Source organism: Callithrix jacchus, chromosome 22 (assembly GCF_049354715.1).
Source record: "Callithrix jacchus isolate 240 chromosome 22, calJac240_pri, whole genome shotgun sequence".
NCBI classification, from domain to species: domain Eukaryota; kingdom Metazoa; phylum Chordata; class Mammalia; order Primates; family Cebidae; genus Callithrix; species Callithrix jacchus.
In genome coordinates this window covers 2,616,339-2,756,794 of record NC_133523.1, presented here as the reverse complement: position 1 = coordinate 2,756,794, position 140,456 = coordinate 2,616,339, and the positions used below count along the sequence as shown (strand labels likewise).

The window sequence follows — 140,456 nt, the reverse complement described above, 5'->3', positions numbered from 1 at the left end:
GGTGAGTGGGGGTGCAATCTTTAGAGCTGTCACCCCAATTCTTAGATATGGACTAATTACATTTTCCTGAATATCAAATAACGTGCAATGCAAACGAAGCTTCCAGTCCTCTTTCTGGAGCGAACTTACTGGGTCCCCTTGATGGTCCTAACCCCAGGCTATGCATTTATCACGGAATCTTCCCAACTGCTCTTCCAGCCCAGTGACAAAGGCTCTGAGAGCAGAAAGCAGGACAGCAGAGGCCCTGAGGCTGGTACAGGGTTCCCAGATCCAAGCCCCGGGTGGGAGAGAGTAATCCAGACAGAAGGAAGAGTGGCCTCTCTCAGGCAGAGGTGGGCTGGTTACAGGAGCAGACAGGGAGGCTAGAGGGGCTGCATGCGCTGGGGACAGACGTCTGAGAGAGAGACTGAGAGATGCGACTGAGAGAGAGAGACCTGCCATGTGGGGTCGGGGGGAAGGGCGGACTGGGATTCCGGTGCTCTGTTTTGGCCTATTCAAAATATGAGGTCAGACACCATGGCTCACGCCTGTGATCCCAGCACTTTTGGAGGCTGAGGTGGGAGGATCGCTTCAGCCCAGGAGTTGGAGACCAACCTAGGAACAGAGGGACACCCCGTCTCTACAAAACATTAAAAAATTAGCCGAGCGTGGTCATGCACCTATAGTCTCAGCTGCTTGGGAGGCTGAGGCAGGAGGATCGCGTAAGCCCAGGAGGTTGAGGCTGCAGTGAGCTATGATTGTGCCACTGCATTCCTGTCTGAGCAACTGTGCAAGACCCCCTCATAAAAAATATATATATTATATATATGTGACCACTTCATGTATGTAGATATTCATATATGAACATATTCCTATATATACTGAATACCTATGTTCATACATATACTCTATACATATATTCATATATGCTATACATATATATGTATATATGCATATACGTACACAGTATATATGTGAATGTATAGTATATATGCATACAGCATCTATATGGATATATGCATATACGTAGACAGTATATATGTCAATGTATAGTATATATGTATACAGCCTATATATGGATATATGGATATACGTAGACAGTATATATGTGAATGTATAGTATATATGTATACAGCATCTATATGGATATATGCATATACGTAGATGGTATATATGTGAATGTATAGTATATATGTATACAGCATCTATATGGATATATGCATATACGTACACGGTATATATGTGAATGTATAGCATATATGCATACAGCATCTATATGGATATATGCATATACGTACACGGTATATATGTGAATGTATAGTATATATGCATACAGCATCTATATGGATATATGCATATACGTAGACAGTATATATGTCAATGTATAGTATATATGTATACAGCCTATATATGGATATATGGATATACGTAGACAGTATATATGTGAATGTATAGTATATATGTATACAGCATCTATATGGATATATGCATATACGTACACGGTATATATGTGAATGTATAGTATATATGTATACAGCATCTATATGGATATATGCATATACGTAGATGGTATATATGTGAATGTATAGTATATATGTATACAGCATCTATATGGATATATGCATATACGTACACGGTATATATGTGAATGTATAGCATATATGCATACAGCATCTATATGGATATATGCATATACGTACACGGTATATATGTGAATGTATAGTATATATGCATACAGCATCTATATGGATATATGCATATACGTACACAGTATATATGTGAATGTATAGCATATATGCATACAGCCTATATATGGATATATGCATATACGTACACAGTATATATGTGAATGTATAGTATATATGTAGACAGCATCTATATGGATATATGCATATACGTACACAGTATATATGTGAATGTATAGTATATATGTATACAGCATCTATATGGATATATGCATATACGTACACAGTATATATGTGAATGTATAGTATATATGCATACAGCCTATGTATGGATATATGCATATACGTACACAGTATATATGTGAATGTATAGTATATATGTATACACATATATATGGATATATGCATATACGTACACAGTATATATGTGAATGTATAGTATATGTAGACAGCATCTATATGGATATATGCATATACGTACACAGTATATATGTGAATGTATAGTATATATGCATACAGCATATATATGGATATATGCATATACGTACACAGTATATATGTGAATGTATAGTATATATGTATACAGCATCTATATGGATATATGCATATACGTACACGGTATATATGTGAATGTATAGTATATATGCATACAGCATATATATGGATATATGCATATACGTACACAGTATATATGTGAATGTATAGTATATGTAGACAGCATCTATATGGATATATGCATATACGTACACGGTATATATGTGAATGTATAGTATATATGCATACAGCATATATATGGATATATGCATATACGTACACAGTATATATGTGAATGTATAGTATATATGTATACAGCCTATATATGGATATATGCATATACGTACACGGTATATATGTGAATGTATAGTATATATGCATACAGCATATATATGGATATATGCATATACGTACACGGTATATATGTGAATGTATAGTATATGTAGACAGCATCTATATGGATATATGCATATACGTACACGGTATATATGTGAATGTATAGTATATATGCATACAGCATATATATGGATATATGCATATACGTACACGGTATATATGTGAATGTATAGTATATATGTATACAGCCTATATATGGATATATGCATATACGTACACAGTATATATGTGAATGTATAGTATATATGTATACAGCGTATATATGGATATATGCATATACGTACACAGTATATATGTGAATGTATAGTATATGTGCATACAGCATCTATATGGATATATGCATATATGTACACGGTATATATGTGAATGTATAGTATATATGCATACAGCATATATATGGATATATGCATATACGTACACAGTATATATGTGAATGTATAGTATATATGTATACAGCGTATATATGGATATATGCATATACGTACACAGTATATATGTGAATGTATAGTATATATGCATACAGCATATATATGGATATATGCATATACGTACACAGTATATATGTGAATGTATAGTATATGTAGACAGCATCTATATGGATATATGCATATACGTACACGGTATATATGTGAATGTATAGTATATATGCATACAGCATATATATGGATATATGCATATACGTACACAGTATATATGTGAATGTATAGTATATATGTATACAGCCTATATATGGATATATGCATATACGTACACGGTATATATGTGAATGTATAGTATATATGCATACAGCATATATATGGATATATGCATATACGTACACGGTATATATGTGAATGTATAGTATATGTAGACAGCATCTATATGGATATATGCATATACGTACACGGTATATATGTGAATGTATAGTATATATGCATACAGCATATATATGGATATATGCATATACGTACACGGTATATATGTGAATGTATAGTATATATGTATACAGCCTATATATGGATATATGCATATACGTACACAGTATATATGTGAATGTATAGTATATATGTATACAGCGTATATATGGATATATGCATATACGTACACAGTATATATGTGAATGTATAGTATATGTGCATACAGCATCTATATGGATATATGCATATATGTACACGGTATATATGTGAATGTATAGTATATATGCATACAGCATATATATGGATATATGCATATACGTACACAGTATATATGTGAATGTATAGTATATATGTATACAGCGTATATATGGATATATGCATATACGTACACAGTATATATGTGAATGTATAGTATATATGCATACAGCATCTATATGGATATATGCATATACGTACACAGTATATATGTGAATGTATAGCATATATGCATACAGCCTATATATGGATATATGCATATACGTACACAGTATATATGTGAATGTATAGTATATATGTATACAGCGTATATATGGATATATGCATATACGTACACAGTATATATGTGAATGTATAGTATATATGCATACAGCATCTATATGGATATATGCATATACGTACACAGTATATATGTGAATGTATAGTATATATGTAGACAGCATATATATGGATATATGCATATATGTACACAGTATATATGTGAATGTATAGTATATGTAGACAGCATCTATATGGATATATGCATATACGTACACAGTATATATGTGAATGTATAGTATATATGTATACAGCCTATATATGGATATATGCATATACGTACACAGTATATATGTGAATGTATAGTATATATGTATACAGCATCTATATGGATATATGCATATACGTAGACAGTATATATGTGAATGTATAGTATATATGCATACAGCATATATATGGATATATGCATATACGTACACAGTATATATGTGAATGTATAGTATATATGTATACAGCATCTATATGGATATATGCATATACGTACACAGTATATATGTGAATGTATAGCATATATGCATACAGCATCTATATGGATATATATACATGTATGAAGTGGTCAGACTGCAGTTCTGGAGTGAGAGGCCAAGTTTCTGTTTGGCTCAGGACCTGGTACTGGCATTGGCTGTTCACTCTGCCAGGGGCAGTCTCTCTCAGACACCCACTGGTTGGCTCCTTACTCCCTCAGCTCTCTGCTTAGAAATCACCACCTCGGGCCCGGCATGGGTGCTCAAGCCTGTAATCCCAGCACTTTGGGAGGCCGAGGTGGGAGGGTGGATCACCTGAGGTCAGGTTTTCAAGACCAGCCTGGCCAAGGTGGTGAAACCCCCATCTCTACTAAAAATACAAATATCAGCCGGGTGTGGTGGTGCATGCCTGTAATCCCCGGCTACTCAAGAGGCTGAGGAGGGAGAATCGCTGGAAGCCGGTTGCAGGGAGCTGAGATGGTGCCACTGCTCTCCAGCCTGGGCGACGGAGTGAGACTCTGCCTCAAAAGAAAAAGAGTTCATGACCAGCCTGAACTCTGGAGAAACTACAAAACTACTAAAACTACAAAAATTAGCTGAGCATCGAGGCAGAAGCTGTAATCCCAGCTACGTGGGAGGCGAAGGCAGGAGAATCGCTTGAACCTGCGAGGCGGAGGTTGTAGTGAGCTGAGATTGCCATCTACCCCGGGCGACAAGAGTGAGACTTCATCTCCAAAAAAGAAAGAAATCGCCAGGTCGAAGAGACCTCCCAACCCTCCCTATCATTCCTTCCATTTTTTTTTTTTAAGATGGGGGAGGTGGAGGGGACTCTAAGTACATTGCCCAGGCTGGTCTTGAACTCCTGACCTCAAGTAATCCTCCCACCTCCGCCTCCCAAAGTACTAGGGATTACAGGCGTGAGCCACTGTGCCGCCGCCAGGCCGGTATCTCCTTTTCTTATTTTATTTTTCTCCAAATGTGGTTTGGATGCAGCTAATCTTGTCATCTCAGTAGCTCCTGTGGCGGGAGCCCCCACAATGGCTCCAAACCCTGCGTGTTCACAATGCACAGAACGCCGTGGGGATTCTCCTACAGAGACACCTCCCATCCGCTGGCCTCCCCACGTGACACGAGCACCTGGGTAGGTCTGCTGACTTGAGATCCAAACCCAGCCAGAGAAACTCTCCTCTGTTTTCTGTTCTGTGCGCTGTCCCTTCGGGGAACTGCGGGTTTCCAGGCTGGGACAATCAACCACTGAGGGCGATAGTGTCCACGCATGACTTGGGCTTTGCTGCTTGTCCGTGAGGAGAAACGGAGGGGCTGGCGTGAGGGAGCTGCAGAAGAGCTTCCCACCCTCGAACCCTCCATTGTCCCATTATTATTATTATTATTATTATTTTGAGACGGAGTTTCGCTCTTGTTGCCCAGGCTGGAGTGCAATGGCGCAATCTCGGCTCACTGCAACCTCCGCCTCCTGGGTTCAGGCAATTCTCCTGCCTCAGCCTCCCGAGTAGCTGGGATTACAGGCACGCGCCACCATGCCCAGCTAATTTTTTGTATTTTTAGTAGAGACGGGGTTTCACCATGTTGACCGGGTTGGTCTCGATCTCTTGACCTCGTGATCCACCCGCCTCGGCCTCCCAAAGTGCTGGGATTATAGGCGTGAGCCACCGCACCCGGCCCTATTATTATTTTTTAATTTCTTTTTTTTGACAGAGTTTCGTTCTTGTTGCCCAGGCTGGAGTGCAATGGTGTGATCTTGGCTCACCGCAACCTCCACCTCCCAGGTTCAAGCCATTTTCCTGCCTCAACCTCCTGAGTAGCTGGGATTACAGGCACGTGCCACCACACCTGGCCAATTTTGTATTTTTAGTAGAGACAGGGTTTGTTGGTCAGGCTGGTCTCGAACTCCGGACCTCAGGTGATCTGTCTGCCTTGGCCTCCCAAAGTGCTGGGATTACAGGTGTGAGTATTTTAAAATAATAATAATTACTTACACCCTGGGTTTGAGCGAGTCTCCTGACTCAGCCTCCCGAGTAGCTGGGATTACAGGCGCCCGCCACCACGCCTGGCTGATCTTTGTATTTTTAGTAGAGATGGGGTTTCACCATGTTGGCCAGGCTGGTCTCGAACTCCTGAACTCAAGTGATCCACCTGCCTCAGCCTCCCAAAGCACTGGGATTACAGGTGTGAGCCCCTGCACCCGGCCAATTATTATTTTTTTGAGACAGAGTCTCGCTCTGTTGCCAGGCTGAAATGCAGTGGTGCGATCTCTGCTCACCGCAACCTCTGCCTCCTGGGTTTAAGCTGTTCTCCTGCCTCAGCCTCCAGAGTGGCTGGAATTACCGGTGCCCACCCCCATGCCCGGCTAATTTTTTTGTATTTTTAGTAGAGACGGGGTTTCACCATGTTGGCCGGGCTGGTCTCGAACTCCTGACCTCAAGTGATCCTCCTGCCTTGGCCTCCCAAAGTGCTTGGATTACAGGAGTGAACCACAGCGCCCGGCCCCATAATTAAAGTGTATTTTATTTCTGGTCCAGCGTCCTGATATGGCCTTTGCTTTTCCCCCTCTCTCGGATCGTAGGCGTTCAGCTGGGCACAGTCGTATATCCACGGCTGCTGTCTCACAGAGAACCCATAAGCACACGTGGCTATTTAACTTAAAATTAATTGAAAGGAAATACAATTAAAAATTCCATTCCTCAGGCACCGGCCGCATGTCGGCGTTCAGTCGTCACTATCGTCTGGGTGTCACCGTACTGGACAGCGAAGATCTAGAACATTCTGTCATCACAGAAAGTCCCACGGACAGCACTGATTGGAGGTGCTAAGGAAACAGAAATCACTCCAGGGTCCCTGTAGAAATCAGAAGCGTTTTCAGTAGTCATTCCATTTCTACTCCTTTTATTTTATTTTTTTGAGATGGAGTTTCGCTGTTGTTACCCAGACTGGAGTGCAATGGCACGATCTCGGCTCGCCGCAACCTCCGCCTCCCGGGTTAAAGTGATTCTCCTGCCTTAGCCTCCCGAGTAGCTGGGATTACAGGTGCCCACCACCACGCCTGGCTAATTTTTGTATTTTTAGTAGTAGAGATGGGGTTTCACCATGTTGGCCAGGCTGGTCTCAAACCCCTGACCTCAAGCAGTCCACCCGCCTCGTTCTCCCAGAGTGCTGAGATTACAGATATGAGCCAGCGTGCCCGGCTTTCCCCCACCCCCCCGCCCCGACAGGATCTCACTGTTGTGTAGGCTGGAGTGCAGTGGCACAATCTCAGCTCCCTGCAGCGTCGACCTGCTGGACTCAAGCAATCCTCCCATCTCAGCCTCCCAAAGAGCTGGGACAACAGGTGACTGCCACCCTCCACACCCGGCTAATTTTTGTATTCTGTAGAGACAGAGTCTTGTGTTGCCCAGGCTGGTTTTGAACTCCTGGGCTTAAGCAATCCTCCTGCCTCATCCTCCTAAAGTGCTGGGGTTACATGGGTGAGCCACAGACCCTGGTCCATTTCTCCCTGTTTTAAAGTCCCCGTGGGTGGGGTGGCAGGGATTTCCCTGCAGTGTGGTCACCCTGGGTTCTTCCCCTGGACCCGCCAGCCTGGCCAGCAGGGGGCAGCCTCCTGTGACTCCTCAGGGAGGATAGCGACGACACAGCAGGAAGGAAGGGAGGAAGCCAAGATTTTCTCCTTGTTCTTGGCTTCTGAGTTGTTTGGTCGACGGGGAGACTCAAGGTCTAGAGGAAAGTTTGACACCGAAGGCATTTGCATTCCAAGTACTTTGCACCTTTTGTTTTACATAAGCAGACAACCTTGCTGGGTGTAGTGGCTCATGTCTGTAATGCCAGAACTTTGGGAGGCCAAGGCAGGAGGATCGCTTGAACCTGGGACTTCAAGACCAGCCTGGGCAACACAGTGAGACCCCATCCCTACAAAAAATAAATAATTGGCCAGGCTCGGTAGTTCACACCTGTAATCCCAGCACTTTGGGAGGCCAAGGCGGGCGGATCACAAGGTCAGAAGATCGAGACCAACCTGGCCAACATGGTGAAACCCCGTCTCTACTCACAGCACTTTGGGAGGCCAAGGCGGGCGGATCACAAGGTCAGAAGATCGAGACCAACCTGCCCAACATGGTGAAACTCCGTCTCTACTCAAAATATAAAAATTAGCTGGGCATCGTAGCACGCACTTGTAGTCCCAGCTACTCGGGAGGCTGAGGCAGGAGAATGACTTAAACCCTGGAGGCGGAGGTTGCAGTGAGCAGAGATTGCACCACTGCACTTCAGCCTGGTGACAGACTGAGACTCCATCTCAAAAATTAAAAAATTAGCCCAGCATGCTGCTCACGCCTGTGGTCCCTGTTGCTCGGGAGGCTGAGGTGGGAGGACCACTTGAGCAGGGGAAGTTGAGCCTGCTCTGAACCGTGGGGGCACCACCGCACTCCAGCCTGGGCAGCAGAACAAGACCCTGTGTTGAAGGAAGAAGTGCTCGAGTAGATCCTGAATTCCAGCAGAACAGCAGACACCAGCTAGTGTGAAGGCCCCACAGAGGAGCAGGACGAGCATGAGAACATAACTTCTTCCCCCGTGTCCCGGCCCTTCACCCTGCACTCATCAGCGGGTCAACAGTCTCCACGATCCAACACTTTTTTTTTTTTTTGAGACGGAGTTTCGCTCTTGTTACCCAGGCTGGAGTGCAATGGCGCGATCTCGGCTCACCGCAGCCTCGGCCTCCTGGGTTCAGGCAATTCTCCTGCCTCAGCCTCCCGAGTAGCTGGGATTACAGGCATGCGCCACCATGCCCAGCTAATTTTTTGTATTTTTAGTAGAGACGGGGTTTCACCATGTTGACCAGGAGGGTCTTGATCTCTTGACCTCGTGATCCACCCGCCTTGGCCTCCCAAAGTGCTGGGATTACAGGCTTGAGCCACCGCACCTGGCCCAAAACTTTTTTTGTTTATTTGTTTGAGACAAAATTTTACTCAGTCGCCCAGGCTGAGGGCAGTGGCACAATCTCAACTCACTGCAACCTCCGCCTCCCAGGTTCAAGCAATTCTCCTGCCTCAGCCTCCCAAGTAGCTGGGATTACAGGTGCAAACCACCACGCCTGACTAATTTTTGTATTTTTACAAAATACAAAAATGTACGGGGTTTCACCGTGTTGGCCAGGCTGGACTTAAACTCCTGACCTCCTGTGATCCTTCCACCTGTGCCTGTTGGGTAGCAAGGGCTACAGGTGTACACTACCAGGCCCAGCTGATTTTTAAATTTTTTTTTTTGAGATGGGGTTTTACCATGTTGCCCAGGGTGGTCTTAAACTCCTGACCTCAGGTGATCCACACGACTTGGCCTCCCAAAGTGCTGGGATGACAGGCGTGAGCCACCACGCCTGGCCTGATTTGTAAATTGTTTGTAGAGATGAGGTCTGGCTTTGGTGCCCAAGCCGGTCTGATACACCTGGGCTTCAGCAATCCTCCCACCTGGGCCTCCCAGAGTGTTGGCATTACAGCATGAGCCTGGCCTGCTTAAGCAGTTCTGGTCTTGTGCTTCTAACCTTAGAGATCCCATCTATGGGGTGCCAGTGGTCAGTGTCTAGTGCGATGTGCCTTTCTGGTACAAGGAAGTGTGTCAGAGTCCAGCCAAATTCATGCTTTTTTTTTTTTTTGCAGACGGAGTTTTATTCTTCTTGCCCAGGCTGGAGTGCAGTGGTGGGATCTCGGCTCACTGCAGCCTCTGCCTCCTGGGTTCAAGCAATTCTCCTGCCTCAGCCTCCCCACTAGCTGGGATTACTAGCCCAGCTAATTTTGTATTTTTTTTCCCTTCCCTCCTCCATAATTTTGTATTTTTAGTAGAGACGGGGTTTCTCCATGTTGGTCAGGCTGGTCTTGGACTGCCGACCTCAGGTGATCCAAAGCGCTGGGATTACAGGCGTGAGCCACCGTGCCCAGTCAATGATTAATTTTTATCTATTTATTTTTATTCTTTGAGACAGAGTTTCACTCTTGTTGCCCAGGCTGGAGTGCGGTGGTGTGATCTCGGCTCACTGCAACCTCCACCTCCTGGGTTCAAATGACTATCCTGCCTCAGCCTCTTGAGTTGCTGGGATTACAAGCATACACCACCACACCCGGCTAATTTTTTGTGTTTTTAGTAGAGATAGGGTTTCACCATGTTGGCCAGGGTGGTCTCGAACTCCTGACCTCAGATGATCCGCCGCCTTGGCCTCCCAAAGACCTAAGATTACAGGCGTGAGCCACCGCGCTCGGCCTAATGCTTAATTATAACTATATGTCTTTGCAGAGTTCTTGTTAACTGTGTGAGGACAGCTTCACCCCCACCCTCAGCCTCCACACCAACCCCCCCAGCGCAGCAAGAGTGCGTTTCGGGAACTGGCTAGGATCCGTGAGGTTCGCCTCCTGCCACCTGGTGGAAAGAAGCTGATATTTGTTTTCTGTAGCTGCGGTAACAGATGACCACAAACCAGGTGGCTTCAGACAACAGAGACGTATTTTTGCACGGCGCCGGAGGCCAGAATCAGGGCTTGGGGCAAGGCCAGAATCGGGGTGTGGGCGGGGCCAGAACGGGGTGCGGGCGGGGCCAGAACGGGACGTGGGCGGGACCAGAATGGGGAGTGGGAGCCAGACTGGACATGGGCGGGGCCAGAATCGGGGTGTGGGCGGGGCCATAACGGGGTGCGGGCGGGACCAGAATGGGGCGTGGGAGCCAGAATGGGCGTGGGCGGGGCCAGAATCGGGGTGTGGGCGGGGCCAGAACGGGATGTGGGCGGGATCAGAATGGGGCGTGGAGGCCAGAATGTGCATGGGCGGGGCCAGAATGGGACGTGGGTGGGGCCAGAATAGGAGTTTGTGGGGGGCGGAGCCAGAATCGGGGTGTGGGCGGGGCCACCGTGTTCCCTCCGAAAGGCCCAGGAGAGGATGCTTTTGCCTCTTCTGGCTTTGGTGTGGCCTGGCTCCACTCCAATTTCTGCTTCCATCACTGTATGGGTTTCTTCCCTGTCTCTATATCTGTGTCCAAATTTTCCTTTCCTTAAAAGAACGTCAATCGGCCAGGCGCGGTGGCTCAAGCCTGTAATCCCAGCACTTTGGGAGGCCGAGGAGGGTGGATCACGAGGTTAAGAGATCGAGACCATCCTGGTCAACATGGTGAAATCCCGTCTCTACTAAAAATACAAAAAATTAGCTGGGCATGGTGGCGCGTGCCTGTCATCCCAGCTACTCGGGAGGCTGAGGCAGGAGAATTGCCTGAACCCAGGAGGCGGAGGTTGCAGTGAGCCGAGATCGCACCGTTGCACTCCAGCCTGGGTGACAAGAGCGAAACTCCGTCTCAATAAAAAAAAAAAGAACGTCAATCATTTGATTTGATTTAGGGGCTGCCTCGAGAATGGCTTGAACCCAGAAGGGGTTGCAGTGAGCCAAGATGACATCACAGCACTCCAGCCTGGGTAAGGGAGCGAGACCCCGTCTCAAAAAAAAAAAAAAAGACTGGGTACGGTGGCTCCTGCCTGTAATTCCAGCACTTTAGGAGGCTGAGGCAGGCAGATCACCTGAGGTCGGGAGTTCAAAACTACCCTGGTCAACATGGAGAAAACCTGTCTCTACTAAAAATACACACACACACACACACACACACACACACACACACAAAATTAGCCAGGCGTGGTGGTGGGTTCCAGTAATCCCAGCTATTTGGGAGGCTGAGGCACTAGAATCGCCTGAGCCAGGGAGACCGAGGTTGCAGTGAGCCAAGATCGTGCCATTGCACTCCAGCCTGGGCAGCAAGAGCGAAACTGTCTCAAAAAAAAAAAAAAAAAAAAAAGATTTAGGAGCTGCCTTAATCCAATGTGACCTCATCTTAATTTTTTTTTTTTTTTTGAGACAGGGTCTAGCTCTGTCACCCAGGCTGGAGTACAGTGTCATGATCTCGGCTCACTGCAACCTCTGCCTCCCAGGCTCAAGAGATCCTCTTACCTCAGCCTCCCAAACAGCTGGGACTACAGGTGTGAGCCACCATGCGTAGCTAATTTTTGTTTTTTGTAGAGAGAAGTTTCTCCATGTTGTCCAGGCTACTCTCAAAGTCCTGACCTCAGGTGATCCACCCTCCTTGGCCTCCCAAAGTGCTGGGATTACAGGCGTCAGCCACCGTGTCTGGCCCAAATATGGAGGGGGCTTTCAGACTTAAACAGATATTTTTAAGGGACGAAGTTCTACCCCATACAAGGCTCAAAAAAGAAGCTCTCTAAAACTAAAGTCTATTTATTTGGATATAGGACTTTGCAGTGGAAAAAAGAGTGAGGGAGGAAATAGAAAACAAAGATTTCTAAAGGAGAATTGAGGAGGATGACGTCATTGTTTTGAGATAATTATCCTTGGCTACAGGGATCAATAACAAGGGTTGGCGGGGCGTCCTGGCTCATGCCTGTAATCCCAGCACTTTGGGAGGACGAGGCAGGCAAATCACCTGAGGTCAGGAGTTCGAGACCAGCCTGGCCGACATGGTGGAATCCCGTCTCTACTAATAATACAAAAATTAGCTGAGGCAGGAGAATCACTTAATCAGGAGGCGGAGGTTGCAGTGAGCGGAGATCTCACCACTGCACTCCAGTCCAAGTGACAGCAAGACTCCATCTCAAAAAAAAAAAGTGGAGGCTGGGCGCGGTGGCTCACGCCTTTAATCCCAACACTTTGGGAGGCCGAGGCCAGTGGATCACGAGGTCAAGAGATCGAGACCATCCTGGTCAACATGGTGAAACCCCGTCTCTACTCAAAATACAAAAAATTAGCTGGGCATGGTGGCGCGTGCCTGTAATCCCAGCTACGCGGGAGACTGAGGCAGGAGAATTGCCTGAACCCAGGAGGCGGAGGTTGCGGTGAGCCGAGATCACGCCATTGCACTCCAGCCTGGGTAACGAGAGCGAAACTCCATCTCAAAAAAAAAAAAAGAAAAACAATAAAGTTAGGCAGGTGTGGTGGCAGATACCTATAGTCCCAGCTACTTGAGAGGCTGAGGCAGGAGAATTGCTTCAATCCATGAGGCAGAGGTTGCAGTGAGAAAAAAAAAAAAAAAACCATCTCTTTCGGCTGCGTGCACTGGTTCATTCCTGTAATCCCAGCACTTTGGGAGGCTGAGGTGGGCGGATGACTTGAGGTCGGAAGTTCGAGACCAGCCTGGCCATCATGGTGAAACCCCATCGTAAAAAAAAAAAGAGAGAGAGGGTGAGAGAGAGAAGCATCTCTTTTGGACTTGGAGAGGGGATGTGGCTTCTCTCGGTTCCGTGGTCAAGAGACCCGCCCACCCAGCCAATTGGTATAAATTTAGAACTAAGCGTGGCCACAGTTGGTTAAATAAGGAATTTTAGGCTGTCAAGGGGAAATTCCCAGCTGGCCAATTCTTTTTTTTTTTTTTTTTTTTTTTGGCCAATTTTTTATTCCAATCACGACTCCTAAGTGAAAGGGGTGGCTTTATCCCAGGGAGACCCCTTCACCCAAGGCGGGGGGCGCTGTTCTGAATTGAACTAGTGGTCTCTGCTGCCCTCTACAGGTCAAGCGTTATATGAGCGCTTCATTGACGTAATTGACATAAGGTGAGGTCATATATTTCAAGCGGACCGTTCGGTGATTTTTAGTCAATTTGTCTAATCGCACAGCCATCGCCGCAACCCAGTCTTAGAAAATGTCCATCTCCAGAAGAATGTCCCTCTTGTCTGCTTTTGTTTCCTCTTTTGTAAATATGGGGTCTCTGTATTTTCCTCAGGCTGGCCTTGAACTCCTGGCCTCAAGCGATCCTCCCACCTCTGCCTCCCAAAGACCTTCGTATCTTTAAGTCAGTGCTTAATGTTTTTTTTGGTTTTTTTTTTTGAGACGGAGTTTCGCTGTTGTCACCCAGGCTGGAGTGCAATGGCGCGATCTCGGCTCACCGCAACCTCCGCCTCCTGGGTTCAGGCAATTCTCCTGCCTCAGCCTCCCGAGTAGCTGGGATTACAGGTGCCCACCACCACACCTGGCTAATTTTTGTATTTTTAGTAGAGACGGGGTTTCACCATGTTGGCCAGGCTGCTCTCAAACTCCTCACCTCACATGATCCACCCACTTAGGCCTCCCAAAGTGCTGGGATTACAGGTCTGAACTGCCACCCTGGCTCTTTCTTTTTTCTTTTTTCTTTTTTTGGACACAGCATCTTGCTCTGTTTCCATGGCTGGAGTGCAGTGGTGCAATCTCGGCTCACTGCAACCTCCGCTTGCTGGGTTCAAGCGATTGTCCTCCCTCAGCCTCCCAAGTAGCTGGGACTTAAGACGTGTGATTCTACAGTTATCTCAATAACAATGTCAGTGGAAAAGAGACATGATAACAGAATGTAAGAAAACAGTGTCATCACGGGAATATCAATAGCATTAGAAACCAGAGGAAGGAAATAAACTGATGTCCTGGCTACGCTTGCAAGCGATGGTCATTCGGAGAGAAATTTGAGAATAACATCCAGGATTAAATACACACAAAAGAAAAGAGCGGGGAGATTCAGGTCAGCAGCCTCAACTGCCCACAGACGATTCTAAAATTCCTCAAAAGCCCAGGCGCCCTGACTCTCACACGTGTCATCTCAGCACTTCGGAGGCCAAGCAGGGGGATGGTTCGAGACCAGGAATATGAGACCAGTCTGGGCAACATACAAAAAACTGAAAAATTAGCCAGGCATGGTGGCCTGTGCCTGTAGTCCCAGCTTCTCAGGAGGCCGAGGTGGGAGGATCACTTGAGCCCATGAGGTCTATGAGGCTGCAGATGCATGCTGCCACACTGGCTAATTTTCCTATACATATATATATATATATATATATATATATATTTTTTTTTTTTTTTTTTTTTTTTGAGACGGAGTTTCGCTCTTGTTACCCAGGCTGGAGTGCAATGGTGCGATCTCGGCTCACCGCAACCTCCGCCTCCTGGGTTCAGGCAATTCTCCTGCCTCAGCCTCCCGAGTAGCTGGTACTACAGGCACGCGCCACCATGCCCAGCTAATTTTTGTATTTTTAGTAGAGACGGGGTTTCACCATGTTGGCCAGGATGGTCTCGATCTCTTGACCTCACGATCCACCCGCTTCGGCCTCCCAAAGTGCTGGGATTACAGGCGTGAGCCACCGCACCCAGCTTTTTTTTTTTTTTTTTTTTTAGATGGAGATTCACTCCCGTTGCCCAGGCTGGAGTGCAATGGTGCGATCTTGGCTCACTGCACCCTCCCGGGTTCAAGCGATTCTCCTGCCTCAGCCTCTCTAGTAGCTGGGATTATGGGCAGCCGCCACCACGCCTAGCTAATTTTTTGTATTTTTAGTAGAGACGGGGTTTGACCATGTTGGCCATGCTGATCTCGAACTCCTGACCTCAGGTGATCCACCCGCCTCGGCCTCCCAAAGTGCTAGGATTACAGGCGGAGTCATCTTGGCCAGCCTCTCTCTCTCTCTCTCTTTTTTTTTTTAGGTTAAGTCTCCTTCTGTCACCCAGGCTGAAGTGCGGTGGTGCAATCTTGCCTCACTGCAACCTCCACCTCCCAGGTTCAAGTGATTCTCCGGCCTCAGCCTCCCAAAGTGCTGGGATTACAGGCGTGAGCCCCCGCGCCCGGCGACATGGAATCTTTGCGCCCGGCCTGCATTCTTTGCTTTCTGTGAATATTTCCGAGGAAGAGCAAAGGGAAACGTTTTGGGGGGTAAAAGCGCGCCCTCTGGTGGTCGTGCTATTTTTCCTTGGAAGTGATTTTATATCCTGGATACAATTAGTCTAATTTCCGTGTCTGCGGGTTCCTTGTCCTCGGGTTCTGTATTTGCTGGTTCCACACCAGTGGATTCAGCAGAATGGAAAATATTTGGACCGGGCGCAGTGTCTCACGTCTGTAATCCCAACACTTTGGGAGGCCGAGGCGGGCGGATCACGAGGTCAGGAGATCGAGACCAACATGGTGAAATCCCGTCTGTACTAAAAATACAAAAATTAGCCGGGTGTGGTGGCGCTCACCTGTAATCCCAGCTACTCGGGAGGCTGAGGCAGGAGAATCGCTTGAATCCGGGAGACGGAGATTGCAGTGAGCTGAGATTGCACCACTGCACTCCGACCTGGCGACAGTCAGACTCTGTCAAAAAAAAGAAAAAAAAGAATGCTTGGCCTCTTGGGAATGTGGCCCAGTAGGTCTCTGCCTCATTTTACCCAGACACTATTCAAGATGGAGCTGCTCTGGTTGTAACCCCTCCGACAAAATGCCTTCGCAGAATTGAGACAGTCGCAGAAATCGGAAATGTAGTTTATGGTTTAAATAATAGACCTTCCCCAAACTACCCCTGTAAAACTGATGAAAAGCTGCCGAGATAGGAGGATGAGGGGGGCGTGAATTCATCCATTATTCCCGAGGTCACAGGACCCAAAACTTCCCCACTTACTCCTGTGAGTAACATCGCATTGTAGAACCCGAGACTGGCCTCTGGAGGTGTTTTTTTTTTTTTTTTTTTGAGGCGGAGTCTCTCTCTGTTGCCCAGGCTTGAGTGCAGTGGCTTGATCTCGGCTCACTACGACCTCCGCCTCCAGGTTCAAGCAATTCTCCTGCCTCAGCCTCCTGAGTAGCTGGGATTACAGGTGCGCACCACCATGCCCAGCTAATTTTTGTATTTTTAGTAGAGATGTGGTTTCACCATGCTGGCCAGGCTGGTCTCGAACTCCTGACTTCATGATCCACCTGCCTCGGCCTCCCAAAGTGGTGGGATTACAGCCATGAACCACTGCTCCCGGCCACCGTTTTTTTTTTTGTTTTTTGGTTTTTGGTTTTTTTTTTTTTGAGACGGAGTCTTGCTCTGATTTCCAGGCTGCAGTACAGTGGCTCCATCTCGGCTCACTGCAACCTCTGCCTCCCAGATTCTAGCGATTCTCCTGCCTCAGCCTCCGGATGACAGGCACGCGCCACCACGTCAACTAAATTTGCATTTTTAGTAGAGACTGGGTTTCACCATGTTGGCCAGGCTGGTCTCGAACTGCTGACCTCATAATCCACCTGCCTCGGCCTCCCAAAGTGTTGCGATTACAGGCGTGAGGCACCGGGCCGGGCCAAAACTCTTCCTTTACGGCAATGCCGTGGTCTCAGGAATGGATTTTGTTTGTGCGCAAGCAGCTCCCTTTCTTCAGCCTGTCGGGTAACGATCCTGGCTGTCCGGCTGGTGCTGGTTCTTGGCTTCACTGCACAGGGAGAGACAGCAGCGAGGGCCTTAAGAGAAACTCCCTTTATGCGGCTGTATGTATATAGCAATGAAATACTGGTGAGGTCAGGTGTGCAAAGGTGGGTGTGGATTGGACTCAGGATGTGCGTGTTCTAACACGCCGCATGCATCAATAGCATATAAAATCTCCACCTAGGGGTGGCTTTTTTTGTTTTGTTTTGTTTTGTTTCTGAGGTGGAGTCTTGCTCTGTCACCCAGGCTGGAGTGCAGTGGCATGATCTAGGCTCACTGCAACCTCCGCCTCCTGGGTTCAAACAATTCTCCTGCCTCAGCCTCAGGTGTGTGGGTATGTGTGTGTGTGTGTGTGTGTGGTTTTTTTTTAACTATTAAAATGAGGACAAGTTTGGCCAGGTGCGGTGGCTCACACCTGTAATCGCGGCCCTTTGGGAGGCCGAGACGGGCAGATCACCTGAGGTCAGGTGTTTGAGACCGGCCTGGCCAACATGGAGAAATTCCGTCTCTACTAAAAGTATAAAATTAGAAGAGACTTCTGGGTTTCACACAAGGGGACAAGTCAGCGTGGCCTCCTAACCTTACTTATCCTGCATCACAATGGAAGGCAAAGACTCCTGGGTCTGAGCTCTAAAGCCAGTTTCTGCAACTCAGGGGCCGCAGGCCTGATGCATGCAGCCCAACACAAATTCCTAAACTTTCTTTCTTTTTTTTTTTTGAGATGGAATCTGACTCTGTCGCCCAGGCTACTGTGGCGTGGTGCAATCACGACTCACTGCAACCTCCATCTCCCGGAGTTCAAGCGATTCTCCTGCCTCAGTCTCCCGAGTTGCTGAGATTACAGGCGCTCACCACCACACCCGGCTAATTTTTGTATTTTTAGTAGAGGCAGGGTTTCTCTATGTTGGCCAGGCTGGTCTCGAACTCCTGACCTCGTGATCCGCCCGCCTCGGCCTCCCAAAGTGCTTGGATTGCAAGCATGAGCCACTGCGCCCAGCGGCTAAACTTTCTTAAAACATGAGGAGAGGGCTGGGCTCGGTGGCTCAAGCCTGTAATCCCAGCACTTTGGGAGGCCGAGGCGTGTGGATCACGAGGTCAAGAGATCGAGACCATCCTGGTCAATATGGTGAAACCCCGTCTCTACTAAAAATACAAAAAATTAGCTGGGCACGGTGGCGCGTGCCTGTAATCCCAGCTACTCGGGAGGCTGAGGCAGGAGAATTGCCTGAACCCAGGAGGCGGAGGTTGCGGTGAGCCGAGATCGCGCCATTGCACTCCAGCCTGGGTAACAAGAGCCAAACTCCGTCTCAAAAAAAAAAAGAAAAAAACATTAGGAGATACTTTTGCAATTTTTTTTTGTTTTGTTTTAGCTTATCAGGTATCGCTAGTGTTCCTGTATTTTACGTGTGATGAAAGACAGTTATTTCCGTGTGGCCTGCTGAAGCCAAAAGATTGGACACCCACGTATAAAGCCACACAAAGTATTCGCACATCTGAAAATGTGAATTACGTGGCCATCTGGTGGCCAGAAGGGAACATCACAACGCACTCATTAAGAAAAGACATGTCTCCAGAACCGCATAAAAATGACCTTATTTCCGGAAGAAAAATCCCAGCAATGGGAATATCTTCGCACAGGAGCATATTAGCACGAGGAATGTGTTGGCTGGAGGAAATGAGCAATTATCACTTATTTTAGCGTTTATTATCTGGGTACCCGGGCGTGGGAGGATTGAGCGAAAGATCACGCCCCCCAACCTCGTCCCGAGGCTTGTCTGGTATTAGCCACGCCTCAGGGCGGATCCAGCCAAAGCCACGCCCACAGGGCGATTCTGACCTGAGACACGCCCTCGAGGAGGCGGGTCTGCCAACAACTCCAATCGCATCTCAGAGGGAGAAAAAAAACCGGCTTTTCCTGCTTAGCGATTGGAGGACGCAAGGTCGTCCCACCCACCTTTGAGACTCCACCAATCCCAAACTTACTACTAGCTCACTCTTCCGCTCCGGGCTGCCCCGGAGCCGGAAGCCGAAGCATCCGTTTGTGACCCGCGGCGGCCGTCGCCTTTAGTGGCCTCAGGGCCTCCGCTGAGAGCGGTTTCTCTGTCCAGTGCTAGATTTGGCCCCGAGTCTTCTTTGTGGCCGAGGCCAAGGGAGGGAACTCCGGTTCCGGGGCGTGGGGAGGTTTGGGTCCAAAGGACGGGGGGCAGAGTTCAAAGGGCAAGGGGCGGGTTCCTTGATGGGGGATTCCTGGCTCTACGCCCCCCGGAGGAGGCTCTGGAGGCCAGTGGAACCCGGCTGGGTTTCGGGGGTCTTGGTTGGGGACGCGGGGCGTTTTGACCCCTTAGGCCTGGGTGCCCGTGCCCGTCCCACCATCGGATTTGGAGGGAACGGTGGGGTTTCCATTTGGCTTAGAGCAAGCGCGTAAAGGGGGTGACCCTCGGGTCTGGGCTGCGAGGTGCAGCCGGGTCCGGTTTCCTTGGGAACCGCAAGATAAGACAGCTGTGGATTCTTTTGTCCGGAAACCCCTTATCAGAGGCCCGCACCTGGGTTGGAAATGGAGACGGATTCTCTGTGTCCAAGGAAATCAGACCCTCCGGGCAGAAGAGGGAAGTTCGTTCTTACTGATAAAATGTCAGTCACTGTGTATGATCGTAATGGGCAGGGTATTTAGCAAGCTAGAAGACATCGATGGTTCAGAACGAGGTGTCCTTGGCAGAAATGCTGTTTTCTTTCTTTTTTTTTTTTTTTTTTTACCATAGAAAAATCATTTTTTTTTTGAGGGAAAAAGAGAAGAAGGGGAAAAAAAGAAAAAGAGGGAAAAAGGAATATTACTTCATTCCTAAAGTGGGTTTCAATAATGGCCGATCAATATTTTGAGTGTTTAAAGTGGTTAATGCATATTTTATGTGTTTAAAATGGAGACCTCTATTGTGTTTATTTGTTCTGGCTCTGAGTTCAAGTCCTAGATATCATTATCAATTTGTTGTCTCGTTGAATCTAAATCTCATTATGTGTCTTATGTATCTGGGTGTTAAGATCTCTTATTGTTGCATTAATCCTTTTACCCTTGCATCCTTGTAGCTTTGAAATCTATTAAGTGTGAGAATTGCAACTCCTGCTTTTTATTTATTTATTTTTGAGAAATACTGTTTTCTGTTAATTTTCCAGCTGATACCATCTGGGTCTGTCTTCCCAACCTGATGCATGTGTAGGCAGATCCTTTCTCAGTCCCAGTTGCTTTTTATTATCTTGATCACTGCATGCTGTGCACAGAGGTTTTCTGCTCAGCTGGGCTCCATCCTGGGGTCCCAGTCCTGGCCCCAAGCCTTAATCAGCTCGCTGGTGATATTAGTCGCCAAGCCCCTCAATGCCTCAGTTCCTACATGTATAAAATGAAAGTACATAACATTACAGGCGCTTGTCAAATAATCAGCGCTGTGTGTGGATTATTGTTAGAAGCTCATCATCAGGCCGGGCGCGGTGGCTCAAGCCTGTAATCCCAGCACTTTGGGAGGCCGAGGCGGGTGGATCACGAGGTCAAGAGATCGAGACCATCCTGGTCAACATGGTGAAACCCCGTCTCTACTAAAAATACAAAAATTAGCTGGGCATGGTGGCTCGTGCCTGTAATCCCAGCTGCTCGGGAGGCTGGGGCAGGAGAATTGCCTGAACCCAGGAGGCGGACGTTGCAGTGAGCCGAGATTGAGCCATTGCACTCCAGCCTGGGTGACAAGAGCGAAACTCGGTCTTAAAAAACAAAAAACAAAAAAAAAGAAGCTCATCTTCACTATTATCACCCTCCTGTAAACGTCTTAGACCACTTAAGACAGCAGGGTTACAGCGGATAAAATGATGGACTTTGGGCCGGGCGCGGTGGCTCACGCCTGTAATCCCAGCACTTTGGGAGGCCGAGGCGGGTGGATCACGAGGTCAAGAGATTGAGACCATCCCGGTCAACGTGGTGAAACCCCGTCTCTACTAACAATACAAAAAATGAGCCGGGCATGGTGGTGCGCGCCTGTAATCCCAGCTACTCGGGAGGCTGAGGCAGGAGAATTGCCTGAACCCAGGAGGCGGAGGTTGCGGTGAGCTGAGATCGCGCCATTGCACTCCAGCCTGGGCGACAAGAGTGAAACTTCGTCTCAAAAAAAAAAAAAGAAAAGAAAATTCATAGAACGACACCTCAAAAAAATTCAATTTGACCAAATAATACTATAACATAGGAAGGCTCTGGTGACTCACACCTGTAATTCCAGCACTTCAGGAGGACAAGGCAAGCGGATCACGAGGTCAGGAGTTCGAGACCAGCCTAACCAACACGGTCAAACCCCCATCTCTACTAAAAATGCAAAAAATTAGTCGGATGTGGTGGCGTGCACTTGTAATCCCAGCTACTCGGGAGGCTGAGGCAAGAGGACTGCTTGAACCCGGGAGGCGGAGGTTGCAGTTAGCTGAGATCGTGCCACTACACTCCAACCTGGGCAACAGAGTGAGACTCCCTCTCGAAAAAAAAAAAAAAAAAAAAAAAAAAACAAATGATAAAATAAAAGAAGATGCAGTACCTGGTTTGGGTTTGGATTTCCGGAGGACCAGCTATAAAGAACGTTTTGGGAATCATTGAAGGAAATATCATTATGGGCTAGGTATAAAATAATGATTAACAATGTCAAGTGTGGATATGAGGTGTAGACTTTTAGAGAAAAATACAGACTTTTCTCTAAAAGAGCATTTGGGAGGTGTTTAAGAGCAGAATGTGACAGTGTCCTCAATTTACCTTTTTTTTTGGAGACAGAGCCTTGCTCTGTCACCCAGGCCGGAGTGCAGTGGCGCGATCTCAGCTCATTGCCTCCCAGGTTCACGCAGTTCTCTGCCTCAGCCTCCTGAGTAGCTGGGATTACAGGCACACGCCACCACACCCAGCTAATTTTCGTATTTTTAGTAGAGACGGGGGTTTCACCATCTCGGCCAGGTTAGTCTTGAACTCCTGGCCTCGTGTTCCACTCCCCTCGGCCTCCCAAAGTGCTGGGATTACAGGCATGAGCCACCACGCCCGGCCGCTCAGTTTGCTTTAAATTAAATCTATGTAGATGGTGAATACACACAGGCTGTCAGTTGGCTAGAACAATTGATTTGGAAACATGGGCTTTTTATCTTCACCTGATATGTTGGGTAATGTGAATATAACACAAATTTCATGTTTATGTTCAGTTTCATCCCCAAGAAACACTAGATGAATGAAGGAAATTACACACGACTGAGAAGAGCCCGGTAGGGAAACAGGAAGTGTGCACACACCTCAAACACCACGCCACGCTGTCTCCTCTGCCTCAAACGTTCTCTTAGGTTTCTGACACCCCTCTCTCCACCACTGCACGCGAACTCGGGAGAAATTGAGGTTCCCCTGCCAAATTCCAGAAGCCACCTTTGGATCTTCTGCCAGGTAAGTTCCTACATGTATGATAGTATTTGTGTGTTTCTTAATGATTTAACATGAAAAGCTGTGCTACTGTTTACCTTTTTGGAGACTCTGATAATACGCATGCCTTTCTCTTTCTCTTTCTTTTTTTCTTTTTTCTTTCCTTCTTTAGGAGTTTCGCTCTTGTTACCCAGGCTGGAGTGCAATGGCACTATCTCGGCTCACTCCAACCTCGGCATTCTGGGTTTAAGCAATTCTCCCGCCTCAGCCTCCCGAGTAGCTGGGATTACAGGCACGCGCCACCATGCCCAGCTAATTTTTTGTATTTTTAGTAGAGATGGGGTTTCACCTTGTTGACCACGATGGTCTCGATCTCTTGACCTCATGATCCACCAGCCTCGGCCTCCCAAAGTGCTGTGATTATAGGTGTGAGCCACCGCGCCTGGCCAATTTTCTGTATTTTTAGTAGAGACGGGGTTTCCCCATGGTCACTAGGTTGGTCTTGAACTTCTGACCTCAAGTGACTCACCTGCCTCGGCCTCCCAAAGTGCTGGGATTACAGGTGTGAGCCACAGCGCCTGGCCAGGAAGTCACTTTTTTAATATATAAAACCATTTTAAGATTTGTTCCCGCTGGGCACGTTGGCTCATGCCTGTGATCCCAGAACTTTGGGAGGCCGAGGCAGGCGGATCACGAGGTCAGGAGTTCCAGACCAGCCTGACCAACATGGTGAAACCCCACGTCTACTAAAAATACAAAAATCAGCTGAGTATGGTGGCGCACACCTGTAATCCCAGCTGCTCAGGAGGCTGAGGCAGGAGAATGGCCTGAGCTTGGGAGGCGGAGGTTGCGGTGAGCCGAGATCACGCTACTGCACTGCCGCCTGGGCGACAGAGTGAGACTTCGTCTCAAAAAAAAAAAAAAAAAAAAAATTGACACAATCATAATGGAGCCACTAACATTAAGAAACCCTCACACAAATAGAACCAGGGAAAGTCATGAAGAGAGGGTTCTCACATTTATATGCTTAGTAATGAAAAAGACTCTACAAAAATTACAGGCTTACACACAAAAGTACTTTTACACAGACACTCAGACTGTTAGGACCCTTGTTACTGATCTTTGTATATGAGGGTAATTATTTCTCAACAATTATGTAATCCTCACCGTTTTTTCCCTTTGAAAACCTTCGTGGGCCAGACTCAGTGGCTCATGCCTGTAATCCCGCCACTTTGGGAGGCCAAGGCAGGTGGATCATGAGGTCAGGAGTTCGAAACCAGCCTGGCCAATATGGTGAAACCCTGTCTCTATTAACAATACAAAAATTAGCCGGGTGTGGTGCTGATGTGTGCCTGTAATCTCAGCTGCTTGAAAGGCTGAGGCAGGGGAGTTGCTTGAACCCAGGAGGTGGAGGTGGCAGTAAGCCGAGGTTGTGCCACTGCACTCCAGCCTGGGCGACAGAGCAAGACTATCTCAAAAACAGACAGCCTGGGCAACATGGTAAAACCCCATATATACAAAACATACAAAACTTAGCAGGGAATGGTAGTGTGCTACCGTCCCAGGGAACGGGAGGCTGGAGCAGGAGGACTGCCTGAGCCCCGGGTGTCGAGGCTGCCGTGAGCTGTGATCTCACCATTGCACTCCAGCCTGGGCGACAGACACCCTGTCTCAAAAAACCCAAATCCAAAAACAACCTTTGTCTTCCTTTACCTCCCTGATCGAGCACATAGTTCACTGCGCGTAACACCCCCCATGGGCACGGAGGAAGGAGAAGTGTCCAGACCCCAGGCACAACCAGTGCCTGAAGAATATCTGAGTTTATAGGGTTATTACTCAGCGATTTCCTTTATATGATCCTTCATATATAGTCATAGATTAGTTCACAGAGTTCATGCTTGGAGGGTAACTTACTGCTCACACGTGTCCAGCGTACTCAGTTCTATATAATCTCTCTATATAATCATACGGGTATCGTGGTCGGAGCTGTACCGACACATTCAGTGCTGATTTATAGAATCCTTCCACAGAACCATACAGTAGTTTGTAGTAGGAGGAATGCCTGGAGCAGTCACAGAGCAGAAGCAGCACATGGGAAAACAGCCAGACCGGGACAGGAACCAAAGACCCAGGCGGTGGCGTCCCTGCCTGAAAGGGCACACGCTGTGTGACAGGCCTGGAGCAGGAGCCTCCCCTCCTGACGGAGGAGCTGTAGAACCTGCATCCAGTTCCTGTGGAAAGTCGGCCTCTGGCCTGAGATCCTGGAAGTAACCGAGGGAGAACCCCTGTGGTGTGACCAGTCACGGCGGCTGTCCACCCTGTCAGTCTCTTCCTCTGTGCTGGCTCAAATCAACCTCCCATAAATATTCTAAGAGAAGAGCACAAGTCTGTCAGCCCCCACTGCACTAATAAATACAGATGCTCTTGGGCATTTAGGGGCCACCACTGATCTCTGCTCACAGGTGGTGTGGCCCCCCCGAGTCCAGATGCTCTGCACCAGTTCTTCAGTGTCCTGTCTCTTTACCTCTTAGATCCTGTACCTCAACACAGCATGAGGGACACCCCGCGACCCTGTGGGGCCTCCACAGCCCTGTAGTTTGCTAAGGTGGGCATATTCCCATGGCAATGCCTGTTACCATCGTTTTCTTTTAGACAGCCTGTTATTTAGGTTGACACAATAAAAACATGAATTATGACAATTATGGGCTCGACGCAGTGGCTCACACCTGTAATCGCAGCACTTTGGGAGGCCGAGGCGGGCGGATCATGAGGTCAAGAGATCGAGACCATGGTGAAACCCCATCTCTACTAAAAAATACAAAAATTAGCTGGGCATGCTGGCAGGCGCCTGTAGTCCTAGCTACTTGGGAGGCTGAGGCGGGAGAATTGCTTGAACCTGGGAGGCGGAGGTTGCAGTGAGCCGAGATTGTGCCATTGCACTCCAGGCTGGTGACACAGCCAGACTCTGTCTCTGGTTTTTTTTTTTTTTTTTTTAAATTTTTATTTTTAAATATGGGGTTTCACCATGTTGGTCAGGCTTGGCCTCCAAAGTGCTTGGATTACAGGCGTGAGCCACCGTGCCCGGCCTGACTCTGTCTGCAAAAACAAAAATTAGCCTGGTGTAGGGTGGGCCCCTGTAATCCCACCTACTCTGGAGGCTGAAGCAGGAGAATCGCTTCAACCTGGGAGGGGGAGGTTGCTGTGAGCTGAGATTACGCCATTGCACTCCAGCCTGGGCAACAAGAGCAAGGTTCCGCTTCAAAACAAAGCAAAAAGCAAGACAATTATGTTCGCACGTTGTGGGTAACCGCCATATAGGCACCGAGGAATGAGAGCTAAGCAGGACCCTGGCACAGTTAGGGCCTGAGGAATATCTCACTGTACAGTGTCACCACTCAGCTATTTCCTTTATATAACCCTTTACATAATCATATATTAGTTTATAGAATTAGGGCTTGAAGAATCCCCTTATACAATCCTCTGTTTATAATCATGTAATAGTTGATAGTATGAGTGTCTAAAGCATATTTCCCTACATATATACCTATAATTATATCTTAGTTCATATCGGAGGAATGCCTAGAGTGGACACAGTACAGAGCATGAATTAAGGAATAAGCAGCTTATGATCGGAGGGATACCTAGAGCAGACACAGTGCAGAGCATGATTTAAGGGAAAACAGTTATGCCAGGACAAGAATCCATGGCCCAGGCGGCAGCGTTCAGTATCGTAAAGATACCCGCTGTGTGGCAGGCTTGGGGCGAGAGCCACTCCTCCTGAGAGGAGAGCCTGCTCCAGTTCTTGTGGAAAGCCGCCCTCAGACGGGCAATCCACCTTGTGACTGTGAACTCTTATCAGCTCTTGCTACTGTGCTGCTTGAAAAGCATCTTCCCATGGAACCCACTGGAAGCTGCCAGAAGGTGGTGGTAACCCTGACAGCTCTGTCACTGCTGTGTGACCTAAACCATCCTCCTATAAATCTTCTTAGAAGTAGTTTGCCCATAGACAGAGGTATTGCACACTGCACCCTCTTCACTGCGCACGGCCCACCTTCAAGCCTCGGTGACCTAATGGGGGTGGACCCCTTACTGTGCACGGCCCTTGCCTTCCTGGGAACGGGCCCCTTGCTGCGCACTGTCCACCTCCTGGCCTAGGTGACCTAACGTGGGTGGACCCCATGTTTTATTGCTCATGACCCTATCACTATCCTTAAAGATGACTTCACTCACTGCCCTGCCCTTAACCTATACACAACAAATACTCACACTTCTGGACATTCAGGGCCTCGCCTGACTCCGCTTATAGGTGGCATGGCCCCCTGAACCCAGCTGCGTTTTCCTGGTACTTCTGTGTCCTGTCTCTGTTTCTCGGATCCTGCGCCTCAGCATGGCATAAGGCTCAGCCCACGACCCTGTGGGGCCCTGAGCCCTACAGTAGGTAAAATGGCAGCAACACAGAGTTTATACTCCTACCCTGTCTCAAGCTGCAAGGTATTTTCTGAGATGAGCAGTCGTGTTCAAGGCTTTAGGTATTGTGGCTCAACTCAATCAAATCATTCAGAGTTTTCACATCCAGTCCAAATTTATTTAAACTTCTATGATTCTTTTCTCAAGTGAGTTAAAACAAGAATTCAATTGCCATACAAATAGTACAGCCTTTTACTTTAAAAAATTATCTGGCCGGGCGTGGTGGCTCACCCCTGTAATCCCAGCACTTTTGGAGGCCAAGGTGGGCAGATCACCTGAGGTCAGGAGTTCAAGACCAGCCTGACCAACATAGTGAAACCTCCTCTCTACTCAAAACACACAAATTAGCGGGGCGTGGTGGCGGGCGCCTGTAGTCCCAGCTACTCGGGAGGCTGACGCAGGAGAATCACTTGAACCCGGGAGGCAGAGGTTGCAATGAGCCGAGATCGCTCCATTGCACTCCAGACTAGGTGACAGACTCCATCGCAAAACAAAAAAATTTTCTAGAAACACAAACTCGAACCTAAAAGGGTTCTTTTTTCTTCCCACGGCCAAGGGTACACTTGAGAATTTTGTTTTTTGGGAAGGAATCTCACTCTGTCACCCAGGCTGGGGTGCAGTGGCGCGACCTCGGCTGACTGCAACCTCCGCCTCCTGGGTTCAAGCGATTCTCCTGCCTCAGCCTCCAGAGTGGCTGGGAGTACAGGCGCTCGCCGGCCTGCCTAGCTAATTTTTGTATTTTGAGCAGAGACGGGGTTCGCCATGTGGGCCAGGCTTGTCTCGAACTCCTGACCTCTGGTGATCCGCCCGCCTCAGCCTCAGCTGGGATTACAGGCGTCGGCCACCGCATCGGGCCGAGAGGTTTTTTTTGTTTTTTTTTTTGAGACAGCGTTTCCCTCGTTGCCCAGGCTGGAGTGCAATGGCACATTCTCGGCTCACCGCAACCTCCGCCTCCTGGGTTCAAGCATTCTCCTGTCTCAGCCTCCCAAGTAGCTGGGATTACAGGCACGCGCCACCACGCCCAGCCTAATTTCCTGTATTTTTAGTAGAGACGGGCAGAGTTTCACCATGTTGGCCACGATGGTCTCGATCTCTTGACCTCGTGATCCACCCACCTGGGACGAAAAGTTTTAAAGAAGACAGCACATTCCTGGTGGGGTCCATAGTCCTGGGGGTCTGGTCGCCTAGTCTCCAGGTTTCTAGACCCCAGGCGTCCGCGCCCACGCGGGACAGCGCGGTGACGTCACGGATACGGTCCCGCCCCCACGCACGACTGCGCCCCACGGGACTGTTCGCCCTTTCCCTCCTTCCCGCAAAAGGGGCCGCTCTGAGGGGAAACGGAGTCTGCAGTTCCCGCGCAATCAGGGAGGAGGACGCGGGAGGAGCGGCCGAGCTGCGGGGAGAGGCCGGGCCCTCCCAAGACTGGAGAGCGTTGGCCCAGATCCGCCCGTTCCCGGCTGGAGGGTCGGCCACGCGTGTTCGCCACGCGCTCTTCAATCAGGAGGCGGGTCCTAAAGAACTATCCAATCAGGACAGGCAGGGGCAGGGCACAGGGAACTGCCCAATCAGAGGCGGGAAGCCGAGGTGGTGACCTGCGCAGTCAAGGGCGCTAAGGGGACCGACTGGGGAACGCTCCAATCAGGGGCGCTGACGTCGACAGCATTGTCCAATCAGAGTCGCGACCTCACGAGATCTGTCCAATGAGGCCCCGGAGACGGTACGCCGACTTCCTCTCTGCCCTGCGCGCTTTCCGTCCTACCCTGGGCGGCTCAGGTGTCTCTGTGGCGCTGACCTGCGCCGGCTGCGGGACCGCGGGCGCTCACCCGGAGAGCCCAGGAGCGGGCGGGACATGGTTAGTGCGGGGCGCGAGCCGAGCCCGGGCCCAGGGCGGGGTGGGGCGGCCGGAGGAGGCTGCGGGACGCGCGGGACGGCGCAGCACGAGCGCCTGGGCCCCGGGGACGCCGCCACAGAGGCCGAGCGGCAGGGCTGGGGGCAGCTTTGGGGGACAGTAGAGGCGGTCAGGGCCTCAAGGGCAGTTTGGAACAGTGGAGGAGGGCAGGGGCAGTTTGCGGGAACAGACACGGTCACGGGCCCTGAGGCAGTTCGGGGGTTCAGTAGAGGGGAGTCCGGCTCAAGGGAGGGGTTCGGGGGGCCAAGAGCAGCGGTCGGGAACTCGGGAGCATTTTGTGATGGGACTGTAGAGTCAGTCGTGGGGTTTGAAGGGGCAGCTTTGGGGGACAGTAGAGGTGATCAGGGGCTCGCAGGCAGTTTGGGGGGACTAGCGGCGTTCCGGAGTTTGGAGGCAGCTCGAGGGGACAGCAGAAGCGGTCAGGGGCTCGGGGGCCCTTTAGGGGGACAGTAGAGGCGGTCAGAGGCTTGGGGGCAGTGTGGGGGGACAGTAAAGGGAGTCGGGCTCGAGGGAAATGTGGGGGGACAGGAGAGGCGGTCGGGGGCTCGGGGGCAGCTTGAGGAGAGGCCCTGAAGCCTGTCAAATAAAAATAAAATCCTGGCTAGAGGAGAGAGAGAAAGGGAGAAGCCCCAGCCTCGGAAAGCTGCCAGCTCTCAAGCAGGGAAAGCCTTTCCTTTTTTTTTGAGACGGAGTTTCTCTTGTTACCCAGGCTGGAGTGCAATGGCGCGATCTCGGCTCACCGCAACCTCCACCTCCTGGGTTCAGGCAATTCTCCTGCCTCAGCCTCCCGAGTAGCTGGGATTACAGGCATGCGCCACCATGCCCAGCTAATTTTTTGTATTTTTAGTAGAGACGGGGTTTCACCATGTTGACCAGGATGGTCTCGATCTCTTGACCTCGTGATCCACCCGCCTCGGCCTCCCAAAGTGCTGGGATTACAGGCGTGAGCCACCGCGCCCAGCCTAAGGCTTTACTTTTATACACAGGAAGGGGTTTGGAGGAACTTTTTAGGCGACAAACAGAAGGGGGGGCGTGGTTAACAGTCAGTGTACCTCCTCGTGATCAGCTAGCTCAGGGGAGGTGACGGGGGGCTCCACACTTACTGCTTGATCAGACTAAGGGGGCCACTGAAAGTTCAGGGGCCTGTGGAGAGGACAGAAGGCTGAGTAACGTCTGGGGAAGAAATGGGATGCTGTGAACACGTGGTCAAGACTGTACAATAACCCAGACATAGAAGGGAGACTTCTATGGAGAAAGGATTGTTAGGATGGGCGCGGTGGCTCACGCCCATCATCCAGCACTTTGGGAGGCCCAGGCAGGCAGAATCACTTGAACCTGGGAAGCAGAGTTTGCAGTGAGCTGAGATCGCACCACTGCACTCCAGCCTGGGCAACAGAGTGAGACTCCGTCTCAAGAAAAAAGAAGAAAAGCGTTGGCTAGCACAAAAGTTTTCTTTTCTTTCTTTCTTTTAGTCAGGTCTCACTCTGTTGCCCAGGCTGGAGTGCAGTGGTGTGATCACGGCTCACTGCAGCCTCAACCTTCTGGACTCAGCCTCCTGAGTTGCCGGGACTATAGTCATACGCCGCTGCACCCAGCTAATTCTTACAAAAATTTTTAACAGCCAGGCGGTGGCTCACACCTGTCATCCCAGTACTTTGGGAAGCTGAGGCAGGAGGATCACTTGAGACCAGAAGGTGGAGACCAGCCTTGGCAATATAGTGAGACCTTGTCAAATTTTTTTTTTCTTGTTGAGAAAAATATGTTGCCCAGGCTGGTCTCAAACACCTGGGCCTCATAAAGTGAGGCTATAGGCATGGGCTATTGCACCTGGCCTTGAGGCGTTGTTCTTTTATGGATCGGAGTGAACAAGACTATCAGCAGTCAGCTGTGGGGAAGTGGAATAAAAGGCCAGCATCTGGCCAGGCGCAGTGGCCCACGCCTGTAATCCCAGCACTTTGGGAGGCCGAGGCGGGTGGATCACGAGGTCAAAAGATCGAGACCATCCTGGTCAACATGGTGAAACCCCATGTCTACAAAAAATACAAAATTAGTCAGGCATGGTGGCGCATGCCTGTAATCCCAGCTACTCAGGAGGCCGAAGCAGGAGAATCGCTTGAACTGGGGAGGCAGAGGTTGTGGTGAGCCGAGATTTCGCCACTGCATTCTAGTCTGGGCAACAAGAGCGAAACTCCGTACCCCCCCCCCCAAAAAAATGCCAGTAACCCTGGAGAGTGAATCCAGTAATCCTGATGCTGGCCTGTTCTCTGGAGGCGCTGCCGCCTGGCGGAGGGTGGAACCATGCAGGGCCCTGGAGAAGGAAGGACGCTGAACCCAAACTTGGACTATCGAGCATTTTGTTCTGATTGAATAGTGGGGACAACCAGGTCGGCGAATCATTTCTGAGACAAAGAATAGGGCCTCAGGGGGTCTGAGTCTGGCCTAGTCATCTGCAGGAATCTTAGTGGTATGGGAAGGGAGGTCTTTGCTGTGCCCAGTTCCAGCGCCTAGCAGGGTGGGGAAATGGTTTCACCTTTTCTGGTTTCTGGGCACACAGAGTTGAAGTCGGTTCAGCATTGTCACCTGACAGCTGAGAACAGCCTCGTCTGTGTCCAGCCCAGCATGAGTTTTGCTCCTATTTCAGCCCCAGGTTTCAGTAAATGTAAAATAATGAGGCTGGGCACGGTGATGGGCACTCTGGTCCCAGCCACTTGAGCGGCTGAGCGGCAAGAATCGCTTGAACCCACGGGTTTGCAGCTGCACCACTGCCCTCCGGCCTGGGCAACAGCGAGACTGTCTCAAAACAAAATTATAATGCTTTTTGCATTGTTTCCTGTCCTTGGTGAGGGCAGTGAGTGTCTCGGATGTGTTCTTTGCTTTCTGCCCCTGCCTGGTGTTATTCTGTGGCTGAGCCTGAGAAGGCTGCTGTGGAAAACTCTCAAATTCGGAAAACGTTGCATCTTCCATCAGGACGAGGGGAAGCTGCGCACACAGCCCCACACCTTACTGCGAGGTGGGAGGTGTGGGTGGAAGAGATGCACGGAACTAGCACCGACTTAGGCACGGGGCAGAGATTGTGGTAAATGTCTCCTGCTCCGTCTCCTGCTTGTCTCTGCACGTCAGATGGGTGTGAATTCTGTAAAATACATCCTGCAGTACTGAGAAGGGTCCATTCTGATTAGCTGATTGACAAACAATTGTCATGAGGATAATCTTTGGTAGCTGTTTTCTGCAGGGGACTGTTTGTGGGATTAAAAAACTTCTAGATTAGTCTTCTGGAATCCACCCCTCACCCCTTTGTCCTTTAACCCAGGCTGAAAGTGGTGATTTGGCAGCGTTCTTATTTTTATTTTTTTGAGACAGTCTCGCTCTGTCGCCCAGGCTGGAGTGCAATGGCTCGATCTCGGTTGACTGCAACCTCCGCCTACTGGGTTCAAATGATTCTCCTGCCTCAGCCTCCCAAGTAGCTGGGATTACAGGGGCGCACCACCACAGCTGGCTAATTTTTTTTTTTTTTTTTGAGACGGAGTTTTGCTCTTGTTACCCCAGCTGGAGTGCAATGGTGCAATCTCGGCTCACCACAACCTCCGCCTTCTGGGTTCAGGCAATTCTCCTGCCTCAGCCTCCTGAGTAGCTGGGATTACATGCACGTGCCACCATGCCCAGCTAATTTTTTGTATTTTTAGTAGAGACAGGGTTTCACCTTGTTGACCAGGATGGTCTCGATCTCTTGACCTCGTGATCCACCCACCTCGGCCTCCCAAAGTGCTGGGATTACAGGCGTGAGCCACTGCGCCCGGCTGCTGATAGCATTATATTGTAAAATAGAACACAGGTAGAACTTTTGTAAGACAATTGCAGAGTCAGCTGAAACATCTTAAAGTGCAGTGCATGTAACCACAGCCAGGCCGTGTCTTGGAAGAAGCATTGACCCCCCATCTGAAATGATATGTGGCTGGGTGTGTAGCTCACACTTGTAATCCCAGCGCTTTTGGTGGCTGAAGCAGGCGGATCACAAAGTCAGGAGATCCAGACGATCCTGGCCAACATGGAGAAACCCCATCTCTACTAAAATACACAGAATTTTGCCGGGCGTAAGGCGCACGCCTGCAGTCCCAGCTACTTGGGAGCCTGAGGCAGGTAAATCGCTTGAACCCCGAGAGGCAGAGATTGCAGTGAGCCAAGATCACACCATTTCACTCCAGCCTGGCAACAGAGAGAGACTCTGTCTCAAAAAATATATGTATATACACGTAATGGTAGACTTCTCCCTCCACGTCAGGCCAATACAATATCCTAAATTTTTTTTTTAGCTTTTTTTTTTTTTTTTTTTTTACTATGTTGTCCAGGCTGGTCTTGAACTTTTGAGCTCAAGTGATCTGCCTGCCTCGGCCTCCCAAAGTGTTGGGATTACAGGTGTGAGCCACCTCACCCAGCCACTATCCTAAATTATAGGGAAATAATCTGCTCGCTTTTCTTAGTATTTTTATTCTTAAAATTAATTTAATTTAATTTTTTTTTTTAGAGACAGAGTTTTGCTCTCTTACCCAGGTTGGTGTTGAACTCGTGGCCTCAAGTGATCTTCCTACCTTGGCCTCCCAAAGTGCTGATACTATAGCTGAATAAGAAATAATAAAGTTTGACTAAGTCACGTCAATTTCCATGTTACCTGAATGATTTATTTCATTCCATTTATTTATTCATTTTTTTTTTTGAGACGGAGTTTCACTCTTGTTACCCAGGCTGGAGTGCAATGGCACGATCTCGGCTCACTGCAACCTCCGCCTCCTGGGTTCAGGCAATTCTCCTGCCTCAGCCTCCGGAGTAGCTGGGATTACAGGCACCCACCACAATGCCTGGCTAATTTTTTGTATTTTTAGTAGAGACGGGGTTTCACTATGTTGACCAGGATGGTCTCAATCTCTTGACCTCGGGATCCACCTGCCTCGGCCTCCCTAAATGCTGGGATTATAGGCGTGAGCCACCGCGCCCGGCCGATTGATTTTATTGAGACTGGGTCTTTGTTGCCCAGGCTGGAGTACAGTGGCACAATCAGTTCACTGCAGCCTTGAACCCCTGGGGTCAAGCGATCGTCCCTCCTCACCCTCTCTAGGAGCAAGGACTACAGGTGTGTGCCACCATGCCTGGCTAACTTACTGTATTTCATTTTTTGGTGAAGATGGGATCTCGCTGTGTTGCCCAGGCTGGTCTCCAACTCTTGGTGCTAAGCAGTCCTCCTTAGCCGCTGAAAGTACTGGGATTACGGACGCGCCACCAGCCTTACCTTCGTGATGTTCTCAGGTTTCCCAGTGTTCACCCTGCCCTCACACCTGCCCTTTCTCAGCAGTGATTTGTGCATCTCCCCCAGAGGCTGTCGTGCTTTGCTTCCTGTCTGTGTCTGGAAGGCGCTCACCATGTGCGTTTTGCATTGTTTGTCACCTCTGACAAGAACGTAAGGTCTGTGTGGCTCAGGGTTCGTGAGTGGAGTCCAGTTCCCCAGCCTATCAGCCTCGTCCCTCCTCCTGCGCACACGGGGGAGATGGGGCCTTGCTGAAGTGGCTGTGCGGGATGTTTCAGGACTCAGTGGTCTTTGAGGAAGTGGCCGTGAGGTTCACCCCGGAAGAGTGGGCGTTGCTGAGTCATGCTCAGAGGAGACTCTACAGGGATGTGATGCTGGAAATCTGCAGGAACCTGGCCTCCTTGGGTAAGGATTCATGCCTTCACTAAGTCCCTGGAGAGCAAAGATACCTTGGTTTGCTTTTTATTTGAGGTCAGAAATAGAAATATGTTGGAAAGAGACAGACAGGATCCCAACCCCCGTGGAATATGGAGTTGAAAGGCTTCTCCATGAAAACAAAGTTGTGTGTATTATTGATACTTTGGTTTTCTTTTTTCTTTTTTTTTTGAGACAGAGTCTTGCTCTGTTGCCAGGCTGCAGTGCAGTGGTGCAATCTCGGCTCACTGCAACCTCCACCTCCCAGGTTCAAGTGATTCCCCTGCCTTAGCCCCCCGAGTAGCTGAGATCACAGACGAACACCACCATGCCCAGCTAATTTTTTGTATTTTAGTAAAGACGGGGTTTCATCATGTTGGCCAGGATGGTCTCAATCTCCTGACCTCATGATCTGCCTGCCTCAGCCTCCCAAACTGCTGGAATTACAGGCTGGAGCCACCTCGCCTAGCCCTTTCTTTTTCTTTCTTTTTTTTTTTTTTGAGATGGAGTCTCACTGTGTCTCCTAGGCTGGAATGCAGTGGCACGATCTTGGCTCACTGCAACCTGTTGCCTGGGTTCAGGTGATTCTCCTGCTTCAGTCTCCTGAGTAGCTGGGATTATAGGCGCCTGCCACCACACCTGGCTAATTTTTGTAGTTTTAGTAGAGATGGGGTTTCACCATCTTGGCCAAGCTGGTCTTGAACTCCTGACCTCATTATCCATCTGCCTCAGCCTGCCTGAGTGCTGGCATCATAGGCGCGAGCCATTGCACCCGGCTGCTGGTTTGGTTTTCTTAATCACCAGTCTTGAGGCTGCCCACATCTCACAAGTGTGAGCATAGTGTCCTGTGTCCTACTGGGGCAGTGAACACAGCTTTGGGGTTCACCCCACAGAGGAACTGGACTTTGAAAGTCCGAGTCCGCTGCGATAAAGGAAATGACAATTCCACCGTGAGTGATCCACATTCGACGTGGTGCTTTTGCTGCGGTTAAAACTCACACGCAGTCATCACTCTGGTCTGGGAGGCCGAAGTGTTGGCCTGTGTCGGGGAAACATTTGATGCCCTTCACGGTCCTCCCTCCTCATGTGATTCTCTGGAGTGGGTGGTGCTCATGCCCGAGGGCAGCCGGGCACCGTGCAGGACAGACTCCCGTCAGCCCCTGTGCCTGTGAGCACCAGGAGAGCGGCAGCCCTCGGGAGGAGTGGCTCTGGATAAGAAGGCTCTGTTTGGCTCTCTGAGATGGAGGAGGTGTGTCCTCTCTCGGCTGCCCTGTGTGGCTTTTCCTCCATCCTCCTGCACTGCCGTCCTTCCCCGGGAAGCCTCTGCTTGTGCTCGTGTGAAAGGAGCATTTGCGCATGTGCGTTTCCCCACCAACTTCGTCCTTTGCTTTTCTGATAATATTTTACTTAACATCAGTCTCCATCAGTTTGGAACTATTCTATTTCTTTTTTTGCTGTTGTTTTTGAGATGGAGTCTCGCCCTGTTGCCTGGGCTGGAGTGCAGTGGTGCGATCTCAGCTAACTGCAACCTCCACCTCCTGGGTTCCCGCCATTCTCCTGCCTCAGCCTCCTGAGCAGCTACGATGCCCACCACCTTGCCCGGCTAACGTTTTGTATTTTGAGTAGACACAGGGTTTCACCATGTTGGCCAGACTGGTCTCAAACTCCTGACCTTGTGATCCTCCCGCCTTGGCCTCCCAAAGTGCTTGGATTACAGGTGTGAGCCTCTGCCCCCGGCCTTGGAACTGTTCTATTTCTTAGCAAACAGGCTGCTGTGTTCATCTAGTCTTCTTTTTTTGGGACAGGGTCTCGCTCTGTCACCCAGGCTGGAGTGCAGTGGCCCAGTCTTGGCCCACTGCAGCCTCTTTCTCCTGGGTTCAAGCAATTCTCCTGCCTCAGCCTCCCAAGTAGCTGGGGTAACAGGTGTGCGCCACCGTGCCCCGCTAATTTTTTTGCATTTTTAGCAGAGACGGAGTTTGACCATGTTCGTCAGACTGGTTTTGAAATCCTGACCTCAGGTGAGCCACCACACCTGGCCCTATTCTTCTTTTTTTGAGACAGGGTCTCGCTTTGTCACACAGGCTGGAGTGTAGTGCTGCGATCATGGCCCACTGCAACTTTGAGCTCCTGGGCTCAAGCGATCCTCCCTCCTTGGCCTCCTGAGGATCTGGGATTACAGGCACACCACCACACCTGGCTAATGTAAACTTTTTCTTGTTATTTGGAGATGAGGCCTCCTTGCTTTTCTGCGTTGCCCAGGCTCATCTCGAGCTCCGGGGCTCAAGCGATTCTCCTACCTTGGCCTCCCAGTGCACTGAGATTACAGGCATGAGCCACTGCACCCGGCTGGCCTGTTTTTATTATTGCCAAATTCCCGAACACATGAGGACCTCAGAGTCTCACTTTGGTAGCATGTCTATTCCTCCTAACCATAAACTGTGGTTTCAGTTTTGGGTTAGCGTATGAAAAGAAATCCATGGGTGATCTCTTTCCTTTCCTTTATGCCGACATATTTTCCCCTAAGAAGCTGTGTGATGGATTGTTCCAGGTAGTTGCATTTATGTTAGAACCAGTGGATCAAGTTCTCAGAGAGATGTTTTCGGGAATAAAATATCCAATGAGGAGGAAATGGCAAAATTCACGAGAAGTGAGTCCTGGTGTATTTTTGGACAGAATTGGAGATTTGGTAACACTGGAGATCAGCACCAGACCCCAGAGAGGCACCTGAGGTGAGTGGCACTCGGCCAGAGGGAGGGGCCTCTCCACAGAGTCAGACCAGCGTGCACTTAGCAGAAAAGTGTGAACAGCCTCACGGTCCACACTCAGTTCCACTCACAGACAGTTTTTTCTTTTTCTTTATTTTCTCTTTTTAAAAATCTATTTTGATAATTACTTTTATTTAAATTAATTAATTTATTCTGAGACAGAGTCTTGCTCTGCCGCCAGGCTAGAGTGCAGTGGCGTGATCTCAGCTCACTGCAACCTTTGCCCCTCGGGTTCAAGCAATTCCCCTGCCTTGGCCTTCCGAGTAGCTGAGACTACAGGCGCGCACCACCACGCCTGGCTAATGTTTTGTATTTTAGTGTAGACGGGGTTTCATCATGTTAACCAGGATGGTCTCGATCTCCTCACCTTGTGATCTGCCTGCCTTGGCCTCCCAAAGTGCTGGGATTACAGGTGTGAGCCACTGTGCCCAGCCTATTTATTTATTTATTTATTTTTTGAGACAGAGCCTTACTCTGTTGCCCAGGCTGGATGGGGTGCAGTGGCACAATCTTGGCACATTGCAACTTCCACCTCCCGGATTCAGGTGATTCTCTTGCCTCAGCCTCCTGAGTAGCTGGGGCTACGGGTGCATACTACCACGCCTGGCTAATATTTTTGCATTTTTAGCAGAGATGACGTTTCACCAGGCTGGTCAGGCTGGTCTCAAACTCCTGACCTCGTAATCCGCCCACCTCAGCCTCCCAAAGTGTCGGTATTATAGGTGTGAACCACCGCACCTGGCCTATTTATTTATTTTTGAGATGGGGTCTCCCTCTGTCACCTAGGGTGAAGTGCAGTGGCTCTGATTTTGGCTCACTGCAACCTTTGCCTCTTGGGCTGAATCAGTCCTCCCACCTCATCCTCCTGAGCAGCTGGGAAGACAGGCACACACCACTACACTTGGCTAATTTTTGTATTTTTGTTGAGGTGGAGTTTCTCCATGTTGCCTAGGCTGGTATCAAACTCCTGAACTCAAGCATTCCACCCGCCTCGGCCTCCCAGAGTGCTGGAATTAGAGATGTGAGCCACTGTGCCTGGCCAAGACTTTCATAAGAGTATTTTCATGAATGTGATGTTGATGTCGCATGTCTGAAAGAGCTGGAAACAGTATCAGGAAACCTCACGTATAAGAAACACTGGGCCGGGCATGGTGGCTCATGCCTGTAATCCCAGCACTTTGGGAGGCCGCTGAGGTGGGTGGATCATGAGGTCAGGAGATTGAGACCATCCTGGCCCTGGTGAAAGCCCGTCTCTACTAAAAGTACAAGGAAAATGAGCCAGGTGTGGTGGTGTGTGCCTGTAGTCCCAGCTACTTGGGAGGCTGAGGCAGGAGAATTACTTGAAAATAGAAAATGGGGCCGGGCGCAGTGGCTCACGCCTGTAATCCCAGCACTTTGGGAGGCCGAGGCGGGTGGATCACTAAGTCAAGAGATCGAGACCATCCTGGTCAACATGGTGAAACCCCGTCTCTACTAGAAATACAAAAAATTAGCTGGGCACAGTGGTGCGTGCCTGTAATCCCAGCTACTTGGGAGGCTGAGGCAGGAGAATTGCCTGAACCCAGGAGATAGAGGTTGCAGTGAGTCAAAATTGCGCCATTGCACTCCAGCCTGGGCAACAAGAGCAAAACTCCGTCTCAAAAAAAAAGAAACTGGAAAACGGAAGTTGTAGTGAGCTGGGATTGCGCCACTGCGCTCCAGCCTGGCAATAGAGGCGAGACGCCACCTCAGAAAAAATAAATAAATAAAGATTCTTCTTTGGAGTAGCTAGGAAAAAAAGAAAGAAGCACTGTGGGCCAGGTGTGGTGGCTCATGCCTGTAATCCCAGCACTTAGGGAGGCCAAGGTGAGCAGATCATCCGAGGTCAGGAGTTCAAGACCAGCCTGGCCAACATGATGAAACCCCGGCTCTACTAAAAATACAGAAATTCTCCAGGCACGCCTGTAATCCCAGCTACTCAGGAGGCAGAGGTTGCTGTGAGCCAAGATCAAGCCACTGCACTCCAGCCAGGGCAACAGTGAGACCTGTCTTAAAAAAAAACAACTGAAATTTATGGCTGCAGTTGAACTTTGAACTAGAGCATTGAGCTTGTTCCCCATAGAAACAAGGCAGACGGTGCTGAAATAGCCCCATTCCGTGAAAATGGCAAACGTGTAATCAAAGTAATCACTAAATGCCTTGATAAATCAATCACTGAGAAGCACCAATGACTAGTATTGCACTTCCTGTTTTGAACAGAAGTCAGCTGCGGATCCTCTGTGACAGTAATGAAGGTCATCAGTGTGGAGAGACCGTGAGCCGTACTGCAAACCTTCCTGTGCACAGACGTTACCCTACCGAAGCTAAACCCTCTGAGTGCACTAAGTGTGGCAAGGCCTCCGAGAAGTGCCAGAGATCTCAAACCACAGAGAGGCTGCATCTGTGTGAGGAATGTGGACAAGCCCGCAGCTGCCTCTCCTGCCAAAGCCCTCCTGTGAAAACTCAGACTGTAGAGCAACCTGGCAATTGCCGGGACCCAGGGAAAGCATCTGCAACCTATGTGAAAAGGCTCGGCAGTAAAAAGTCTTATGAATGTAAGAAATGTGGGCAAGCTTTCACTAGTCCCTCATCTTTCAGGGCACGTGTGAAAGGTCACCATGGGCAGAAAACCCACGCATGTAAAGTATGTGGGAAGACCTTTATGTATTACTCCTACCTTACACGGCACATAAGAACTCACACAGGAGAGAAACCCTATGAATGTAAGGAGTGTGGGAAGGCCTTCAGTTGTCCCTCGTACTTTCGAGAACACGTCAGAACACACACTGGAGAGAAACCGTACGAATGTAAGCATTGTGGAAAATCATTCAGTTGTTACTCTTCCTTTAGGGATCACGTGAGGACCCACACTGGAGAGAAACCCTGTCAGTGTAAACACTGCGGGAAAGCGTTCACGTGTTACTCATCTCTCCGAGAACACGGGAGAACGCACAGCGGAGAGAAGCCCTATGAATGTAAGGAATGCGGCAAAGCCTTCAGGTACCCCTCCTCCCTGCGAGCACATGTGAGAATGCACAGCGGAGAGAAGCCCTACATGTGCAAGCAGTGTGGGAAGGCCTTCGGATGTCCCACCTACTTCAGAAGACATGTGAAAACACACAGTGGCCTGAAACTCTACGAATGCAAGGAGTGTGGGAAAGCCTACAGTTTTTCCTCATCCCTTCGAATCCATGTGAGGACGCACACTGGAGAGAAGCCCTTTGAGTGTAAGCATTGTGGGAAAGCCTTCAGCTGTCACTCCTCCCTTCGAGAGCATGTGAGGACCCACAGTGGAGAGAAACCGTACGAATGTAAGCAATGTGGGAAAGCCTTCAGCCATGCTCAGTATTTTCAAAAGCACGTGAGAGCACACAGTGGAGTCAAACCCTACGAATGCACTGAATGTGGGAAAGCCTACAGTTGTTCCTCATCCCTTCGGGTGCACGTGAGGACGCACACTGGAGAGAGACCGTACGAATGCCAGCAGTGTGGGAAAACCTTCAGGTATCTCGCTTCACTCCAGGCACATGTGAGGACACATGTAGGAGTGTGAATCTACGAATACAGTAGACCTGGGAGACTGTTCCACCTTAAAACCTTGTAAATGGGCCAGGCATGGTGGCTCACGCCTGTAATCCCAGCACTTTGGGAGGCTGAGGCGGGTGGATCACGAGGTCAAGAGATCGAGACCATCCTGGTCAACATGGTGAAACCCTGTCTCTACTAAAAATACAGAAAATTAGCTGGGCATGGTGGCGCATGCCTGTAATCCCAGTACTCCGGAGGCTGAGGTAGGAGAATTGCCTGAACCCAGGAGGTGGAGGTTGCGGTGAGCCGAGATCGCGCCATTGCACTCCAGCCTGGGTAACAAGAGTGAAACTCCGTCTCAAAAAAAAAAAAACAAACTCGTAAATATGAGAAAACACTGGCAAGAAGCCTTATTTATGTAGAGGATGCAGGAAAACCTTCTGGTATAGGACTTATTTTTTATGTAATAAGAGTAGGAGAGAAATGTCTGAATTATAATTCATAGGGTACCACCTTTACACGCCTCAGCCTTAATACTGGTTCTTTGTGTGTAATTTCTAGTTAACGTTTGTGATGTAAACGCTTGATAATAGATACCCTGTTTGTGCACTTCCAGCTGTACTGTGTATGTTCTGTCACTTAGGACTGTAAATACTTGTAATTATATTTGTCTCGTTCCATTGCTGTGTCTTTTGGACCCAGGGGTGAGGAAGTGGCTTTTTGTTTTCCTGCAGCACTTGCTGTGAATTCAGATGAAACATTTTTGACTGCTACTTTCTTGTTTGTTGGTTTGTTTTTGAGATGGAGTCTTGCTGTGCTGCCCAGGCTGGAGTGCAGTGGCGCAATCTCAGCTCACTGCAACCTCTACCTCGCTGATTCGAGTGATTCTCCTGCGTCAGCCTCCCAAGTAGCTGGGATTATGGGCACCCACTGCCACTCCCAGCTAGTTTTTGTATTTTTAGTGCATAGGGGTTTTCACCATACTGACCCGGTTGATCTCGAACTCCTGACATCAGGTTATCTGCCCACCTCTGCCTCCCAAAGTGCTGTGATTACGGGTGTGAGCCACGGTGCCCAGCCTGATCCCCACTTTCCATGTTGTTTCCAGTGTGTGATCGTGAGACTGTCACTGTTGACGTTTTTTTTCCAGTCCACTACTGCAGGTACTGGAATTTGCTGTCCCCCTATCTACCTTTTCCTTCATTTGTTAAAATTAAAAATTGTATTTAATAGACATAGTGTCTTGCTATGTTGCCCAGGCTGGTATTGCACTCTTGGCTCAGGCAGTCCTTTTCCCTTGGCCTCCCAAAGTGCTGGGATTGCAGGGATGAGTCTCCATGCCCAGTGTCCTTCAGCCTTTATTATTTTAAAATGTGTCTTCCTAGCTACATACCAGGTACCAGAAAAAGAAGAAAAAAATGTATCTTCCACATTTGTTTGTTCCTTGTGGATACCACTTGTGTGTCACTGAGATACATGAGTCCTTGTAGAAGACTTGAAAGACGTCACTCTCAGGCCAGGCGTGGTGGCTCAAGCCTGTAATCCCAGCACTTTGGGAGGCTGGATGGATCCCAAGGCGGGTGGATCACGAGGTCAAGAGATCGAGACCATCCTGGTCAACATGGTGAAACCCCGTCTCTACTAAAAATACAAATATTAGCTGGGCACGGTGGAGCGTGCCTGTAATCCCAGCTACTCGGGAGGCTGAGGCAGGAGAATTGCCTGGACTCAGGAGGCGGAGCTTGCGGTGAGCCAGGGTCACGCGATTGCACTCCAGCCTGGGTAACGAGCGAAACTCCATCTCAAAAAAAAAAAAAAAAAAAGACGTCACTCTCAATTGGTTTCTGGTCAGTTTGACCTTTTTTCACTGTCCTTGATCTTGGTGGGAAATTGGACAAACTGTGTTTCAGAAGAAAGACCTTTGACACGAAGAGGAAAGTCAATATACAGCTTATTCCACTTGGTATCGTCAGGCCTAGTAAGGTTAGAAACGGCACATCCCAGAGGCCCTTCCGGTTATGGTTCTGAGTTAAAGTTCAGGAGAAGAGAGAGCGACGTGAGATCTGAAAAGCAGAAGTGAAGAAGCCATTACTGGTTCATGCTGTCCGCAGTCAAATACATGGTACCCTTATGGACCTACATTGCAACACATCTTTCTTTCTTTCTGTCTTTTTAGACACGAGTTTCGCTCTTGTTGCCCAGGCTGGAGAGCAGTGGCATGATCTTGGTGCATCCTCTTCCTCCTGGTTTCAAGAGATTCTCCTGCCTCAGCCTCCCGAGTAGCTGGGATTACAGGCATGTGCCACCACGCCTGGCTAATTTTTATTTATTTATTTTTAGTAGAGACAGGGTTTCTCCATGTTAGTCAGGCTGGTCCCAAACTCCCAACCTCAGGTGATCCCCCCACCTCAGCCTCCCAGAGTGCTGGGATTCCAGGTGTGAGCCACCCCATCTGGCCGCAACACATGATTCTCACTTCTGGCTCTGCTAGTCTACAACAGCCGCAGAGCCAACCTGACACTTGACTTTAGTTTCCTTTAGCTCACTGGGCAGACTTTTCCACAAGCATCCCCACCAGGGACCCTCCTTACTATTCAGGTACACAGGGGTCCTTTGATTTCACCATACCTCTGTGGTTTTGTTTTTTTTTTTTTTTTTTTGAGATGGAGTTTCGCTCGTTACCCAGGCTGGAGGGCAATGGCGCGATCTCGGCTCACCACAACCTCCGCCTCCTGGGTTCAGGCAATTCTCCTGCCTCAGCCTCCCGAGTAGCTGGGATTACAGGCACGCGCCACTGTGCCCGGCTAATTTTTTGTATTTTTAGTAGAGACGGGGTTTCACCATGTTGACCAGGATGGTCTCGATCTCTTGACCTCGTGATCCACCCTCCTCGGCCTCCCAAAGTGCTGGGACTACAGGCGTGAGCCACCGCGCCCAGCCCACCTCTGTGGTTTTCATCAGGCCATGCCAGGTTACTGAATTAGTGATCTCCTCTCTTCCTGTGAACCCCTTTATCTCCAGCTCTTACATTTACATAACTTCTATAGTAAGCATCTTGTTCCTTAACTGTACCTGTTTCCTCACCCTGCCCTAATGTTGCAGCCAAGAATGCATATGCATGGCCTTGTTGATGCTGAGTGGTGGCAGTGACCACTGAGCCTACATTTTCTTTTTTTTTCTGTGAGACAATTTTTGCTCGTTACCCAGGCTGCAGTGGAATGGCACAATCTCGGCTCACTGCAACCTCCATCTCCTGGGTCTGAGTAGTTATCCTGCCTCACCCTCCTAAGTAGCTGGGATACAGGTGTGCACCACCATGGCTGGCTAAGTTTTGTATTTTTAATAGAGATGGGTTTCACCATGTTGGTCAGGCTGACCTCGTCCACCCACCTTGGCCTCCCAAACTGCTGAGATTACAGGCGTGAACCACTGCGCTCAGCCTTTCTTTTCTTTTTTGATACTGAGTCTCGCTCTGTTGCCCAGGCTGAAGTGCGGTGGCTTGATCCTTGGCTCACTGCAAGCTCTGCCTCCTGGGTTCAAGTGATTTTCCTGCCTCGGCCTCCTAAGTAGCTGGGACTACAGGTGAACACCACTACAGCTGACTTTTCTGTATCTTATTTTTAATTATTTTTATTACTTTTTTGAGATGGGAGTGTCATTCTCACCAGGCTACAGTGCATAACGTGATCTTGGCTCACGGCAACCTCTGCTTCCAGGGTTCAAGTGACCCTCCTGTTTCAGCCTCCCAAGTAGCTGGAACTACAGGCAGGCACCACCACCCCGCAGCTAATTTTTGTATTTTTAATATAGACAGAGTTTCACCATGTTGGCCAGGATGGTCCAGATCTCTTGACCTCGTGATCCACCCGCCTCGGCCTCCCAAAATCCTGGGATTACAGGCATGAGCCAGCATGCCCGGCCTATTTATTTATGAGGCAATGTCTTCCCCGTCGCCCAGGCTGGAGTGCAGTGGCTCAATCTCGGCTCACTGCAACCCACGCCTCCCAGGTTTAAGGGATTCTCCTGTATTAGGCTCCTGAGTAGCTGGGATTACAGGCACGCACCACCATGCCCAGCTAATTTTTTGTATTTTTAGTAGAGACGGGGTTTCACCATGTTGACCAGGATGGTCTCGATCTCTTGACCTCGTGATCCACCCGCCTCAGCCTCCCAAAGTGCTGGGATTACAGGCATGAGCCACCGTGCCAGGCCAAACTGAGAGGTTAAATTACTATGTTTACATCAAGACATGTGAGTTGAGGTTAGGAGTCTGTGCTCCCTGTGCTTAACTTGCTTCATTTTTGTGATGGGAGGGAAGATTAAATGAGATGATAAATCATATTAATCTCTGCACTGCTTAACATTGAGAAATTGACAGAATTTCACTTGCTTCCTTATGAACAAAATACGAAGCTATTGGCCAGGGGTGGTGGTTCTCAGCTTTAATGCCAGCACTTAGGGAGGCTGAGGCGTGAGGATTACTTGAGTCCAGGAGTTCCAGGCCAGCCTGGGCAACACAGTGAGATCTTACCTTCGCAAACAAAGAACGCCCCCGTCACACACACCCAGAAAACGGTTACATTTCCTTCTTAGGATTTCATTTGCTGTACGTGTGAGAAGCAAAATGGTCTTTCTGGCTTTGCAGATGTTAAAGCACAAGGCTTCCGCCACTCTTAGGAAACCGTTTAAAACGTCCCAGTTCAGGATGTCGTGTGCTGGAGGGGTCCTTGAGACCACCCCCCATGCTTCAGTGATGTGTTAGAGGCCCTGGGAGGGACTTGTAGATAGTCAGCCTTCACGTCAGCTTCTTCCAGGGCAAGGACACACAGTCAAACGTTAGCAAAGGGACGAGGCACAGGGGGTGCACTTGGGGAAACCAGGCACAAGCTTCCACGGGTCCTCCTGGGTTGGAGTCATACAAGATGCCTTTGCTGCCCCCAGCAACTCACTGTGTGACCATTTACCAAGCTGAGCAGCTCAGCAGACACCCTGCCAGGGTTCTTACTGCCAGCTGGCGATGAGGCACTCGGTAAATACCAACACGGCAGATGCCTGGGACGAAAGGAGGTGTTTTGCATATGCCATATTGCTTGTGCCACTGACACAGAGGTGACCTTGTAAACGAGCCTGTCAAGGGAGAGCAGCGGCCCTGCTTTGCCAGGTTTTCTGCCCTGCAGCCTATTGGGCCTTGCTCTACAGCGAAATCAGCAGCAGGGCCGGTGAGAGTGTTTTTCTGTGGAAAAGGTTCTTCCTATTCCATACCACCTCCCAGAAGAAAAGTGTGGATAACATTTAGGGATTTTTTTTTTTTCTTTTAACTTGGAAGAAACCGAAGGGATAATTTTTTAAAGGTAAAGTCATGATTGCTAATGGGACACAGTGATTTTGTAACAGGAGGAAATACCTTTTTTTTGAGATGGCGTTTCTCTCATTACCCAGGCTGGAGTGCAATGGCGTGATCTCGGCTCACCGCAACCTCCGCCTCCTGGGTTCAGGCAATTCTCCTGCCTCAGCCTCTCGAGTAGCTGGGATTACAGGCATGCGCCACCGTGCCCAGCTAATCTTTGTATTTTGAGTAGAGACGGGGTTTCACCATGTTGACCAGGATGGTCTCGATCTCTTGACCTCGTGATCCACCCGCCTTGGCCTCCCAAAGTGCTGGGATTACAGGCGTGAGCCACCGCGCCCGGCCAGTGTTCCTTTTTTGAGATGGGGTCTCACTGTGTTGCTCAGGCTGGAGTGCAGAGGCGTGATCACAGCTCACTGCAATCTCCGGCTTCCTGGGCTCAAGCAGTCCTCCCACATCAGCTTCCCAGATAGCTGGACATGCACACACGCACCACCAGGCCAGGCTAATTTCTTTTTTCTTTTTTTTGGAGAGACAGGATTTTGCCATGTCGCCCGGGCTGGTCTCAAACTCCCAGGCTCAAGTGATCCTCCTGCTGCCTCAGCCTCCTAAAGTGCTGGACTAACAGGCCAGAGCCACCATGCCTGGCCATCTGTAGTTTCTACAGGGGAACTGAACATCCCACCATTCTAGCTTCCTTCGATATTGTTTAGGCTACTGTTACCTTCTTGCTTATCAAGTTGCTTATTTATTTGTTGGGGCTAACTAGGTGATGAAAATTTCCCTTGAAGAAACTGGAGAGTTTAAAAAATGTCTATGCTTGGGAGACCCGCAGGCCCCGAAGAGGGAGTCCCTGCCACACCTCACGCCCACCCTCAAACCTCCTCTTGACAGTGTGCTCATTTCTGATAATTGCACATATTTTTAGGGCCATGACAGGATCCCAGGCACTGCCTCAGGCACACATCATCCTGTCAACTCAAATAAATCATGAAGCCATCAGAAAACGTGCAAAACACTCCAACCACATGCAGCAGAAAGCAAATGCTTTAGATGCCTTCCCTGAGGGCAGCGCTCCCAGACGGGACCGCCGTGAGTGCTTCATTCGGGGCCATTTACTGGCCAGCCAGAGAGAGTTACGTTCCCTTAAAGGGGCTGCCGCCTGCATGTGGGTACTGGGAAGGTTTCACAAATAACAAATGAGACAGTGGACTAAAAGGATCTACAACATTACTGAAATATTTGAAAAGACGCCCTGGAACGCTAACGACACATCTTCCTGGCTCTCTGCAGTGCCCCAAGATGGCTGCATCTGAACGCACTTTTAAGACCTTCTTTTTACTTCTCTGAGATGGAGTCTCACTCTGTCGCCCAGGCTGCAGTGCAGTGGCGTGATCTTGGCTCACTGCAGCCTTCACCTCCCAGGTTCAAGCGATTCTAATTCTCAGCCTCCCGAGCAGCTGGGACTATAGGCTCCTGCCACCACGCCTGGCTGATTTCTGTATTTTTAGTAGAGACGGGATTTCACTGTTGGCCAGGCGGGTCTCAAACTCCTGACCTCAGGCGATCCGCCCGCCTCAGCCCTCCAAGGTGCCAGGATTACAGGCGTGAGCCACCGCGCCCAGCCTAAAAATAAAGAGTAACTGGAACAGCGGTCACTGGAAGTCACTGGAACATCACTCTGGATGCGTCCTCTTCAGAGGATGAGTCTCAGGGAAAACAGAGAGTTGGAGGTTTGTTCTGAGGGCAGGGGAATAGAAACACCTGTCTCGTTATCGTGTATGATGGCATTACATTTATGTGACAAATCTCTACCTAGAAAGTTTTCCAGTGAGGCTTCGGAAACCAGAACGCTATGACGAGCGTTAAGCAAGACTGAGGCTGTTGGCGTGGCCTGAGATGGGGTAATGAAACCAGTCGCCTCAGACTCCGACAGCGTCAACAGAATTAAAAGGAGAGACGCGTCCTCTGAGAAGCCGGCGGGGAAAGTGGGACCAACGTCAGTTTAAGTGTAGTTTCTGATCCTCTATTTGAAATTTAATGGCAGGTTCTGGGGTGCAACAGAGGGTTGGCTGGCCTCCAATCACTGGGGACTTGAGTCAAAACTCCTCATGCATTTTATATGTTCCCATTTCTGAAAATACTTTCCTTTTTTTTTTTTTTGTTTTTTGAGACGGAGTTTCACTCTTCTTACCCAGGCTGGAGTGCAATGGCACGATCTCAGCTCACTGCAACCTCCGCCTCCTGGGTTCAGGCAATTCTCCTGCCTCAGCCTCCTGCGTAGCTGGGATTACAGGCACGCACCACCATGCCCAGCTGATTTTTGTATTTTTAGTAGAGACGGGGTTTCACCATGTTGACCAGGATGGCCTCGGCCTCCCAAAGTGCTGGGATTACAGGCGTGAGCCACCACGCCCGGCCCTAATACTTTCCTATTTAAAAGCCAGGGGAAGTACAAACTCTGATATTATTTACTGACAAAGCAACTGAAGAAAACACTCATGTTTTATGATTTACAGAAAGTACTGGCCACTTCCATAAAAATTAGTGTAAAGGATTAGCACGTAGAAAACAGGCTTCCTGTTAATAATTCCAATCATTTGGTTTATAAAGTATTTTAAAATAAAATACAGCAATTGTGCGTTTGTTTTGAGACCGGGTTTGTTTGAGTTGGGGTCTTGCTCTTATTTCGAGGCTGGAGTGCAGTGGCACAATCACGGCTTACTGCGGCCCTGACCTCCTGGGCCCGAGCTATCCTCCAGCTTCAGCCTCCTGAGTAGCTGGGACTACAGGCGAGCACCACCACACCGGGTAGTTTTCGTATGTTTTGCAGAGATGGGGTTTCTTCAAGTTGTCCAACCTGGTCTTGAATTCCTTTGCTCAAGGAATCCGCCTGCCTCGGCCTTGTAACCTGCTGATTACAGGTGTGAGCCTCTGGGCCCTGCCCAATTGCTGTTTTTTAAATAAACAATGAACACCAAACTTTTAAAAAATCAATTTGAGGCTAGGTATGGTGGCTCACACCTGTAATCCCAGCACTTTGGGAGGCCGAAGTGGGCAGAGGATCACTTGAGATCAGGGTGTCTGGCCAACATAGTGAAATCCCATCTCCACTAAAAATACAAAAAAATTAGCCGGGCGTGGTGGCGCACCCCTGTAATCCCAGCTACTTGGGAGAGTGAGACACGAGAATTGCTTGAACCTGGAGGCGGAGGTTGCAGTGAGCCAAGATCACGCCACTGCACTCCAGCCTGGGCAACAGAGCGAGACTCTGTCCCCACCCTAACCACCGCCCCCCCAAAATTCACTCAAACTTACCAAAAAAACTGTGATGCTTTTTTTTTTTAACTATATATTGGAAGAATTTAATTCATTAATAACTCTATGAGTCTTTATATTTCATCACACAAAGACTGGGAAACAGACACAGAAACACAGCCGTGCAGTGAGGCGCATGGACATTCAGACTCTCCTTCCTGAAGACAGGGACCACCACCAAGACACACGGCACTGCCCAGACACACCAATATTTGTCCCCACAGAATCACCCAGACTTTGTCACTAGGAAAAACAGGTGGACACACCCAAGCACCCTCAGGAGAGCCCCGGAGGCAGTAACAGACTATCCCACAGACTCCCACAGTCCACGCCCTCTGCACCCCTTTCCCCACCTTTTTCTTCTTGGGAATTACCACTGTCCATACAACGTGTCCTTGACTTGCATCCCTCGTTCTCCTGTTTTGTTTTTCTGTCCCCTACTGCATTCGCTTCAAGGGAACAAGGATATTTTGTCACTTCTGTTCACTGCAGCGCCTGGGACACCACGTAGGTGATGAACATAAGGCGTGTTACAAATGAATTAACTGTTCTGTGTTCTGGCTTCGGTAAAGCTGTTAGCTGCTGCCTCCGCTTGGATGTATAAAGTACCCCATTTTCTTTCCCCTTCGCTCAGCCTTGAGATGCCAATCTGCTGAGCCGGTGGCCATCTCAATAAAATCCTCCTGTAAGGCCGGGAGCGGTGGCTCACGCCTGTAATCCTAGCACTTTGGGAGGCCGAGGTGGGTGGATCACCCGAGGTCAGGAGTTCAAGACCAGCCTGGCCATCATGGTGAAACCCCATCTTAAAAAATAATAATAAAATAAAATAAATAAATAAAATCCTCCTGTTTCACCCAGTGGGGGTCTCTCTGGTCTCCTAAATATTCTGCAACAGCGGGAGCCTTCCTGAGCCCCATCTACATAGGAACCTGGGTCCCTGACATGACAAGACTCAGGGTGCTGTAGCCCGTCACGCGGCTCGAAGTTCTAAGAATGAGCTCCTCACTACCAGACCCAGGGAGCTCAGTCAGGACATCGCTGGTACCTCTCCCTGGCTCGGCTGCCATGTCCTTTTTTTTGGCAGTCACCTCTGACGTCACCATATTCACACCTCCTACTTGCCGTGGATGTTCCCTTGAACAATCAGGGTCCTTCCGGTCTGTCGTGTGCGCTCCAGGACATCCGCCGTTGTAGGATGGAGGCATCTGACGCGCAGGCTGTCTCACCGCCGCAGACACGCTACAGCCGGGGTCCGCCACGCCGGAAGCGGAGGGGGGGAAAGAGGAGCGCTTCCGTCACTTCCGGTACCACTCCTGCGGTCTCCGCTTCCTTCCGGTCGCCCACCTCCTCGCCTGAGTGCGCCTGCGCACTGCGTGGAAGGCAGAAATTCCCAGGCAGCTCCAAAGCACAGCTGTTTCAGACGCGAGCCCGTGTTGCCTCCTGCAGGGCGGGGCTTCTGGAGACTGAGGGGCCAATGGGCTGAGAGGCCTTGCGCGGTGGGGCTGCGCCTGAGAAGTGCGCATGCGCTCTGGCGGGCGTCAGTAAGACGCATCCTGGTGTGGGGAGGAGGCGGGTAGGGAGCTTCGGGCACGGTGGGCACCTCCTGGGGTGTCACAGCCTGAGTGCGCAGATAAGCCACGTCACGTGACAGTGAGACGGTGGGGAGCAGAGCCTGTTTGCCCGCCCGTGGGTGGGTCCCAGCCGGGCGTCTTTGTGATGTCATGGGAGACGTTGACACTCTGGGGCGTGTGGATTCCTGGAGTAGCAGGAGCTGCCGTGGCCGACGGGCGCGTGTCTCCACCGCAGGGGCTCTGCCACGGCTTCCACCTCACCTCACCACGTGGGGCTGCCACGTGTTCCCGACAGCAAGCGGAGTTTGGGGAGCCATAAAGACGTTTCCCAGCGTGAAGACACAGAGCTGAACTCGAGACGCGAACTCTGAAGCTGGAAATGGCCGCAAGAAAAACCCCGGAAGACAAGATGCGGATGCCCCTTGTCTGAAGACAGGATCAGGACGCCCCCAGGCAGCGGCGTTCCCGGGAAGAAGTGTGGGGTTCCCGTTCCGTGTTTCAGAACCGCAATATTCCCAAAGATCAGGCGGGAAGGACCTGGTGTAAACTCACAGATTCTGGAAGACCTCCCTTTTCTGTTGTAGGTATGACATGAAGTCAGGTGTGGCCCTTGGTATATTTCAGAACTTCACACTGCTTCAAACAGGGTCTGACGAGGCCCTGCATTCCTCCAGAGGAGAGTCCCAAGATGGTGGGGGAAACGTTTTTGTGGGTTTTTTTTTTTTTTGAGACAGTCTTGCTCTGCTGCCCAAGTTGGAGTGTGGTGGCACAATCATGGTTCCCTCAGGTCTCAAGTGATCCTCCCGCCTCAGCTTGCCAAGTAGCTGGAACCACAGACGTGCACCACCACGCCTGGCTCACATTTATTTTTTTTTTTCCGTAGAATTGAGGTCTCGCTTTGTCGCACAGACTGATCTCGAACTCCTAACCTCAAGTGATCCTCTTGCCTCAGTCTCCCAAAGTGTTGAGATTACAGGCATGAGTCACTGCACCCAGCTACGGAAAAGTCTTCTTGCAGACTTACATATCAAGCTTCAGGACAGTTTTGAATTCCTTTTTTTTTCTTTCCAGACAGGGTCTTGCTCTGTCGCCCAGGGTAGAGTGCAGTGCGCGATCACAGTTTCACTGCAGCCTCGACGACCTCGTCACAAGCGATCCTCCCGCCTCAGCCTCCCAAAGTGATGGGATGATAGGCATGTGCCACCGGACCTGGTCTTGAGTTCCTTAACATACTCAAAGCATTTTTATTGTTAACTTTAAAATCGACATACAGCAAAATGTGCTATTTTAAGAGCAGCCTTATGGGTTTTCATAAATGCTTGTTCACACCACTACAATCCTGAGAACACACTTACGCCCCTTTGTACTCAAACCCCCCTCTTCTTTTTCCTTTTTGTTGAGAATGGGGTCTCACTCTATTGCCCAGGCAGGTCTCAAACTCCTGGGCTCCAGGTAACCTCCCACCTCTGCATCCCTAAGAGCTGGGATTCCAGGCGTGAGCTGCTGCGCCTGGCCCAACCCCCCACTTCTAACCAGCGATGTGTTTGTTTATCTTTGCCTTTTCCATGTCTTTTTTTTTTGTTTTTTTTTTTTTTTTTTTGAGATGGAGTCTTGCTCTGTTGCCAGGCTGGAGTGCAGTGGTGCAATCTCGGCTCACTGTAACCTCCACCTCCTGGGTTCAAGTGATTCTTCCACCTCAGCCTCAGCCTCCCGAGTAGCTGGGACTACAGGCATGAGCCACCACACCCGGCTAATTTTTGTATTTTTAGTAGAGATGGGGTTTCATCATGGCAAGGATGGTCTCGATCTCTTGACCTCGTGATCCGCCCGCCTCTGCCTCCCAAGGTGCTGGGATTACAGGCGTGAGTCACCACGCCCAGCCTCCATGTCTTATAAAAGGAATACCATAGAGCCGTAGGAGTCTTTTTGTAAAACTTCATACCCTATTTGTAAAACTGAGTAATTATTCCTACTTTCTAGTGTTCTAAATTTAAGTTAAAAAACGACAATTTTAAGCACAGAGTAAGCCTTCAAACTTGATTTCGTCATCATGAGCGACGTCAATGTACAAGCCTCTGTGTTCCCTGTGCTTAACTTCTTCAGCTGAGAGGGAATGATGGGTAAGGGGGCGTTAGAGATACAGCTGACTGTGAAACCACATTAATGTACGGAGCGCTATGAAAACACGTTAACATGCGAAGTAATGGAGATTACTGAATATTGTTTGCCCTTTTAGACAACTCTTCCCTAGTCCATTCTGGAAGTTCAGGGGTTGAAATGATACCTAGGAAAACTTAAATAGGATTGTGGGACTTTCTGGCTCATTCAAACTAAAAGTGGCCGGGCGTGGTGGCTCACGCCTGTAATCCCAGCACTTTGGGAGGCCGAGGCGGGTGGATCACGAGGTCAAGAGATCGAGACCATCCTGGTCAACATGGTGAAACCCCCGTCTCTACTAAAAATACAAAAAATTAGCTGGGCACAGTGGCGCGTGCCTGTAATCCCAGCTACTCGGGAGGCTGAGGCAGGAGAATTGCCTGAACCCAGGAAGCGGAGGTTGCGGTGAGCCGAGATCGCGCCATTGCACTCCAGTCTCGGTACCAACAGCAAAACTCCCGTCTCAAAAAAAAAAAACAAAAAAATGAAAAACTAAAAGCTTCTGCCTCCTTGGCCCTATAAAACACGTGAAAAATTTGCTCAATTGAGGATGTCAAATACGTCTTCTTTGGTTTTGGAGCTCACCTCTAAACCACAGAAATGACCAAACATTCCCTTCGTCTCCCCAGTGTGGCTGGCTGGCGCTGTCTTACTGATTAGTTTTCAGCTCCACTTAACTTCTGCTTCGTAGATGAGAACTTTGGGGGTTCCCAGAGAATTATATTCATGACCTGAGATCATCCAATCCCGACCAAATCCTGGCTCCCTTGAACACTAACCCAAATCACAGAACGTAAGACCAAATCTGACAGTAAACCCTTTTAAAACGCCCTCTGACTGATAAAAGCCACAGCCCTTTCTTGACCATGTGTTCAAATTTCAATTCAGCGAATTTTCTTTTGACTACCAGTGCGATTCTGGTGGTTTCTGGGTAGAGGGCATTGACAAAACCTCTTAAGGCGATTTTATGCTTTTTAATTGTTTGTTTTTGTTTTTAGAGACGGAGTTTCGCTCTTGTTACCCAGGCTGGAGTGCAATGGCGCGATCTCGGCTCACCGCAACCTCCGCCTCCTGGGTTCAGGCAATTCTCCTGCCTCAGTCTCCCGAGTAGGTGGGATTACAGGCATGCGTCACCACGCCCAGCTAATTTTTGTATTTTTAGTAGAGACGGGGTTTCACCATGTTGACCAGGATGGTCTTGATCTCTTGATGTGATCCACCCGCCTCGGCCTCCCAAAGTGCTCGGATTACAGGCGTGAGCCACCGCGCCCGGCCAATGCTTTTTAATTGTTATTAACCACAAACAAGAAATCATTTTAGGCCGGGCACAGTGGCTCATGCCTGTAATCCCAGCACTTTGGGAGGCCAAGGTGGGAAGATCACCTAAGGTCAGGAGTTGAAGACCAGCCTGGCCAACATGGCGAAACCCCGTCTCTACCAAAAATACAAAAATTAGCTGGGTGTGGTGGTGCGTGCCTGTAATCCCAGCTACTGGGGAGGCTGAGGCAGGAGAATCACTTGAACTTGAGACATGAAGGATGCAGTGAGCCGAGGTCATGCCACTGCACTCCAGCCTGGGCAACAGAATGAGACTGTATCTCAAAAAAAGAAAAAAATCATTTTAATGTCAAATGTTGTTAAGTATATAGCAATTTAAAATAACATTTATATGACAACAAAGACCCTATACTTTAGTCTAGGCCACTAATTTCAAAGCACAGTACATAGGATACTTCTTTTTATTTTTTTGCTTTCAAAATGGAGTCTTTCTCTGTCACCCAGGCTGGAGTGCAACAGTGTGATCTCGGCTCACTGTAAACTCTGCCTCCCGGGTTCAAGCGATTCTCCTGCCTCAGCCTTCCAAGTAGCTGGGATTACAGGCACTCACCACCAGGCCTAGCTAATTTTACCATGTTGACCGCGCTGGTCTCGAACTCCTGACTTCAAGTGATCTGCCCACTTCAGCCTCCCAAAGTGCTGGGATTACAGGCGTGAGCCACTGTGCCTGACTAAATAGGATATTTCTAAGAAATATCTACAGAATGTTTTCCTTGAAACAAAATCCACCTTAATGACACATAATCAAATGTAATAATTTAACCCGTATCAGGAAATTGCATTTAGCGCTGAGTAGTAGAAATCTTCCTAATTATGGTATCTGAGGAAGGTATTTTGTTTCACATAGGACTGGGCCAGCACCCTTAAAAATGCAATAGGGTCAGGCTGGGCGTCGTGGCTGAAGCCTGTAATCCCAGCACTTTGGGAGGCCAAGACAGGTGGATCACGAGGTCAAGAGATCAAGACCATCGTGGCCAACATGGTGAAACCCCGTCTCTACTAAAAGTACAAAAAATTAGCTGGGCATGGTGGCGCGTGCCTGTAATCCCAGCTACTCGGGAGGCTGAGGCAGGAGAATTGCCTGAACCCAGGAGGCGGAGGTTGCGGCGAGCCGAGATCGCGCCATTGCACTCCAGCCTGGGTAACAAGAGCGAAACTCCGTCTCAAAAAAAAAAAAAACAAACCAATTCATTTGAGACTACACTCTTTAAACAACTTTGCATAATTACAAAATTCTGCCAACTGCTTCTTAGAAAGAAGATGGAATAAGGCTCCTCTGGGCAAACAACACAAACACTCCCAGGAAGAAAGGTGGGAAATAGAACAGGGAAGTGAGACCCAGTATCTGCCACACTAAGTCAGTTACAATTTAAGAAATTAAACCTGAACCTACTTCCATATTATAATATACTTCAAATTATCCATGAGTCCAAAAAACGTAAGAGTAAAGTTTTATTTACTAATTGTAAGGAAAAAAAACCCTACATGTTAAAATTCATGTAGAATAGCTAAGAGTAGTTAGAGGATGACTTTCCCTGCATGTGTACTTGCAAAGGAACTACAGACAAACCCCTACCTGTGCCCTTTCAGGATGAGGAACTCACAACGGCAGCTGATGGGTGGGGCTTTTCTGAAGCACGGCACCTGAATTCACTTGCAGGAGGGTGTCCCACACGGCACTTGTAGTGTTTTTCTGTGGTGTGTATTCTCACATGTCGTCTTAAGGATGAAGAGCAATTAAATGCTTTCCCACAATGCTTACATTTGTAAGGCTTCTCTCCGGTGTGCAGCCGCATGTGTATTGGTAAAGATGACGGCCATTTGAAGACCTTCCCACATTCCTTACATTCGTAGGGCTTCTCTACGGTGTGTGTTCTCACGTGTTGTTGCAAAAGTTCAGGCCAGCTGAAGGCTTTCCCACACTGCGTGCACTCATAGAGTTTCTCTGTGGTGTGCCTTCTCATATGTTTCTGTAAGGATATGTGGCAATAGAACGCTTTCCCACACAGCTTGCATTCATAGCATTTGTCTTCGGGGTGCATTCTCACGTGTTCCCGAAAGCAGGCGGACAAACTGAAGGCTTTCCCACACTGCTTACATTCATAGGGTTTCTCCCTAGTGTGTGTTCTCATATGTTTTCGTAAAGATATGGGCCAATTAAAAGTTTTCCCACACTGCTTGCACTCATACGGTTTCTCTCCCGTGTGCACTCTCATGTGTCCGCGGAAGGATGAGGGATGACTGAACGCTTTCCCGCACTGGTCACATTCATAGGGCTTCTCTCCACCATGAGTGCGTTCATGTCTTCGAAAGGACTGGGGATAAATAAAGGTTTTCCCACACTGTTTGCATTCGTAGGGTTTCTCCCCCGTGTGAATCCTTTCGTGTCTTCGAAAGGACTGGAGATAAATGAAGGTTTTCCCACACTGTTTGCATTCATAGGGTTTCTGTCCAGTGTGCGTGATCATGTGTCTTCGAAAAGCCGAAGCATAACTGAAGGCTTCCCCGCACTCTTTACATTTATGTGGCTTCTCTCCAGTGTGTGAAATCCTATGTCTTCGAAAAGTGGAGGAATAGCTAAAGGCTTCCCCACATTCCTTACATTTATACGGCTTCTCTCCAGTGTGTGTTATTGTGTGTCTTCGAAACGTTGAGGAGTAACTAAAAGCTTTCCCGCATTCCTTACATTTATATGGCTTCTCGCCAGTGTGACTTCTGAGATGACTAGTAAGACTGGAGAGGTCAATGAAGGCTTTCCCACATTGCTTACATTTGTAGGTTTTCTCAGCAGTGTGGATCCGTACATGCCGATTGAGGGAAGACGTACGAGGGAAGGTTTTCCCGCATGATTTACACACGTAGGGTCTCTCTCCATTGTGGGTTCTCACGTGCATTCTTAGGTGTGAACGGCAACTGTAGGCCTGCCCGCATTCCTGGCACTGATGCGGTTTGCGTCCAGTGTGAACCGTGACGGGACTCCTGAGGGATGTGTGGTGACGCATGAAGACTTTTCCGTATGCGTTGTATTCGTACCGGTTCACTCCAGGAGGAATGTTCTGGTATGGATGCAGATCCGGAATCTGGCGGAAGCCTTCTCCACACTGACCGTGACTTAGGCAGACTCTCTCCAACACGTGACTTCTACTGAAAATGAGAAGCACGGTACTGATGGTTTTATTAATGATGATTTGTTAGTATCTATTAGGAAGTAATAGGACTGCATTTTAACCATTTCCAGTGAAAGTGTAGGTCTTTCATCCTATCTGAATTGTCTGAAAATGAGATAAAGTGAATGCTCTGGAAGACGGTCAGACCATCTTCGAGGTCAAGACCTTCGAGGGCTTCGAGGTCAAGGTTTCTTCGAGGTCAAGATCTCAAGGGCTGCCTGGCCAAGATGGTGAAATCCTGTCTCTACTAAAAATAGAAAAATTAGCTTGCCATGTTGGTGGGGGCCTGTAATCCCAGCTACTCAGGAGGCTGAGGCAGGAGAATTGCTTGAACCCAGGAGGAGAAGATTGTAATGAGCCAAGATCATGCCACTGAACTCTAGCCTGGGCAACATAGCAAGACTGTCTCAAAAAAGAAAAAAAAAAAAATTGATGTTTCTTATGTACAGGGTTTTTTTTTCTGAGACAGAGTCTCACTCTGTCACCCAGGCTGAAGTGCAGTGGTGCAGTCTAAGCTCACTGCAACCTCTGCCTCCTGGGTTCATGCAATTCTGCCTTAGCCTCCCAAGTAACTGGAATTACAGGCCTGCACCACCACACCTTGCCAATTTTTTTATTTTTAGTAGAGATGGGGTTTCAGCATGCTGCCCAAGCTGGCCTCAAGTGATATGCCCACCTCAGCCTCCAAAGTGCTAGGATTACAGGCGTGAGCCACCATGCCCATCCTAAGGTTTCTTGATAACGGTTTCCATCTGAATTATGTTTCTGACACTCAGTATCTTTGCCACATTTAAATAAATATTTTTTGTAAAAGTTCCGTGGATTGAATACATTTGCAGCTAGGGTTATAAGGGTTTTCGTTTGCTTGCTTATTTAAAGTTTAATGGCAGACTAAGATGCTCTCCTGAATACTGTGTTCTCTTGTGAGTTAAACTCACCTGCGATTTCTCCCCTGGTTTGCGTGCTGATCTTCAACGCTAAGATCGTCCCAAGTTTTTCCCAAAATAGAGGCCCAGGAAACATTTCTGGTGAACTCTGCTATTTCAGATTCCTTGGGTATTTCTTCTCCATAAATATCCTGCTGAGAAACTGACCCACTGGCCTTAAACCGAGTTTCATCATCTGAAACCAAAAAGTAAACATATCATGTCAGAGGCACTTGTTAGGTGAAAATGACACTGAGGAGTTCAGCTGTCTCAGGGCTTCATCAAACACAAAAGGGTCAAAATGGTAAAAGCAACTCAATAAACACAATATTGGTAAACACAGAAAAATTATTTTGAAAAAATAATGAAATTTTCACTGGCTTGCACAAACAAACTTCACGAGGCCTATGAAAGCCACATCCACGATGATGACATGAAAGGAGCTTCGTTTACAAAAAGAAAAAGTCAGCTTAATACACAGATTCTCAGTTGGGCGTGGTGACTCACATCTGTCATTGCAGCACTTTGGGAGGCTGAGGCAGGCAGATCACAAGGTCAAGAGATCGAGACCAACCTGGCCAACATGGTGTCTCTACCAAAAAAAAAAAAAAAAAAAAAAAAAACACTGCACAGCAAAAGAAACAGTCACTAGAGTGAATCAGCAACCAACAGAATGGGAAAAGATTTTTGTAATCTACCCATGTGACAAAGGGCTGATATCCAGAATCTACAAAGAATTAAAACAGATTTACAAGAAAAAAACAAACAAGCCCATTCAAAAGTGGGGGAAGGACATGAACAGACACTTTACGAAAGAAGACATATATGAGGCCAACAATCATATGAAAAAATGCTCATCATCACTGGTCATCAGAGAGATGTAAATCAAATCCACATTGAGATACCATCTCACGTCAGTTAGAATGGCGATCATTAAAAAATCTGGAGACAACAGATGCTGGAGAGGATGTGGAAAAATAGGAACACTTTTACACTGTTGGTGGGAGTGTAAATTAGTTCAACCATTGTGGAAGACAGTGTGGTGATTCCTCAAGGACCTAGAAATAGAAATTCCATTTGACCCAGCAATCCCATTACTGGGTATATATCCAAAGGACTATAAATCGTTCTTCTATAAGGACACATGCACACGAATGTTCATTGCAGCACTGTTTACAATAGCAAAGACCTGGAACCAACCCAAATGCCCATCAATGATAGACTGGACAGGGAAAATGTGGCACATATACACCATGGAATACTATGCAGCCATAAAAAACTATGAGTTTGTGTCCTTTGTAGGGACATGGATGAACCTGGAAACCATCATTCTCAGCAAACTGACACAAGAACAGAAAATCAAACACCGCATGTTCTCACTCATAGGCGGGTGTTGAACAATGAGAATGCATGGACACAGGGAGGGGAGCAAAAAAAAAAAATACAAAACATAGCTGGGTGTGATGATGTGCACCTGTAGTCTCAGCTACTCGGGAGGCTGAGGCAGGAGAATGGCTTGAACCCAGAGGTGAACATTGCAATGAGCCAAGATCACACCATTGCACTCCAGCCTGGTGACAGAGTGAGACTTCGTTTCCAAAAAGAAAAACACAGATTCTCCTTCTCATGGAAAAGCTATTACATCCTAGTTCTACGACAGCAGTGACTACCTCTGTCTCATTTTCCAACTGATTCCCTTTCCACATTCCAAGCCTTGGAACAGGTCTGATGTGTAAGAAATACTTGTTCTCTAAGTAAGTGAAGGAAGGAACGACGTCATCCTTACCTACTGAGGCCAGGTTCCAGAAGGTTTCCAGCATCACATCTCTGTAGAGGTCCCTCTGAGCAGAATCCAGCAAAGCCCACTCCTCCAGGGTGAAGTCCACAGCCACGTCCTCAAAGACCACTGAGTCCTAAGACATTCAACATATTTATGGGAGGATGGTTGAGACTGGCAGCCCACGAGCACGGTGCTCAATTCGTACGTAGTTCAAACAAGACTCTGTGGTGCCCTGACATCTACCCTGAGACGCAGCTGTCACCTTTTCCATCCTGTCTACACTCACTTTCTCACAGATTTCAAAGGACCATTAACACACTGAATTTACCTCTGTACTTCCACTGTGACCACTGAAGACATGACTCTCTACCACAAGCCCAGGCCACACTGGAGCTGTCAAACAAATGCTATAAAGATGAAACCAATATCTGCATTCTAAGACCAGCAATCCCTTGCCACCCAAACCGTTTCAGCTCCTTCCCTGCTATACCCAACTTCATGTGGCAACACAGAAAGCACAGGGTCACAACTGAACGAAGTTTTAAGGGATCAAAACACTGGCCGGGTGCGGGGGCTCATGCCTGTGATCCCAGCACCTTGGGAAGCCGAGGCGAGCTGATCACCCGAGGTCACCCGTTCCAGACCAGCCTGGCCAACATGGTGAAACCCTGTTTCTACCAAAAGTACAAAAATTAGCCGGGCGTGGTGGCTGGCACCTGTAGTCCCAGCTACTCAGGATGGGTGAGGCAGGAGAATCGCTTGAACCTGCGAGGCGCAGGTTGCAGCGAGCTGAGATCACACCATTGCACTCCAGCCTAGGGGACCAGAGTGACACTCCATCTCAAACAAAACCAAACCAAAAAAACACTGAAGGACTAACATTCCCTTCTGCCTCCTTCACCAAACATCAGGCCAAGGGGTTTGATGAGAGGACCCGAGCTGCAACGAGGGTCAGGTAGCGTCTTAGAGGACTCAAGGTCCAACTGGCTGAATGAAAACATTCTTTTGAGATGTATTAATTTTAACTCGGAAACTAGAAGATACTGAGAAATTAGACGTTAGGAAAGAGAAAGACATGAGAACGTAGAACTCCACACGTTCCCGACAGTCCAAGCCTCAGTGACGGAAGCCCAAAAATGAGTTCTGAGTGATTGCTCTGTCTCACACACGTGTGGGTGCATGCGTGTGCTCTGTCTCACACACGTGTGGGTCCATGCGTGTGCTGTCTCACACACGTGTGGGTGCATGTGTGTGCTCTCTCTCACACACACACAGGCACACTCACTAAATATACACACAGTGAGTATACAATGCCAAAACAACTCTCTTCACCAGAGCCAAGAAAAAGGATTCTTGGGCCAGCATGGTGGCTCATTCCTGTAATCCCAGCACTTTGGGAGGCTGAGATGGGCAGATCATTTGAGGTCAGGAGTTCAAGATCAGCCTGGCCAACATAGTAAAACCCCACCTCTACTAAAAATGCAAAAAAAAAAAAAAAAAAAAATCAGCCAGGCATTGGTGGTGCATGCCTGTAGTCCCAGCTACTCAGGAGGCGGAGGCACAAGAATCGGTTGAACCTGGGAAGCGTAGGTTGCAGTGAGCCGAGATCACGCCATTACACTCCAGCCTGGGTGATCGGGTGGGACTCAGTCTCAAAAAAAAAAAAAAAAAAAAATTAATTCTTGCTAACCTTAAGGATAAGGTAAGAGTCCCACTTTGCAAAGGAGTTAACTGAAGTCCAAACCACTTGACTATGAATTAGCCATGGTTAGAAAAGACAGAGAGGACTCAACAGTGCCTTCCTACAAAGTTCCATGTCTCCAGTTCCAGGAGGAAGTGACGCCCCACATATCTGTCTAGAGGCTGCACTCTCTACTCCTCATTTCCATATTCCATATGGGACACAGGTGCATGACAGCTCAGCCCCTGAGCACAGGAATCACTGAGATGTATGCTTTCTTCAAACTCTGCTCTCTGAAAAAGATAAACTCACTAACATCCGTGAGCAGGAGACAGAATACTGTCACATAGCAATTCTGATGCTAGAACATGCCTGCTCAGTAGAGCAGCAGAGGATGTAAAGCACCCTAGTATTGGTGCAGGGAACAACATGACCGGCCTGGGTGGGCTCCAACAGCTCACAGTGCAGTAGATTATTTGCTGTGACCGGCCTGGGTGGGCTCCAACAGCTCACAGTGCAGTAGATTATTCGCTGTGACCGGCCTAGGTGGGCTCCAACAGCTCACAGTGCAGTATTTGCAGTGTTTTAAAAATAAAGTTACCCTACGCAGAAAGGCGTTAACACTGAAGGCTTCCTGGCAATGCTGCCCTTAGCTGGTGTCTGGGACCCTGCGTCTTGGGAAGGTTCACGCCACCCTACCTCACGTTATTCATGCCGCAAACACTGCTCAACAACTGCTCTCCTGGAAATGCCATCTGTACATGCCAGGCAGAGGACGCTCATGGCATTGGCCAGCAACAAAAAGCCTGGGCACTGGCCAGACACTGGCTCACACCTGTCACCCCAGCACTTTGGGAGGCTGAGGCGGGGGGATCACTTGAGGTCAGGAGTTTGAGACCAGCCCGGCCAACAGGTGTAACCTCAGCTCTACTAAAAATACAAAGGTTAGCCGGGTGTGGTGGTGCGTGCCTGTAGTCCCAGCTACTCAGGGGGCTGAGGCAGGAGAACTGCTTGAACCCAGGAGGTGGAAGTTGCAGTGAGCCAAGATTCACCATCGCACTTCAGCCTGGGTGACAGAGACTTCATTAAAAAAAAAAAAAATTCCCGGGCAGTGAGTCTCCACGGAGCTTCTTCAGTGGCCACTTCACATGTGTTGTCACAATTCGTCGCTGGGGGAATCAGAGGCACTCTGCATGACCCCCTGGGAAAGCCCTCCTTAAAGCTCCACCGGGTTTCGTGTGCACTTCTCCCCACGTCCCTTCCCACTGCTGACCCCGCTGCGGGCCCTTCTGTCGAATCAGAGCACAGTCCTGAGGATGACTGTATGTCGTGCCCTGTGACTCCTACCAGGAGGATGCAGGAGTGGCCTTGGGGTCGCTGACACACTTGGCACGAGAGGTGGGATTGCTAGGATGACACTGACTCACTGAAATAGGGCAAAAGCACTGTTTGGGAAAAGGAAGGATGAAGGGGTAGGGGATGCGTGGCTGTGGAGTCTATTCATGGTCTGAAACACGGCCGAGCTGTCTGCTGTGAGAGTCAGCAGATGACAGAGCGAGAACCGAGAACTGATAGATCCAGCTGCAGCAGGGCGGGCTCGCTTTTGGCCGTGCAGGCTGGGAGACGAGAAAACCAACAGCAGCCTTTGGTTTTTGTTCTCTCCTCCAGGTAGGAGGAAGGGCGTCCGTGTTCTGAAAGCTAAGCTTTGGGCGAGGAAGTTGGTGAAAGTCTGTGGTGCGCTGGAAGGGAAGGAAAAAGTTAAACCGATTCCCAAGGCTGGAGAAAAGTTCTAGGTAAACCCCGAGAAGCAGGGGGCACGCCAGGCTTCTTAACACCTGCTGCTGGTTGGAAAAGAAAGGCTGGAGGGTTCCCTGCCTCCCGCTGCTCTACCTCCTGAGCAGCCATGGTCTCCCTGGTAGCACAACGGCATCCCCGTAAACGCTGAACGGACGGCCAGAGGTTCGCTGTAAGTGTCCCCCAGAAAGCTGTGCCCGTGTCCTAATTCCTGGTCCCGGTGACTATCACCTTATTTGTAAATAGGGTCTTTGCAGATGTGATCAATGAAAATGACCTCCTCTAATGCAATGGGCCCTACTCCTATACGACTGGTGTCTTTACAAGAGGAAAATGTCACATGAAGACAGAAGCACACAGGGAAGGCGGCCATGTGAAGGTGCAGGTAGAGACGAATTCCGGGGCCGCGAGGAAGGAAGACCTGGGGCCACCAGAAACCCCAGGAGACCAGGAACCCTAACTACCGCTTCTGCGTGAGTGACAGAAGTGAGAGAAAATGGCAATCTCTGCGATTTTCAAAACACGCCAGGGGTCATCTCAATCAGTTTTAAGTGACAGTGAGACTTCCTTGCTTTTTGCCCGTGGTGCATGGATTGGAATTTAAGTATGAGAGGTCAGATGAGGTCTCACAACTGACTTTTACTAGCATTTTTCCCGCTGAAGTTTCAGGGAAAAGGGAAACAAACGAAAAGAAAGGCGATCCCTAAGTGGAGATACAGTTCTGGAAGCGTAAGCCGCGGTCTTAGGACACCTGTCTCTGACGACCTTCGGAGTTGATACATTTGAGGCGGAATGTGCATGTTTTCAACGGGGTCCATCTGGACTCTAAGACTCACAAGGCCGCACGGGCTCAGGAAATTCTTGCTTGCAACTGGGTTTTGGAACACGGCTGTCCAACCCGGCAGTATCTGGGGTTGTACACACTCTGAAAGATCCCACTGCCTGGACTCGACCCTAGGCTAAAACCCGACACTGCCCACCGCGCGTTCATCCTCACCGTGCTGCCCCAGAGCAGGGCAGGCTCCTGAACGGAACTGTACCCCAGGAAACACTGCAGAGTTAGAACGCTCCCGGGTGAGAAACTAAGAGAAACATCACGGGTACTGGCTGGTCCTTCTGGGTCACTCAGTTGCCCACCAGGAAGGACTGCCTGGCTCTCCGATGTCTCAGGTCAAGCTGCTCTTTCCAGAACTGTGGCTGAAACGTCCCCTCTTCCTGAAGGAAATGTCGCACGCGGCTGTGAGGGCTCTGAATGCGGGTGGCTGCTAAGCCTCCAGTCACACTGACAACACGGAGGCAGCAGCAAGTGCCCGCAGGTCCCGAACTTTCCACAGAGGACCCTCCGGGTGTCGTCCGTGCCGCAGAGCTGAATGAAATGGCATCACAGACTCGCACAACTGCTTGAAAATGATGCCTCGGGCACAGCCTGAAGCTGAGGACTCAGCTGAGTTATCTGGTCTACACTGAGAACCCTAGGACGGGAGGCCCATGGTGGGAGGTCACCCCGGGGTCCTCGTGAGCTGCCTGCCTGCCTGCCCAATCAGTGTCCTGCATGGGGTGTCCTGACCGCTACAAGCAAGGCATTTCTGAGAGGACTATATGTCCCCTGGGGCTGGGACTTCTTTTCCACTTAACCTGGCACTCAGGGCACTGCCGTGTCCCTGGAAGACACTCAGGTAAGTCCGACTTACTGGCCAGAGTTATGCTGTGTGGGAACTGGCGCTTCTCTCCAGGAAAAAATAATAACGGGGTCGGAAGGGAATAATACAGAAAGGTAACGAGCCCCCTGGCTTTCTAAGACCTTTGTGGTCCAAACATGTAAAAAACGCTCAACACCACTAATCATCAGAGAAATGCAAATAGAAAGCTCAGTAAGACACCGTCTCACACCAGTCAGAATGGCTACCACGAAAAACTTAAAAATAACCGATGCTGGCAAGGCTGTCGAAGGGAACGCTTACACACGGCTGGGGGGGGAACGCTTACACACGGCTGGGGGGGAACACTTACACACGGCTGGTGGGGGGAACACTTACAGAGGGCTGGTGGGAGGGAACGCTTACACACGGCTGGTGGGGGGAACGCTTACACACGGCTGGTGGGGGGAACGCTTACAGAGGGCTGGTGCGGGGGAACGCTTACAGAGGGCTGGTGCGGGGGAACGCTTACAGAGGGCTGGTGCGGGGGAACGCTTACAGAGGGCTGGTGGGGGGGAACGCTTACAGAGGGCTGGTGGGGGGAACGCTTACAGAGGGCTGGTGGGGGGGAACGCTTACAGAGGGCTGGTGGGGGGAACGCTTACAGAGGGCTGGTGGGGGGGAACGCTTACAGAGGGCTGGTGGGGGGGAACGCTTACAGAGGGCTGGTGGGGGAACGCTTACAGAGGGCTGGTGGGGGGGAACGCTTACAGAGGGCTGGTGGGGGGAACGCTTACACACGGCTGGTGGAGGGAATGCTTACACACGGCTGGTGGGGGGAATGCTTACAGAGGGCTGGTGGGGGGAACGCTTACACACGGCTGGTGGGAGGGAACGCTTACACACGGCTGGTGGGAGGGAACGCTTACACACGGCTGGTGGGAGGGAACGCTTACACACGGCTGGTGGAGGGAACGCTTACAGAGGGCTGGTGGGAATGTAGTGCAACCTCTACGGAAAACAGCATGGCGATTTCTCAAAGATAAACACAGAACTACCACTCAGTCCAGCAGTCCCGCTACTGGGTATCTACCGAAGGAAAAGAAATCGTTCTACCAAAACTACGTCAGGGGTGTTCCCAATAGCAAAGGCATGTGTGGGTCAGGACGGCCAGGGGACACCTGTGTCAATTCCAGCTGGATAATGACAAGCCTGCGTGGCTCACAGTGCACTGAAGCTTCTACACCAAAGCAAACTATATTACTGGGGCAGTTAATTAGAAATCAAGCGGCAGCAGGAGGCCTAAGGTAGAGACCACCCGAGGGCGCAGTGACACCGGGAGCACCGCGGGCGGCTGCAGGGCAGGGGATACTGCTCTGGTCCCACAAATGCTTCTCAGCATGGACACTGCATGAGGGCCTGGTAGGAGGGCTTGCGCCAAGACCTCGAGAAGGGAGGCGACCTCTGCTCACACGATCGGGGAGGCTGTTTGCAGATGCGAGCTGGCGAGGAGGAGAAAAGCCTTGCAGGGCAGAGATCACGGAACGCCTCGGGCTCTGCCCGGGTCCTGGGAATACGGACTGATTTTCATTGCTCTACGTCCTCAATGCTCGGAGATAAAAGCCCCTAGACGAACTGAGAGTGGTCAGACCGGGTGGCTCCTCACCTGCTACTTCTGATGCAGCCGCACCCAGACAACAATTGGTGATGAACTCAGAGCACTAGTTTAGCGTGTCTTAGAAGGATCTCGAGTGCTCTCCACGCGGCTGCCTTACCTACCCCTTCACCCTCCCCTTCCACGCCCAGAAGATCAATGAGACTATACACATAATAGAAGTGTTTGGGGCCCAGAGCTCGGGGCCAACGCTTTTTCCACGCTTGCACTGGTCCCCTGGACCCATGCTGTAAATTCTACTCTTGTGTCTCCGTCTTTATTCCCTTTTCTCAATCCCTCCTTACCGCCGGGACTAAGGGCAGCCACGTATGGGGTTGGGCTGGTACCCAACAGACATGGAATCAACCTAGGTGACCATAGCCAGTGGATTACAAAAAATGTGGAACATACCCACCATGGAATACTACACGTCCATGAAAAAGAAGGAAGTCACGTATTTTCCAGCAACATGGATGCAGCAGAAAACCAAGTATGGCACGCTCTTACTTACACGTGGGCACACATGGACATAAAAGTAGAAACAACAGACACCAGGGATTCCACATGGAGGGACAGAGGGGGAAAGGGCTGAACAACCTCCTGGTGGCTACTACGTCCACTATCTGGGTGACAAGATCCGTGGAAGCCCCAACCTCAGCATCATGCAATATACCCTTGGAAGAAACCTGCACGTGCCCTAGGGGTCTGAAATAAAAGTAGCAATTCCACTGCAGTCGGCGGAATCTCACAGCAGTCAGAGCGGCCATTATTAAACTGGCTAAGTCAGTCCAGGGTCCTGAAGAGCACGAGTGAAATCAATAATGCCGCACGTCTCACCCGACTTCATACGGTCCTTCCGTTATAATCCTGTGGAAGGGCCAGGCACGGTGGCTCACGTCTGTAATCGCAGCACTCTGGGAGTTCGAGGCAGGCAGGTGACCTGAGGTCAGGAGTTCGAGACTAGCCTGGCCAACATGGCGAAACCCCATCTCTACTAGAAATGCAAAAAAAAAAAAAAAAAAAATGGCCAAGTGCAGTGGCTCACACCTGTAATCCCGGCACTTTGGGCAGCTGAGGCGGGCAGATCACCGGAGGTCAGGAGTTCAAGACCAGCCTGGTCAACATGGTGAAACCCCAACTCTACTAAGACTACAGAAATTAGCTGGGCATGGTGGCGCGCACCTGTAATCCCAGCTACTCAGGGGGCTGAGGCAGGAGAATTGCTTGAACCCAGGAGGCAGAGGTTGCGGTGAGCCAAGATTGCACCATTGCACTCCAGCCTGGGTAACAAGAGCCAAATACCCTCGAAAGAAAGAGAAAGAAAGAAAAGAAAGGAAGAAAGAAAGAAGGAAGGAAGGAAGGAAGGAAGGAAGGAAGGAAGGAAGGAAGGAGGAAGGAAGGAAGGAAGGAAGGAAGGAAGGAAGGAAGGAAGGAAGGAAGGAAGGAAGAAGGAAGGAAGGAAGGAAGGAAAAAGAAAAACAATAGGGCCGGGCGCAGTGGCTCACGCCTGTAATCCCAGCACTTTGGGAGGCCGAGGCGGGTGGATCACAAGGTCAAGAGATTGACACCATCCTGGTCAACATGGTGAAACCCCGTCTCTACTAAAAATACAAAAAATTAGCTGGGCATGGTGGCGCGTGCCTGTAATCCCAGCTACTCGGGAGGCTGAGGCAGGAGAATTGCCTGAACCCAGGAGGCGGAGGTTGCAGTGAGCCGAGATCGCGCCATTGCACTCCAGCCTGGGTAACGAGAGCGAAACTCTGTCTCAAAAAAAAAAAAAAAGAAAAACAATAAAGTTAGGCAGGTGTGGTGGCAGATACCTATAGTCCCAGCTACTTGAGAGGCTGAGGCAGGAGAATTGCTTCAATCCAGGAGGCAGAGGTTGCAGTGAGCCGGGAAAGCACCACTGCACTCCAGCCTAGGGAACAGAGAGACCTTGTCTCAAAAAAAAAAAAAAAAAAGTAAAGGAACGGAGCCCTGAGGCAGCCCCTGGGTGTGGGGAAATCTGATCAGCGCCAGGGCGGGCAAGAAAAATACCTTGTATTTACCTATTTCAGGAGCAACAGGAAAATGTATTAAGAACTAAGGAAAGGGTGCTGGAGTGTTGGGAGCAAAACAGAATCATCCACTGCCAACAATTCTCCACCGTGTCAAGGAGAATAACATATTTTGGTGAATTTTTATAATTCACCTGCAACGTGTTTTGTGGAAACGTATTTGTTTTTCTGCACCTGTAGTGGAAAGGAGATTTTCTCTATTTCTCTGAGCTGCTTCTCCCCAGTAACATTTTGAAATCTAGGCCCCGAATCCTATTTGTCGGATTGTCCTGCCTGCAAAGTTGGTCCCCCCTTTTTTTTTGAGACAGAGTCCTGTTCTGTCACCGGGCTGGAGTGCAGTGGCACAATCTCAGGTCACTGCAACCTCCACCTCCTAGATTCAAGCAATTCTTCCGCCTCAGCCTCCCGAGTAGCTGGGACTACAGGTGTGCGCCACCACACCCAGCTAATTTGTGCATCTTCAGCAGAGACGGGGTTTCACCGTGTTGGCCAGGATGGTCTTGATCTCGACCTCGTGATCCGCCTGCCTCGGCCTCCAAAGTGCTGGGATTACAAGCATGAACCACCATGCCCGGCCAAGTTGGCCTTTTGCAAAGAAAAGAACAAGGCGGGTAGAGGTGGGAGAATCACCTGAGCTCAGGAGTTTGAGACCAGCCTGAGCAACATAGTGAGACCCCATCCCTAAAAAAAAAAAAAAAAACAACTCAGGCATGGTGGCCCACGCCTGGAGTCCCTGTGTCCAGGAGGCTGAGGGAGGAGGATTGCTTGAGTCCAGGAGGTGGAGGCTGCGGTGAGCTGTGATCGCATCACTGTACTACAGCCTGGGCAACAGAGAACTCAAAGAAATAATAGTAATAGAAGAAAAGACATTACAGAAGTGGGAAAAAAGAAAAGGTAACAGATCTGAGGAAGTCACACACACTCTCTAGGCAATGTTTAACAAATGGAATGTAAGACAAACATTTTGATTCTTTTCCTGAAATCCACCTCCTTGGAATTTTTTTTTTGAGAGAGAGTCTCACTGTTACCAGGCTGGACTGCAGTGGCGCAATCTCAGCTCACTGCAACCTCCGCCTCCTGGCTTCAAGGGATTCTCCTGCCTCAGTCTCCTGAGTAGCTGGGGTTACAGGCATCCACCACGCCTGGCTGATTTTTGTATTTTTGGTAGAGACGGTGTTTCACCATGTTGGCCAGGTTGGTCTCGACCTCTTGACCTCGTGATCCACCTGCCTCGGCCTCCCAAAGTGCTGGGATTACAGGCTTGAGCCACCACGCCCGGCCTGTATTTTTAGTAGAGACCAGGTTTCACCATGTTGGCCAGGATGATCTCGATCTCCTGACTTTGTTATCTGTCTGCCTTGGCCTCCCAAAATGCTGGGATTACAGGTGTGAACAACCGCGCAAGGCCAATTGTTTTTTTTTGACACAGAGTCTCACTCCGTCCCCTAGGCTGGAGTGCAGTGGCACAACCTCCACCTCCGGGGTTCAAGCAATTCTCCTGCCTCAGCCTCCGGAGTAGCTGGGACTACAGGCACCTGCCACCACGCACGGCTAATTTTTGTAGTTTTAGTAGGGACGGGGTTTCACCATGTTGGCCAGGGTGGTCTCCAACTCCTGACCTCAAGTGATTTGCCTGCCTCAGCCTCCCAAAGTGCTGCGATCACAGGTGTGAGCCACAACGCCCGGCCTGGAAATATTTTATCTTCCAAGTTCTATGAATTAAATGAAAGTTTCATTTACTAAAAACGGAGGCGCCAGTAAGTGAACAAAATCTTTTCACAGTGACAAGTCCAGGGAGGGGTCAAGTCTGGCCAGGCTACCACGAGGAGGACCCCTGCCACCTCCAACTCAGGTGGCATTCCTCAGCAAGGAAATCCGTTGGCTATGACCCAGAACAGACCTGAGACGCTTCCCACACACTTCCCAGGGAATCGTGAAAGGAGACATTTCCGTGGTTTTGACCCCTCGTTTGCGGTCATTGGTCACTGCAGTCCCAGGACACGAACGCCCCAGCCTCCCAGGTGTCCCCACCGTGGGTCTGCGCGCATTTGTTTGGGGTCCTTGCTCTCCCTCTCAGGTGTGGGGGTTCTCTGGTCTCTTCAGTCACTTTTCTTCCTTGTAAGGACCCAGGGGCCAGGAACCCTTGGTTTTCCCCCCTTACCTACCCCAGGCATCTTGGGGTCAGAGGGGACAAGAAGTGCCCAAGAAGGAAACCGGGACTCAGGGGACGAAACCTCGCGCGCCCAACTGGCTTGTGGGCGACCTGGCTCCATCCCGGGGCGGACCCCTGCTCTCCCCAAAGCTCGGCTGCTCCTCCGGCGTCCTCATTCTGGATGGCATGGGAACTGCAGACTCAGTTTCTCCACGGAGCGACCCCTCGCCCGGCCAGGAGGTGGAGGCGAGTGGGGGCTGAGGCCTCTGCAGGTGGGGGCGCCAGAACGTCCCCGCCGGCTCGCTGAGGCCCTACTGCTCCCTGGCTGTCCCCAGAGGAAGCCGGGGTCCCCCAGAGACCGCGGCCGGGGGCGCGGGACCTCCCAGGAGCTGAGCCCCGGGAGCGCCGGAGGAGGCGGCACCGACCCCGGACCCGCACCCCAGGAAGCCCCGCGGCGTCGGCCCAGGGCGGGTTCCGGGGGGCCCAGGAGCGCACCGGGGGGTCTCGGGCGACCCCACCTACCGCGGTCCCGGCGTCCCGAAGCCGCGGCCAAACGCTCGGAGGCGCCGCGACCGCGGGCGGGAATGGGGAGTCGGGAGCGCAGGGACGACGGGGCCGGGGTCGGGCTCCCGGAGCTCCGAGCGCCCCAGCCGCGGCCTCAGTGGGGAAGGAGGGACCGCGCGGGACCCCCGGGGCCCAGGCGCTCGTCCTGCTCCGCCCCGCGGTCTGAGGTGGACACCGGTCCCCGCCCGGGAACGTCTCCCGCGCCGCACTTACCATGTCCCGGGGCGACTTCTCCGCGACCGGCGCAGGTGACCGCGACTGGAATCAGGACGCCGGGGACCGCTAGGGGCAGGGGAGGCACTCGCGGCGGGACGACAGACACGTCCCGTCCCGGAGGCCTGATTGGACAGAGCTCGGGAAGCCACGCCTCTGATTGGACAGTGCTGCTAACGTCAGCCACCCTGATTGGACAGTTTTCCGGTCCGTTCCCCGGATATTGACTGGGCGTCCTTGTCTAGGCGCTGCCTCTGCCCGTCCTGATTGGACAGCTCCCTAGGACCCAACCCCTCCCGCCAGACTGAGGGGCGTGTTGCGAACACCCGTGGATGTCCTGCCCGGCGGGGACACCTTCTAGGTGAACTCGCTTCAGTCCGTGGCGGACCCCGCCTCTTCCCGCAACTCGGCCGCCCCTTCCGCGTCCTCCTCCCCAACCCCCCGACGGGCGTGGGAAATGCGAACTCAGTTTCCCCACGGAACAACCCCTTGTCCGGCCAGAAGGTGGAGTTGAGCGCGCAGAGTGAGCCTTGCAGGGCAAGCGGGGGACTGAGCCCCGGTTCTGTGGGGCTAAGGCCTATGTGGCGCGGTGGGGGCCGCGGTTGTGACGTCATAGCACTGTCCCGCGTGGGCACGGCGCGGTGAGGCCCCGCCCCGGGGGCTGGGCATCCGGAGACCTGGCCTGGGGGAGGCCAAACCTGAAACCTGGCATTGGGCAGGAACTTTGCTCAAATCAAAAACCCTCAAGCTCAGGCCCGGTGCGGTGGCTCAACGCCTGTAATCCCAGCACTTTGGGAGGCCGAGGTGGGTGGATCACGAGGTCAAGAGATCGAGACCATCCTGGTCAACATGGTGAAACCCCGTCTCTACTAAAAATACAAAAATTAGCTGGGCATGGTGGCGCGTGCCTGTAATCCCAGCTGCTCGGGAGGCTGAGGCAGGAGAATTGCTTGAACCCAGAAGGCGGAGGTTGCGGTGAGCCGAGATCGCGCCATTGCACTCCAGCCTGGGTAACAAGAGCGAAACTCCGTCTCAAAAACAAAAAACAACCCTCAAGCTCGGCCGGGTTCAATGGCTCACGCCTGTAATACCAGCTTTTTGGGAGGCCAAGGCAGGCGGATCACCTGAGCTGAAGAGTTCGAGCCCAACCTGGCCAACATGGGCCAGGCCACAGAGAGAAATTGGTCTCAAACAAAAAAACTCACGAGTCCACATATTAAAGTGTAAGGAAATTTTTTTCAGATGATTTTTAACTACATTCCCAAACAATTTGGAAGATTAAAAGGCTATAATGGCCGGGCGCGGTGGCTCACACATGGAACCTGGCACTTTGGAGGGCCAAGGCGGGTGGATCACCTGATATTAAGAGTTCAAGACCAGCCTGGCCAAAATGGCAAAAACCCCAGCTCTACTAAAAATACAAAAATTAGCTGGGCAAGATGGCAGGCGCCTGTAATCCCAGCTAAACAGGAGAATCATTTGAACCTGGGGAGGCGGAGGTTGCAGTTGAGCCGAGATTGGGCCACTGCACTCTAGCCTGGGGGACAGAGCAAGACTCTGTCTCAAAAGAAAAAAAAAAAAGAGGCTATGATATTGCAAAATAATAGGAATGTATCTAATACCACTGAACTTTAGACTTAACAATTATGAAGATGGTAAATTTTTTTTTTTTTTTGAGACGGAGTTTCACCCTTCTTACCCAGGCTGGAGTGCAATGGCGCCATCTCGGCTCACCGCAACCTCCGCCTCCCGGGTTCAGGCAATTCTCCTGCCTCAACCTCCTGAGTAGCTGGGATTATAGGCACGTGCCACCATGCCCAGCTAATTTTTTGTATTTTTAGTAGAGACGGGGTTTCACCATGTTGACTAGGATGGTCTCGATCTCTTGACCACCCGCCTCAGCCTCCCAAAGTGCTGGGATTACAGGCGTGAGCCACCACGCCTGGCCTGAAGATGGTAAATTTTTATTTGTATTTTACAATTTTTTAGATGTTATATTTAAAACAGAAAAGCCTATGGTATTTCTAAGGATACTGAATCCCTATTTTAACTGATGTAAGAAAGACGGGCAAAAGTTTAAATGAATTTGTATGAATCTTAGGAAGGAATTGGGTTTTAATTTTTGGTTTTTTGAGACAGAGTCGCTCTCTGTCACCTCGGCTGGAGTGCAGTGGTGCAATCCTGGCTCATTGCAAACTCCATCTCCCATGTTCAAGTGATTCTGGTGCCTCAGCCTCCCGAGTAGGTGGGACTACAGGCGCAGGCTGTTACACCAGGCTAATTTTTTTTTTTTTTTTGAGATGGAGCTTCGCTCTTGTTGCCCAGGCTGGAGTGGAATGGCGTGATCTCGGCTCACCACAACCTCTGCTTCCCGGGTTTAATCGATTCTCCTGCCTCAGACTCCCAGGTAGCTTGGAATACAGGCACACGCCACCACACCCAGCCAATTTTGTATTTTTAGTAGAGACAGGGTTTCCTCATGTTGGTCAGGCTGGTGTTGAACTCGTGACCTCAGGTGATCCACCCACCTCGGCCTCCCAAAGTGTTGGGATTACAGGCATGAACCACTTCACCCAACCTTAAATTAAGAAAAAAAGGAAAAAAATTATGTGATCAACCTGAAAACACTTAATATACTTAATAGACTAGGGTTGAAAACCAAATGCATTAATGACTGCTCATCTCAGAAAACTCCATAGCTTAAGGGGGTGTTCCAATTTTGTCATTTCGTTCAGAAACAGAATTTTAAAAATTCACTTTTATCTTTCCTAGAAAGGTTGTACACACTTTAATAAAAATACATGTTTAGAGGACTGACACAGGAAAGCAGCTTCCAGTTTAAAAGAAAGTAGTGTGGCTGGGCTCCGTGGATCACCCCTGTAATTCCAGCACTTTGGGAGGCCAAGGCCAGTGGATCACTGGAGGTCAGGAGTTCGAGACCGGCCTGGCCAACGTGGTGGAACCCTGTGTCAAATAAAAGAATAAAAACAAAAGGCTGGACACGGCGGCTCACGCCTGTAATCCTAGCACTTTGGGAGGCCGAGGCGAGAGAAGATTCCGTCTCAAAAAAAAAAGAAAAATTAGTAGGGCATGGTGGTGTGTGCCTGTAATCCCAGCTATTTGGGAGGCTGAGGCAGGAGAACTGCTTGAACCCTGGAGGCAGAGGTGGCAGTGAGCTGAAATCATGCCATTGCTCTCCAGCCTGGGTGACAGTGAGACTCCATCTCAAAAATAAATAAAAATTTTAAAAAATAATTGCTGGAGAGAGATAGCAACGCTGAGGACAGAACAGTCAGGAGAACTCTAACTCAGCTCTTCTCAAGAATATGCCAAAATCTACAGATGCTTTCCCCAAAAAACACATCAATGCACCAGCACACACTTTGCACCCAGTTCAAAGTTGTTCACAGAGCCCTTAAAAAACCTCGCTCGGCCAGGCACCGTGGCTTACACCTGCGATCCCAGCACTTCTGGAGGCCGAGGCGGACACATCACCGGAGGCGAGGAGTTGGAGACTAGCCTGGATGACAGAGCAAAACCCATCTCTACAAAAAAAAAAATACAAAAAATTAGCTGGGCGTGGTCGCACGTGCTTGGAATCCCAGCTACTCAGGAGGCCGAGGCAGGAAAATCTATTGAACCCGGGAGTCGGAGGTCTCAGTCAGCCGAGACTGCCCCACTGCTCTCCAGCCTGGGCCACAGAGTGAGACTCAGCCTCAGAAAAAGAAAAGAAACTTACTCATCAACCCAGTAGGGTCTAGACTGGCGGTGGATCAGGGATCTCTAAGGAAAAGCAACTTGTTCGATTAGGGTGAAAGGAGATCGGACGGGCAACCTCCCTCATTAGCTCAAGGAAAAAGGGAAGATTCATAGCAAAGTTAGGTGACTTCTAAGAGAAAATCTGCACATTTTTTTTGAGGCAGGGTCCTGCTCTGTCACTCAGGCTGGGGTGCAGTGCTGCGCTCACAGCTCACCGTAGCCTCGAGCTCCCGGGCTCGAGGAGTCCTTCCACTTCAGCCCCCAGAGTAGCTGGGACTACAGGCGTGAGCCGCCATGCCTGGCTAATGTTTGTATTTTTCTTTCTTTCCTTTTTTTTTTTGAGACAGAGTCTCACTCTGTTGCCCAGGCTGGAGTGCAGCGGCGTGATCTCGGCTCACTGCAACCTCTGCCTCCCAAGTTCCAGCAATTCTCCTGCCTCAGCCTCCTGAGTCCCGAGTAGCTGGGACTACAGGCTCTCGCCAGCACACCCAGCTTGCCAGGGTGATCCCCATCTCCTGACCTCGTGATTCACCCGCCTCGGCCTCCCAAACTGCTGGGTTTACGGGCATGAGCCGCCGTGCCCAGCCTAATGTTTATGCTTCGCAGATACAGAGCCTGTGTTGCCCAGGCTGGGCTGAACTCCTCGACTCAAGTGAGTCCCCTGCCTCAGTTCCCAAAATACTGGGATTACAGTTGTGAGCCACTGCATTCAGCTTTCCAAGAGAAAATCTGGGAGACAGTTCCCCTGCTTGGTGGCCTGGTGAATGAGGTGTTGGCTTTCTACAGGTTGTTCAAGGTCAAATCCAGATTCCACTACCCATTTTTCTTTGAGACAGAGTCACACTGTCACCCAGGCTGGAGTGCAATGGTGCCATCGCGGCTCACTGCAACCTCTGCCTCCTGTGTTCAAGGTATTCTCATGCCACAGCCTCCTGAATAGCCGGGACAAGCAGCGTGTACCACCATGCCTGGCTAATTTTTGGATTTTTTGGTTGGCATGTTAGCCAGGCTGGTCTCCAACTCCTGACCTCAGGCTATCCACCCACCTCAGCCTCCCAAAGTACTGGGATTATATGCGTGAGCCACCACGCCCAGCATCAACTACATTTTTTTTTTTTTTTGAGACAGAGTTTCGCGCTTGTCACCCAGGCTGGAGTGCAATGGCGCGATCTCGGCTCACTGCAACCTCCGCCTCCTGGGTTCAGGCAATTCTCCTGCCTCAGCCTCCTGAGTAGCTGGGATTACAGGCACGCGCCACCACGCCCAGCTAATTTTTGTATTTTTAATAGAGACAGGGATTCACCCCGTTGACCAGGATGGTCTCGATCTCTTGACCTTGTGATTCACCCACCTCGACCTCCCAAAGTGCTGGGATTATAGGTGTGAGCCACCGCGCCCGGCAACCAATCTTTTCTGAAAGTTTGGAGCTCACTGGACAGAGCATAATGGTAATTCCTCCCACTAAAAGGCTGCCCCAGGTTGGGCACAGTGGCTCATGCTTTTAATCCCAACTCTTCGGGAGGCCAAGAGAAAAGGACTGCTTGACCCCAGGAGTTCAAGACTAGTCTTGGCAATTTAGCAAGACCCCAACAGCATAAAAAAATTAAAAATTCGCTGGGCATGGTGATGCCCACGTGTAGTAGACGGAGTCTTGCTCTGTCGCCTGGGCTGGAGCGTGGTGATCTTGGCTCACTGCAGCCTCCTGCTTCCAGGTTCAAGTGATTCTCCTGCCACAGCCTCCCGGGCAGCTGGGATTACAGGCACACACCACCAAGCCTGGCTAACTTTTGTAATTTTAGTAGAGATGGGGTTTCACCATGTTGGTCAGGCTGGTCTCAAACTCCTGACCTCGTGATCCTCCCGCCTCGGCCTCCCAAAGTGCTGGGATTACAGGCATGAGCCACCGCGCCTGGCCAATAAACCCACTTCTTTTCAAAGAATCCATCACACCAGGGCAAAGTGTAACCACATGTATGTGTCAGAGCACTAAACAGCCGTTTACAAAGCAGCACGCACTCGCTGGCACCCGATAAGATGTCTGTGCCGGTAGAACGCTTCCCCACAGTCAATGATCTTATAGGTTTTCTGGCTGCTATGAGTCTTCTGATGTGTGGCAAGGGAGGAGCTCTGGCTGAAGGCTTTCCCACATTCCTGACACCTGTAGGGTTTCTCTCCGGTGTGAGTTCTCTCGTGCCTCACAAGGGAGGACCTCTGGCTGAAGGCCCTTCCACACCGCTTACATTCATAGGGGTTCTCGCCAGTGTGAGTTCGCTCGTGCTGGTTGAGGGAGGAACGGTCGCTGAAGGCCTTCCCACAATCGCCGCATTCGTAGGGCTTCTCGCCCGTGTGTGTCCTCTTGTGCAAGGTGAGGTAAGAGCTCTGGCAGAAGGATTTCCCACAGTCTTTGCACGTGTAGGGCTTTTCCCCGGTGTGGATCCTCTGGTGCTGGGTCAGAGATGAGATCCTGTTGAAGGCCTTCCCGCACTGGCCACATGCGTAGGGCTTCTCCCCAGTATGAGTTCTCAGATGGCGCGTGAGGGTGGAGCTGTGCGTGAAGGCTCGCCCGCACGCCTGACACGCGTAGGGCTTCTCTCCCGTGTGAATTCTCTGATGCTCGCTCAGCGAATGTCTCCGGTTGAACCCCTTCCCGCACTGGTGGCACTCAAAGGGCTTCTCTGCTGCGTTGATTCCATTGCGTATGGTGAGCGCCACGCTGTGGTTCAGTGACTGCCCATTTTCCAAATACACAAACATGTCCCCACCGTGTTGACTAAAGTGACCGTTCCGGCTGACGGCATTTCCACATCCGTGATCTGCACAGGGTCTCCCATCAGCGTGTCCCATCTGACGGCGGTTTAAGACTGAATCGGATGCCAAGCTCGTCATATCCAGTTCACGGTCACACACGTGTTTCCCATTAGAGCTTCCCTGTGATAAAACGAGGGCTGAGCTCGGATGACCATTTTCCCCAAATCCATGGCATCCAGCAGCTGTGTCCTGAGGAAGTGCCACTGCTTGGATGGATGCCTTCTGGCTCAGAAGCCCCTGGGGGCCGTCAGGACTCTCCTCTAACTGCCTCCATCCCCCGTCTTCTCTGATAAGCCTTATGATACTTATTCCACTGGCTGGCTCCTCCTGTAAGACCACCTTCTTGTAAGTTGAGTCTTGGTTTTTCAGTACCGTCGTCCAATCTGAAATAAATTGAGGGGGAAACAATTTTTTTTAGAAGAAGAAGCGGCTACTTGAAAATCAGTGGGCCAGGCCGGGCGCGGTGGCTCACGCCTGTAATCCCAGCACTTTGGGAGGCTGAGGTGGGTGGATCATGAGGTCAAGAGATCGAGACCATCCAGGTCAACATGGTGAAACCCCGTCTCTACTAAAAATACAAGAATTAGCTGGGCATGGTGGCGCGTGCCTGTAATCCCAGCTACTCGGGAGGCTGAGGCAGGAGAATTGCCTGAACCCAGGAGGCGGAGGTTGCGGTGAGCTGAGATCGTGCCATTGCACTCCAGCCTGGGTAATGAGAGCGAAACTCCGTCTCAAAAAGAAAAAAGAAAATCAGTGGGCCAAAGTCCCTCCAACATCTACAAGGCCTGTGTGGACTGATGTTTAGATATCAGCTTTGAACATGGGGGAAGGATGGAAAAAGAGAGGTGGGCAGCGAGGAGGGCTACTGAGGGTGAGGTGCAGCAGCAGCCGATTGACAGTGATGGAAAAAGGCAGGGGGATCAAAATACAGAGAGAAATTATTCTGTAAAGCTGGGAGAATATGTCTGGCAGAGAGAAAGAATTATCAAGAAAGGAAAGAGGGAAGACACAACTAGAAACACGTACAGAATGGCTTCAAGATGAAAAGGGAGAAGGCCGGGCGTGGTGGCTCACACCTGTAATCCCAGCACTTTGGGAGGCCGAGGCAAGACGATCACCTGAGGTCAGGACTCTGAGACCAGCCTGGCTAACATGGTGAAACCCTGTCTCTACTAAAAATACAAAAAATTAGCTGAGCGTGCTGGTGGGTGCCTGTAGTCCCAGCTACTTGGGAAGATGAGGCAGGAGAATCCCTTGAACCCAGGAGGCGGGGGCCGTAGTGAGCCGAGATCTCGCCACTGCTCTCCAGCCTGGGCGACAGAGTGAGACTCAGTCTCAAAGAAACTAACAAAGAAAATGCAGCTGGGAGTTGTGGCCGATGCCTGCCCTCCATGGGAGGCTGAGAAAGGAGGATCGCTTGAGGCCAGGAATTCGAGACCAGCCTGGAAAACACAGTGAGAGCCCCATCTCTGGAAAAAAAAAATAGCTGGGAGTGATGGCAAGTGCCTATAGTCCCAGCTGCTCACGAGGCTGAGGCAGGAGAATCACGTGCGCCCAGGAAGGCAAGGATGCAGTGAGATATGATTGTGCCACCACACTCCAGCCTGGGCCACAGAGTGAGACCCTTCAGATAAATAAATAATAAAATGGCCGGGCGCGGTGGCTCACGCCTATAATCCCAGCACTTTGGGAGGCCAAGGAGGGCAGATCATGAGGCCAAGACATCCTGGCCTCGAAACCATCCTGGCCAACATAGTGAAACTCCATCTCTACTAAAATACAAAAATTAGCTGGCCGTGCCTGTAGTCCCCGCTACTGGGTAGGCTGAGGCAGGAGAAGTGCTTGAACCCGGCAGGCGGAGGTTGTGGTGAGCCAAGATCGTGCCACTGCACTCCAGCCTGGTGCCTGGTGAAAGAGAGAGAGTCTGTCTCAAAAAAAAAAAAAAAAAAAAAAAAAAGTAAATAAATAAAACAAGAAAATGGGATATTCTTTTCTCTGTACCCAGAGAGAGGTCACATAAAGTAGTAAGAGAAGGGGAAAAGCTGACAGGAGGTGAACTGAGGGTGTCTGAGGACGGTCTCTTGGCACCATCCTTACAGAACCGGGGCCTTGTGAAGAGGCCTCTACCAATGTTTCCCCAGATGCTCCTGCCACCCTGACGCTTTCCATGTGCCCGATTCTCACCGGAACAGGAGGCTCGAGGAGTTCCTCTTTCCTCCATCCACAGGGCTTCACTTTGCTCCACGTGGGCAGAAGCCACTGGCTGAAGACGTAAATGCCACATCCACGAGGAAAGACGAGTGGCTTGTGGGGTGTGTGCCGTGGAAAATGGACCCTCCTCCATCCCTGCATCAGCACATGGGTTCTTCAAGGCTTCTGCAAGAGACGAGACTGCACTGGAGAGGTGGCACAAAGTAAAGATTTCATTTTCTAATTTACAAAATCACAGGTCTGGCTGAGCATGGCGGCTCACACCTACACGTTTCGAGGCCCAGAGGCAGGCGACGACTTGAGCCCAGGAGTTTGACACCAGCCTGGGCAACATGGCAAGACCCCGTACACACACACACACACACACACACACACAGACACGCACACACAAATACACCCATACACACATGCACACACCCATACACACACCCACACCCCCCCATACACACACCCATACACACACATGCCCATACACACATACACCCATAAACACACGCCCATACACACACACACCCATACACACACCCCCATACACACACATGCCCATACACACATACACCCATAAACACACGCCCATACACACACACACACCCATACACACACCCATACACACACATGCCCATACACACATACACCCATAAACACACGCCCATACACACACACACACCCATACACACACCCATACACACACATGCCCATACACACATACACCCATAAACACACGCCCATACACACACACACACCCATACACACATACACACCCATACACACACATGCCCATACACACACACCCATACACACACATGCCCATACACACATACACCCATAAACACACGCCCATACACCCACACACCCCCATACACACACCCCCATACACACACATGCCCATACACACATACACCCATAAACACACGCCCATACACACACACACACCCATACACACACCCATACACACACATGCCCATACACACATACACCCATAAACACACGCCCATACACACACACACCCATACACACACCCCCATACACACACATGCCCATACACACATACACCCATAAACACACGCCCATACACACACACACACCCATACACACACCCATACACACACATGCCCATACACACATACACCCATAAACACACGCCCATACACACACACACACCCATACACACACCCATACACACACATGCCCATACACACATACACCCATAAACACACGCCCATACACACACACACACCCATACACACATACACACCCATACACACACATGCCCATACACACACACCCATACACACACATGCCCATACACACATACACCCATAAACACACACCCATACACACACACACACCCATACACACACACCCATACACACACATGCCCATACACACATACACCCATAAACACACGCCCATACACACACACACCCATACACACATACACACCCATACACACACATGCCCATACACACACACACCCATACACACACATGCCCATACACACATACACACCCATACACACACATGCCCATACACACACACGCCCATACACACATACACACCCATACACACACATGCCCATACACACACACACCCATACACACACATGCCCACACACATACACACCCATACACACACATGCCCATACACACATACACCCATAAACACACGCCCATACACACACACACATACACACACACCCATACACACACATGCCCATACACACATACACCCATAAACACACGCCCATACACACACACACACCCATACACACACACCCATACACACACATGCCCATACACACCCATACACACATGCCCATACACACATACACCCATAAACACACGCCCATACACACACACACCCATACACACACCCATACACACGTACACACCCATACACACACATGCCCATACACACATACACCCATAAACACATGCCCATACACACACACGCCCATACACACACACACCCATACACACACACACCCATACACACGTACACACCCATACACACACACGCCCATACACACACACCCATACACACACACCCATACACACGTACACACCCATACACACACACACACGTACACACCCATACACACACATGCCCATACACACACACACCCATACACACACACGCACACACAAAACTGGCCAGGTGTGGTGGTGTGAGCCTATGGTCTCAGCTACTTGGGGTGGAGGCAGGAGGATCACTTAAGCCTGGGGAGGTCAAAGCTGCAGTGAGCTGTGCTCACCACACTGCACCCCAGGCTGGGCAATGAGAGTGAGACCCCGTCTCAAAAAGAAAAAAAAATGACAGATCCTACATTTCTCCCGAAAACCAGTAAACGAATTGTCAGTAAATACGTGAAAGGCTGCTACTCCGGGCAACAAGAAGGAAACTCCGTCTCAAAAAGAAAAGAGGTTTAATTGACTTAAAGTTCTGCATGGCTGGAGAGGCCTCAGAAAATTTACACACTTGTGGCAGAAAGGGAAGCAGGTGCCTTCTTCAAAGGCATCAGGAGAGATGAGAGAGCAGGGGAAACCATACAACACCATCCCATCAGGTGGGCGTGGCGGCTCACGCCTGTAATCCCAGCGCTTTGGGAGGCCCAGGCGGGCGGATCACAAGGTCAGGAGATCGAGGCCATCCTGGCCAACATGGTGAAACCCCGTCTCTACTAAAAATACAAAAAATTAGCTGGGCATGGTGGCGCGTGCCTGTAATCCCAGCTACTCGGGAGGCTGAGGCAGGAGAATTGCCTGAACCCAGGAGGCGGAGGTTGTGGTGAGCCGAGATCGCGCCATTGCACTCCAGCCTGGGTTACAAGAGTGAAACTCCGTTCCCCTCCCCGCCCAAAAAAAAAAAAAATTAGCCAGGCGTGGTGGCACGTGCCTGTAAACCCAGCTGCTCAGGAGGCTGAGGCAGGAGAGTCACTCGAACCCGGGAGGCAGAGGTTGCAGTGAGCTGGGATCGTGCCATTACACTCCAGCCTGGACAACAAGAGCGAAACTGCATCTCAAAAAAAAAAAAGATGACCTCACTCCTCATTTGCCTTCCACCACGATTGCGGGGCCTCCCCAGCCATGTGGGACTGAGTCCATTACGCCCACTTTCCTTTATAAATGACCAGTCTTGGGTACGTCTTTACTAGCAGTGTGAGAACCGACTAACACACTAGACCAACGTGAACCGACGAACACGGGAATTCGTGACGCTTGCCTTACCCAGCGAGACCAGGTTCCTGTAGTTCTCCAGCGTCACCTCTCTGTACAGCTCCTTCTGAGCAGGGTCCAGCAGCTCCCACTCCTCCTGGGAGAAGTCCACGGACACATCCTCAAAGGTTACCAGTTCCTAGAATATCACAGTGGTTCTGCTCAAGATGGGCCCATTGGTGCCCACGTTCACGGCAGGAGGGCGAGCTTGGCGGCACCAGGGGAGTTCAGAAAGGTCAAGGTGCAAAGTGCAGAGGTCAGTTTCTACTGGCTGCCTTGTGAGTGCTTGTCCTTGGCCTAAAAGCAGAGGGACAGGGCTGGGCGCGGTGGCTCACGCCTATAATCCCAGCACTTTGGGAGGCCGAGGCGGGTGGATCACGAGGTCAAGAGATTGAGACCATCCTGGTCAACATGGTGAAACCCCGTCTCTACTAAAAATACAAAAAATTAGCTGGGCGTGGTGGCGCGTGCCTGTAATCCCAGCTACTCGGGAGGCTGAGGCAGGAGAATTGCCTGAACCCAGAAGGCGGAGGTTGCGGTGAGCCGAGATCGCGCCATTGCACTCCAGCCTGGGTGACAAGAGCGAAACTCCGTCTCCAAAACAAACAAAAAGATCAGTCAGTTCTCTTTGCTTCCAGACTCAGAGCTGCATGTTACTAGGCACAGACAGTGTAAGAGGAGGAATCTGCTACAACAGCCCTGCTTCACCGAAATATGGTGGAAGCTTCGTTGTTTGAGCACAGGAAGGGGCCCATAGCACTCGGGCCTGAATGGCTTCCCGGTAATCCACGGTACAGCACGGCACCTGAGCTGGTGTCTGCTGGAAAATCCGCTCCCATTATTAGTCACCTTCCACCAGGCCCCACCTCCAATGTTGGTGATTCTTTTTCTTTTTTTTCCTTTTTCTTTTTTCATTCAAGAATTTTCTTCTTAGACCACCAACGTTGCTGATTAGAACTAGACACGAGATTTGGGCGGGGCCAAAAATCCAAAGCAGATCGGCCTGTGACCCCTAAGGCTCTACACCACTTCCTGGGCGGCCCTGCCTGCTCTCCAGGGGAAGGTACTGGATCCCACCTGCTGATGGCGGTGGCTGCTGCCATCACGCCGGCAGCAGCAGGGAGGTGCCACTGAGGTCACACACTCCATGGAGCTGGTGGGGAGCGGTTTGGGAGCCACCCAAACTGCAGCTGTGGATCGGAGCCTCCCTGTGCTCTCCAGCGACCTGGGAACAGGCAGGATCTGTCCTGCTGGGTGCAGCTGCAGACCTGGGCCTCCCACTCCAGGAAGCAGGCAGGAGCTGGAATCAAGTGGCAGCCCTGCCTCTTCCAAGTTGGTGACACAGGAGCTCCCGGGTGCAGCCGCGGCTGCCCTCCCAGGCCCAGGACTCAGGCATCTTTGCAGCCTGTACCCTCAGGGATCTCAGGAAGGACCCCCCCCCCAAGTCCCTGTAGGTTCAGGGGTGTCTGTTTCCACTGCCTGGCCTCTGTCTGCTCCTGAAACCTGCTTCAATCTCAGAATGGGGGTTAGGGCCAAGCCCCAGGACCATGAATGGCAGCAGGAGGCAGCTTAATTCCTGGGTGGAAGCAGTAGGTCCCCAGTAAGGCCCCACCTTCAGTCCACGGAGGGTCTGAAGACCGGGCTGGGCTGCCAGTCCTACAGACAACAGGGGGGACTCAGGTGCCTCCTTCAGCCTGCCCACGGCCACCCATGAACCAGCTGGCACATACGTCCTCCCGTCTGAGATCCATAAAAGCCCTGGGCTCAGCCTTAGCAGGGCAGAGGACAGCCAGAGGACAAAGAGGGCAAAGAGATGACAGGACAGGACCACCAGCTGCAGAGAGGAGCACCCTCTCCACTGAGAGCTGCAGAAACAACCTGCCGGCAGGGAGGGGCTACCCTGTCTGCTGAGAGCTTCATCCGAATGGCTTGGCTGCAGGGAGGAGCCACGCTCTCTGGGGCCTCCTATCTGCAGAGCCCTGAGCACTGGAGCACACAACGTGCCCGCAGAGAGGAGCTGCGCACTTGGAGCTGTTCTAACAGTAAACAGAATCTCTTCTTCACCCTCCCCTCGTCTGCCTGCCTCATTCCTCCTAGATGCAGGACAAGAGCTTGGGCAAAGGCACCACACAGCTTTCCAGCCAGGAAAACCGACACCCCTGAGATCCTGTAATCCTGTCTCCCGGGAAAGGCCGTGCTCAGTCCCTCTACAGGGGGGTCATTCCTTCCGCTTGGGAGCGGCCCGAGTACCTCGTCCCACACACACCTGGGGAATTCTCTGGAACTTTCCACATGGCAAGGGGTCTCCTTCTCTACCAAGGACTGAGTTTCTGGTGGGACTGTTCCCTCCGGATATACTGGGCACCTTTTGGGAGGGTGACGACATCTCACCTGGGGCCAGCGGGGTGGGTGCCCAGCAGCCATTCTCTCCTCTCCGGAAAAGCAGGTTCCTGGGCAGGCAGAGCTGTGGGGAGAAAAACTGTGCCGTGAGTACGAGACCAAGGCCCGTCCCCAGATGCCAGAGCCCATGGCCTGGAGAACCTCCATTCACCTGAAGGGCCCCATACACGGGGGGAGGTGAACTGAAACCAGCACCCAGGACTGAGGCCAGGGTTTTTTTTTTTTTTGAGATGGAGTTTCACTCTTGTTACCCAGGCTGGAGCACAATGGTGCGATCTCGGCTCACCGCAACCTCCGCCTCCTGGGTTCAGGCAATTCTCCTGCCTCAGCCTCCCGAGTAGCTGGGATTACAGGCACACGCCACCGTGCCCAGCTGATTTTTGTATTTTTAGTAGAGACGGGGTTTCACCATGTTGACCAGGATGGTCTCGATCTCTTGACCTCGTGATCCACCCGCCTCGGCCTCCCAAAGTGCTGGGATTACAGGCATGAGCCACCGCGCCCGGCCCGGTTTTTGTTTTTTAAGGGACAGAGTCTCCCTCCGTTGCCCAGGCTGGAGTGCAGGGGTGTGATCACAGCTCATGGCAGCCTCAACCTCCTGGGCTCAAGCCATCCTCCCAACTCAGCCTGTAGCTGGAAGTACAGGCCCCACCACGCCCAGCTGATTTTTTTGTGTTTTCTGTAGATACAGGACCTTGCTAGTTGTCCCAGGTCCACAGCTCCTGGGCTCGAGGGATCCACCTTCCTTGGCCTCCCCAAGTGCTGGGATTGTAGGTGTGAGATGCTATACCCATCCACAGCCAAGGGTCTTAAAGGCCCCGTTTTATTTATGAAGGTACTGAAATCGTTGGAAGCAAACAAGTTTACAAAACACTGAGGCTCTGTTAGGAAGTGAAGCGCTCCACATGTGTCTCCTGAGGCTGTTTTCACAAGCTGCCAGTAACCCAGGGGCTTAAAATGACAGGAATAGGCCAGGTGTGGTGGCTCACGACTGTAATCCCAGCGCTTTCAAAGGCCAAGGAGGGCAGATCACCTGAGGTTGGGAGTTCGAGACCAGTCTGACCAACATGGAGAAACTCCATCTCTACTAAAAACAGAATTAGCTGGGTGTGGTGGCGCACGCCTCAGGAGGCTGAGGCAGGAGAATCACTTGAACCTGGGAGATCGTGCCCCTGCACTCCAGGCTGGGCGACAGAGAAAGACTCCATCTCAAATAAAAAAAAAGTTGGGCCCAGCACGGTGGCTCACACCTGTAATCCCAGGACTTTGGGAGGCTGAGGTGGGTGGATCACCTGAGATCAGGATTTCGACACCAGCCTGACCAACAAGGCCTCTCCCGGTCCCGGTCTGTGGGGCATTGCCACAGCAGCTCCAGGAGGTTCATACAAGAACCAAAGGCAAAGCATCTTTTTCTTTTCTTTTTGTGTGTGTGCTTTTCAGGTCCCAAGCAACCCCATTTCTACGAAAAAAAAAAAAAAATACAAAATTAGCTGGGCGTGGTGGTGCATGCCTGTAATCCCAGCACTTTGGGAGGCTGTGGCGGGTGGATCACCAGGTCAAGAGATCGAGACCATCCTGGTCAACATGGGGAAACCCCGTCTCTACTAAAAATACAAAAAATTAGCTGGGCATGGTGGCGCGTGCCTGTAATCCCAGCTACTCGGGAGGCTGAGGCAGGAGAATTGCCTGAACCCGGGAGGCGGAGGTTGCGGTGAGCTGAGATCGCGCCATTGCACTCCAGCCTGGGCAGCAAGAGCGAAACTCGGTCTCAAAAAACAAAACAAAACAAAAAGAACCAGAGGCAAACAGACACTGTCTCCTTGCTCTGAGGGGCTTCGCATGGGGGACGCTTGGTAGGTGTTGCTGGGAGTTACAACCTGCCGGCCTTCCCTCTGCCCTGACATGGGGAAAGGCTTCCTTTGCACTTGAGACTTTATTTTTTAATTTTTCTGAGATGGAGTCTCACTCTGTCGCCCAGGCTGGAGTGCAGCGGCATGGTCATCTCGGCTCCCTGCAACCTCCGCCTGCTGAGTTAAACGATTCCCTGCCTCAGCCTCCGAAGTAGCTGGGATTGCAGGCGCGCTGCGCCCAGCTAATTCTTACATCTTTAGTAGAGACAGGGTTTCACCATGTTGGTCACGTGCAATTCTAACCGCCTTGGCCTCCCAAAATGCTGGGATTACAGGCGTGAGCCACCCCATCTGGCCCACTCTTGGGACTTTATATTATAGCTCATGGCAATGGGTACAGGACCTCCAGCCCCATAGCTCCTGCAGACCATCTCTCTAGTGGAGGGTCCTGTGAGCCACCTGAGGATGGAAGAGAGATGGGTACGGGAGAGATCAGGGAGCTTAGGGTTGCAAGAGCAGCAGAAAGGTCAGCTGCCTCCTCATTCCTCAATAGGGGCGCTTGGCCATAAACAGAACGGAGGCTTGTTATCTTAACAGGACTGCGTGCTAAGCATAAGTGCGGTCTCTCCCCCCGGGCACTGTGGGCACTGGGGCCTGCATCTTTCTCTGGGCAGGGGCAGGGCGCTGAGCTGCATCCTTGGGCTTCACCCACTCTGTGCCAGGAACGCCCTCCAGATGTGACAACCAAAGACGTCCCCAGACATCGCCCAGTGTCCCCTGGAGGGCAGGATCGCTCCTCCTGGAGACCCTGCGATGTAGCCTCATGGAGTGCGAGCGTGGCAGCCGCCCTGTCTTTAGGGTAGAGTCGAGGCGTTTTCTCCCTGTCCTTAGAGGCCGGGCCTCAGAGCTAAGGCGTCTCTCAGCCAGGGGCCTTTTCACAGGGCAAGGGCAGACCGTGCCATCCTGGGCACTGAGGCCCTGGGGGGAGCTGCCGGCCCCCGACTCCCCCGTGGGACCCCTAACGCGACAGGGTCACGCCCCGACCACCCGGCCACGAAAGGACCAGCAGCACTAGAGCCCCGGCGGGCCCGGAGCGGAGGTCGCGGCGCGGGAGGCGGTGGCACTTACGGGTGAGCTGCCGGGAGCCGCGCGCGCCGGCCCAGGTGGGCGCAGGTGACCATTGGGGCGCGCGCTGGGGTGCCACGCAGGGCCCCCGAAGCGGGAGCGCCCCGTGCAGGCCGGCCGGGCTCCCCTGCGTGTCCCGGGGCGGCCTCCTCCGCTCGGCCCCTCGGACGCCCCACGCAGGCGCCCCTCGGGAACTCGCCGCCGCAGCCGCAGCCGCCAACCCCGGACGCGCGCAGAGACGGACTCGGCACTGCGCCGGCTCACCCCGAGCCTGCGAACTACGAGTCCCAGCAGGCTCCGCGGCGCGGCGCTGGGCTCCCGACGCCTCGAGCTGGGTCACAGCGCCGCCTCCGGGCGGGCGGCATCTCCGCAGGACCGCGTTGCCTCTGAGGCTGTCGGATCCTGTGCATTCTGGGGTTCGCGGGGCCAATCCTTAAATCCCAGCTCCGTGGTTTCCCGGCGGCTTGCCATTGAATATTAACAACTATTATTATTTATTAAGCAAATTATATGAACATGCAATGCATTCCATATTATTAAAATGATTGCTTAAGCAATTGTTTAGGACTATTAAAGGTTAATCTGTGATTGTTATGGAAAAGGAAAAAAAAAGACCGAGTTTCGCTTTTGTCATCTAGGGGGGAGTGCAATGGCGTCATCCCAGGTTCAAGTGATCCTCCTGCCTCAGCCTCTTGAGTAGCTGAGATTACAGGCGTGCGCCACCACACCCAGATTATTATTTATGTTTTTGGTAGAGACGTGGTTTCACCATGTTGGCCAGGCTGGTCTCGAACTCCTGACCTCAAGTGATCCGTCTGCCTCGGCTTCCCGAAGTGCTGGAATTACAGTCATGAGCCACCACGCCCGGCCATGATTGCTGAAATAACTGTTTAAATAAATTGTTCAAATAGTTTATTATTCTGATTGGTATTTTTCATGAGAAATTATAACAGCTAAGCGACTATGATTAACATGCTATAAAGGTTCATAACAGGGTCACAGTGAAGGCGTTAGTCAGTTCTCACAGTGAGCCACGGGCCACCACGCCGAAGTTTTTTGTTTTTTTTTTTTTTTGAGACGGAGTTTCGCTCTTGTTGCCCAGGCTGGAGTGCAATGGCGCAATCTCGGCTCACCGCAACCTCCGCCTCCTGGGTTCAGGCAATTCTCCTGCCTCAGCCTCCCGAGTAGCTGGGACTACAGGCACGTGCCACCATGCCCAGCTAATTTTTGTATTTTTAGTAGAGACGGGGTTTCACCATGTTGACCGGGATGGTCTCGATCTCTTGACCTCGTGATCCACCCGCCTCGGCCTCCCAAAGTGCTGGGATTACAGGCTTGAGCCACTGCGCCCAGCCCACACCTAAGTTTTGTATTTCGGGTTTTTTTTTGGAGACAACAGTCTTACTCTGTCGCCCAGGCTGGAGTGCAGTAGCGCGATCTCGGCTCACCGCAGCCTCCACCTCCCAGGTTCAAGCAATTCTCCTGCCTCGGCTTCCCAAGTAGCTGGATCTTCTGCAGGCACCCGCCACCAGGCCCAGCTGATTTTTGAATTTTTAGTAGAGATGGGATTTCACCATGTTGGACAGACTGGTCTCAAACTCCTGATCTGCCCGCCTCAGCCTCCCAAAGTGCTGGCATTACAGGCATGAACCACTGTGCCCAGTCAAATGAAATTACTATTTAAATATTTAATATTCTACTGTTATTCATGAGAAATTAAAGTAAGGAAACGACTATACTTAATATACCATAAAGGTTCATGATATAGTCTGAGTAACGGCATTAATCAGTTCTCACACTGCCTAAGGCATGCGCCACCACATCTGACTGATTTTTGTATTTTTAGTAGAGACGGGGTTTTGTCATGTTGACCAGACTGGTCTTGAACTCCTGGCCTCAGGTGATCTACCTGCCTCGGCCTCCCGAAGTGCTGGGATTCTGGGCGTGAGCCACCACGCCCAGGCAATAAATTAATAATAACTGGGAATGTTTGGACCGACAGAACTGCCAAGTTCAGGGGCAGGACTGGACCCCGGTGTAAACTGGGATCGAGGTGCCTGGACGACATAGTGGGTAGCCTCCATCACAGCTGTTTGCTCCGGATTGGCACGCCCTACTCCAAGCAGCTCCATGTGCCAACAGCATTTCCTCCTCCCAATTTCAAGTTCAGGGAAAAATAAAATTCTTTCTCTAATAGTTCAAACCAAGTCAGAATGGAGGATTACTGAGGCAGGTGCTCCAGAATAGATCACAAGCCCATCTGTAAACTATCGATGAGAGGTGGCCGGGGGCACAGGATGGCCTCCAGGACAGAGCTGAGGATGGGGCGAGAGGGAATTACCCAACGGCCCTGTGGGGTCTGAAGGAGGAGAGCATCCCAGTGGCCTGATGCAGCTTGGAAAGACCGGAAAGTTCTGTGCGTGGCCATCGGTTCCCCAGGGAGCCACGTGGGCAGTCCCCGGCCCCCAGCCCATGCTGGAACTCACCCATGGCCCCATTTACCTTGAGACTTGAACCCAGACCTCCTGCCTCCTGGCCCAGGGCTCAAGCCACCCGCAAGCTGCCCATCAATCTCAGAATCGAACTGAGTTTCACAAAACATTCCGTTTCCTGAACTACGGACAGCCCTGGAGGGTGAGGCCCCACGCGAGATGCCCCTTGCAAGGCTGTGGCCTTCCACTGGTGTTGCTGACTGGGGAGAGGAGGGAGAGGACACTGGCTCTGCTCCCAAGACAGCCCATCTGGAACACAGGGACAGTTCTAACACCAGTCCTGCCTGCGGGGAGGATGACAACACAGCGCCTGCCCACCCCGCGGCGCTGGGCGCCCTGTAGCAGCCCCAGTGGTATTGCTCCGAGCTCGGGGCTGCCCACCAGAAAGATCCCAGCAGCTTCTCGGTTTGAGAAATACTTAGTGAATGACCTTAACTGGGCCACGGGCACAAAGCCTGGGGTGTGTGTGTTGGAAGCAGCACTGGCAGAGAAAGCACTGTGGGGACGAGGAGCCAGGGATGCCTGGGGACAGCCCAAGGTGGGTGGCTGGACGGGTGACAGGGGAGGAGATCTCCCTTCTGTGGTCAGGTTTTGTCAAAAACGCAAATGAGTTTATGGAGAAATGTTGCAAAGATCCCAAAACATACAGGCTCATATATAATTATATATATAATATATATAATTTTATTTTTATTTCTTATTTTTTTTTTTTGAGATGGAGTTTCGCTCATTACCCAGGCTGGAGTGCAATGGCGCGATCTTGGCTCACCGCAACCTCCGCCTCCTGGGTTCAGGCAATTCTCCTGCCTCAGCCTCCTGAGTAGCTGGGATTACAGGCACGCGCCACCATACCCAGCTAATTTTTGTATTTTTAGTAGAGACGGGGTTTCACCATGTTGACCAGGATGGTCTTGATCTCTTGACCTTGTGATCCACCCGCCTCGGACTCCCAAAGTGCTGGGATTACAGGCTTGAGCCACTGCGCCCGGCCTATGTTTTCCCTTTTATTCTCCACAGGGGAGCAGCAAGGGGCCAAGGAGAATGACAATCTGGATGGGCAGGGGATGTGAATGCCAGGCTGCCCTCATAGCTGCTGCTGGAGCCCTGTGGCAGGAGTGTGGGGTGGAGGAGCCGGGAGACACAGCAGGTGTGCGTCCCCCTCCCTGCTCCTGGTGTGGGGCTGGGCCCCTGCGGTCACAGCCCCTGCTGTCCTGGAGTGTTTGGGGAAAGCGGGTGCCCCGCGTGGGCGTTGGGAGGCTCTGAGGACCGTCTCTGTGCACGGGGACTTGGACCGAGATTCTGCTGCCACCTCCAAGTTCCTGGGTGTCACAGAGGAGCAGGGGACACACTGGGGGACGCGGCCCAGCCTGCCAAGCACCGAGGGACCGCTGGGGCATCTGGCAACTGACATCAAAGCCCAGTGCCTTTCAGGGGAGCGGGGTGTGGATGGTCGGGCCATCTGCCCAAGGCCCAGCAGCCCAAGACTGCGACCCTAGCTCTGCTATGACGGGCCAGGCTATGTATGTGACCACAAGGCGGTGCCAGCCCAGGGCCCAGCTGGCGTGCCTCAGCACACCGGGGTCTCAGAGGCGGACAAGGTGGAAGCATCTGCGGGCTTGGTGCAGGGGAAGATGAGGGCACCCCCGGGCTCCCGCCTCCACCTCTGCCCGCTACTGTCGCTTCCAGAGACGGCCTCGCTCTGTTGCCCAGGCTGCAGTAGCAGGATCACGGTGCACTACAGCCTCAACCCTCCTACGCTCAAGCAATCCTCCCGCCTCAGCCACCCACCCCACACCCAGCTAACTTTTTTGTAGAGATGGGGTCTTGCTATGTTGCCCAGGCTGGCCTCGACCTCCTGGGATCAAGCAGTCCTTTGGTCTCAGCCTCCTGAGTAGTTGGGGCTTCAGGTGCAAGCGATGGCTGCAGCTCTGGGCTGAGTATTGGAAATGTGGCCACCGTCGTGGCCCACTTCACACTCCCACCTTTCCAGCATAACCCTGCAGGCCACGGATTGTGCTGTCCAGCTCTGCAAAGACAAGACTCGCCCCTCAGCCCCCAGAGCTGGAAAGACACAGACTCAGGTGCACGGAGTGGAGCCCGGCGTGCGGAAGGTGCAGAGCAGGCGCCATGGCAGCGGCCACAGCCACACCTGCCCGGGTGGGAACGGGACAGAGGGGCTAGAGCAGATAGCACAGCAGCCAGAGTCCCATCCAAATTGAGGTGGGGACGAGGCGACGTCTGGCCACCCAACAGGCCTCGGGAAGCAGGGTCACAGGTTGCGTTGGCCAGCCTCCTTGATGGAGGACCACGAGCAGGGAGGGACGCCCCAGGGCACGAGGGGGGCTCCCGAGAAGCTCAGGGTCACGGGAGCAAATATCAGAGCGCTCGAGTTGAAGCCAGGAGCATCCGCCTGTCCTGCTCAGGCACTGGGACACAGCCGCCAGCTCTCCCTGAGGCACCTCTGGAGCATCGCCAGAGGGTCCAAGAAGTGCCCCCCGACCCTGATTCAGACGTTGTCATGTTGCCCACAGCCAGGGAAGCAGGGCCACTGGGGAGGGCAAGCACGGGCAGTCCCCAAGGCCACGAGGACGAGGGCCACAGACGAGCTGCCAGCAGCTGCCCTGGTTCACCCGGTTTGCTCGTGTCCAGTGGGATCCCCCAGAGACTCTACCCAGGAAGCTGGAGCGAGCCGGGCCTTCCCCTCGGGGTGAGAGGGTGGGCGGCTGCCGACCCCCAGTCCTGCCCAGGCTGCCTGTGCGCACAGGGGGCTGCGTGGCTTTGTGGGCTCAGCAGCCGAGCCTGCTCCTTGATGGTCAGAGTTGAGCAGGGAGGGGAGGGGATGTTCCAGGATGCCAGCAGGTGAGAAGCACGCAGGAAGCAGAAGTCTCTGAGACCCCTGCAGGCTGGCCTGGCTGGCAGAACTGGTTCCCCAGCCCCCGGGCCTTCACTCCCTCCAACGTGGACCTGTGCCCCCATCTAGGGCCTGGTGCGGCAACAATGGAGGGCTGGACCCTGACCCCATGTCCCGCCATCCTAGGACAGAAAGGGCAGGAGCCAACCACCAGGCTGGGGAGCCTCTCTCCTTTTTCTCCTTTTAATGATCTCATTCCAAAGAGCCATGTCCTGACCAGGAACGTTTCCCAGGAAGGGGACGTGTTAGTGCAGCCACGAGAGGCCTCCAGACGCCTCGAGGACCCCATCTCTAGCTGAGGGCCACTGGGCGGGGACAGACAATGACAAGGGGCAGGAGACAGCTGCTCCGCTGCCCTGCCAGCCCCAGGTGCTGTGCCAGAGCCTGCCCCATCTTGGGCTGTGGCTAAGGCACCAGGTCGGTGGGGGCATGGGCTGGACTGGGCAGTCGCAGCACGGGGCCTCAGCAGGCCTGCGGCTCACAGCCCCCCACCTGCAGCCCCTTGCTCAGGAGGAAGGCGTCCTGCTTGGGGTCACGGCCCAGGAAGTGCTTCAGCATGGCACTGGCGTCCTCGGAGCCGCCGGGCCTCAGGATGCAGCTTCTGTAATCCATGCCCACCTGCCGAGGAGACAGAGGGCGCTGCAGCCAGGTGGGGACCCAGGGGGAAGGGCACAACCCCGCCCATGGGGGCTCAGAGCAACCCCTTCCAGGCTCCCAGGGAGGTCTGGGGACCGCCTGCATCAGCACGGGTTGGGAGCGTGAGCGCCTCTCATCACAATCTCAGAGCTGGGTGTGTACTGAGGGACCAGCAGTGCCCCAACTCCAGAGGTGGTTCCCCGCATCAACCCCCACTGAAACCCAGGCTGAGCCTGCGGTGGGACAGGGCAGGGCTGGCCTCAGAGCTGGCAGCCACCTGCTCCTAGAGAGGGACTCTGGCGGCTGCCCTGAGCCTGCGTCGCAGCATGTCACGGGGAGGCGCGGGCTCACATGGCGCAACAGCCCAGTGCACAGTGCGGAGCGGGACTGGAGGGGCAAATACATGCAAAGGCCAAGCCAGGCCTCCCCAAAGAGGGCTCTGTCTCAGCACACGGCTCCCAAGTCAGAGACACCTCACTGGGGTCTCCGCAGTGGCTGGCGCTGGCCACCTCGCTGTCTCGTCTCTGCCTCACCCCTCTGTAGTCCCGAAGGACTCCTCTGGGAAGACGCGGAGCTCCCAGCACTCACAGCCCCAGGCCTGCGGGTCCAGCGTGGAGCTTCCTGCAGGGCCCGGGGAGCAGCACCGCGCCGAGACCAGCAGGTGCCTCGGCCAGGCTGGCTCACCTGGCACACCCAGGACGAGGCCAAGGTCGCGCTGTTCTCGGCCCCACCCTGCTGTTCAGGATGCCCTCCCCGGACCCCAGTCCCCATGTACCTTGCTGTTCAAGATGCCCTCCCCAGACCCCGGTCCCCATGTACCCTGCTGTTCAAGATGCCCTCCCCGGACCCCGGTCCCCATGTACCTTGCTGTTCAAGATGCCCTCCCCGGACCCTGGTCCCCATGTACCCTGCTGTTCAAGATGCCCTCCCCGGACCCCGGTCCCCATGTACCTTGCTGTTCAAGATGCCCTCCCCGGACCCCGGTCCCCATGTACCCTGCTGTTCAAGATGCCCTCCCCGGACCCCGGTCCCCATGTACCCTGCTGTTCAAGATGCCCTCCCCGGACCCTGGTCCCCATGTACCTTGCTGTTCACACGCCCTCCCCGGACCCTGGTCCCCATGTACCTTGCTGTTCACACGCCCTCCCCGGTCCCCATGTACCTTGCTGTTCAAGATGCCCTCCCCAGACCCCGGTCCCCATGTACCTTGCTGTTCACACGCCCTCCCCGGACCCCGGTCCCCATGTACCTTGCTGTTCACACGCCCTCCCCGGACCCCGGTCCCCATGTACCTTGCTGTTCACACGCCCTCCCCGGACCCCGGTCCCCATGTACCTTGCTGTTCACACGCCCTCCCTGGACCCCGGTCCCCATGTACCTTGCTGTTCACACGCCCTCCCCGGTCCCCATGTACCTTGCTGTTCAGGATGCCCTCCTGCTTGAAGCGCGTGTGGAACATGTCCATGGAGTACACCTCGCTCCACAGGTACCCGTAGTACTGGGCGTCGTAGCCGCCCGCCAGGTGGCCGAAGGTGGCAGGCATGTTGGTTCCTGGGACAGACACATGGCAGGGTTCACACTGCAGCCCCCACCCTGTGCTCCTCCCCGAGGTGAGGACGTCCAGCCAGACTCCCAAGATCCCTGCCTGGAACGGGGAGAAGCCAGAGGACCACAGCGAGGGCCAGAACCAGCCAAATAACTTCTAGAACCAGAGCCCAGCCACGAGGCGAGGGCCACAAGTTTCTGCCTCTCTCCTGGAAGGACAGGGGCTCATTGAACGGAACCGTCAGCCGCAACGAACTCCCCAAACTCCCGCGGCGGCTCCCCATCAGCCCCACCAAAACGCCAGGCTGAGCCACAGTGCAAACATCCCCGTTATGAGACCGCATCAATAAACCAAGGCATGGCTATGCGACAACAAAGGACACGCTGCTTCAAACGCTTTCAGAGGCTGTTTAAAGTCTATGGAACGGTGAACCCACAGAACACAACGCATGTTAAAATCACGCTGTTTCTGTATCACGTGTTCACACGTCACGGACCCACAGAACACAACGCATGTTAAAATCACGCTGTTTCTGTATCACGTGTTCACACGTCACGGACCCACAGAACACAACGCATGTTAAAATCGCGCTGTTTCTGTATCACGTGTTCACACGTCACGGACCCACAGAACACAACGCATGTTAAAATCGCGCTGTTTCTGTATCACGTGTTCACACGTCACGGACCCACAGAACACAACGCATGTTAAAATCGCGCTGTTTCTGTATCACGTGTTCACACGTCACGGATCCTCTCTAGTGCGTATGAACACACGTGCATGCAGGAGAAACAGGTGCAAATCAACACAGGACCCGCTTCCTCCCGTCAGGACCTGAGATTTCTAGTCCTTCCTGTCCCTTCCCAGGCTCTTCAAAAAGCAAGTATCACAAATTTGAATTAACGAAACACTAGCTTCACTAAAAGCAAAGGCTCCAGAGAACGAACTCCTCCTCGGGACTGGGCTGCACGCCCACCCCTGACCCTGGGCCTGCAGCTCGTCTCAGCTGGGGCTGTCCCCGAGGAGTCTGGGACACACTCCATGGCTCCCCAGCAGAAACTACTGCACTTGTGAAGTGAAGCATGGGGACCAACTCCTTCACCCTCCCGGGAAAGCGGCTGAGGCCCCAAATTCCAGGGTGCTCCAGGGTGGCTACCTGGTGTGGCTGGGACCCCGAGGATCTCCTGGCAGAGCCGTGCATACTCCTCAGCGGGGTCTGCGTCTGTCTGTGTGTGCAGGGCCTGGTCTACTTTGGCGAGGACGATCTGGCGCAGGTTGAAGAGGCCTGGGCAGGAGGGGAGGGAGCTGGTCTCTGCACCTGCCCCAGCCCACTCTGTCCAGAGCTCTGACCCCCTCGGGGAAACATGCCAAGTCCTGGCTGGGTGCCGCCACCCCTGGGCCAAGCGCCCTCCCCAAGACAGGGTGGGTGCACGTACCTGTGTTGGCCTGCCGGGACTCGATGAGCTTCTCCAGGAGCTCCTGCGGCACCGCGCTGCCTGTGCGGTAGTGCTGGGACATCCGCAGCAGCGGCTCCTTCTCCCACACCCAGTTCTCCAGCATCTGCGACGGCGCCTCCACAAAGTCCCGCTCCACATGGGTACCGCTGAACATGGCGAACTCCGCCTGTGGGGGTGGGGCAGAGACTCAGAACGCCTGTTCCCGCCAGCCTGGCCCATGTCAGCTGCCACAGTGCAAATGTGCCAGGTGCACAGGTGACACACTGGGCCCGGCCCTCCCGCCCCAAACTTGGAAAACGACCAGGACCCGCAGGCCCCTGGGCTGCTGCCATCTGCCTGTGTCAGCAAGACACCTAAAGATGCCAGCCACACGCCTGTCCCTGGAGGCCACCCACGCTTCTCCCCATCCACAGAGCCACTGTACCCTGAAAGCTTTGTACCCGAGGGGCAGAGAAGCCGGTGCAGTTGGGAGCTGGGGACGGCCAGGTCTGCGTGAGGACACTGCGAGGTGTGCTGCGTCTCCCTGCTTGTGTGTGTGGAACCTTCCCGAAAAGCACAACCCTTGACCCAGTCCCGCAGGAACCGTGGCTGGCAGCCGACGGCCAGGGGACCCCTGGGTGATCCTTAAGGTCCTCTCTGTGACACCGAGGCTTTTCCAAGGACTGCACAGCCACGCTCCTCATCCTGATGACTGACTGCACAGAGGGACTCGCCGTGCCAGGCCCCGGGGTCAGAGACAGCAACAGGCAAGGCAGGCTTCAGGCCCGTGTGCGCTCCTGCGCGGATGTGCCCATGCGTGTGTTGGCTCTGAGCCCCGTGCAAACACCAGGGCAGGGAAGCCAGGAAAGGTGGACACACAGTCGGTCCTCACTCCAAACTCCGTGTTTCCTAACTCGCCTGCCAAGATCCCCGGGAACCCGAGGCCAGCACTGCGGCGCTCCTCAGACGGGGCGCTGTCTTCTGCTTCCGCTCATTCTGTGAGCAAGGGTGCTTTTCTCAGTGTAGGGGCACGGTGTTTGCATCTTTGTGCTCTCAGTGATTTTGCTGTTTAGGCCCCAAGCATTGTGCCGAGCACTGTCTCGTGCCCCTCAGCGCCAGGAGGCCACCACGAGCCACACGGGGACACCCTGTGTGTGCGAGCTGCGTTCAAGCATGGGTAACAGCCACCGGTCACGTGTTCGACGTGAACCCACCAGCGTCGCACAGCATTAAGGCGTCTTGAACCCGAAACACACACAATAAGCCTCTGGATTGATCAGTGGGCAAACAGGTGACCAGAGACTCATGGGAGCCCAGCCCTGGGTCCCCTGGGAGGGACAGCTACACGTGTGCTTCTCAGGGTTCTCAGCGCCTTCACGGGACAGAACTTTTCCGAGGAATGACAGCTGACTGTGTGCCAGGAAAGATGCTTGCCACAAGATGGCACCGTGTTGGCCAGGCTGGTCCTGAACTCCTGATGTCAGGTGATCTGCCCACCTCTGCCTCTCAAAGTGCTGGGATTACAGGTGTGAGCCACTGAGCCCGGCCAGATGTGACTGTCCTTGGAAACTGGATGTCTAAGGAGGTCACTAAGGTAGCATGCCTGGGGGCCCTGCAGGAGGAGCTGCGGACCCACACAGAAGGACGAGCACACGAGGACACAGAGGAGGTGGCGTCTGCAGGCCAAGGACAGGCTCCAGGGAGCCAGCCCTGCTGACGACGTGACCGCAGACTCCAGGCTCCAGGACCAGGAGGACATACACGCTCTTTGTCTAAGCCCTTGTCTGTGGTGTTTTGCTGGGGCAGCCCCAGGACACAGGCATGAGAAGGAGCCGCCATCTTCGGGTGGCATCGGATGAAGGAGCTCCCAGGTGGGTGCAGAGAGCCAGAAGCTGAAGCCCCGAGCTCGGGCCCCACTGACCACAGGCAGCCCCAGCTCCTGCCCGGGCCCCGCACCCACCTGGGAGCAGAGCTGGTGCATCACGTGCCCAAACTCGTGGAAGTAGGTCTCCACCTCGTCATGCTGAAGCAGCGAGGGCGCGTCGGGCGTGGGCTTGGTGAAGTTGGCCACCATGGCCGCGATGGCAATCTGGCGGCTCCCGTCCTGCCGCAGGCAGCCAGGCTGCAGGCCGAAGCAGGCCGCGTGCCCATACTTCCCTTCCCTTGGGGGTGGAGGCAGCGTCAAGTCCCGTGGGCACTTGAGTCCCCAACTCCACATCCCTCAATCCACTTGCTGATAACCCAGACCGCTGGGCGCCGAGGTTCTAAACCTCCCTCTCAGCCAAAGCAACTTGGCACCGGGCAGCATGAAAACCAGGGCCTGGCCCCAGCTGCCATCCCTCCTCTAAAGGACTCTGGCCTGGGCAGAGCTGCACCCTGTCTGGGTGGCCAAGTGAGAGTGGAAACAGGACAGCTGCATTTTCGGCCCCCGTGGCGTGCCCGTGGGCGCTACATCTCGGGGTTCATCCCCGAGACCCTGCGAGCAGGCAACGACTTCCTTCCCATCTCAGACGGGAGTGCGGGCTCTGAGGAGACCCAGGGCCTGGGCGCCCCGCCCCCTGCCCCCCACCCTCACCCCCGCCCTCACCCCTGCCCTCACCCCTGCCCCCCCTGCCCTCACCCTGCCCTCACCCCTGCTCCCCCGCCCTCACCCCTGACCCCCCCTGCCCCCCCGCCCTCACCCCTGCCCCCCCCGCCCTCACCCCTGCCCCCCGCCCTCACCCCTGCCCTCACCCCTGCCCCCCCGCCCTCACCCCTGCCCTCACCCCTGCCCCCCCTGCCCCCCCCGCCCTCACCCCTGCCCTCACCCCTGCCCTCACCCCTGCCCCCCCCGCCCTCACCCCTGCCCCCCCCGCCCTCACCCCTGCCCTCACCCCTGACCCCCCCTGCCCTCACCCCTGACCCCCCCTGCCCCCCCCTGCCCCCCGCCCTCACCCCTGCCCCCCCTGCCCTCACCCCTGCCCCCCCTGCCCTCACCCCTGCCCCCCCCGCCCTCACCCCTGCCCTCACCCCCGCCCCCCCGCCCTCACCCCTGCCCTCACCCCTGCCCCCCCCGCCCTCACCCCTGCCCTCACCCCCGCCCCCCCGCCCTCACCCCTGCCCTCACCCCTGCCCCCCCCGCCCTCACCCCCGCCCCCCCCTGCCCCCCCCGCCCTCACCCACCGCGGGTACAGGTCCAGGTAGAACTTGCCGACCACGTCCCCCGAGGCCGCGTCCCTGGCTGTGTAGAGCTGCACGTCCTCGTGCCAGGCGCCGGCGCCCTCCTCCTGGTGGAAGGCCAGCCCCAGCAGCTCCTGGTAGATGCCCAGCAGCCCCTGTGTGACCACCTGCACGGGGAAGTACTCCTTGAGCAGGTTCTGGTCCACGCGGTAGCGCGTCTCCTCCACCTGGTTCATGTAGTAGCGCATGTCCCAGGCACGGATGCACCCGTCGAAGGCCAGGCCCCGGCGCTCGCACTCAGCTCGCTTCAGCTCCAGAATCGCCTCGCGCTCCTGCTCCCCCAGGGGCTTCAGCTTCTGTGCCAGCTCATCTGGGAGGGCGGGAGGTGGGTGTCTCGCCTTGCAGGCTCCTGCATGGCTCTAGGTTCTCCCACCCGCAGCCACAACTTCGTCAGGCTCCCCGTCCCTCTGAAAGCTCCCAGCAACCCCTCCCAAGGCCCATCATGCTCACGTTCAGGACAAGGGGGCGGAGGGACCGGTGCAGGCATGGGGCTGACACCAGGGCCTGGGCGCTTCCCTGTTCTGAGGGTCCCCCCAGGGGAGTGAGGGAGCCGGGGCAGGGGTCGGAAGTCCCTCTTCATGGAGGGAAAGATCAGGGCTCTAGGGATAGCACCAGCTGCCCCCAGGGTGACCCTGAGAACCTTCGTCACAGGGACCCCAGTGGAGGAGGAGGAAGGGCTACCTAGGAAGGTGGCCACGGTCTGGCTGGTCTTGGCCATGTTCATCTCCAGGACATAGTCAGCGTGCGTGCAGAACCCCAGCAGGCGGGACTTCTGGGCCCGCAGCGTCACCAGCTCCTTGAGGATGGCGCAGTTCTCCTGCAACCGACATCACCGTGCTGTCGGCCAGGGTGCCACTCCCTCCACCTCCGGGCCAGGGGCTCATCCCAGCTCTGTCTGGCCTCCGGCCCCTGCCCCTCTCCAGCTGTGTCACTACACAGCACTTCTGGTCACACCACGAGTGTCATTATAAGCCTCAGAACGTGGTGTGGGCACTGGGGATGTGTACACAGAATGCGGTGTGTTGGGGGCTTCTGAGGAGCCTGCACATAGGGACGCCCCCGTGTCCAGGCCCTGGCTCCCAGTCTCAGGACTCTGCCCACCTCCACTGGCACACGACATGCACGCAGCCTCACCTCAGGGACTGGCACTGCTGACCAAGGTTGTGGGGGGGAAACATGACAGATGTGCCCATCAGCACGCTGGCTCCACAGGGAACCCAGCTGTGACCAGGCAGGTGCGCAGAGCCGCCAGTCAACTGGGGGCCAGGTCGACCACCAGCAGCAAAGTCTCTGAGGCGGCACATGCTCTGGGACCTGGAACTCAGCCCGCCCATGTGCTCTCTCTTGGCCCGGCCCTTACTCTGCCACTAGCACCCAACCCTGGGGACCGGGACAGTATTTAGAAACAAGGACTTGTAGGGCTCAGACCCCTGCCCAGTTGACCTTCCAAGGTGCGCTGGGGAAGCTGAGGTTCGCCCAGCCCATGGGTCCGCCTACTCAGCCATACAGCAACGAGGGCTCACTGCCAACATGTAGAGGGAGGCCCCCCATTTGAACCAACCACGGTCCTGGCCCCTGACCAGCAAGGAGCCCTCCTCTTCAGTGACCGGTGCCCGCCTGTCCACTGCCCCCTGCAGTGATTGGCACCCGCCTGTCTTCCTCTCAGTGATTGGTGCCCCACCCCGTCCCCCTGCAGTGATTGGCGCCCGCCTGTCTTCCTCTCAGTGATTGGTGCCCCACCCCGTCCCCCTGCAGTGATTGGCACCTGTCTTCCTCTCAGTGATTGGTGCCCCACCCCGTCCCCCTGCAGTGATTGGCGCCCGCCTGTCTTCCTCTCAGTGATTGGTGCCCCACCCCGTCCCCCTGCAGTGATTGGCACCTGTCTTCCTCTCAGTGATTGGTGTCCCACCCCGTCCCCCTGCAGTGATTGGCACCTGCCTGTCTTCCTCTCAGTGATTGGTGCCCCACCCCGTCCCCCTGCAGTGATTGGCACCTGCCTGTCTTCCTCTCAGTGATTGGTGCCCCACCCCGTCCCTGCAGTGATTGGCACCTGCCTGTCTTCCTCTCAGTGATTGGTGCCCCACCCCGTCCCTGCAGTGATTGGCAGCAATCAGTGCCTGCCTGTCCCCCAGCCTCTTTCGCCGGCCACGTGAGCAGCAACATGGTGTGGTCAGGAGACCACCAAGGCCCACTCCTAGTGCCCCTGCCTGTTCCAGACGGGAGAAGTGCAGAGCCACCTGACCACACCATGGCGCCGGGGACAGTTATACGAGTCCGTGTGGGAATGGCCGTCTGGCGCCAGGTCATAGGGAGAAGGCCCAGTCACGACCCACCTGTGGACCCAGGCTCAGGCCTGGGCACCGCCATGTCAGACCAAAGGAATGACCTGGGCGGCTCCAGATAAGGGAGACAGGACACCTGTATGTGGCCAGATGCTCAGAGCAGCAGCAGGAGCAGCAGCTCGGCAAGGATGAACTGGGCCCTGAGCTGTGGCCCCAGGGTCTAGGTGGAGCCCAGCACAGACAACCCCAGGGGGCGGCGGAGCCCCACAGGGAGGCCTCTGCTGGCCAGGGAGATTGGGAGGTGCCTCATACGTGTGCGGCCGACGAGCCCCACAAGCTTCCCCCCCAGCCCCTGGGGCCCCGGCCCCACAAGCTCCCCCCGCAACAGTCCCTGGGGCCCCGGCCTCACAAGCTTCCCCCCACAGTCCCTGGGGCCCCGGCCTCACAAGCTTCCCCCCACAGTCCCTGGGGCCCCGGCCTCACAACCCCACAAGCTCCCCGCCCCCAGTCCCTGGGGCCCCAGCCCCACAAGTTCCCGCCCCCAGCCCCTGGGGCCCCGGCCGCACCGTCTCACCTCCTTACACCGGCAGTTGAAGGCCTCCTCCACTCTCCTCCTGGTCTCCGGCACGTGGCATTTCTTCAGGAGGGGGAAGTAATGCGGGTACTTGAGGGTGACCTTCAACTTGCCGCCCTCCGTCTTCTCCAGGGAGTTGAGAAAGTCCTCGGGGAGCCCTCCTATGTGACAGAACAGTCCTGTCAAAGCAGAGGCGTGGGCTTCCCTTCTGCCTGAAAAACTATACGGGTGCCCTCAGGGAGCAGCCACAGCCTGGCCACCACCCGCGGCCAGGTCCCCCTGTAAGCCCACCACGAGACCCCCAGCCCACCCAGAGCAGATCTCTTACCCCGGAGGGGTTAAAGCTAAATCCGGCTCAACCCCTGGACAGCGTGAGCTTCCGGGGTGCTGCCGCCACCCCCACGTGTGAAGGGAGGAGGGCGGCAGGAAGAGTGGCTGTCAGCACGCAGCCCCGCTGTGCATCCACTTCCTGGTGCGTCCCTCAGACAGACCCAGTCCCTGCTCCCAGAGCTGGTCACTGCAGCCCTGCCAGCCTTTCTCCACCCACACACCCCTGGCCGGACAGAGCCCACCCCGCTGCCCGGCAGCCACAGCCTGCCACCTGGCTCCCCGGCCGACAGCCCTGGGGACTGAAATCCTCCAGGGCTCCCACTTCACGGCTCGGGAGAAACCAAGGCCACCGTGCCTCAGGTTCCCAGCTTCGATACCAAGACTGGCTCACCCTGCCCTCCAGGGTGGTAAGGGTGAGAAAGAATGATCGGGATGAGGGGCTGGTGGCTGATGGGGGACATTCTGGGAGACCAGCCCGTGGAGGTGGGTGGTGAGACAAGAGTCCCATGTGGCAGAGCCCCACCTCCCCATTTGCACGCTGGCACCAGCGCCAGCCTGGCACTGTCTGCCCAGGGACTCAGTGGGCTGAGCTCAGCTTCCAATGTCCCAGCTGGGCTCTGTGGCGGGGGGCGGGTCGGGAGGAGATGAAGGGAAAGAGCGGCCTCCTGAGACCTGCACATCTTCCTTTCCAAGGAGCAGGGGCCTTCAAACAGCACTGCTCCACCTCAACAGTGTGTCACCCAGGAGTGACAGCTGACGGTCAGAGACGGGAGTTAAAGACAGCAAGGGAGACGGCCAGAGTGGCTCAGTGTGCTGGACTGGAAGTAAAGCTATCAAGTGCACTCATGAAAATTGTAATTGTTTTAGAAACAGGGTCTTGCTCTGTTGCCCAGGCTGGAATGCAGTAGTGCGATCATAGTTCACTGTGGCCTTGAACTCCCAGGCTCAAGCGAGCCTCCTGCCTCAGCCTCCCGAGTAGCTGGGACCACAGGCGTGCCCCACCATGCCCCGTGGAACTTGTGGATTTTATATACAGACACAGAAGAGAAGAGTATGTGTGCCCATGGGTGACGCAGAGATGCGCATCTGCTCCCTGTTGACGGCGTCCGGGAACACTGCCCCCCAGCAGCGATGAACACACCTGGGGCCCAGATTCTGCTTCCTGAATCACCCTCCACTCAAAGGCACCACAGCTCCTCCAAGAAATGGCTCATGTGAGCACTGGGGCAGAGAGAGCCTGGATGAGCCTGCGGCACCACGTGTCCAACAGTAACAGCCAGCTCAGAGGACAGCAGGTGCATTCCAAGGACACAGGGACTGTCTGGAGGGGCTCGCGAGGGTTGGTGTGGAACGATTTGAGCACTGAGATGAATGGCAACGGGTGATAACCTGGGAATAAGACGGGAGCCTCATGCATACGGCAGGGAGAGAAACAAATCAGTCAGAAAATGGGCAAGAAGGAAGGTTCAGAGTCACAGCAGGATGACTAACGCTCGGAAGGATGAGGGCAGCAAAAGTCACCCATGGACGCGGCAAGAAGTGCGAGTGACAGACACTCACAGGTGTCTGGTCTAGGTGGGGGCATCCACTCCAAAACACACAAGGAACTTAATCCCAGAGATGGCAGCATGTGGGGTGGCAGTGCTGGGGAGATGTCGGCGCTGGGGGATGGTGGCGCTGGGGGGATGGGGTGCTGGGGGATGGGGGTGCTGGGGGATGGTGGTGTTAGGGGGTGGCGACTGGGGGCCAGCAGTATTGGGGGATTTGGGTAGTGGGGACAGTGTTAGTGGGGGGATGGGGTGTTGGTGGATGGTGATATTGGGTGCCGGGATCTTTAACAGGCAACCAGGTCATGTGGGCTCCGCCTTCAGGATGGATGAATCCATTCATGGATTCACAGACTAAGGAAGGGATTGATGGGTTAACGTAGCAGTGGGACTGGGGCTTTGTGAGGAGAGGAGGAGACCTGGGCAGGCTCGCTCAGCCACCTCCTCTCACCATGTGACACCCTGGCGCCCTCACGGCTCCAGGGTCCCCACCAGGATAAGGTCCTCATCAGATGTGGCCCCGTGACGTGGGACCTCTCAGCCTCCAGAGCTGGGACAAGTTCACTCCTTTTCTTATAAAGTACTCGGCTCTAGGTCTTCTGTTGTCAGCAAAAGAAAAGGGACTAAGCTTCTCCTGACAAATCCCTGACACAAAGGGAAACAGGCCGTGGGGCAGCGGAGAGCCTGGGGAGACCACGCCTTACCCAGGCGTGCGCCACCATCACCCGCCACGTGGGACTCCAGCTACCCGCACGGGAGGCCCCTCAGGCTGGACAAACGGAACGGCCCAAAGAGTTAGACACCAAAACCAACACATGCTCGAGTGTGCAGGACGGCGAATGTGAAAAGCAGCAGCTGAAGCACTGACGAGAGAACACGGCTGGCTGCGATCGGGGAACCCACGTGCCCCAGCGGACTCTGCAGAAGCAGGCTGCTGACGCCGTCCCCCAGCGGACTCTGCAGAAGCAGCCCGCTGACGCCGTCCCCCAGCGGACTCTGCAGAAGCAGCTTTGCTGACGCCGTCCCCCAGCGGACTCTGCAGAAGCAGCTTTGCTGACGCCGACTGAGCTTCTGCTGCACTTCAGACCAACTTCCTGTGCGCTGGCATGGGCACACAACCGTGCGCACCCGAGGACCTTCCCGACCTCCTCCCCTTTCCATCCACCCATCACCTGCTAACCCCAGAACCCGCCTCTAAACCTCCTCTAATCAAAGCTGACACAGGAGGCAGATGTGAGCTGGACGCCCAGTCTCCCTGGCCGTGAAAAGCTTTGCAATGAAAAGCTTTTGTTTTCTCAAAAACTTGGTGCCACAGCACTCGCTTCTCACACACTGGGCATCGAGCCCTTCTGCTTGGTAACACGAGCAGGTGGGAGGAACGGCCCCGCGCGGACAGTGTGAGTGGCCAAGGGGACGGTGTGGGTGACGGTGAGAACGGCGTGGGAGACTATGGTGATGGTGGGGAGGGTGTGAGCGATGGTGTGGGTGACGGTGGGGATGGTGTGGGAGACTGTGGTGACAGTGGGGACGGTATGGGTGATGATGTAGGTGACGGTGGGGACAGTGTGGGTGATGGTGTAGGTGATGGTGGGGATGGTGTGGGTGATGGTGTGGGTGACTGTGGGAATGGTGTGGGAGACTGTGGTGACAGTGGGGACGGTGTGGGTGATGGTGATGGTGGGGATGGTGTGGGTGACGGTGGGGACAGTGTGGGTGATGGTGTAGGTGACAGTGGGGATGGTGTAGGTGACAGCGGGGACAGTGCCGGTGATGGTGTAGGTGATGGTGGGGACGGTGTGGGTGATGGTGTAGGTGACGGTGGGGATGGTGTGGGTGACGGTGGGGACGGTGTGGGTGATGGTGTGATGGTGGGGACAGTGTGGGTGATGGTGTAGGTGATGGTGGGGATGGTGTGGGTGACAGTGGGGACGGTGTAGGTGACGGTGGGGACGGTGCGGGTGATGGTGTGGGTGACGGCGGGGACGGTGCCAGTGATGGTGTAGGTGACGGCGGGGACGGTGCGGGTGATGGTGTAGGTGACGGCGGGGACGGTGCGGGTGATGGTGTAGGTGACGGCGGGGACGGTGCGGGTGATGGTGTAGGTGACGGCGGGGACGGTGTGGGTGATGGTGTGGGTGACAGTGGGGACGGTGTGGGTGATGGTGTGGGTGACGGTGGGGACGGTATGGGTGATGGTGTGGGTGACGGTGGGGATGGTGTGGGTGACGGTGGGGATGGTGTGGGTGATGGTGTGGGTGACGGTGGGGATGGTGTGGGTGATGGTATAGGTGATGGTGGGGACAGTGTGCGTGACAGCGGGGACAGTGCAGGTGATGGTGTAGGTGATGGTGGGGACGGTGTGGGTGATGGTGTAGGTGACGGTGGGGATGGTGTGGGTGATGGTGTGGGTGACGGTGGGGGATGGTGTGGGTGACGGTGTGGACGGTGTGGGTGACAGCGGGGACAGTGCAGGTGATGTAGGTGACGGTGGGGATGGTGTCGGTGACAGTGGGGATGGTGTGGGTGATGGTGTAGGCGATGGTGGAGGTGATGGTGGGGATGGTGTGGGTGACAGTGTGGGTGATGGCAGGAACGGTGTGGGTGACAGCAGGGACAATGTGGATGGCCATGGGGACGGTGTGGGTGACGGTGGGGACGGTGTGACGGTGGGGACGGTGTGGGTGATGGTGTGGGTGACGGTGGGGACGGTGTGGGTGATGGTGTAGGTGACAGTGGGGATGGTGTGGGTGACAGTGTGAGTGATGGCAGGAATGGTGTGGGTGACAGCAGGGACAATGTGGATGGCCATGGGGACGGTGTGGGTGATGGTGGGGATGGTGTGGGTGACGGTGGGGATGGTGTGGGTGACAGTGTGGGTGATGGCAGGGACGGTGTGGGTGACAGCAGGGACAATGTGGATGGCCGTGGGGACGGTGTGGGTGACAGCAGGGACAATGTGGAAGGCCGTGGGGCCGGTGTGGGTGACAGCAGGGACAATGTGGATGGCTGTGAGGATGGTGTGGGTGACAGCAGGGACAATGTGGATGGCTGTGGGGATGGTTGCAGGGCCTGGGAAATGTACGTTACTGGAGCTTGTAGGCCGTCTTCTCTCCCGTGTGTGGGGAGCTGAGGGCAGACGCAGTGCCTGAGACCCAGCGGGGCTGTGAGGGCTGAGCCAAGCGCAGTGGTGCCCGACCTGCAAGTGCTCCTTCAGGGGACGTGTGCCCAGGTCACCGCACATCAAGCCACCCGAGGAGGCCTCGGACCATGAGGGCCTTGTCCCCAGCCATCACCTCAGAGGCAGCCACAGTTAGAGTCTAGAACTGGACATTATATTCTAGAGCATTCATTAGAATATTCTGGCCCAGCCGGGCACTGTGGCTCACGTCTGTAATCCCAGAACTCTGGGAGGCCGAGGTGGGAGGACCACCTGAGCCCAGGAGTTCAAGACCAGCCTGGCCAACATGGCGAAACCCTGTCTCTACTACAAATACAAAAATTAGCCAGGTGTGATGCCACGCGTCTGTAATCCCACCACTCAGGAGACTGAGGCAGGAGAATCACTTGATCAGGGGGCGGAGGTTGCGGTGAGCTGAGATTGTACCACTGCACTCCAGCCTGGACAACAGAGCAAGAATGCATCTCTAAATAAATTTAAGAGGCAGGAAGTGGGGTCTCAAGAGAAAGTTCTGGCTGCCTCAGGGTCACCGCTGAGACTGGCACCCTTGGCCGCCCCATCTGGCCTGGGGGCCCGCCACTGCCAGAGACATTTCCCATTAGGGTGGAATCTTGGGTGGACAGACCTCGGCCGGAGTGTACCAGGGGAGGAAAGCCCTCGTCCCGGCGGGTCAGATGCAGCTGCCTTGGCTTCCCTCCACCCTTCACCGCAGAGGCCCTCGGGAGGAAGCGCAGCCTGAGTGACTCCCGGGACTGACAGCTGCCCATCCCCCACGCCCGGTCCCTACCCAGCTCCTCCACCGTGAAGGGCAGGAAGGTCGTGTCCTCGTTCAGGTTCTTGTTGAAGTCGATGCACAGGAGGCTCAGCTTCTTCTTGATGCTTTTGATTTTCTAGAGAGAAAGGCGAGGCGTGAGAGGAGGGAGAGACCAGGGCGGGAGCCGCAGGAAGACTCAAAGCCCTGGGAACGCTTCCACCTAGGGCTAAGGGATCTCCCCAAGAACCAGGCAGAAAGAAGAGGCCACCAGGGACGAAAGAGTGAGTCGGGAGGCAGAGAACGGACAGACACGGAGGCCACGAGGCTGTGGAGCTGGGTGACCGTGGGCAGCCTCAGGGCTGTGCTCCCGTCTGTCAGGTGTGGCCCTGGCCAAGAGGGCCTCAGACCCTCCTATCCATTCAGGAGTCACTTTCAGAGGCTACAGCCTAAGCTCGTCAACATTCTCCTGAGACGGGGTCTCACTGTTGCTCAGGCTGGAGTGCAGAGGTGATCTCAGCTCACTGCAGCCTCAACCTCCCAGCTCTATCCATCCTCCTGCCTCAGCCTCCTGAGTAGTTAGGACTACAGGTGCACGCCACCACGCCCAGCTAATTTATGTACGTTTGGTAGAGCTGGGGTTTTACCATGTTGCTCAGGCTGGTTTTGAACTCCTGGGCTCAGGCGATCCTCCCAACTCAGGCTCTCAAAGTGCTGGAGTGACAGGCGTGAGTCACCACGTCTGGCAGCTTTTGAACATTTCATTCCTTATCTTGTAACGGTGGTTTTAGAAACAGCTAAAAATTGATCCCGGTGATAGGGATACCAACAAGAACTCAGTCTAGAGGGGCCCCTCTGCTAGTGTTGAGGGCTAGGAGCCAACCAGTGTGTGAGCAGCACCTGGCTTGAGGGCATGTGACACATGACAGGCTGGTGGCAGGGCTAGAGCCCAGCTCCATGGGGCCGGAGCAGAAATGCTCACCCACGGGACAGATGCGACGGGGACGGGAAACTGTGCCCACGGCTTTGCTCGTCAGACAGGCCCCTGGCTCACAACCAGCCGAGGGCTTGCTGGGCCTCTCCTGGGAGAGATTGCTGGGCGATTCCCAGTCTCCCTCTTTCGCCATCTCACACAGACAAACCCAGCAATGCCAGGGAAGGCTCTGGAGACTCCATGTGCAAACAGCGCGGCCCGCAGAGCCCGCAGAACACTGGGAACTCCGCTCGCTGGGGTCCGGACCTGGCACCTCTTCCGGCCTCTGCCCTCTGCCCGCTGGTCCTTGTGGAGAGTTTGCGGCTTCCTGTGCACTCAACCACACATGCTGGGCATGCAAGAAGCTGAGTGGCTTTTAAAATAACTGTGGCACGGTGCCTCACGCCTGGAATCCCAGCAGTGTGAGAGGCCGAGGTGGGTGAATCACTTGAGCTTAGGAGTTGGTCTGAGACCAGCCTGGCCAACATGGTGAAACCCTGTCTCTACAAAAAAATACAAGTAATTAGCCAGGTGTGTTGGCAGGTGCCCATAATCCCAGCTACTCAGGAGGCTGAGGCAGAAGAATGGCTTGAACCCAGGAGGCGGAGGCTGCAGTGAGCTGACATCGTACCACTGCACTCCAGCCTCGGTGACAGAGTGTAACTCCCTCTATAAAGATATAGAAATAAATAAAAATAACTCTGACTCTTGTCCTCTACAGCTGAGCTGAGACTCCCAGTCCCCCGGGTCCTGAGAGGGACCCTGATTCTGCTTTTATCAGTGCTGGCTTCACTGACAAACGCACTGGCTTCACTGACAAACGCACTGGCCTCTCTGAGTTGTGGCTGCCTCGGCCATCAGGTGGAGACGCCCCCTAATCAGGACAGCGGTAGCTTCACATAACAGGAACAGGGACAGCCACGGGGCTCTGGCTGCAGCCTGGGGCCTATGTTATCCTGGACAGATGCTCCTTGACTTAGGACGGGGGGTGTGTCCCAATAAACCCATTGTGAGTTGAGGATCTCATGAATCACGTGTATTTACTAACATACAGAGCGGCACCGCCAACCGGGCCTGCCTTAACCGTGCTCAGGACGCTCACGGCGGCCACATTCTGGTGCCATCGCTGAAGCAAAGACTCTGACAGGAGGTGTTGCGAATCTCATGTGACTTTTGTTTTCAGTCCACCTGTGCCATCGCACGCTGGCTAGAGCTGCGGCCGGCGCCCAGCATCACAGGAAAGCAGGTGCCCAGGTGGCCACCCTGGGAGAGATCAGCATTCCAAGCACGCTCTGTGGAACATGCTCATGGTCACACCATCCTGAGTCAGGGGCTTGCGTTCTGATGCTTTGACGTCTGGGGCCCTTGCCGGCCCTGGAGAAACGGCCCCTCCCAGAGACAACCAGCAACTCGCTGCAGACATCTTTCCTGCAAATCAACCAGCCTCGAGCCCCTACACTCTGGGGTACAGCCACTGGATCCCAGCACCCTAGGGCGAGGTACCTGACAAAGGGCGGCGCCCATGCCAGGGCCAGCTGGCACGGTCCACTGATCACACTCCCCACCACGCCCGCGCCCTCACAAAGGCCCTGCCCAGAGCACAGCTCCTGACCCAGCCCTGCTTCCCGAGTGGCACGCTGCCAGTTCCTGGGAAATGTGACAAACACCTTTTCAGTAGCAGTCACCCTGCTCTGTTGGCGTCACCAAACCCCGATCTGCTAACACACACACTTGACTTCAGTGCTGCCCTCTCAGCTCTGCACCAACTATTTCGTATCACCCGAGACGCCCACATCAGGCACAGTGGGCAGCAAGTGGAGGGGCTCCCCTCATTACTGAGCCTCTGGGCCCCATGTCTGCATGTACCTGCCTTGCCAGAGTTCATGTTCTCAGGCAGCACAAAGACGGACATCAGGCTAGGGGGTCAGCCTTGAAGGGAGGACACTCCCAAGGAGGCAGGAACAGGAAGCCATGGGAGCCTCACCCCCCAGCACTCCCCACACACAGTACTCCCCAGAACCGAGCACTCCCAACACCCAGCACTCCCTAGGACTGAGCACTCCCCACACCCAGTACTCCCTGCACCCAGCACTGCCCAAATCCAGTACTCCCTGGGACCGGTACTCCCTGCACCCAGCACTCCCCTGGCCCGGCACTGCCCACACTCAGCACTTACTTCCTGAGTCTCTCTGGGGAGGTGAAGCCCATTCCTCCGGCCCAGCTTGATCAGCCGCTCCAGGTACCGCGCAGCCTCAGGCCTCAGAGAGTCCTTCTGAACTTTCTCCTAGAATGAGAACATGAAAACGTGTAAGACGTGGGCCAGCGCACACACTCCAAAGAGCTGTTTGGCCGCTTCTTAAACACCTGATCACCCGGCCCCCATGTAACTTGGCAGCTGAACTCCTGGGCATTTATCTCGGAGAAATGGTGAAATCCGAGCGGAGGGCCTGCCTTGTTTGGAAGCGCCCCACACTGACGTCAGCCCAGAGCTTCTTTACCAGGGCGACGGCAGAACAGGAATCAGATCGCCGACCGTCCCAGGAGGCCATCTACCCGGGGTGTAGATGACACCATACGTTTGCAAAACGTCCCTGCTGGGGGAACTGGGCAGGGTCGACAAGAGCAGCCGACTATCCTGCACCGTGTGGGAACCTCTTGTCTCTACAGAAACTCTGGAAGGTGGGGGTGGGAGAATTGCTTGGGCCCAAGAGTTCGAGACAAGCCTGGACAACATGTGAGACCCTGTTTGCATTTAAAGAAAAAACAGGCCGGGCGCGGTGGCTCACGCCTGTAATCCAAGCACTTTGGAGGCCAAGGCGGGTGGATCACCTGAGGTCGGGAGTTGAAGACCAGCCTGACCAACATGGTAAAACCCCGTCTTTATTTAAAAATAAATAAACAAAATAATAATAATCCATTGCTATCATAGGTCACCCTGACGTGTACTGGTACCGAAGCACCTGGGCTGCATCTTCCTGACGCTGTAGGGACACGGCTGCACATTCCAGGGGTCCTCGGCTAAGATGAACAGCAGCAGAAGGGTCTCTGGGTCTGTCCTAATCATGTGACATCAACAGGAAAGGCTCCGCTGCATGCTGGGAGGAGCGTCCGGGGGAGCAGGAGCCCATGCGGCCATGTCACCGGGCCCTGTCAGCTCACATCACGTGGGGATGGGGTATTTGGGCCACACGTGGGATGGCCAGGAAAGGAAACGAAAGTGCACATGCGTGGCCGGGCGTGGTAGCTCACGCCTGTGATGCCAGCATTTTGGGAGGCCAAGGTGTGCAGATCACCTAAGGTCAGGAGTTCGAGAGCAGCCTGGCCAACATGGTGAAACCCCATCTCTACTAAAAACACAAAAAACGGGCCAGGCACAGTGGCTCATGCCTGTAATCCCAGGACTGTGGGCGGCTGAGGTGGGCGGATCACTTGAAGTGGGGAGTTGGAGACCAGCCTGGCCAACACAGTGAAACTCCGTTGCTACTAAAAATACAAAAATGAGCCCGATGTGGCAGCACATGCCTATAATCCCAGCTATTCCAGAGGCTGACGCAGGACAATTGCTTGAACCTGGGAGGCGGAAGCTGTAATAAGCCGAGATCACACTACTGCACTCCAGCTGGGACGACAGAGCAACACTCCGTCTCACAGCAAAACAAAGCAAAAAAATCAAAAAGCAGGAAAGGAGCTGAGCGTGAGGGAGCCAGGGAGCCCGGGTTTTCCGTCCCTTGCTGTTGCCATTGCACTCTATTCGCCGTCATCATTTTTTAACAGTCTTTTAAAAAACAGTGCTGTTCTGCTGGGTATGGTGACTCATGCCTGTAATCCCAGCACTTCGGGAGACTGAGGCAGGCAGATTACGATGTCGAGAGATAGAGACCAGCCTGGCCAACATGGCGAAACCCCATCCCTACTAAAAATACAAAAATTAGCTGGGCATGGTGACGTGCACCTGTTGTCACAGCTACTCGGGAGGCTGAGGCAGGAGAATCATTTGAACCTGGGAGGCAGAGGTTGTGGTGAGCCGAGATCGCGCCACTGCACTCCAGCCTGGCAACAGAGCGTGCCTCCGTCTCAAAAAAAAAATATTCTAAGACACACCTAACCTAAAATTCACCACTCTAACCCTGACGAGGCGCACAGCTGAGGGCATGCGGTGCAGTCCCCCGCCTGCATCGGCTCCAGAACTCCTCCTCGTTACCTTTAGAACCTAGAGAGCAGGAGCCCTTAGTCCTCAAGAGCTTTCTACCCTCTGCTGCTGCTGCCTTACGGATTCTCCAGGCCTTACGGATTCTCCCCGCCTTACGGATTCTCCAGGCCTTACGGATTCTCCCCGCCTTACGGATTCTCCCGGCCTTACGGATTCTCCCGGCCCTACGGATTCTCCCGGCCCTACGGATTCTCCCCGCCTTACGGATTCTCCAGGCCTTATGGATTCTCCCCGCCTTACGGATTCTCCCCGCCTTACGGATTCTCCAGGCCTTACAGAGTCTCCCAGCCTTACACATTCTCCCCACCTTACAGATTCTCACCACCACGGGCTTTCCCTCAGCCTGCCCAGGCACCAGCCGCCTCACTCCCCGACGGACCCCTCACCTGGAGCCAGACAATCCTCTGGTACACATCTTCCCTCATGCTCATCTCCACATCGAACTCGGAGAGCTTCTTGTCAGCCTCCGTGCTGGCCATGCGGATGTCCTTGGAGGGAGAAACGTGCTGGGGGAAGTCAAGGCTATTCCTCTGAACTGAAACGGGGGAGAGCAGGGAGACGGGTGAGAATGGGCCCGGTATAACCAGCAGGTGCTGCCCTGACCCCTCCCCTAGCCCAGGCCTGTCTGCTGAATCCCCCGTGAACCATCTCCTGCCTCAGCCTCCTGAGTAGCTGGGATGACAGGCACATGTCACTGTCCCCTCCAACATGGGCCCTGGGATGGAGACACAGGTGCTGTCGCCCAGGTCCTTGGGGATCTTATAGACCAAAGAAAAACACAGACTCAACTCCAAGCACTCCAAGCCAAGGAGGACCCCAACAGGGCGGGGTACCGCGAAACAGGGGGGCTGACAGCACTCCGTTCTAGATGGAGCTGCAGCTGGCAATGGTCACGTTTAAATGCATCAACTACTTACAATTTCCTGAGCCCATCTGCGCTTTAGGTTGAGTAGAGGAAGGGTCAGTGGCTACAAAAGCATAAGCTTTAGGCCAGGTGAGGTGTCTCACGTCTGTAACCCTGGCGCTGTGGGAGGCTGAGGCAGTCAGATCACCTGAGGCCAGGAGTTTGAGACCAGCCTGGCCAAAAAGACAAAACCCCATCTCTACTAAAAATACAAAAATTAGTGGGGCATGGTGGCATGTGCCTGTAATCCCAGTTACTTGGGAGGCTGAGGTAGGAGAATGGCTTGAACCCAGAAGGCGGAGGTTGCAATGATTTGAAATCACACCACTGTGCTCCAGCCTAGGTGACAGAGTGAGGCTCCATCTCAAAAAAAAAAGGCTTTAAAATGGAGTCACCCTGTGACCCCGAGCCTCCAATGCCAGGCATCAAGCCAGGAGACATGAACACACATGCGCACAGGAATCTGCCCACGTGCATTCACAGCAGCACGATTCACAATCGCCAAAAGCTCCATCGATGAGTGAATGGACTGACAGGATGTGGCCTCTGCCCAGTGGAACATGATTCAGCTCAAAAGAGGAACGAGGCCCTGGAACAGGCCACGGTGTGGATGCACCGACGAAGGCACGCTCAGCGAAAGCAGCCAGACACAAAAGGCCACACGGTGTGTGATGGCATTTCTATGAAATGTCCAGGACAGGCGCATCCATGGAGACTGGAGGGGTTGCATGGGTGCCGGGGTTGGGAGCAGGGCAGATGGAGCGTGGCCACTGCAGGGTATAAAGTTTCTCTCTGGGATCACAAAAATAACTCTAAAATCAAAGAATGGTGACACTTGGACAACTCCATGATTTTATTCAAAACCCCTGACGTCTGTGCTTTAGATGGGTGAACTGTATGTTACACAAACGATATCTTAATGGAGCAGTTTAAAAAAACAAATTAGCAGCTGGGTGTAGTGGTTCACGCATGTAATCCCAGCACTTTAGGAGGCCAAGTTGGGTGAATCAGGAGGTCTGGAGTTCAAGACCAGCCTGGCCAAGATGGTAAAACCCCATCTCTACTAAAAATACAAAAATTAGCAGGGCACAGTGGCAGGAACCTGTAATCCCAGCTACTCTGGAGGCTGAGACAGAATTGCTTGAACCAAGGTGGCAGAGGTTGCCGTGAGCCAAGATCGAGCCACTGCACTCCAGCCTGGGCAACGGAGTGAAACTGTCTCAAGAAAACCAAATTAGCCAGGCACAGTGGCACACACCTGTGCTCCCAGCTACTGAGAAGGCTTGGGCCTGGGAGATGAAGGCTGCAGTGAGCCATCATCACACAACTGTATTCTAGCAGCCTGGGCGGCAGAGCAAGACCCCGTCTCAGAAAAAACCCAAGAGCCCGTCATGGGGGCCCTGGGCCAGGCCTGACGCTGGTGTTGAAGAGAATAAAGACCGCCCTCTCGGGATTTACAGGCGACCGATTAGGCAAGTGACTGCCGGGGCGCTGGGTGTGACAACAGTGTCAGTGCCGTGCAGGGACTAATCCAGGCAGCTGGCACCGGGACAGGGGGAGCAGGAAGGGCCCCTGGGTGAAGTGGACCTAATCTGTGATTAGAGAGAAGCTGGGCATTCAGCAGAGCACAGGAGAGGGGTGCCAGGGGCCAGCTGGGGAAGCATGCCAGGCATGAGGAGGCCACGTGTCCATGCGCAGACATGGCAGATGCTGGGTGTCCCGAGGGCTGTGGAGAGGCTCGGAGGGGAGCACCAGGGCCGATTTCAGTTTCCTTTAACGCTGCCTCTCGCCACCACATGGAGGAGGAAAGGAAAGACTGCAGGAGGGGAAGGCAGGGCATGGGGAGGGGGAAATGATGCCTGGCACTGCTCAGTACCATCAGCGGGAACTGGTGCCACCTGTGCCTGGTGAGACTCCTGCAGGAGAGACAAGGGGCCACCATGTGGCTGAGAAGGGGAAACCGAGGCCATGCCGGGATCTAAGCCACCTGTCGGAGCCAGAGTGAGTGGGAGGAGGGTCAGGACTCCAGGGGGGCTGTAGGTGCTGCAGGCTCAGGGTGCTTCCTCCTTCCAGCCCCCAGCATGCCAACCTAGAGAGCAATCCCCCGGGAGGCCACATGGCAGAGGCTGCGGAGGCCAACCTCTCCCAGGGATGCTGGGAACACACGAGAAGCCCTGAGCTGAACTCAAGGATTCCTGACGGTTCCCGGCAACAAGGCCTTTTGCTAGATGGAAAGGGGGGAGCTGCCTCACTCAGGGCTCCCCGGACAGACAGGTGCGCGGTCCGCCTCCCGCAGAGCTCTGGAAGCAGTCTCCCTAACCCATGTCACCAGGCACCTCACTCCTCACCATGAGCACAGGGAGAGGAGGAGGATCAGGCTGAGAGCGAGGAGGACGCCCCAGGTCAGGAGGTCACTCAGCAGGCAGAAGCCACAGGGGCCAAGTTGAGTCATTCAGAGGGAACACAAATACTGGCCATCCCAGGACAGGGAAAGAGGTCAGACGGGGGTCAGGTTTCAAGGCTGTCGCCTCTGGGAGAGGTGGAGAGGCTGGAGAGGCGGGCTGTTTAGACATGCTGTCTCATGTTGGGCGCTCAGGTGACACACCCGAGGAGTCCTCTGAACGGACGAGGCTGTGAGGCAGCGCAGGGCCCGGGCAGAACTGCCTCTCTTCAACACCTCCAGTGACAAGCCCCTGCCAGACGCCTCTACCCAGCTATCAGTTTCGCCACCGTGGCCAGCCTGGGGGTAGGTGACACTGCCCTGTGCTCAGGGGCAGGTGCTGGTGACACTTGGTGCCAGGTTCTGAATGGGCTCTGTGGGCTAGGCCGCTCCTGCCTGCTGAACACATCCCTTGGCACCTGCAGCCCATGCCCACACCCTACCCGGGCTCACCTGTGTAGGTGACCTCCACATCTGCCAATGCCTTGAGCGTGCTCTCGTAGGATACGTCCTCGAACGCCTGGGCGCCCACCTGGTCGTACACGCGCTTGGTCTGCTCAGCGAGCTCCCGGGCTCGCTCCTCTATCTGCTGGGCGCTCAGATCCCATCGCAGGTAGTTCCCCATGGAGCACGGAGATGGCGCGTCTGCCACGTCTCCCGCACACGCTGCACAGAAAACAAAACCCAGTGCCAGGCGGGTCTGCTTTAGGTTCAGAGTTAGGGTCACAGTCAGGGGGGCAGAGGAGAGGCTTCCCGTCCAGGACAATGAGGTCCAGGGCTCTTGTGGGGAAGCACGAACTGACCAGTCCTTCAGAACAGGAGGCAATTCTGTCACCCACCCTGTCCAGGGCTCAGGAGGCAATTCTGTCACCCACCCTGTCCAGGGCTCTTGTGGGGAAGCACGAACTGACCAGTCCTTCAGAACAGGAGGCAATTCTGTCACCCACCCTGTCCAGGGCTCTTGTGGGGAAGCACGAACTGACCAGTCCTTCAGAACAGGAGGCAATTCTGTCACCCACCCTGTCCAGGGCTCTTGTGGGGAAGCACGAACTGACCAGTCCTTCAGAACAGCAGGCAATTCTGTCACCCACCCTGTCCAGGGCTCTTGTGGGGAAGCACGAACTGACCAGTCCTTCAGAACAGCAGGCAATTCTGTCACCCACCCTGTCCAGGGCTCTTGTGGGGAAGCACGAACTGACCAGTCCTTCAGAACAGCAGGCAATTCTGTCACCCACCCTGTCCAGGGCTCTTGTGGGGAAGCACGAACTGACCAGTCCTTCAGAACAGCAGGCAATTCTGTCACCCACCCTGTCCAGGGCTCTTGTGGGGAAGCACGAACTGACCAGTCCTTCAGAACAGCAGGCAATTCTGTCACCCACCCTGTCCAGGGCTCAGGAGGCAATTCTGTCACCCACCCTGTCCAGGGGACCCTTGCTGACATCTAGGACACCTGTGGCTGCCGAGACTGCAGTGCTCCTGGCATGGAGTGGGTAGAGGCCAGGGATCCTGCTCAGTGCCCAGGACAGCCCCAGATAGAGATATGGCTGCTGTGAAAAGCCCCCGCCCTGGGGGGGGCATCACGCACAGATCAGCTGGCACAGAACCCTGGGTGTTCACGAAAGGGGAAATCTAGGCCCACTCACGCACTGCTCAACTCCTGCCATGCCAGAGGGAAAAACTGAGGTAAAGCGGGGGTTGCCGGGAAGATCCCCTTCTTCCGCCTGCTTTTTCCATACCCCACACGCCTCCGTTCTTCACCTCAGCAACAAAGTCAGCCTGGGATGTGGCTGTGCTGGACCCACGGGTGCTGGGGCGAGTTATGTGCAGCCCGTCCACCCACTACAGGGCCTCTGAGAAACGGATGTGTAAGCGCAGCTGGAAAAGAGGACTGGCAGGCGGGGGCTCCTGGCAGCAAGAGCAGTTGCGGGAAGGGCAACTACCTGGAGAAAAGGTGGCAGAACCGCCTGGAAAGACCTCATCGTGCAGGACCCAGTGGGGTCTACATGGAGCGGAGGAACGGGGGCAGCAAACGGTCCTGCAGAGGGCCAAGGAGGCTCAGCTTTGCGGGCCACAGACGGTCTCTGCCTGGAAAGACCTCATCGTGCAGGACCCAGTGGGGTCCACATGGAGCGGACGGGGCGGGGCAGCAAACGGTCCTGCAGAGGGCCAAGGAGGCTCAGCTTTGCGGGCCACAGACGGTCTCTGCCTGGAAAGACCTCATCGTGCAGGACCCAGTGGGGTCTACATGGAGCGGACGGGGCGGGGCAGCAAACGGTCCTGCACAGGGCCAAGGAGGCTCAGCTTTGCGGGCCACAGACGGTCTCTGCCTGGAAAGACCTCATCGTGCAGGACCCAGTGGGGTCTACATGGAGCGGACGGGGCGGGGCAGCAAACCGTCCTGCACAGGGCCAAGGAGGCTCAGCTTTGCGGGCCACAGACGGTCTCTGTCTCACCCAAAAATCATCTTTACTTCCAGGGCTGTGCAGAAATAGGCCGACTGGGCGCAGTGGCTCATGTCTGTAATCCCAGAGATTTGGGAGACCTGAGGCTGGGAGTTCGAGAGCAGCCTGGGCAACATGGAAAAACCTAAAAATACAAAATTAGCTGGGCGTGGTGGCGTGTGCCTGTAATCCCAGCTACTCAGGAGGCTGAGGCAGGAGAATCACTTGAACCCGGGAGGCGGAGGTTGCAGTGAGACGAGATCACACCACTGCACTCCAGCCTGGGCAACAAGAGCAAAAGTCCATTTCCAAAATAAAATAAAAAAGAGCCCAGAGTTTGCCAACCCCTGGTGTAGATGACAAGAAAGGCTTTGAACTCCAATCCTGAGTGCACGGTAGAGCCCCGGAAAAGGAGAGGAAGGGGGTGGGACGGTGGCACTAACAATCCATGTGCATTTTCACAGAGCCTGGGGTGGGCCCAACAGGCTAGCTCAGATCTCAGAGGGTGAAGTCAGGCGGCCCGGGGTTCAGACCCACCTCTGCCACTTGCTAGCTCTGGGATTCTGGCAAGAAATGTTAACTCTCAGGGTTCCTGCCTGTGAAACGGGAACAATACAGGGTGCAGAGAACAAGAACTGTGCGGAACGAGGCAAAGCATCCTGCATCCCGGACACGGCAAGAACTGTGCGGAACGAGGCAAAGCATCCTGCATCCCGGACACGGCAAGAACTGTGCGGAACGAGGCAAAGCATCCTGCATCCCGGACACGGCAAGAACTGTGAGGAACGAGGCAAAGCATCCTGCATCCCGGACACGGCAAGAACTGTGAGGAACGAGGCAAAGCATCTTGCATCCCGGACACGGCAAGACAGTTCTCCAGAGGTAGCTGTGAAACTGACAGACGGTGCTCTCCAGCCCAAAAACTCCTGGGGCTGGGACATTTGAACACCCAGAATCTCCTCCCGTTGTAGAAAGGTAATAGAGTCCAAGTGCCATGTACTCCATGTCACTAGGGAGGCTCGGGCAGCACTCTGACATCAAATGACTCTTTCTGCAGCGAAATGCGGGAATATGCAGCAGGGTCTCTCCCCGTCTGCTCTGTGGCTGTGGGGGCCGGATCGTTCTCTGGGGTGGAGCTGTCCTGAGCGCTGCAGGGTGCTGAGCACCCCTGGCCTCTACCCACTCCATAACAGGAGTTCCCCCCACAACTGTGACAATCACAAGTGTCCCCAGATATCGCCCAGTGAGTGTCCCCTGAGGTAGCACAATTGCCCCAGCTGAGAATCACTGAGATTCACTAAGTGGGAGAAAGAAAGGCTCTCAGTCATTTCTTTTAGCTCATTTTCCGGCCAAATGACTGCGGTGAACTTACAGGCAAAACTTTCAGTTCAGTGTATTTAGGATTTTAGAAATGCAAATAAGGGACCACGGATCTACCTTAAACCGAGGGGTAAAGAAGAGCTTCAGGGTCTCGGAAAGGATGGAGATCAGTGGGAACTGGAATTGTCAGAAAATTCTCCTGCAGGAGTTGGGATTTGAAAAACATGTGGACGTCCATCCGTCCTGTAAATATTTACTGATTGTGCCAAGGGTCCAGCAGCAGACAAGGCAGACAACATTCCTTCCTTCTTGAAGATCCCTGAGGCCTGAAGATCCCTAATTATCATTATTACAATTATCACCCTCATGGCAATGGGCTGGACAAAGAGCCGGGGAGTGTGGCCTGGAAAGAGAAAAGTCAAGGATGGGGCAAGGAGTTGCCTCACAACAACCTGAGTGACTTTCTAAAATCCAGGCGGGGCGCGGTGGCTCATGCCTGTAATCCCAGCACTTTGGGAGGCCAAGCCGGGCAGATCCCCTGAGGTCAGGAGTTCGAGACCAACCTGGCCAATGTGATAAGACCGTCATCTCTACAAATAATACAAAAATTAGCCAGGTGTGGCGGCGGGCACCTGTAATCCCAGCTACCTGGGAGGCTGAGGAAGGAGAATGGCTTGAACCCAGGAGGCCGAGGCTGCAGTCAGCAGAGATAGCACCACTGCATCCCAGCCTGGGAGACAGAGCGTGACTGTCCCAAAAAATAAACAAATAAATTTTAAAAAACTGTACACAGGTCCCATTGCCCCTTTGTCTTTTTTTTTTTTTTGAGACGGAGCCTCGCTTTGTTGCCAGGCTGGAGTGCAGTGGTGAGATCTCAGCTCACTGCAACCTCCGCCTCCTGGGTTCAAGCAATTCTTCCACCTCAGCCTCCCGAGTAGCTGGGATTACAGGCACGCGCCACCACACCTGGCTAATTTTTTTTGTATTTTAAGTATAGACGGGGTTTCACTGTGTTGGCCAGGATGGTCTAGATCTCTTGACCTCCCAAAGTGCTGGGAGCCACCGTGCCCGGCCACCCCTTAGTCTTTAAATTAAAAGGGTCTTGGCTGGGTACAGTGGCTCATGTCTGTCACCCCAGCACTTTGGGAGGCCGAGGCAGGCGGATTGCTTGAAACCAGGAGGTTCAAGACCAGCGTGGGGAACACGGTGAAAACTCCTCTCTACAAAAAAAAAACGTTCCTGCCTCCTCGCCTTTGGCCTGGTGGTTCCCTCCTCCCGGGACTCCTCCTTCCCCGATCCTGGCAGGACACCTGCTTCTCCCCATCAAGTCTAGGCTCACCTCTTCAGAAAAGCGCCCCCCCCCAGGACCACCCGCTCTCTAAAGACGCCCCCCCTGCACTGCCCCGTTCGTTTATCTGCTCCGGGGCACCGATCCCCATCTTCGATCCCCTCTTGCTTATTTACTTGTTAAATGTCTGTCTCTGGCACTAGAATTACGGTTTTGAAAACGGGGACCGGAGTCTTCCAAGTCAGGGCCTCCCCAGGGTCCGCCACGGGGCCCGACCCGTCCTGAGCGGAAGCGCCGTCAAGTTTGCCGAATGAATGAAGCGCCGGAAAAGCTGGTTCATTCATTCCGCAAACGAGAGGGCGGGATCGCCCACTCCCCCGCCGCCCGCCCCCCGCCCAGCCCGGCCGAGGGTGGCTCGGGGGGTCACTCGGCTCCAGCCTTAGGCCCAAGTCGCGACCCCGGGAGGAGCGAAGGTGCAAGGGACGCCCGGGTCCGGCGAGCGGGGCCGCACCGAGGGGTGGTCTTTACCTGCCGGGGGCTTCATGGCGGGCGGGTCTGCGCCTGCGGTCCCCTCCCTCTTTCCACCTGCTACGCGTCCAGCCGCCTCGGCCGCGCGGCCGCCGCCCTCGGCCCAACCGCCGCCACCGCTGCCCGAAGACTGAGGGGCCCGCCGCCCGCGCGCCCGATGCATGCCGGGGCGGCGCGTGCACAGGGAGAGCTGGACACACGCGGGCCGAGTCCAACCCTCCGCGTACGCGCCGCAACGCTGCCGATCCGTCATTGGTTGTCCGAGGCGGGTGGGCGGAGCCTCTCGCTCACACCTCCCCAAGGAAGGTTTCCTTGGAAACCTCACGCCGCGGACGCCTCTGAGGCTCTGTCTGCTGGGCTCATGCTGCTGAGACTTCGCCTGGCTTTCGAACTACCGTGTTAATGTGTCCTTGCCTCCCTTCTTATAGCTGTGTGTTGGGCTAGTGTTATTATTGATCGCTTACTGTTTCCCCGGCCCAGTTTCCAGCATCTGAATCCGACATATCAAATTAACCAGAAGTTTCTCTTTCTTTTTTTTTTTGAGACAGTCTCGCTCTGTCGCCCAGGCTGGAGTAAAGTAGCGTGATCTCGGCTCACTGCAACCTCCGCTGTTGAGAAATGCTAAGTGTATGATTGCTGAGAAATGCTGAATGTATGATGAAATATATCGTTTGCTGAGAAGAACCGTGGCAAAGAAAATCTAGCTCCCCCTCTTCCCCCCGCCAGAAGAAAACTACTTGGGGTGTTCTAAAGTGGCAGGACAATAAATAAATATAAAAATATCATGCACCGGTTAAAACAGTTCTTTAAGTGTGGGACATCTGACCCTGTCCCATGGCTCCCTCGTGGAGAATCCTTTTTAGTTTGTGATCCGTGGTGAGTGGTCACCAGCTGCCTACGTGGTACATTTTTGTGTTATGAGAAAATACCGAACATCAGTTTATTAATAATAATCACGTGTTCAGAGAGAATAACTGTGTGGGTCAGTCTGCTTGAGGCCCTCAACCCGGAATGCTGTGAGCCCTTGAGGCTCTGAGCTGGGAAAGCTGTGGGCCCATGGATAGATCCACTTTGCTGTTCTATCTGGCTGTCTGCTTCTTAATTCCTTCAGCGCCACCTGGCTGGGGGTCTTTCCGGCTGAGGTGGTCTTGGTACACTGCCTCTCGGGTTCAAGCAATTCTCCTGCCTCAGCCTCCCGAGTAGCTGGGACTACAGATGCCTGCACCAGGCCCGGCTAATTTTAGTGTTTTTAGTGGAGACAGGTTTTCACCATGGTGGCCAGGCTAGTCTTGAACTCCTGACCTCAAGTGATCTGCCTGCCTCAGTCTCCCAGAGTGCTGGGATTACAGGCCACCACGTCTGGTCACCCTACATGGGTGATCATGCCCAGCCACCACGTCTGGCCTTACCTCCTTTATTTCTGCAAAAGAAATTCAAATAATCCACTCCATTAATTGTGTGTGTATTTCAAGTAGGAAGAAAAGGAATTGGGAGAATATTGTATACAATGGGTTCTAAATTTCTCTTCAAAGCATCAGTATGTCAGCCAGGCAAGGTAGCTCATGCCTGTAATTCCAGCACTTTGGGAGGCCAAGGCGGGCAGATCACCTGAGGTCAGGAGTTCGAGACTAGCCTGGCCAACATGGAGAAACCTCATCGCCACTAAAAATACAAAAAAAAAAAAAAAAAAGAATCAGTGTGTCATATTTAGTTATTCGTCCTTCATTTTAAAGCTTAACTTCCTTGTAGTTTCAGTACATAACCTTATCCACCAAGTTCTAATCAATAGTTAACATCTGTTCCCTCTCCCCAACCCCTGACTCTGTCCTGACTCATCCTGGTCACCTGCTCCAGTCACCTCCTCCAGTTGAGGAAGGAGACCCAGGCATCTGGGATTCCCTCCCCCTCTGTCATCCACTGGGCATCTCAGTAGAAGAGAGAGCAGGCCAGCTGGTGCCTCCTGAATCTCCTTCCCGAAAATAACATGCTTGGTCTTGGGGAAACTCTGGAAGGCACTACAAGATCAAACCATAAACCTTTTCACATGTGAATCCTAAAAGTGTAAACCGGAACCCTTTCCTATGTAACTCCTAAAGCTATAAACCTAAGATTCTTCCCCGTGTAATGTCTAAAGTATAAGCCTATATAAAGGCAGAACCTTCCTTTGTTAGATGAGCTGGGCTTTCGACAAATTACCACCTGGTCTCCCAGCTGAATAAACTCCTCCCTCCTTTATTCCGTGTTCGACAGACCCGTTTCCCGCGGCTGCTCCTGCTACACAGTCACCTTCTTTGACCTAGATCACTCCTGGCTACCTGCTCTGACCTGCCTGTAACGGTCCTTCCCGCCAAACCACCCACCCTGCCACTCCAGCTTGGACCCCTGCTCCCTTTAAAAGAGCCAATCGGGATTAGTCTAGCTTGTGCGGTCTCACTCTAGCCAATAGGGGAATGACACAGGAGTAGGGGCCACCCCCATCAGGCATAAGTACCCCTTTTTCTCACTTGCCCACATATGTGGTCAGCATCGCTCCCTCAGTGAGCTGCACCCTTCTATAGAAATAAACTGCCTTGCTGAGAGGATTTGTCTTCGAGTGCTATTTCTTTTGCAGCATCAAACTTTTACTTATAACAGAGAACATTTCTGGCAACTATAACTCAGATGGTGCTAAGTTTTCCATTGTCCTAGGAAATTTCTCACCACTTTGTCTCTATTTTTTTGGGGGGGGGTGGTGTCTTGAGCACACCAAGCTTAATTTTACGTCAGCCTTCATTTTAGCTGTTCCCTGTGCCTGGGGTACTTTAAGTTTGGACTTTCCTATCCTTGAAATCCAAATCTAAACGATGATCTTTCCTACCCATCCTAGCTCCCAGCCACAATCACAGCACCTTCATTTTTTTTTTTTTTTTTTGAGACGGAGTTTCACTCTTGTTACCCAGGCTGGAGTGCAATGGTGTGATCTCGGCTCACCGCAACCTCCGCCTCCTGGGTTCAGGCAATTCTCCTGCCTCAGCCTCCCGAGTAGCTGGGATTACAGGCACGCGCCACCATGCCCAGCTAATTTTTTGTATTTTTAGTAGAGACGGGGTTTCATATGTTGACCAGGTTGGTCTCGATCTCTCGACCTTGTGATCCACCCGCCTCAGCCTCCCAAAGTGCTGGGATTACAGGCTTGAGCCACTGCGCCCGGCCAACCTTCATTTTTTTTTTGCAGGGTTTGCTGTGAAATTTCTTGTTTCTGTATTTATGCACTAGTTTATTAGTTGATAGTCCGTCTACACCAATGCAAGATAATGAGAGTAGACACTTCGCTGATTTTTATGGCTGGTTTGTAATAAATATTGATTGAATATGAGGCACCTGCTGTCTACAAATGTCTCTATTTTCACAGACGTCTCATAGATTGCATGAAAGAATGCATTTGTGGGTGAGTAGATGGGTGGGTAAATAATAAACAAAGACAGGGAGCGGATAACAGTGACTCCCATTCATTGCGCGCCTGTGACGCTCTGAGGTCCAGATGTCCAAACGCGGCTGCACCACGTGGCCGGCCCAGCACCACGTGGTCAGCTCCGCCACCTGTTGCAGTCCGCCACTGTCCCACCATGCACCGCTTCATGCTTGTTTTAGATGGCAAGTCAGACCTGATTTCCGGCCTCCGTTAGGTCGCAGAGGTCAGTTGCCCTAACGACCAGCTGGTACCCGCCTCTACGTTACGCCACTTCCTGTCACGCCCACTTAGAGCAGTAATGCACCTGCGCAGAAGGGAAGCAAGCCGGGATGCCCTTGTTCTGCGCAGGCGTGGAGCCCAGGGGCCGGGGCCGGGTGGCACCGCGGTGCGCAAGCGCAACCGTCGGTGGGTCGGGGATCGGTCGCCTGAGAGGTGAGTAAGGGGCTCCGTGCTGAGCCTGGGGGATCGGGGGTCTGCGGCTCGGGGCTCACGGGGCCCCAGAGCCCGTAAGAGGTTGGGGATTGTGAGGTCAGGGTCACCGCGACTCGCGGGGTCCTGTGAGTAGGTGGCGCGGAGGGGAAACTGAGGCCGGGAGGCATCGGGCAGGCCGTTCGAGCCCCGATCTCCCTGTCCCGGACCCCAGGTCCTGGAAATGCTGGTCCGCGGGCTGGTGGCGAGGTCGGCGGGAGGTGAAGGCGCCCCGGAGTAGTGAGCGCTCGCTGGGTGTCCGCTGCCGTCTCGCTCTTATTAACCGCCTGGAAATGTCGTTCCTGTGACTCGGGGACCCCCGTTTGTGGTGACTCAAGTCGGGGCTCTAGTCCCAGCGCCGCCAGTCCCTACCTCGGTGACCTTACCCAGCCTCTTGGCTTTTTGGAGCCTCAGTTGTCCCCTCTGTAAAACGGACGCTGTCAAAAGTCCCTGCCTGGGAAATGAGAGCCGCGGGGCCCAGCGCCAAGTGAGAACCCCGAAGAATTGGCGGCCGTTCGTCTTATTTCATGTTTAGAGTCGTCTTCTGCATATCTTGCTGGAGGTTGGGGCAATGTGGGATACAGGACCAGCCCTCCAGCACGTCTTACCCGCTGCGTAAACCTGGGTGAGTCGCCTCCGCTCTAAGCAAAGCGCCCCTTCTTTCGTAAACAGGAGTGGTAAAAGCAGATGTGTCGGAGGGTCCTTATGAGGGTAAACCCACATAGGATTCTTTGACGGGGTGCCTGGAAGTTGGTAAGAGAGAGCTGGCTTGAGAACGGCTGTTTTTGTTATTCGGGGCCAGAAGATTGCCGTGAGTGTGCATCTCAGAGGGTGAATGATTCTCCCATTTTCTTTTGTTTCTGTGTCTTTTTTTTTTTTTTTGAGACGGAGTTTTGCTCTTGTTACCCAGGCTGGAGTGCAATGGCGCGATCTCGGCTCACCGCAACCTCCGCCTCCTGGGTTCAGGCAATTCTCCTGCCTCAGCCTCCCAAGTAGCTGGGATTACAGGCACGTGCCACCGTGCCCAGCTAATTTTTTGTATTTTTAGTAGAGACGGGGTTTCACCATGTTGACCAGGATGGTCTTGATCTCTTGACCTCGTGATCCGCCCGCCTCAGCCTCCCAAAGTGCTGGGATTACAGGCATGAGCCACCGCGCCCGGCTGAGACGGAATCTTATTCGGTCGCCCAGACAGGAGTGCAGTGGCTTCATCTCGGCTCACTCCACCTCCTGGGTTCAAGCGATTCTCCTGCCTCAGCCTCCCCAGTAGCTGGGATTACAGGTTGGTGCCACCACGCCCGGCTAATTTTTTTGTATTTTTAGTAGAGACGGGGTTTCACCATGTTGGCCAGGCTGGTCTCCAACTCTTGACTTGATGATCTGTCTGCCTAAGCCTCCCAAAGTGCTGGGGTTACAGGTGTGAGCCCCCATGCCTGTCCTACAACAGCGTTTTAAAGAAACTGTTAAAAATGACAAAGGCAAATAGAGAACAGTGACAACAGGAAGGGCAGGAACACCTGGGGATGTCTGGGCTCCCGCACACTCATTTGTTTTTCTGTTTTTTGGTTTTTTTTGCTTTGTTTTGTTTTGAGACGGAGTCTTGCTCTGTTGCAATGGCGTGATCTTGGCTCACTCCACCTCTGGGGCCCAAGCAGTTGTCCTGCGTCATTCTCTCAGTAGCTGGGACTACAGGCACGCACCACCACGCCCGCCTAATTTTTGTATTCTTAGTAAAGAAGGGCTTTCACCATGTTGCTCAGGCTGGTCTCGAACTCTTGACCTCGTGATCCACCCGCCTCAGCCTCCCACAGTGCTGGGATTACAGGCGTGAGCCACCGTGCCTTGCCTTGTTTCTGTCTCTGATTATTCGTTTTGTCTGTCTTTTCCCTCCCTTGACCAGCGGGTCTCAACCGGGAACAGTCCTATGCCCCGGGGATACTTGGTGACCTTGTGGTTGTCATGATTTGGGGGACCTCCTGGTACGGAGTGGGTAGAGGCCAGGGATGCTGCTCACTACCCTGCAGTGCCTAGGATAGCCCCGCCCCAGAGAATAATCTAGTGTCGAATGTCAATCATGCTTTAAAAACCTTATCATATGGGTGGATCGCCTGAGGTCAGGAGTTTGAGACCAGCCTGGCCAACATGGTGAAATCCCATCTGTACTGAAGAGACAAAAATTAGCTGGGCATGGTGGCATGTGTGCCTGTCATCCCAACTACTCAGGAGGCTGAGGCAGGAGAATCCCTTGAACCCAGGAGGCTGAGGTTGCAGTGAGCCGAGACCACGCCATTGCACTCCAGCCTGGGTGACAGAGTAAGACCCCGTCAAAAATCAAAACCCTATGCTAGATCAGTGATACCTTACCAGCATGGGCAGCTGGGAGCGTGTGGCTCCGTGAAATCGTGAACGAAGTTTTGTGTGTGCACCCAATTTTGTGTCTAGGGTAATGGGTACTTTGGAGTTTAGCCTCTCAAGTCAGGCTGGTCTCAAGCTCCTGGATTCAAGTGATGGTCCACCTTGCCTCCAAAGTTCTGTGACGAGAGGCGTGCCCCACCACATCTGGCCTGCTTCCTCTTTCACTGAGGTGGAAACAGGCCCAGAGAAAAATGGCCTCCCCGAGGAACTTGACCATGGCTGTGAATTTTTTCAACATTGAAGGCTTCTCTGAGTCCAAAGGGTTTAGACACGGCCAGGTGCAGGGGTTAAAAGGGAAAATGGCTCTGTGGAGAGGCAGAAAGGCTTGAAAGCGATGCTGGGCCCGAGGTAGGAGCTCACAGGAATACGAGATTCTCTCCTGGCAAAGTTGGGGAAGGGAGGTGAGTGCCTAATTTGAGTGGCGCGTACAGGTTTGCTGTAGACCCCACAGATGATCCCCCACTGGTGAGGGGCCTCTAGTGTACACTCTGGGGGTCCAGGGAGTGCTTGAGGGCTTTTATGCATGCAGCAACCGCCTCATGGCATCTTAGAAGAAAGGGGGCTTCAACGTGGGGAGTATCCAGATGGGAGACTGAGCTAGAACCCAGGTATCCGAGGAGGGAGTGAGGAGTGGGGCACCCAGCCTTCCTGCCCTGCTGTTTATGAGAAGTGCTGTGGGTTTCGGGTGGAGGTGGGCAGAGTGTTCGCAGAAGGCGGTGGGCCAGAGTGGGGGCTTCTTCCTGGGGTGTAACGAAGTAGGAGGACCTCGGTTTAGGGGGATGGGCTGTTTTTTCCATTGGATGATTCACTCTGGGCAGGGAAATAAGGAAGAGAGGTGCTCGTGAGTTTTTTGTTTGTTTTTAGAGGCAGGGTCTCACTTCGTCACCCCCGTTGGAGTACACAGACACAATCACAGCTCACTGCAGCCTCTGCAGCTCCTGGGGGCAAGTGCCCCTCTTACGTCAGCCTCCCAAGCAGCTGGGGCTGCTGCTGTGTGCTGCCATGTCACGCTCGGTTTTTTTTTTTCTTTTTTTGTAGAGTCTCTTTTGTAGGGTCTTACTATACACTATATTGCCCAGGCTGGTCTTGAACACCTGGCCTCAAGCGATTCTCCCTCCTCAGCCTTCCAAAGTGCTGGGATTACAGGCAAGAGACACTGCCCCTGAGTAGGTGGCTGTGTTTTCATTTTTTTTTTTTTTTTAAAGACCGGGGAGAGCCCACGGGTCTCGAACCACACAGAGTGGTTGTATAGAAAGCACTGTCGAAGTAACTGCTGAGCTAAAGCCGGCCCGATTTTGTTTTTATTTTAATTTAATTTTATTTATTTTTTTGAGACGGAGTCTCACCCTGTCACCCAGGCTGGAGTGCAATGGCGCGATCTCGGCTCACCGCAACCTCCGCCCCCTGGGTTCAGGCAATTCTCCTGCCTCAGCCTCCCGAGTAGCTGGGACTACAGGCGTGAGCCACCGCGCCCAGCCTACATTTTATCATTAAAATAAATACAAAAATTAGCCGGGCATGGTGGCGCGTGCCTGTAATCCCAGCTACTCGGGAGGCTGAGGCAGGAGAATTGCCTGAACCCAGGAGGCGGAGGTTGCGGTGAGCCGAGATCGCGCCATTGCACTCCAGCCTGGGCGACAAGAGCGAAACTCCGTCTCAAAAACAAAAAAAAAATGATAAAATGTGAAGTTGGGATGTGGAGTCATCGGCTCAGAGCCGAGGCTGGCGTCCCAGTTGCTGCCCCCACGGGCCCGCAGCCGTCCACCCTCACTTCTGTGCCCTCTGCCTTGAGACCAGGCTGGAGCCCTCGCTGTTGGGCGACACAGCGGGCCTCTTTGACAGTGCTGTCCCACGGCCAAACCGCGACAAGCTTTTATCGTTCCAAAGACACCGAGTCCCGAATGGCAGGTGAGGAAAACGCCATCCTCGGGCTTGCGGACCCCCCTCCGAAGAGCAGAAAACTTTCTTCCCCGAAGCCTTGGTGCGGAAGGCAGATCTGAGAACCGCTGGATGGCCCCACCGGGGAGGGGCGAGGGGTCCCCCGCCGCGGACCTGCGGTTCTGAGCCAGAGGACTCTGCACGCAGAAGGTTTTCAGAAAGCTCAGCAAGGTCATCTGGCCAGAACCAGCTGAGGGGTACTGACTTCCAGCCTTCTCCTCCCACTGAGAGGCCGACGGTGATCTCCTGCTGGGGGCTGTGTGTGGTCTCAGCTGGGGGTGCTTCTGGTGTGCAGTGGGGGGGCCAGGGAGACTGCTCAGTGCCTGGCAGTGCCCAGGACAGAATCAGCCCCCGAGATGTCCACAGTGCCACAGGGGAGAGACCTGCATTCGTTATTTGGGGAAAGAAAATGGAGCCTGCTCCCTGTTCTCACCGGACACCAGAATAAACTTCCTAAGGGGCAGAAGAACAGAACTCGGGGCCCCCGGCTCCTAGGAGTCACCTCCTGCTCTCTCCCCACTCAGTGTCTGGATGCGTTTCTGCTTTTGTTAGAGACAGGGTCTCACTTTGTTGCCCAGGTTGGCCTCAAACTCCTGGGCTCAAGCGTCCTCCATAGTTTGTGGATTTCTTTTTTTTTTTTTTTGAGATGACGTCTCACTCTGTCGCCAGGCTGCAGTGCAGTGACGAGATCCCGGCTCAGTGCAGTCTCCACCTCCCAGGTTGAAGCGATTCCCCTGCCTCAGCCTTCTGAGTAGCTGGGACCACAGACGCGCACCACCATGCCTGGCTAAGTTTTTTGTATTAGTAGAGACGGGGTTGCACCATGTTGACCAGGATGGTCTCGATCTCTTGACCTCGTGATCCACCCGCCTCGGCCTCCCAAAGTGCTGGGATTACAGGCGTGAGCCATTGCACCCAGCTTGTTTGTGGATTTCAATGTGTGCAGCCTCCTGGGACCTCAGTAGAGCAGATGATCATGGGAGACAGTCTCTTGGGGATCAGTGGCATCCTTAGTCCAGGGGGTCTCAGCTTGGGCACTTCTGCTCAGTCCTGCCCCAGGGTAACAGGGAGGGGGCAGGGTGCAAACCAAGAGGCAGAGAAGTTGTCTGGGGTGTGGGGGGTGTTCCAGGAGGGGGAACAGCCCGTGCAAAGGTCCTGGGGTGCAGAGGTGCCGGTGACACCGGGAGACAGCAGTGCGACTCAGTGAGTGCCACTGTACTTCAGCCTGGGTGACAAAGCAAGACTCCATCTCAAAATAAAAAAAAAAAAAAAAGAAACAGACCTGGCTGAGTCCCCTACAAACCTAGAAGGTGGGGGTCACAGCCCCCTCGTACAGAGGGAGTGACAGACCCAGACAGGTGGCACACGCAAGGTCATACCAGTGACAGCTGGACCTCGGCTTAGCATTCCAGGCACATGGGCCTAGCGCGATCCACGCAGGGGAGGGGGGGTGTGCACGTGCACACGCGCGTGTGTGGACAGGATGTGCGTCGCTTCTCAGGGAACTAACAGAATAAACAAAGAAACCTGATCTTTGGTGTACCAGCTCCCTCCTCTCTTAGACCGAGGTGTGAGAACTGGAAAGGGCGGCTGAGGACCCACTGAGGGGTCGGAAAGTAGAAAGAGTCACCGCACCCGGCCAGTTTTTGTATTTTCTTTCCTTTTTTATTTTTTGAGACGGAGTTTCGCTCTTGTTACCCAGGCTGGAGTGCAATGGCGCGATCTCGGCTCACCGCAACCTCCGCCTCCTGGGTTCAAGCGATTGTCCTGTCTCAGCCTCCCGAGTAGCTGGGACTACAGGCATGTGCCACCACGTCCGGCTAATTTTTGTATTTTTAGTAGAGACAGGGTTTCACCATGTTGGCCAGGATGGTCTCGAACTCCTGACCTTAAGCGATCCTCCGCCTGCCTCAGCCTCTGAAAGTGCTGGGATCACAGGCGTGAGCCACGGCGCCCTGACAAAACTTAACATCTTAATGAGTTATAGATGCACATTTGTGTGGTTATGTAGCCGACACCACCATTATCTCCAGAGCTTTCGTATCCTCCCAAACTGAAACTGTAGCCCACGAAACATTCACTCCCTGTGGCCTCCCCCGCCCCTGGCACCGCAATTCTACTTTTTGTCTCTGAATCCAGCCTCTCTAGGGACCGCGTAGGAGGGGAGTCGCACAGGATTTGTCCACGTGTCTGGCTTATTTCACTGAGCGTGACGTCCTCAAGGTCCGTCCTTGGGACCCGGTCAGAATTTCCTGTTCCTGGCTGCGTAGTATTCCACTGTGTGCGCAGGCCTCGCTGTGTTGATCCGGTCACCTGTCCGTGGGCATATGGGCTGTTTCCTTTTGGCTGTTGTAATGCTGTTATGTGTCAAAACATGCGGAAAGAAACCACAAAACTCCGTAAACCAAAAATCTTATGAACCTTTTGGGTGGCATGTGTCCCTTTTCCCTGGGTCTGGGGGTCAGGAGACCTGGCTGGTTTGCTCTCTGAACCCCGTTAGCTTGGGCGACGGTGTCAGCTTTTGTGGTATCACCTCCTGGCGGTGGCTGACCTCCGCGGGCCGTGCTGTGTCGCCTGCGAGATATCTGGATTCCGGGAGATATCTGGATTCCGGGAGATACCTGGATTCCGGGACTGGCTGCTCTCCAGGCTCTGGCCCGTCCTGATCCCGGGCCTGGAAGTTCCAGGCTCTGCGCTGTGTCCTGAGACGGGAGCGAAACTCTCATCGCCATCCCCAGGGAGCTTGCAGGAAGACTGTAACGCCCCATCCGGTGACACTAAACCGCGCTGGTAGATCCCTCCCCTTTAAAGGACTGAGACATGATTCCCGTACCATGAAATTCAGTGGCATTTGGTAGATTCACAGAGTCGGGCAACCGTCACCACTCTCTGGTTCTAGAGCTTCTCATCACCCCAAAAGGAAGCCAGGAAACTCCGTCCCCACCAGCTGTCACTCGCCTTCCCTTCCCCAAGCCCCCGGCACTCCTGCGTCTCCTTCCTGTCTCTGGATGGGCCTGTTTTGGGCCTTTCGTGGAGATGAAGTCACACCCTGTGTACACTCTTTGTCTGCCTTCTTTTGCTCCCCACCTTTTTTTTCTAAGTGATTGTTGATGGATATTGCTTTCCCTGAAAGGATAACAGAGCTGAGAGCGCGCCCAGTGTGTCCGGGGCTGTGCTTGTGCCGTGGTATGAGGTCCACTTCACTGCTGGAATCCGACTCTGACGTCAGCTGGTGTCTGAAGCCTGCTGGGCCAATGCCTGGCTTGTCTCCGGCGCGTGGTGGGTGATGCGCTCAGGCGGCCCGCGCCTCGTCTCCCGGGGGCACTGGCTGTTCACCTCATGTAGAGGTATTTTGGGTGGGACAGCTCTGATCTTGAGTGTGGGGGCAGGTCAGGCGGCTGCCGGGTGTGGATCCTGCCATGCCTGTGGCTCCAGTGGCCTCTCACAAACGACTCCATCCCTAGTCCTGCCGCGGAGGTCGTCACACTGAGGTCACAAGACGGGGTTGTGGAAAGTATCTGGTGCCCCCACAGCCTCCTCACACCCCTCTTCTAGTCCAGCATCTCTCCCACTGGGAGCTGTGGACATTGGGGCCGGATCGTTCTCTGTGGAGGAGCCGTCCTGGGCACTCCCAGGCACTGAGAGGTGCCCCGACCTCCACCCACTCCGCGTCAGACACCGCCAAGTGTCTTGACACATTGAGAACCGAGTCAAACAGAGTCTAGGAGAGGCACACACACAGGCGCACACACAGTTTCTGCAAAATCCGTGGGTTAGTGGGATCCACGGGGACCCTCAGCATTGGCCTCCTGGAGGAGGAGCCCATCACAGTGGGTCACCAGTGATCCCAGCGCTTTAGGAGGCCAAGGCTGGAGGATCGCTTGAGGCCAGGAGTTTGAGACCAGCCCGGGCAACACGGTGAGATCTCGTCTCCTCAAGAAAGATGAAGTTCTCTGGGGGTGCCCTCCCCTCTTTGCCAGTGTTCACGCACAGGTATTTTACTCGGTTGAGGTTCTGGGTCTGCCGGAAGCATAGGAGGTGCTCAGACAGGTCATCCTCGTGGTTGTGATACTCTTGGTGCCCTGCCTCTGAGTCTGTCTCCACGGGGATGGCTGTAGCCGAAGGCCTCTGCGTGTGCGCACACGGCTTAACCCACATGCCTTGGACCGTGAGACGTCTGTGCACTTAAAGTTAAAATGGACGTTTGTATAGAAATGATGGGAAGCTTTGATTTCCTATAAAAGTAGCTGCCCCTCTGGCTGCTGGCTCCTGGGACCGACGCACAGCCGGTCCCTCCCTCCGTGCTCCTCGGCCGCCGTCCTTCACTGCTCCCTTCCGCCCGTGTGTCCTCATGTCCATGTGACCCTGGGCACGTGACCACGCTCCCCTGAGGGCCTTGGTTCATCTGGAGACAGGGCTGGCCTGCTTGTTGGAGTGGTGAGAAGGATGGAGGTGCTCCCTGAGATGCCCGCATGCCCGGCGTTCGTGTGGGTTTGCTGGGGCCACTGTGACAGCACCGGAGACCTTCAGCTGAAACAGAGTTCGTCATCCCTCAGCTCTGGAGGCCGGAAGTCCACGAGCAAGGTGCCAGCGGGCTCGTTCCTCATGAGGACGGGAGGGGGACCTGGTGGCGGCCGGCAGTCCTCGCTCTTCTGCGTGTAGCCATGTCACCCCATCTCCGCTGTCACGTCCACACGGCATTCTCCCTGTGCGTGCATCTGCCTTTATTAGAAGGACACTGGTTACTACTCTAGGGACCCACTGCAGTCTGGTGTGACGCCATCTTAATGAATTCTATCTGCCAAGATCTTATTTCCAGGCGAGGTCACATTTCGAGGTCCTGGCCGTTAGGACTTCAGTGTATGGATTGAGGGGGACACAGTTTGGCTCATCCCAGCGTTCAGCCCCTGGAGCCACGTGTCAGCGTGGCTGTGCACAGAGTGTCCCTGGGCCCCAGGTGGGGCGTGGGACCTGGCGGCAGACCCCGGCTGTGCTGTTCTCATGCTGCGTGGGCTCAGGAGGAGGAGCCGCGGCCCTTTGGGTGCTGGGTCAGAGATTCCTTGCTGGCTTTTGCGGTTTTAGTTACATTTTGGAGAGCAGATCTGGGCACAACACAGAGAAGAATAAAAAATTATCCTGAGGGAGCCGGGCGCGGTGGCTCACACCTGTAATCCCAGCACTTTGGGAGGCCAAGGCGGGTGGATCACGAGGTCAAGAGATCGAGACCATCCTGGTCAACATGGTGAAACCCCGTCTCTACTAAAAATACAAAAAATTAGCTGGGCATGGTGGCACGTGCCTGTAATCCCAGCTACTCAGGAGGCTGAGGCAGGAGAATTGCCTGAACCCAGGAGGCGGAGGTTGCGGTGAGCTGAGATCGCGCCATTGCACTCCAGTCTGGGGAACAAGAGTGAAACTCCGTCTCAAAAAAAAAAAAAGAAACAAAGAAAGAAAATCCAGAGGCAGCCAGGTCCGGCACTTCCTCATCCGCCCCGAGGCGGGCAACCTCTTAGCCACGCCCCATCTGACCCAGCCTGAGCTTGATGTCGGACCTGTGACTGTCTGGGTCTGGGCACACAGAGTTTGGCTGAATATATGGCCGACTACGGATGGGCTGGGCCTGGCCCCATGAGGAAGGCCAGTGACACACAGCCCCACCACCCTGTGTGCCAGCCAGTGAGGGCCACAGACGGGGAAGACACAGCTGCTCGTGGACAGCAGAGGCCCTAGACGGGAAGTGGCTTCAAGGGAAGGTGGCCACCTAGCCCCACCAAGGGAACCTCATCTCGAGAACAGAGGACGGGGTTCTGTCCCGTGGCCGGAGGACGGAGAGGATGGGGGCCCTGTCCTGTGGCAGGAGAACGGAGAGGATGGGGGCCCATCCCATGGCCAGGGCCTCTCCAAGGGGTGCCCCCGCCATGCCCCAGCACCGCAGCCACCCCCTCCATGCCTGCTTCTAGCCTGGGAGCACGTTCTCCACCTCCTCCTAGTAGACCTGCGCAGCGGGCAGCGTTTCTGGAACAGCCTCAGCCTGTGTTGGTGTGGGCACTGCGGGTGAGCAGGCGCCTGTCCACGTGCCTGCCTGTGGGGCTGTTCGCGCGGCACGGCGCACGCCTGGTCTTACCCCTCCTCACGCACCCCTGATGGGGAGGTGCTGTTGCCATCTCTGGGGGACAGAAGAGGGAACTGAGGCTCAACGGAGCTCAGGTGCTTCCCCTAGGTCACACCGCCAGAAACAGCCAGCCGAGGTCGGTGCTGCAAGTCTCACCTCGAGGAATCGTGAAAGTCACGGCGGACACTGCAGGGCGCCATGCTCTTGGCTGAGAGCGTCGCAGTTACTTCTCCTGACCCCCGACAGCAGCCACCATGGGCCTCCCCATTTTACAGACGTGGAGGCGGAGGCTCCGACACGCTCAACGACCCGTCCGAGCTCATGAGCTTTGCAGGCCACAATCGGGACCCAAGCCACCTGGCCTCTCCCTCACAGCCAAGGGCTGTGTCCGCTTGCTAGTCCTGTGACCACAACCCAGATGGCTTAAAACCACCACGGCTGATTTCCTTGCAGCTCTGGAGGCCAGAAGTCGGAGGTGAAGGTGGGGCCGGGCCGCGCTGCCTCTGAAGGCGGCTCCGTCCTGCGTCTTCCAGCTGCTGGGGGCCGGGTGGCCTCAGCCTCTGCGTCTGTCTTCACATGGCCGGCCACCACAGTGACCTCGCCTCAACTTGCTTGTCTCTGCAAAGACACAAACAAGGTCCCATCCTCGGGTTGCAGGTGCATGTGATGAGGGGAGCAGTGTTCAGCCCAGAGCACGGTGGCCCCGGCGGTGGCTGCTGCTTCTCGGTGCGGTTATATCAGAACATTTAGCGTCACCGTGGTCAGCCTTCAGCTGGAAACTGAGGCACAGTG

The 140,456-nt window shown here is 53.2% G+C and overlaps 5 protein-coding genes and 1 long non-coding RNA gene across 25 annotated transcripts in view; 3 read left to right on the top strand and 3 right to left on the bottom strand.

Moving 5' to 3' along the window:
• Positions 1–19,758: 19,758 nt before the first annotated feature.
• On the top strand, positions 19,759–42,784 carry ZNF77 (zinc finger protein 77). 7 transcript variants are annotated; one of them, XM_035287231.3, is made up of 5 exons: positions 19,759–20,368; positions 22,946–23,177; positions 35,104–35,230; positions 37,788–37,968; positions 40,243–42,784. In XM_035287231.3, exons 3-5 carry the CDS (start codon positions 35,197–35,199, stop codon positions 41,573–41,575), a joined length of 1,548 nt encoding a protein of 515 aa, XP_035143122.3. In that variant the 5' UTR covers positions 19,759–20,368; positions 22,946–23,177; positions 35,104–35,196; the 3' UTR covers positions 41,576–42,784. The 7 variants fall into 7 exon arrangements, with proteins under 7 accessions (XP_035143122.3, XP_035143123.3, XP_054106147.2 ...); XM_035287232.3 differs by lacking the exons at positions 19,759–20,368; positions 22,946–23,177 and adding exons at positions 29,366–29,472; positions 34,895–34,983; XM_054250172.2 differs by lacking the exons at positions 19,759–20,368; positions 22,946–23,177 and adding exons at positions 29,366–29,472; positions 34,874–34,983.
• A 106-nt stretch (positions 42,785–42,890) lies between these two features.
• On the bottom strand, positions 42,891–73,049 carry ZNF555 (zinc finger protein 555). 7 transcript variants are annotated; one of them, XM_035283390.3, is made up of 5 exons: positions 72,907–73,009; positions 61,161–61,287; positions 59,387–59,570; positions 56,858–58,425; positions 42,891–43,613 (listed from the first exon to the last, which is right to left on the bottom strand). In XM_035283390.3, the coding sequence occupies exons 1-4, from the start codon at positions 72,907–72,909 to the stop codon at positions 56,868–56,870; spliced, it is 1,872 nt and encodes a 623-aa protein (XP_035139281.3). In that variant the 5' UTR covers positions 72,910–73,009; the 3' UTR covers positions 42,891–43,613; positions 56,858–56,867.
• Positions 51,570–53,804, top strand: LOC144580906 (uncharacterized). Its single transcript, XR_013531231.1, has 2 exons — positions 51,570–52,370; positions 52,858–53,804. It is a non-coding gene; the product is annotated as an uncharacterized LOC144580906 (long non-coding RNA).
• A 5,572-nt stretch (positions 73,050–78,621) lies between the features above and the next one.
• ZNF554 (zinc finger protein 554) lies at positions 78,622–90,520 on the bottom strand. 2 transcript variants are annotated; one of them, XM_035287233.3, is made up of 5 exons: positions 90,278–90,520; positions 87,291–87,363; positions 84,912–85,038; positions 81,658–81,849; positions 78,622–79,856 (listed from the first exon to the last, which is right to left on the bottom strand). In XM_035287233.3, the coding sequence occupies exons 1-5, from the start codon at positions 90,328–90,330 to the stop codon at positions 78,664–78,666; spliced, it is 1,638 nt and encodes a 545-aa protein (XP_035143124.1). In that variant the 5' UTR covers positions 90,331–90,520; the 3' UTR covers positions 78,622–78,663. The 2 variants fall into 2 exon arrangements, with proteins under 2 accessions (XP_035143124.1, XP_078217596.1); XM_078361470.1 differs by lacking the exon at positions 90,278–90,520 and having other exon boundaries at positions 87,166–87,329.
• Positions 90,521–95,849: 5,329 nt separating this feature from the next.
• On the bottom strand, positions 95,850–125,412 carry THOP1 (thimet oligopeptidase 1). 4 transcript variants are annotated; one of them, XM_078361466.1, is made up of 14 exons: positions 125,281–125,412; positions 122,682–123,867; positions 120,157–120,369; positions 116,746–116,894; positions 114,326–114,433; positions 111,213–111,315; positions 105,371–105,531; positions 103,196–103,331; positions 102,458–102,824; positions 101,256–101,457; positions 99,296–99,482; positions 99,016–99,144; positions 97,728–97,864; positions 95,850–96,295 (listed from the first exon to the last, which is right to left on the bottom strand). In XM_078361466.1, exons 3-14 carry the CDS (start codon positions 120,326–120,328, stop codon positions 96,140–96,142), a joined length of 2,007 nt encoding a protein of 668 aa, XP_078217592.1. In that variant the 5' UTR covers positions 120,329–120,369; positions 122,682–123,867; positions 125,281–125,412; the 3' UTR covers positions 95,850–96,139. The 4 variants fall into 4 exon arrangements, with proteins under 4 accessions (XP_078217592.1, XP_078217591.1, XP_078217593.1 ...); XM_078361465.1 differs by having other exon boundaries at positions 123,582–123,867; XM_078361467.1 differs by having other exon boundaries at positions 123,722–123,867.
• Positions 125,413–129,025: 3,613 nt separating this feature from the next.
• The window catches only part of SGTA (small glutamine rich tetratricopeptide repeat co-chaperone alpha), a 27,198-nt gene continuing 15,767 nt past the window's right edge, over positions 129,026–140,456 (top strand). For 2 of the 4 annotated variants that reach the window (XM_008986963.5, XM_035286942.3), the window contains exon 1: positions 129,123–129,163. Coding sequence is in view for 1 of the 4 variants with exons in the window: in XM_078361462.1 (XP_078217588.1) it covers positions 129,061–129,163 (103 nt within the window). In the remaining 3 variants the exon portion in view is untranslated. Of the gene's footprint in view, positions 129,164–129,734; positions 129,825–140,456 lie in introns of all 4 variants that reach the window. The other 2 variants (XM_035286943.3, XM_078361462.1) reach the window with 2 other exon arrangements.

Excerpts from the sequence above, each read along its gene's own strand:
- ZNF77 (XM_008986971.5), top strand. Across the intron at positions 35,231-37,787 it reads CAGGAACCTGGCCTCCTTGG|GTAGTTGCATTTATGTTAGA; the intron begins GTAAGGATTCAT and ends GGATTGTTCCAG. Across the intron at positions 37,969-40,242 it reads ACCCCAGAGAGGCACCTGAG|AAGTCAGCTGCGGATCCTCT; the intron begins GTGAGTGGCACT and ends TGTTTTGAACAG.
- ZNF555 (XM_035283390.3), bottom strand. Across the intron at positions 59,571-61,160 it reads CTGGAACCTGGCCTCAGTAG|ATGATGAAACTCGGTTTAAG; the intron begins GTAAGGATGACG and ends TTTTGGTTTCAG. Across the intron at positions 58,426-59,386 it reads AACCAGGGGAGAAATCGCAG|TAGAAGTCACGTGTTGGAGA; the intron begins GTGAGTTTAACT and ends TCTCATTTTCAG.
- ZNF554 (XM_035287233.3), bottom strand. The coding sequence starts at position 90,330 with ATGGTCACCTGCGCCCACCTGGGCCGGCGCGCGCGGCTCCCGGCAGCT. Across the intron at positions 87,364-90,277 it reads CGGCTCCCGGCAGCTCACCC|CTCTGCCTGCCCAGGAACCT; the intron begins GTAAGTGCCACC and ends TTCTCCCCACAG. Across the intron at positions 85,039-87,290 it reads ACCCACCCCGCTGGCCCCAG|GAACTGGTAACCTTTGAGGA; the intron begins GTGAGATGTCGT and ends GTGATATTCTAG.
- THOP1 (XM_078361464.1), bottom strand. Across the intron at positions 105,532-111,212 it reads CTTCACGGTGGAGGAGCTGG|GAGGGCTCCCCGAGGACTTT; the intron begins GTAGGGACCGGG and ends TCTGTCACATAG. Across the intron at positions 103,332-105,370 it reads TCAACTGCCGGTGTAAGGAG|GAGAACTGCGCCATCCTCAA; the intron begins GTGAGACGGTGC and ends TGTCGGTTGCAG.